The sequence below is a fragment of the Carassius gibelio genome, chromosome A6 (assembly GCF_023724105.1).
Source record: "Carassius gibelio isolate Cgi1373 ecotype wild population from Czech Republic chromosome A6, carGib1.2-hapl.c, whole genome shotgun sequence".
In the NCBI taxonomy this organism is placed as follows: Eukaryota; Metazoa; Chordata; class Actinopteri; order Cypriniformes; family Cyprinidae; genus Carassius; species Carassius gibelio.
This window is the reverse complement of record NC_068376.1, coordinates 17,228,459-17,372,637: the sequence shown is the minus strand read 5'-3', so window position 1 is coordinate 17,372,637 and position 144,179 is coordinate 17,228,459. Positions and strand designations below refer to the sequence as shown.

The 144,179-nt window shown below is 37.0% G+C and overlaps 4 protein-coding genes and 2 non-coding genes across 15 annotated transcripts; 3 read left to right on the top strand and 3 right to left on the bottom strand.

Moving 5' to 3' along the window:
• Positions 1–13,446: 13,446 nt before the first annotated feature.
• On the bottom strand, positions 13,447–24,847 carry cep63 (centrosomal protein 63). 8 transcript variants are annotated; one of them, XM_052599464.1, is made up of 16 exons: positions 24,748–24,847; positions 23,057–23,159; positions 22,498–22,675; positions 22,098–22,193; positions 20,781–20,876; positions 20,519–20,641; positions 20,289–20,402; positions 18,486–18,677; positions 17,394–17,539; positions 17,121–17,267; positions 16,915–17,017; positions 16,567–16,764; positions 16,323–16,409; positions 15,672–15,862; positions 14,646–14,967; positions 13,447–14,111 (listed from the first exon to the last, which is right to left on the bottom strand). In XM_052599464.1, exons 2-16 carry the CDS (start codon positions 23,095–23,097, stop codon positions 13,935–13,937), a joined length of 2,211 nt encoding a protein of 736 aa, XP_052455424.1. In that variant the 5' UTR covers positions 23,098–23,159; positions 24,748–24,847; the 3' UTR covers positions 13,447–13,934. The 8 variants fall into 8 exon arrangements, with proteins under 8 accessions (XP_052455424.1, XP_052455423.1, XP_052455426.1 ...); XM_052599463.1 differs by lacking the exon at positions 24,748–24,847 and adding an exon at positions 23,671–23,808; XM_052599466.1 differs by lacking the exon at positions 24,748–24,847 and adding an exon at positions 23,671–23,808 and having other exon boundaries at positions 14,667–14,967.
• A 2,794-nt stretch (positions 24,848–27,641) lies between these two features.
• trnap-cgg (transfer RNA proline (anticodon CGG)) lies at positions 27,642–27,713 on the top strand. The gene has a single exon. It is a non-coding gene; the product is annotated as a tRNA-Pro (tRNA).
• A 326-nt stretch (positions 27,714–28,039) lies between these two features.
• trnap-ugg (transfer RNA proline (anticodon UGG)) lies at positions 28,040–28,111 on the top strand. Its single transcript has one exon. It is a non-coding gene; the product is annotated as a tRNA-Pro (tRNA).
• Positions 28,112–28,712: 601 nt separating this feature from the next.
• im:7152348 (uncharacterized protein LOC559250 homolog) lies at positions 28,713–32,686 on the top strand. 2 transcript variants are annotated; one of them, XM_052599462.1, is made up of 4 exons: positions 28,713–28,818; positions 29,958–30,376; positions 31,360–31,464; positions 31,733–32,686. In XM_052599462.1, exons 2-4 carry the CDS (start codon positions 30,033–30,035, stop codon positions 31,773–31,775), a joined length of 492 nt encoding a protein of 163 aa, XP_052455422.1. In that variant the 5' UTR covers positions 28,713–28,818; positions 29,958–30,032; the 3' UTR covers positions 31,776–32,686. The 2 variants fall into 2 exon arrangements, with proteins under 2 accessions (XP_052455422.1, XP_052455421.1); XM_052599461.1 differs by lacking the exon at positions 28,713–28,818 and adding an exon at positions 29,050–29,637.
• Positions 32,687–37,503: 4,817 nt separating this feature from the next.
• LOC128015557 (ras-related protein Rab-6B) lies at positions 37,504–123,472 on the bottom strand. 2 transcript variants are annotated; one of them, XM_052599458.1, is made up of 8 exons: positions 122,610–123,472; positions 85,625–85,683; positions 62,364–62,417; positions 61,897–62,002; positions 60,579–60,690; positions 54,104–54,197; positions 42,684–42,750; positions 37,504–38,771 (listed from the first exon to the last, which is right to left on the bottom strand). In XM_052599458.1, exons 1-8 carry the CDS (start codon positions 122,677–122,679, stop codon positions 38,707–38,709), a joined length of 627 nt encoding a protein of 208 aa, XP_052455418.1. In that variant the 5' UTR covers positions 122,680–123,472; the 3' UTR covers positions 37,504–38,706. The 2 variants fall into 2 exon arrangements, with proteins under 2 accessions (XP_052455418.1, XP_052455420.1); XM_052599460.1 differs by having other exon boundaries at positions 61,897–62,023; positions 122,610–122,823.
• A 200-nt stretch (positions 123,473–123,672) lies between these two features.
• Positions 123,673–139,520, bottom strand: LOC128015556 (solute carrier organic anion transporter family member 2A1). Its single transcript, XM_052599457.1, has 14 exons — positions 139,353–139,520; positions 133,138–133,275; positions 132,660–132,822; positions 131,647–131,862; positions 131,458–131,556; positions 131,207–131,343; positions 130,136–130,211; positions 128,696–128,860; positions 128,355–128,562; positions 126,832–126,979; positions 125,567–125,727; positions 125,389–125,453; positions 124,782–124,902; positions 123,673–124,574 (listed from the first exon to the last, which is right to left on the bottom strand). The coding sequence occupies exons 1-14, from the start codon at positions 139,410–139,412 to the stop codon at positions 124,454–124,456; spliced, it is 1,878 nt and encodes a 625-aa protein (XP_052455417.1). The 5' UTR covers positions 139,413–139,520; the 3' UTR covers positions 123,673–124,453.
• Positions 139,521–144,179: the final 4,659 nt, after the last annotated feature.

The window sequence follows — 144,179 nt, the reverse complement described above, 5'->3', positions numbered from 1 at the left end:
ATTACCATTTGACTGGGCGAGAGGAAATGGGGCTCCATACCCAGAGGCTGTGTTAAACTAGCCCAGCTAAAACCACATAAAGCCAAAAAGTGGAATAAGATGAGGAGCGTAATGGCTCCATATACAGCAGCTGTGGAAGGACTTCCATAGACCTTCACTTCCACTCAGTTACCTGAGACCACAGCTCACTCCTACTGCCATTCAGAACAATGTGCTACCAAAGACACAAAGAGAGCAGGAGGAAATGTGCGGGAAAGAAAGAACAGAAAGCGGGAGAGAAACATAAGTTGGAATCAGAAAGTCATGTTCATTCCAGCACGCTGAAAGGCTTTCATCCAGACTACACCACACATCCATACGCAACAGGGGTCAAAAAGTCTGAGACCACATTAAAGTTCTGGGATTATTTCCATTTGAACCTGAAAATATTTTAAGATATTAAAATGTTTTAATTTTACATTACAGTCAAACATCCATATAATTAAAAATGTTTACAATATATTATAGATATATGCTACCATGTGAATTCTTTTTTAACTGTCTAATATTTCAATACATTTGAACATATAATTAATTCTTGTGATTGAAAAAACTCATTTTTTTTTAATCATTCTAATATCCTAGTTTAATTTGGTGCTAAAGAAATATTTCATATTATTATCATCAGTGCTGAAATCAGCTTAATATTTTTGTGGTGACAGCAAAGCTCAATTTTCAGATATCATTCTAATGTGCTTTCTTATTATTATTAGTGTTGAAACCAGTCTAATATTTTTGTGTAAAACAAGATACTTTTTTTTGTTTTCAAATTTGAATGGATAGGATTTTTTCTTTACTTTTACTACCCAGTAATTTATGGATATTTATTTTCACATTCTGTTCCAAAGTACTCTTTGCAAACGTACAGGTTATGGACTTATTGTTGCCAACATGAAGATCTCCGTTTCTCCCACTGTCTGGACAACCTCCATCTAAACCTGAATTTCCACATTCTTGTCTTTGCAAATATCTGTTGTTCTTCAAACTTTGGCTGATCTAGTTTGTAAATTGAGACAGGGCTGACATTGCCCTGTATTGTTTTTCTCAGTAAATGTGTGTATGTGAGACAGAAGTAGAAAAAAAGGAAAAGGAAAAGAGAAATAAATAAATAAAGGAAACAGATAAAATATGAGAGAAAGAGAGAGAAAATCTCTCTCTTATCTTTCCTCAGACTATTTTTACTCTATAGTCACTATTTCTGCATTTCCAAGCATTCCAGTGATTCATCAGAGAGGCTAAACAGGGAAGTCTGAGGAATGTTTGTTTACCAACCCTTACTGGGTTCTGCTCCAGGGCAGAGCAGCATGCACTGAATTTGTCAGGTGAGCATCTTTACATGATCAACATCACTCACTCACTCACTCAAACAAATCTATAAACAATGTAAATCTCATTAAATTACACGATCCTCATAATATATATATATATATATATATATATATATATATATATATATATATATATATATATATATATATAATCAGTGAAGAAAAGCTTCAATAAGCAGTATCTTGAAGTCGGTCATTTTAGAGTTAATATAGTAAATGCAGCTGCACAGATATATATACTAAAATTAATGACTTCATTACATTAAATAATTATATGATGTAATGATACAAAAAAAATAAATAAGTATAGGGTGAATTATACAAGTGTGGGAAATGACGGGAAATAAAAGAATGCACCAAGGTTATATATAAATAAATACGGTAATGTAAATAAATACAAATAAAAATGCCCACAAAACTGAATAGCAGAGGCCATGGCTAGAATGGGCATTAAAATTAACATAAAAATAAAATAATATTGTTAGAAGATTTTCATTTGGTAGGCCTACTTCAGTTTTTCAGCCCAAAGGTCAACAAAGCTTAATTATTGCTATATTATATTATATTATAGCTTTATTATTGGCATGTTAAGCATATAAACTACTGAAATAGACAAATAATATAATAATACTGAAAATGATCTTAAAACAAAGTGTGGGAAATGAAGAAAAAAAATATTATTTAAATATATCCAACCACAAACAAACTCAATATAGGAGAACATGGACAGAATGGTCATCAAATTCACACAGAAATAAAAAAACAATTCCGAGATGACTGATTACTGCTGTGCTTTGGTACTTTGGTTTGTCAGTCTCTTATAAGCCACCTCTTTTTCTCTTTTTCTGAGTCTTAAACCAGCATAGTCATAGGTTACAGCCTGAGAAAACATATGAGCCAACTGAACAAACATCTTACTACTGACCACGGGAATGCACTGACGGATCCACCTCAGCACTCTGCCAGTGCAACTAAGGATGACATTCCATAGGGACAGTGCAGATGGGCAGGCAGAATGAGGACATCCTCAACAAATGCTCACACACACACACATATATATATGTACTCTGGGGACCAAAATTCCTGCAAGGTAAGACTCATGGTGGGGCAGGACCTGTTACATCCTCCCATTGTATGTGTGCATGAAAGTGTGTGTGTTAATGGATGGAGTGGGCGATGTCTTTCTGACCTCACACTTACTCATCAGACACAAGAAAGACTGATTCTCCATCACTGTTTTAGACTTATTAACTCCTATTCTTCAGTTTAGTTTATTATTTACTCACTAAAAAAAAGAAATATTCAGCAAGAATGCATTCAATGTATCAAAAGTAACAAAAACGTACAAAAAACTGCAAATGAATTCAAAGTATCATGATTTCACAAAATATTGAGCCGCACAACTGTTTTCAAATGAGAAAATATTAAGCATTAAATGGTACTTGAGCACCAAATCAGCATTTTAGACTGATTTTCAAAAAGATCATGTGATGATAAAGAATAATAAATAATAAAAATAAAACATCAAAAACATTAACAAATCTTATCCATCTAATTTTTCCTCTTAAAATGGTTGCATTCATTTGTAAATTTCATGTGTCTGGTGTCTCTGTTAACAGCAAACTGGTATTTTTGAATCATATAACTTTAATGCATTGTCTTAATTGTAAACACACTGGTTTAGAGCATACGGTTTTACCGTTTACTGCACTTTGATATTCTGTTCTCATTATTTTCCTATATCGGCTAATGAAACGGAAGTCTCAAAAAACAGCTTACTTCCATACTGAAAAATAAGGTGAATATTGTTAATAATCACTTGTTTATGTATAGTACTGTTTTCGTTACATTACTGTACATTGCAGAGTTTTTCATTATACTCAGCTATGCTCTTTGACAATACAAATGTATAGTCTTTTATTTTCATTTCAATTATACATTAAAATTGAAGAAAAAAAAAGAGAAAGACAGAGAGAACAAAACATGTCAGGAATGAGGCAACTTTGGAGAAGGGCCACAAATATGATGAAAACCACATCTCTTTCTCCTCGAAGGAATGTGCTTCACCCCACTGCTATTTAACAATGAGCTCTCTGAATTTCAGAACAGTGACTGGTATGTGGAGGTACCAAGATGGCATGAAAAACACTGCATACATTCAAATGACCCATCTGTTGCCGCATTATAAAAGATCAAACAAGGCTGAATATAAGAGAATCTGATTGGCCATTAACTCAGTAGGAGTTCACAGGCTTTGCTCCATGTCTCTGAGCACACATTAACATTTTCTCTCCTATTGTATGGCCTTCTGCTGTCGGGCTGGATTCCACAAATGCCTCCGTTTCTCTTTGTGGATCCACAGAGGCAGTGTGCTATCCTTTCCTGCTTGAAGGTGGATGAGATAAGAGTGTGAGTGTGTGACCTCCTGAATGGACCCGCTCTCCTTCTGTCACCCCTGACCTCTTTACCATCATAACATTGTAATTAATGAGGAGCATCGACTGAGATCTGAGGGGCAGATCTGCTCTGCGATTCACAGTGATCGGTAACATTCTTGGTCTGTTTACCCATCATGGATCTTTTTATTTATTTATTTTATTTTATTTTTGCAGGGGAAAATCTGTGCAATTCTGGGAACTGTAATTAAATATGGTTAAACGTGATGCATTTATTTATTTATTTTGCATTGTATGTTCTCTCTGGGGACCATGAACTATAATTCAGCAACCGTACTCCCCCTTATACAAGAACTGGAATATATCCGCTGCAACAGTGATTGCCCACAAACCAGGTATGACAGCAAGACAATACTGGTCAACAGGGCTGTTCAAGGCTCAATCTGCTGTTCTGCTGATTGTAATCCTATACTACTCAGGAAATAACATGGCAGTCTCCACCTTGAATAAACATTATCACAATGTGCATGCAAAACTTCTCATGTTACTGTAACAACAGCATTCAAGATAGCTTTATTTGAATAGTGTATCAAAACGACGACTCCATATTAACAAAGATTATTCTATCTGCAATTTAAGATTTGGTTGAGAGTTGGTTCACAACATGAAAAAAAAAAACTGATTGACTGTTGGAAAACATGCATGTATGGAAACTATAGTTTAACTTCCTTTCTTCTTGATTTGGTGATTTTAAGGCATTTGTCCAAACAGACAAATCGCATGCAAAAACTGGATAGAGTTTTCATGCCAAACATTTGTGCTGGAGTGAACAGGCTTTGAAGTCGAATTGCAAAACATCCGACTTGTATCTGTTTTAGGATCACATGGAAGTGGCCCAAATCAGAATCAAAACGATAAGATTCCCTGTGGTTTGTGCTTTTTATACTGACAGTTCTGAACCAAAGTAAAAAGCCCAAAACAATTCATGAAAAAGCAAAAACCTGTGACAACCTGCCCAAACACTAGTTTTATTGAAATTATGATTATACTGTAATATTATTTGAAGAACAGAATTTATAAAACTCAATATATTGAGGGCTACACATGGCTACAGACTCTGTGACAACTAGCCCCGCTCTCCAGTATACAGTGAAGAAAACTTGGGATGAGGAGAAAATTGCCCGTTGTTTATAACATCACCCTCAGACTGCCTTGTGGAGTCAAGTCTACACCGCAGGCCCAAACAAGAACAACTCTAGATCAGTCCTTTTCTCACACACTGAAGCAAACCCACAAATTTTCCCCTCGCCTTTTTTTTCTTATTTTCTTTTTTTGAGGGGACTTCAAAAGAAAACATTCTTAAGTTTGCGTCAATCCTCCACGTAAGAATGTAAACAGGCAATCCCTCCTGTACGACTATCTGCAGTACACCAAGATTGTACGGGGAAATCAGACCCCTGTATGTACAACGTGCCTTGGTTATGACCCTCCAAAGTTGGCACATCCTCTCCCTGTACATTTCACATTCCTCAAACAAAATCACACTTCCTCTTCACCTCTGCAGTTCTAGAAAAACAGAAAAGGAGAATCCAGCACAATCAACGGCCAAAAGCAATGTCAGCTTATATTGGCAGGTCCAGACAAGAAGCACTCAGCTGCTGCAGCATAATAATGTAAACCATTAAGAGGTGGAAAGGCCTATTTTGACAAAGAACTGATGTTGAATTCTCTACAGGAAACGTTGTGCAAAAAGGTGAAATACACTGATATGCAGAAGACTGACATTGTTTTGAGACCATGAGCTATTGTGGTGCACGAATTTAGGAGTGCAACACACCAACACCATATATTAAAACAGTAGTTCACCCAAAAATGAAACTTCTGCCATTATTTACCAGTCATCATTACATTCCAAACCAGTATAATTTTCTTTCTTTCCTGAAGCACCAAATTAGATATTTTAAAGAATGTTGTGGTTGCTCTTTTCCATGCAATTACAATGAATGGAATTTTAAATCTACAAAAAGACACACAAGCACCCTAGAAGTAGTTAAAACAGTTGTGTTTTAAACTGAAGAGTATAAACTTATTTACATTACATTTGGAACCTGCTATGTTTTCTTCCTTAGTTAGGTTCACTTATTTCTTGCATTTTCATATAAAGGAATCAATGCTCGGATCCGCACCAAAATAATTGGCCTGAGATTACCTGAACAAAGTGATCTTGGCTCCAATTGAAAATGTGAACCGTTTTACTCACATGTGACTTGCATAAACAACATTTGGTATGCTCTGAAATGCTGCCTTGTGAAAGCGAACTGAAGCAAGGATAACCACTGTAACAATATAACTCCCCGTTTTGGAATAAAGCAAAACTCCTTGAAAACATTTACCGAAATATGAGTCAAACTCAGTTAAATAAAATAAAAGGCACAATGTTTTTCAGTTAGACTTCTTCCTGGAATGGCAGCAGTTATGAGAAGGTGTGAATATAAATGACTGTCTTCACCTCAGGCCCTATAAGAGCTGCCATTGATTCACAAATGAAGGTTTTCATCCTCATCTTCTGCTTTTGTCATTCCAAAAAAACGGAAGGTCACTCTCTGTCTCTCTCTCTCTCTCTCTCTCACACACACACACACACACACACACACACACACACACACACACACACACACTCTCTCACACACACAGAATCAAGTATAACGCTATAAATACAACAGAATTACAGCCAAAATGCATTCTCACACACCCTGGGGTGTGTCCACTCTATTACATGAAACCTCAGCGGTGCACAGCTGAGAGATGGGCAGGACAGGGTTTGAACGCTCTCCTCACAGGGCAACCCAATCTAATTATGACCAGTTTCCAACTGGCTGCTCTCATTAGAGCTCAAAGCCGCTGTGGCACAATACAGTTTTACATAACAGAAGTTACAGCCAGCCACAAAGACAGGCTTATGGTGAGCCTCCATTATACAGTCCCACCAAAATAAAATAAAACAAACAAAAGCCTCTTATTCACAAATACAAATATTTACATAGCATTCATAAACACCTAGTTTTGCAAAGAATAATATTTAGATATTTTATGCGGTGTTCAGTAGGATGACTTTTTTCCTTTCAGGGAAAACAATCAAAATGACAAACTGCTACTCTTTTCAACAATGACAATTTAAGAAAGCACAATGATCACTGCCTGTCGAAGAATTTTATTACAAGTTTAAGTTATTACAAATGTATATTAAATCAGAACTTGAATGCATGGCCCCTTATATCTTAAACAAAAAGGAAAAGACTTTTAGATAAATCAATCCACAAAATAAAGCAAAGTTGCATGATGCCCTGGTCACACAAATACCAATCTCACTGCCATTCAGTATGTGAAGGCACCAACCCCTAATAACCCAGTTTCACCTCACACACTGCAACACAGATACACATGGGCTGTTTCCACTGAAACAAAATCAGATAGTTGACCAATCACATCATTTTTCCATCTGGCTGGTGTATAAGAAAGTGCAGGGCACGCTTCAAACAGCACAGTGTAACACCATATCAACACGAATGGAACCAAAATAGGAACAGGCTTTTTTCCATGGGAATCTCAAAATGACTGCTATATAAGCATGTTTTAAATGTGGCTGAAACTGTTCGTGGCTTTGTCCACTGAAATGTGTAGTAGAATAGATTTACTATCTATGTTACATGCTGAACCTAGATAAGGGAGAGCAGTCAATGCTAAATAACTTCCCCATGGACGAACTGATAAGGAATATATTGCTATATTCAGGGCAAAGGAGACTAGTCTAGGATGAATTGAACATGCCACATGAATGCTTGAATGGAGGTGCTCATAAGCAAGCTATTTGTGCAGAGGATCCTCTGCATTTTCCTCAATCTGAATCATGCAGATAAACCCACCCCACATCTGCCTGTGAGACATTCTGAGAACCCTGAGGGTGTCTGGAACGGTCTGATGTGAGGTCTTGCCAGACAGGCCTTCTTTCCCTTTTCATGACAGAGATGAACAATGAGCTCCTCCATGCACAATCATGTACACAAACACACAGACTGTGGGCTGGAAGTGAGGCACGCTGCCCCCCGGAGGCTTCGCCAGGCTCTGGAATGTGAGATAAAGGCGTAAGCTCTGTACGGTCAGCAACAGCAATCGTGGGAAAGTGTCTCTTACTCCTCTTATCTCATCAAGGAATGCAAGCTATCTGAGAGCGGCTAAATGAAAAGGGTTTCAAAAGCAACAGATGCTTCCTTAACAGATTCTAGCAAGTTTTGTACATGGGAAGGTTATTTCCAAGAACAAAAGCAAACAAGGAATAGTGAAACGGCTTTATTCTATTCATGCACAAGTATTATCAAAGAGTCAAATTAAACAAAACAATTACATGTTATTATTTCTTTGTAATGGATTAACCCTTCAGTGTGTGAAATATTAAATGACAAAGTATTAAAATAACAAAATGTATTATCAAATATAGACAATTTTAATTTTGTAAAATGTCAATGTTCTTTTTCATCTTTAAAACACCATATAATTATTGACATAATTTATGTCTGTTATTATTTTTTTTGTCAAATATAATAATGCTTACAAAAGATTAATAAATACTGTAATAAATGTATTGTTCATTGTTTATTCATGTTAGTTATACATTAAAGGGGTCATGTAATGTTACTAAAAAGAACATACATTTTAGTGTATTTGGTGTAATGCAATATGTTTAAGGCACGACAAGACAAAAAACAAATATAACCCATTACAAATGAGGCATTTGTTGCATTCAGTGGGGACATAATTACTGATTATAATGACTTATACTGTCTTTTTATGCATTGCGTTGAGTATTGCGCATCATAAACATAAAACCATATCTGCATTTAAGATCGGAGAAACTAAGTGCTACTCAACACTGTTCAAAACTTGCATTTGAAACATCAGTGGCAAATTCTTTAAATATGAAAACGTACTTACAGGCTGTGATTCACAATGTAGGCTGTCCTTACAAAGTTGGAATTGCCCCACGTTTTAGAAACACAGATGGCAGTGTATGCTACTCTCCCAGGAAACAGTCCTACATAAAATAAAACAAGTTACGATTACAGCCGGGGCTTTAGCGTCTATTTATAATGTAGTGGGCGGGCACTTCGGATTCTAGAGAGCATTTGATTGGACAGAACATTTGATTGACGCATGTGTTTAAAAGGCGTTTTAGGAGGGTGTGGAGGACTCTTAACTTTATTAAAAAATATCTCGTTGGTTTTGAGACTTTAGTCTTTGCAACTTAAGGGGTCTTATCCATGCACTAAGCTTGTAACACTCCAAAAAGAAAGGAACACTTGAAATCACATCATATGAGCCCTTTAACTAACATAAACTAAAGGAAACTTATTGCAAATTGTTTATTTTCTTATTTTATTTATTAATTTAAGTCCATTTTAATGCTTTATGCATTGATGTACCCATTAATGCAATTATTATTAACAATAATAATAATTATTATTATTTATTGACATACAAGGAAAAGAGAATTATGGGTAAGGGTTATCAGTCAATGTGGATGTAACATCACACTCGAATGGTTAAAAATGGCTGCCCGCTGACGACACAACGATGTTCGATAGAAAAAATATACAAGCTCAAGCACACACCACAATGGACTGTAATGCCATCATTAATTTAGGGTGAGCATATACAATTTTAAATTACCCAAAATATCTGGGATTTGGCTTTGTTTTCCTATTTACATGTTCTCTACTGTCCTCACACACTATATGTACCTGTGTTTGCATGGCTTTGTAAATCTAACCTTCTCACATGCCATAACTGGTCAATTATGTACAATGCCTGCATGCTATTGGTCAAAATAATTTTCAGTCATTTACTTCATCAAGTATGGAAAACAATAGGAAAGCCAAAAACCCAGACTGTTTAGGCAATGTAGAAATCCCAGCTAGGAGATGTCCAGGAAAAGAGGATATATTGTCACACTATTTCATGTGCTGTACAAAACAGCTCAAAATACATGGTGATACTGAACTCAGTATCAAGTTGCTGTGATCCTTTTCATGTCTGCAGTTACAATGCAACTCCAATTCCTGTGCAGACAGAAATGGTATTTCACTCTTTTTTTTTTAGGAAGCTATTTTTTTACACTAAATGTATGGTTTGTGATGTATATGTAGTGTGATCTAGTTAGGGTCACATTAGAAGCTCAGATATGCAAGCAAGCTACATTCAGGAATGAGTTAAAGACGTCAAAGCTGTACACACTTCAAGTGAAGATGTTGCAAGCACCTGGTCAGCAATGTTTGTCTGTTGTCCATTCTCTGGCATTATGCTGTGTGCATTTTAAAGGACAGCCATGACTTCACCTCTGCAGTCTCACAAGTCCATGCTTACACCTCATATTTGTGAATGTTTGTCTGTTAGAAGCTATGTAGTGGAACATTTTCTTGCAGAGGGTCAAGTCATGTTCGTGATACTTCTGCTTCTGAGGCCACATGACTTCGACTGATCTCATGACTTAGTGGGGCATGCAATTATTTGAAACATTCATGACATCTCTATTTCATTGCTCAACAGAGCACTGTTTCATGCACACTGTTCTTCAGAACCATGAATAATGATGATTGGTGAAATATGCTGCAGTAAAGGGATAGTTACGCCAAAAAATGATTCACTCTCATGTCGTTCCAAACCTGTATGTAGTTTTCATTCTGTGGAACACAAAAGTGTTATTTTAGTGAAACTCATCTAGTTTAAAGTTGTTTTAAAACCTACTGACTTTCTTTGTATGGGCAAGAACATTCACCAAAATATCTTCTTTTGTGTGACGTAGAAGAAATAGTTACACAGGATTGGAATTAAAGGGGGGGTGAAATGCTATTTCATGCATACAGTTTTTTACACTGTTAAAGAGTTGGATTCCCATGCTAAACATGGACAAAGTTTCAAAAATTAAGTTGTACGTTTGAAGGAGTATTTCTGTTCCAAAAATACTCCTTCCGGTTTGTCACAAGTTTCGGAAAGTTTTTTTCGAGTATGGCTCTGTGTGACGTTAGATGGAGCGGAATTTCCTTATATGGGTGCTAAGGGCACGTCTGCCGGAAGAGTGCCTGCTCCGGTATAGCAGAGCACAGACATTCACTGATCAGAGCGAGAGCGTCGTGAAATGTCACAAAAGGAGTGTGTTTTTGGTTGCCAGGGCAAGACAACCCTGCACAGATTACCAAAGAAAAAACAGCATTAAGGGACCAGTGGATGGAGTTTATTTTTACAGAGCATCAACGGAGTTGTGCAAGTGTTTGTGTTTGTTCCCTGCATTTCGAAGATGCTTGTTTTACAAACAAGGCCCAGTTTGACGACGGATTTGCACATCGTTTATTTCTTAAGGATGATGCAATCCCAACGAAAAAGGGTCACGATTGTGTGTTGGAACCGCAGGCGGTGAGTAAAACTGCTTAAAATATCTCTGCCTCCTTGTTAGTGCGTCCCCTCGCATGCCGATTCTGGATCATAAATAAACGGCTGAATCTGACTGTTAGCCATGGTTTGTTTTGGATGTTTTTTTTCCTCACGGTAATGTCACAACTTCCAGACGCTCTCAACGCAAAAGCCTACTGGCGCTCGTGATTCTTTTGCTCCGCCCACACGTCACGCCTCCAGCCGGTCGTGTTTTTCCGGGAAAAATCGGTACAGACTATCTTTCTCTTATGAATATAATAAAACTAAAGACTTTTTGGAGTTATGAAGGTGCAGTACTACTCTATAGGTACTCAAGATTAACAGGATATTGAGTGAAAATGAGCATTTCACCCCCCCTTTAAATGAGTATTAGCAAATAAGTCACATTTTTGGGGCGAACTATGCCTTTAACACAATAACCTGCTGTGCTAACAAAGCTAGTTATTCAAATGAAATGTTAATGTTAAAAACAAAACTATTTCACGCATTAAAACATAATTTGAGAAGAGAATGTGTTATGTGCACTACTAGAGTGCATTGTGGATGCTTGTTTACCTCAAGCCAGTTTCTGTGTGTGTTTGCAGTGAGACAGTGTCAGTTTGGAAGTGCTCAATGGAAAATGTTAGTGTTAATGTTATTTAAAGAAGTGGATTGAACCACAAGTCACCTGGTGCCATGAATTATAACTGAAACATCCACTTCCCATTGGATCAAAGCCACCATTATGGTATCATGGTAAAGAGAGAAAGAGATTAACAGGCCTGCTGGGCTACAAGTGTCACTTTTAAAGCAATAAAAAAGTTACCTGCTAGGTCATAATTATTTGCCTCATACTGTTTATAAAAATAAAAAAATACAAAATGTGTCTCCTACTATTTTTTTTTTTTGATAAGTGATATTTTTGGTTGAGGGCCATTGTAAAACTGAGTTAAAAACAAAAAAATATATATATTAAGGTAATTAAACAAAAATGTACCAAGCAACATTAATTGCTTGTAATTATATATAATATACTGTTATTACTATACAAGAATGCAAGCAATTTTTATAACAGTGTACTGTAAAAAAAAAAAAATTAGTTTTACCATTTTATCTAATTGTTTGTAAAAATATTCACTAGAAATGTACAGAAGAAAATCTGAGAGAGTAAATACATTAAGGATCGTGATTGCGCCCTCTGTTGGGTTGTAAAGATAATATATCATCTACTCACCCTCCTTTCGTCCAGTAAAGTATGAGGTTTTTTTTCTGGGGTGGGTGAACTATGCCTTGAGGTTTGAAGACAGACTTTACAGGAGCTTTATGACAGCTTTCCATCTTACAAAAGACAATTCAACACTGAAAGTTCCGTCCTTTTAAAGCAACTGTTTTAACTGTTCAAAACAAAATTATCAGGTGCGTTCTTGGCCACAGTTCAACCGTTAAAGCAAGCCAAGTGTTGATTGATCTCTCGGTTTGCCCTTGACTTTGCCCAGGGCCCCAAGATTCGTAAGTTCCTAGCAAATCAAAAATGCTTTTCCTCTGCAAGCAAAAGAGTAAACGTCCACATTGCCAAATTCCTCTGTGCTGTTTGTTGAGCTCTGCGGGCCTGGTATCCAGGGTGACGGAATTCCGATCATAAAACCGCTGGACCAGAGCCCGGAAAAACATTTTTCCAGCACTTGCTAATCTGAGGAAGGGAAGAAGGAGCGAGAGAATAAATAAGAGACACATTCCAAAACAAATTAGATTTAGGATATTCCTATTCCCCCCATTTCTCAAAGCAAGGGAGCACATGTCTCGCACTCAGTATCACTCCGTTGGTGATATATGAGTCTGTGCTCAATAACAGCCTTTGGCTATCCCCATGTGCTGGATCCCACATGGATGACATTAACATATCGTGAGCTTTCTCCTGTTGAACGTGTGCGCTGCTGTAAACCGTCAGGCCTGGCACAATCTCTGCATTCTTGGGGTGAAACTCTACTAAATCATGACAGCGGGCTGTGATAGGCCACTAAACATAGGTGGAGACTTGAGAGAAAGCTTGTGTGTTTGACGTCAACTTTACATCTCCGCTGTGCAACACTGTCAAAGGATACGACCCCAGAGAATGTATCTAATCCCATCACATGTCCAAACAGCTTTTTCCCCGAAGCACAAAGTGACGAAGAAATAAAGCCATTCACACAAACTCACCCAACTCCCATAACAAACGCAGCTATGAAAACAAGCTCTTTTAATTCAAACTTAAAACACACATTCTTCACGATCATGTCAGTAGGTTTACAAAAAAGATGTTTTATGTTTGTTAAGGTTACACTGTACATAAATATTGACTGCATAAGAAAGAAAACGAGAAAAAGGCACAGCAAAACAGTACAGAGTGTCTAAAGTGCTCAAAAAGATGATGACGGTAGATGCAAGAGACCATGTGAAAGATCAAAGTTCAAGGTACAGGGAATAGGGAGTGTATATGCGATCATTTCTTCACTAGAGCAATAAACATGGAGGTATTCAGCACTTTTGGAACAGAAAGTTGCTTGGCACTGCTTTGGTGTCATTTTTGCTGCACTGATGTAACAAGAGTCTCGTCCGATCATCTTGCAGCATCCATGAATCCCAAAACACATTCTTCTTTCTCAAACAGAAATGTCCTTACAGACAGGTAATCACCTGTATACATCTCTGCAAGTTCAGATCAAGGCACTCAGTGGCCGTTTGGGGGTCTGCCGTCCTTGCCCAAGTATTTGGAGACTGTGTTGGCGTTTTCCAGCTTCATGCTGTGAATGTGGGCGTCCAGTCTCTGAAGCAGCTCTTGAGAGCGCAGCGTTTCCTCCTCCAGAAACCGCGTAGTCACCGAGCCATTTGGAGATCCAGTGGAGTCCTGGAGGAAGTGGGAGGAACTGACTGTTAAGGCTGTTGTGCAATGGTACCGTGTGCATGGCTGACATGCTTTTTTATTAAAGCAATGCCAAAAACAATATACACACACATACATACATATATGAATTATTAATTTATAAATATCATTATGCTTTGGGGAGTCGACCACATGATGCTTTACACCCTGAAATAATCCTGCCAAGTCATAAAGCCATTAAATTATCTCACATTTTAATTGACTTTCTGAACTCAACACATTCATGAGGGTCTGCAGGCTTTTTTTTTTTCATGTTAGTTGCACCATCACCACTGATTGAGATTTTTTTTTAAGCATAAGTTTCAAATAATTTTCCTTAAAAAAAATAAAAAAACAACTCGAGGTTTTCTGTTCAGGAATGTAATTCTTAATATGGATTTTTTACTCATTATGATATATATATAGTATTATGTATGAGTAGCATTTTTTATATATATTTTTGAATACGTTCATAGATGGGGACATCATGTCCCAGTGACCCATATCTCTATTACTGACCAAAGGCAGAAAGTTGTCTACCGAGCTGGAAGCTTGAGCTTCCTCTCCATTAACCGCTGCACTGAGAAGAGCTGCCATCCTGTGGGCTTTACGGCTTGAAGAAGAAGATGAGGCAGACGATGCAGAAGAGTGGGCCGGGGACACAGCCATCCTGCTCTCCTGTGACTGGCCATCGGGGCGATTAGGGGATGTTGGCGACAGGTTCTCAAGCTGTTTGAGGAGTGTCTGTATTTGGCCCTCGTAGTGCGAGGCTCTTTCCTGCATCCGAGTCTCCATGGCCTGTAGCTCCTCCTGGTGTCTGCGCTGTACATCCTCATCAGATCTGTGACAGCACATAACACAACTACATCATGCACTTACACACACTACCACTCCAAAGAGTTTTGGTGCAGTAAGATAAGTATTTTTATTCAGCAAGGATGAAATAAATTAATCAAAAGCAACAATAAAGACATTTATGTTACAAAAAAAATGCTGAAATGAGAATCCTGGGTAAAGTATCACGGCTTCCACAAAATTATTAAGCAGCACAACCATTTTAAACACTGAAAATTAAAAAAAAGAGATGTTTCTTGATCAGCATGTTATAATGATCATTTGACACTAAAGACTGGAGTAATGGTTGCTGAAAATATAGCTTTGCCATTACAGGAATAAATTACCTTTAAAATATATTAAAATCAAAATATTGTATCAAAATATATGTAATATTTTTTCACTATATTACTGTTTTGCTACTTTGGTGCATCAAAAACATCAAATATTCTTACTGACCCCAAAACTTTTGAATGCTAGTGAACATGTATTCAACGTCACTTGTTGGCAAGGATACCTGAATTTCTGTACAAAGAGTTCACACGATCATTGTCACACTTCTCCTTACTTGATGAGTGATCAAGAAATAGTGCAAAATCATAGAAATGTATTTTCCAAATCCTAAAACGTTAATTTTTTTTCCTTTTGGAGTTCGCTGACTGTGTGTGTGTGTGTGTGAGTGAACATTTTTTATGTGGAAATATCAGGTACCTGTTCTGAGCGTTCTTGTTCTGATTTTGTAGTAGCGCTCTCTCGTACTTGTCCTGCCAGGTCTGGTTGTTGGCCTCCATGCGAGCTCGTAGCTCAATCATTTCCAGCCTCAGATGCCTGTTCTCTTCCTCCAAACTGTTCAAAGATGACACATAGCTATCTCTAAGACTCGCCAGCTCTCCGTCACGCCTCTGACAGACAAAGCGAAAAAAGTGATCAACAAAAATACCAAAAAGGCTTACAAAACAAGAAATACAAATTAAATGAAATCAATCTGGCTTGCATCATAAATTCATCCCGCAGTTTGTAAAAGGTAACAAAATCCATTTAATCGCTCATGAACTGTTTAAATAAAAATCATATTTCTATTAAATGACATACAAATCTTTTAATTTCTGAAATCATGGAGTGTTGATGAATTATGGCTTATTAATTTAATGTATTGACACTTTCAGATTCTGTTAATGAAATAAGCAGTTTGAAAACAAGCAGAGATTTCATTATAGTAGGAGAAATCATTGGGCCTTCGAGTCAAAAAGATTGATACTGTTCAAATGATGTTAATGCAGATGCTGTTAATATAGCCCTGAACACTGTTTAAATGAACACAGAAAAATGAAAAGGAAGGTTTTCAGAGCAAAGGAGGGAAACCTTAGGTGATCTTGACTCGACTCTCTCAAGAAGATCACTTAGATGCTGATTCTCAAGCTTTAGCGTTTCAAGCTGGACCTGTGTCACCTACAAAAACCAACATAACAGCAAAATCAGATATAAGACATGATATAACAAACCAGTACTTCTCATCAAGCACAGGTTTCTTCTTTTTGGGTGATAAATGGCAGGTTTTTGTTTCTGATGCCTGATCTGGACAAGTTTCAAGTGTGTTTTGGTGAACCTTGAGTTCTGACGCCCGGCGCTCTGCTCGCTCCACTTCTGCCCGTAACTGTCGCTCGATACTGGAGGCCGAACCAGTGAGTGTGGCAATGGTGATGTCACGCTGATGAAGTTCGCTGGTTAACTGAGACACCTCCTTCCTCATTCCCTCCAGCTCCCCACATCGAGTCTGTTCAGCCCTCTCGAGCTCTGCACGTAACTACAGACACAAAGAGTTACATTCAACTAAATATGGTCATCAGTAATTTGTACATATTAAGAAATTGAATAATTCCTCTTATAAATAAAGCTGCTCAGCTGCACACTGATAATACCTCAAACTAAAAAATGTACTGCTTATTGTGCATACATGTTTGATTTCAGCTGTACAGCAAGTGTGTTCCTCCTCCATCTGTTTCCACTCGTTTTCTCGTCTGCTCATCTCTGCTTTATGCTTTCTCATGCTCTCCAACCTGACAAAACAAATAAAGTTCAAGGTTTTTATTCCAGAATAAATGATTCTTCTATTGTTAGTTGTAGCTGCTGTCATAAAGAGTCTTTTGGAAAACGTCTCACTTGTCTCGAAGTCTGATGACCTCAGCTTTCAGGTGATTCTCACAAGTCTGGGAACTGTTCAACTTGGCTGTGACTTTCTCCAGCTCTTGTCTAAGGAAGGCCAGGTTTGGAGACGAACCGTGTGATCCTAAACATTCCTCTAGAGACCTATACGAAGAGATAAGTGATTTGCACGCTGAGATTGATTGACACTTGATTGTTACTTTATGGACTGTTGTTAAATGATAAATCCTACCGTAATATTTCTGTGTATGTAAGCAGATGATAATATACCTAATGACTTGCTCTTTTGCTTGCAGAGTTTGGTTAAGTCGGGTCACTTCCCGCCGTAACTGCTGCTGCTGGATTCCTGTGCTACGTACAAACTGATCCTGAGCGTCCAGTGTAGCCTTCAGCTCCTCTCGCTCTTCACTCAAAACCTGCAGAGAACAGCGTTGCCATTATTCAAACCATCACATATGACATAAAAAAACATTTTGTGCTTTGCTCAGCTATTAATGCTTCAGCTATTAAACCAGGGGCCAGTTGCATAAACACAGCCACTATGTTATGATAATCAGTCTTAGTTTTCTGATTGAGATTGGGCAAATCTACATTTTTGTAACTGAATTTAAACAGTTATGACCGGTCTAGAAGAAAACATATGCCAAGGCTAACTTTTTAAGTCTAGTCTAAGAAGTATATGCAACTAGACCCAATATCTAATGATGCCTTAAAGTCATGTTGGAACAATCATATTATTGAACTGAGCTTTATGAGTTTTCAAAATATAAAAATGAAAAACAAAATCATCAAAAAAGAGCAATCCATGCAACTTGTGCACTATATTGCTTATATAACTGAAGTGTGAATTGATATTTTATGTTAGAAACAAGCCAACATGTAAGATTACCCAGTAATAACCTTTCCTTTCAAAGCTTCCGGTGGCAATATTTAATGTGCTCTATGTGTGTAGATCAATAATTATATGTGAATAAAAGCCTAGATTAAATGTGTTCATTATATAAAGTGAACATGCATTTTCAGAAGACTTGAATTAAACGGCTTGATTCATATGGATCACTATTAAAATGTGTTTATGTGCTTTAATTTTGAGGTTTTTATCTCAATGTATGGACAAAATGATGAGAGAATATTACAAATATTTTCATTTGTGTCCAAAAATTAAACAAAAGATTGATTTTGTAGAAACATGAAAATGAATAAGTAATGACATCATTTTAATCTTTGTGTGAACTAATCCTTTTAAGAAGGAACTCCCCAGGAAGACATAAAGGCAACATATACCTCCTCTTTTGTTTCTCACTCCACACCCCACACTGATGTCCATCTCTACCTCTACTATTCTTGTGGATCTGGATCTACCTGTCCCCGTACGTGAGCTGCAGCAGGACATCTGACCTGATGTTCCTGGATCGAGTCTCCCAGCTCATCCTGAAGCAGCCGAAGTCTCTCCAGTTCCAGTTCTTGAGTATGTAGGCTGTCCTGAGCCCTCTGCAGCTGAGAGCGCAGCCGCTGCAGTTCTGCCTGCTCCTGTGTCCGACCTACACCCTGAGTCTGACACACAACGTTTCACACACACTAATATTACAACTTTACTAATCCTTGAAAGACACCCAGTGTATCATCAGCCTTTTCCCTTCATGTTGTGGTACATGTATCTTTTGGCTTTAATCTTTAATGACTTTATAGTTTATTACAACTATTAAATATTTTTTTGGGAGTTGTCCTATGAAAAGCTTTACTGTAATTCATAAATCCAAAGTGAAGCATAGCAGCCTGTTACTAAGACCATAAATTAGGCAAAACCCATGTTGCCTATTATCATCTATAACAACAACAACAACAACATTTATAACAACAATAATGATAATAAACAGAAATATATATATATATTGTTTGTAACGGAAAACATCTTTAAAACATACAACTAAAACAAACTCTATAAAAGTGACATTTTGCCATTATAGTACTCAATATTTGACATTAATGATAATGGTTACACGTTATTTTAAGGTGTCCTAATTACAGTCTAATTATACATACAAGTACGGAGTAATAATAATTAACTACATTTCATTTATAAACTATATGGTTAGGATTAGGATTTGGGTTTGACTTAGGGTTACTTGCATGTTATTTTACATAATTAACTGTCATTAAAATAGGAAAGGATGAGTAATATGTTGGGAGGGTGGAGTTTTGGCGATCGACCCACCGGTAAAGTTCGTTTTCTCCCATTGGCCAATCATTCTACCGCCTTTCCACTGTCTGTGACATTTGGATATGATTGTCTCATTTCTCCTCATAGCAGCAGTCACACACAACTTCCAAATTGGTTATGAAGCAACCATCACCCTCGGCTTATGGCCACGGTAAAATTAATGATTTTACTGAATATAAAGAATGTATGAATATACCCACACAAAACCAATGATGCCCTAAATAAAAACACAGTAGGTTTTATGGCGCTAATCATCATACATAATGATTTAATAATTATAAAATAATTATTAGTCTTAAGCGTCCTTTTACATAATTAAGTGAAAAAATGTAGGTAATTCTAACATGTTCATCTAGCTCAATTGGTAGAGCACTGCATATCAAGCGCAGGGTTGGGGGTTCAATTCTCCGGGAACACATGATATGTAAAATTTGATGGCCTGAATGCACTTTTAGTCGCTTTGGATAAAATCGTCTGCTAAATGCAAAAATTAAGAATTCAAAATTAACCACGCTTCAGAAGTTAAAATATTTGAACGCATCTGAAGCTCAAATTAGAGCCGAAGTTTGGGTATATGCATATGATTGTAACTCCGCGCAGCTCCCGCACAACTCTCCGGTGGACATGAATGACTTCTGGTCTGTCTCTTGTGGGAGATAGTGGAAAGGTGGCTTTAGGCCTGCTTTTCCTTACCTTCACAACCAATCACGAGCCCCCCATTGCTTGGGCTTTGGGGCTTCAGCCCTGCCTAGCCCTTATATTAATCTGGCTCTGAATATGAGCTCCATATGGTCTTATATCATTCTACATGAACCATACAAGCCTGATCATAAACCTTTTTGATATGATTTTGAAAAACAAAGTCTTAATAATATATACACACACACACACTTTCTGACTATTATTTTGTATGCTAGGCTTGTAAATGTTCTAATTAGAGGCACCTGGATGAGAGCAAACTGTTCAGCCAGGTTCTTCCTCTGTTCCTCCAGTGAAGTCACTTGTTTCTGATACTGCAGTCTCTGCTGTTCCCACTCTGCTGAATGCTGACGGAACTCCTGCATTCACATACATAGATCTCCAATGAACTTCATTAAATTATTGAACTAAAATTATAAAACAATACTATATAAACGAAAATAAAGTCCATTTAATATTCAGCCAGTCTCTGTACCTCCAGCTTGCTTTTGAGGTGGGACAGCTCAGTCCTGTCCTCCTCTCTGCTCAGAGCTCCTTCTCGTGCCTCCTTCAGATGCTTACGCTGGAGCTTTTCATAGCTGTGTTTCAGTTTAGACAACTGTTGAAAGGAGGTAGCTGTTAACTATATTACTGATAAAAAGATGCTGTAGTGAAAGGAACTAAATCATGTCATACAGTGTGTTGGAGTGTAACAATAATATATACAGCACTGTTACTAAAATAAAAGCTGATCGTACTTCATCTTTTACATACTGCAGCTGTTCTTCATACTTCACAACCAGATCTTGTTTTCCAGCTTGCATCTCATCTAGCTGTTGCCCCAGCACTCGGATCTGGAGAACATAAGATCGGTTTATTAGAGCCAGCGTGAACTGCAGCTCAAACACTACACCTAGTGGAGAGTGATCTACTTACTACATAAACTATGACTTTACTATATAATGGAAAATGCAGTCCACAAGCATGTATATGAGGATCCAAAAGTCTGAGACCACTAGCTAAAATGTTTTTATTTTTCCTGAAATCAACTTTTTTTTATAACAATCTTATTATTAGTTTAATAATTTTACTGCAAAATCTAATTAATTTTTTTATTAATATAATATATTATATTATTATATATTATATAATATAATCATATTAATATTATTATTAACATCATGTATTATTTTGTCTTATTTTTTATTTATTTTATGCCATAATATTTCTCAAAACTTTTATTTTTTTAATTTTATATTAAAACATGATCTCAGACTTTTGGACCAATGAAGCAATTAAATTTCAATAGTATTAGTGATATTACTGAATTTAATATAATTTCATATCATTTATGCAACATTAGATGCTAAGTATCTGCATTTGAATTTAATGAACTTAATGTAACAAAACCAAAATAAAGAAATAATACCTTTAATAATTATATTAAAAATTTTAATTAAAAATCTAAACATTAAAATAAAACACTGCTATCCCCTATATTACAGTAATTATGTTATTATCAACAATATATATAATCATAAAGTTTCCTGACTTTAGATTTTTCTAAATCTTTATTTTAAAGTTAGATGGTGAAGAACATATTGTCAACATAATATTAGACTTCTGGAATAATTACAATTACATTTTAGACCCATTAAATATTTAAATAATAATAATATTATTATAATATAACATGATGTCATTTGGCCCTTTAATAATATTATGTTGATTTAATCAACCATGCAAGCATTTGCATTTTAATCTAATATATTCAGTCATTTATTCAGTTATATGTCATGATAACAATATAATCATTATATCAGAATACTGTCTTTCCCTATATTATACACTGTATTATTGTAATACCGTAGTGTCAATTTATTGATATGTAATCAGAGAAACTTATACAAGAAATACTGATGCATCAATCAAAACAATCAACATGGCTTTACCAACAACAGTCCTCACCTATCTAATATGTCACATAGTTAATGCTTATAATAATGCTCAAACAGAAGCATTCAGTCTAGTCTAGTCTTGTCATGCAGGAAGACCCACGTCTTCATGCAGTTCACCTGCTGTAGCCCCTTGTCCACTACCAACTTCAACATTTGGAAACCACCGTCCTGGAGCTCCAGCAGGGACATTATCACCTCTCTCACCCCAAGCGTCTGCCAGGGGTGAAGGCAGAGCATATGACGTATGTGATTTTGCTGAGCCATGATATTTAAGAGAGATCTTACCATGGAAAGTGTAACACACACAAAACCATCAAAATCAGTTTAGTCCTTCAGAAGATTCTGTGGCCTCATAGTACATTTCATTGTACTGAACATGCTTTGTCTCATATACTACAGTATTAATAATGGATCAGACCATGGAAAGTTGCTTTATAACTTTCAAGATGTACCAAAGCTGCTTCTTACAACAGTTTCACACTCTAAATGAAATTTTGAACAACAGCAAATACAATACCTCCGAGCTCCTCTTGTCGAGCAGAGCTTTGGCTGACTGGAGTTCCTCCTGCGTATTCTGCAGACGCAGCTTCATGGCTCGAACCTCAGCCTCCCATTCACGCCGCTTGTGCCCCACCATGATGTCGATCTGCCGCATCAGTTCCTGTAATTCCGGCTCACAGGATGACAGGACAGAGCTGTGTAGATGAACACAACATGCAACCTGAGTACCGCAAATAGTGGATGCTGTATGCCTGCACACAGTGGGTATAGAAAGGAATCACCCCATTTATAATAATCACATTTTGTTCCGTTGCAGCCTGAAACGAAGACATACATTATTTTTTTAATTTTTTTTTTATATCAAGCTGTATTTACTCAGTGCAACTAATAATATCCAAGTGAAAGATATAACACCAACATATTTGGGATAAAGTTTGTGGATAGGCACAAGTCAGATGAGTCTAAAATTGACAATATGGGGGGATTCTTTTCTATAACCACTGTACATACAAATGTATAACGCGAGTCGCTTTTTTAATATGTGGATTGAGCAGAATTTGAATTCTCCCATGTACCTGACATCATGATCACGCAGCGTGCTCAGAAATTCCTCCATTATTTCTCAGTGATCTTCCTTGTACATCTTTATTACAAAAGATCAAAATCTGGTCTGCATGCCTGAGAAAAGGAAAGAAAATTAGCAGAGATGAGAGCATAGTCTGCATTAAAGTTAGTTAAGGGAAACTGTATACAAATAAGTTAACATCGGAATGCTCTGAGAGAATTAAGTTGATATTTCAAGTTGTCCCTGACATACTAAGATTTCAGCCATTCGGGAGTCAGGTAACGTTATAACAGTATTTCATTGGTCAAATATTGTAATATACGAAACAGAAAGGGGGTTCCAATGCATACTACGTGGTGAGCTATTATTAGAAGCTGAATATAATGTGATATAATTACGTTGATAAGTGATATTTTTCGGTGTTTTTGCACACTTGGTCTTATTGTCTTATTGGTTTGTTACTAGTAAATCACTTCTTGGCTAACATTAGCCTGTTAGCGTGGAAAAAATGGTTCGCGCATTGTTTTAACGTTACTTTTACTGTGTTTGCACAGAACTACGATCTTTGAATTCGAGATAAACTTTGTGTTAAAGTTATTTTCTGAAAGTACAAATCTCACTTACAGTTTCTGGGACACTTGACATCTTGTTTGTCAGTTGGGGTTGTAGGGGTGACAGAAACTCAACAGTTGAAAGAGCAACAAAGAATAACACAAGACTAGAGAACAGCCACTCTGCCTGCGCTTCCGCAGAGTGTCACGTGCTTCACAGTAAGGATTCTCATTGGACACGTTTGTACAGTCCGCAACATCCCTGGTTAAGTTTGCTTGTAATTTGAATGATCTATTGCTAGAATTCCTTTAATATCCCATTTCCTTCATAATTTGATCATACATTCTTTAAGTTTTTTTTTCTTTATTCCTTATAATTCCTACAGGTTAATAGAAAGAAATGTCACATTTATCTTTAATCATAATACATAATGTATTATTGATTCTTGTGTGTCCTAACTGCATGTATAACTGATTTCTTCTGTTCTGTTTTTACTAGGAATTGTTTTAACTTTAATTATTTTATTAAATTCTGTAATATTCTCTTCCTTTATTATCTGAGTCCCCAATCTTTTGCCAGTGGTTATCAATGAGGTTTTAATTCATGTTTTTCCTTCATTTTTTACAAAGGAAATCTCTTTTTGTCATTCTGAATAAACTTTTTTATTTTTTATTTTTTTGGGCTCCCCTATTTAAACATCCTGGCTTCCGCCACTGCAGTATGTCCATTTCCTGAATCTTTAGATCCATCATTCAGTATAAATTTCTAAATATTTCTAAATATAAAAATATTTTTATTTTATGTATTCTCATACCAACCTACAGATATTGTCATTTCCATTCTCTAACAATTCCTTTTTATTTTCAATATTGCTTGTAATTTGGGATAGAGTGGTGCATTTAAATGCTCTATATAACTTATAAAATATAACCAGACATGGGGACTTGTGACTTGGTGACTTGGACTCGAGTCGACTCGAGTCGCTATTTTTAGGACTTGAGACTTGACTCGGACTTGGAAGTTAAAGACTCGGGACTTGACTTGACTTGAGACACGATGACTTGAATGACTTGAGTGTTAATCAAATCATGTTTTCAGTTTGAATATAAAATATATAAATTATTTTTTAAAATAAAGTTGATTACTCACCTGGAGCGCAGGCTGAGAATAGCGTCGTGACTGGATCAGGACACTATCATCAGTCATGCCCTCTCTACCTTACACACACCGCACCCACTTAAATCAGATATCACATCACATCAACACGTCAGCCTGAGAGGTACCGAGGGTCATCGCTTTTGTCTTCAATAGTTCGCGACTAAAAACGCGTGGAAAACGCTAGTCGGGCCGCTTTCTCCTTCTTTCCAAAGCGCTCGGACAGAAGTGCTCCTGTGGCGTCTGTCGTTGCTAAGCATCCATGACACGCTCTCTCTCAATGAAGACGTAGAAATTTCAGCAAAGGATAAATGGATTTGCAGCACTAAAAATCGCTCGCAGTAGCTCTGCTACTAAATTCATTTCAAAATGGCAATCCATATACAGCTATGAACAGCTGTTCCTTCATGTTAGCTGAGCTTTCAACGTTGATACGGGAAAGGATGAAGCTGATTGGTTAGTTATTGTCACATGACCTGCAGTGCGCTTGCGGCATTCTGAAAAGTTTAGATGTTTTTAACTCGATGCGGTGCGCTTCGTGAGCGTGTTGCTTCCATTATGAGCGCGCATACCGCGCGCCTACATTGGAAATAACGAACTTGCGCGCCCACAAGACGTGATGTGAACGGCCCCTAATGATCCGCTAGCAGGCAATCAAAAAAACGCATTCCAGGGGCGGCGCTAGGGCTGGGCTAAGGGGGCATAAGCCCCGAATATTTTGTTACCTTGTCTTTCTCATAGAGCAAAACAATTAATCAGAAAAACTAATGTAGCTGCCGCGATTACCCAATCATCTTTTGGTCTGTACTGTATATATGTGTGTATATATATATGTGTATATATATATATATGTGTATATATATATATATATATATATGTATATATATATATGTATATATGTATATATATGTATATATATATATATATATATATGTATATATATATATATATATATGTATATATATATATATATATATACATATATATACACATATATACAGTACAGACCTAAAGTTTGGACACACCTTCTCATTCAAAGGGTTTTCTTTATTTTCATGAGTATGAAAATTGTAGAGTCACACTGAAGGCATCAAGGGCTATTTGACCAAGAAGGAGAGTGATGGGGTGCTGCGCCAGATGACCTGACCTCCACAGTCACCGGACCTGAACCCAATCCAGATGGTTTAGGGGTGAGCTGGACCGCAGACTGAAGGCAAAAGGGCCAACAAGTGCAAAGCATCTCTCGGGGAACTCCTTCAAGACTGTTGGAAGACCATTTCAGGAGACTACCTCTTGAAGTTCATCAAGAGAAAGCCAAGAGTGTGCAAAGCAGTAATCAAAGCAAAAGGTGGCTACTTTGAAGAACCAAGAATATTACATATTTTCGGTTGTTTCACACTTTTTTGTTATGTATATAATTCCATATATAATTCCACATGTGTTAATTCATAGTTTTGATGCCTTCAGTGTGACTCTACAATTTTCATAGTCATGAAAATAAAGAAAACTCTTTGAATGAGAAGGTGTGTCCAAACTTTTGGTCTGTACTGTACATAACAAAAAAGTATGAAACAACTGAAAATACGTCATATTTATATTCTATACTCTGAGAGAGAGAGAGAGAGAGAGAGAGAGAGAGTGTGTGTGTGTGTGTGTGAGAGAGAGAGAGAGAGAGAAGAAATGTAACAGTTTAATGTTGTATGTGAACTGTGTTTGAGAGAGAGACAGAGGTGTTCAGAGAGGAGTCTGTTGGATGTTTAGTTTTATGGACTCAATGTTGAAAATGTAAAACATTTCAAACACTGTTGGCAGAAGTGAAAAATAAATAATTTTAGGAAGTTACAATTTTGTTTGATTCCATGAAGTATTTTACTGAACATGAGTATTTACAATGCAAATCCAAATTATTTTAATTTACTGACAGTTATATCTTGTCTTTTAACTTTATTAAGATCAGATTCTGCAGGTAAAATAACAATATTAAGGTGACTTGACTTGGACTTGACTTGACATAGCTTGTGACTTGACTTGACTTGACTTGCCCAAGAAAAAAATACTTGGGACTTACTTGAGACTTGAAGGTTAAGACTTGAGACTTACTTGAGACTTGCACATGTGTGACTTGGTCCCATCTCTGAATATAACAGACTCTATTTAGTTGTCACACCATCAAACACGACTTTTACGAAACTTTCATTAGCCATTTTGATTGCACAAACCAATTTACAAAACCTATTAATGAGGAATATATACATTTGGTTTTAAAGATAAATTTACACAACAGTTGTACATTACTGGTATTTCTGCCTACGCCGGTGACAAGAGTGGCAGCTGTACAAACACTCTACATTATCGCAAAGGACTGTGGGTAATTTAATCGCCCATCCATGCATCCATACATACGAGGTGTTCGTGATGACTTATGGATTAGCTGAGTAACGTAAACTTTAGTAGAAAATGCAAGAGCTTCAAAACACGATTAGGTTACAACAAATAGATAATACAATTAAACTTTAATAATGCATGACTGTTTACAAATACACGTGTTTTTGGTAAGTTAGTTAGCTAACTAGTTATGGATACAAGAGTTTACCGTAAGTTATATATGCACATAATTGTCATTATATAACTGTTATTAAAAATGTATTTTACATTTGTCGTGTACACATACATTCTGAACTCTATTCAGTGAGAAAAGTGCTCAACAATATAAACGTATTCTTGCAACATTGAATGAGGGTCATAAGAAGCGTTCATTGTTGTTCTGATGTGGTTTAGCAGAGCAAATTTAATATGCGTAGGTATAGCAACAAAGTTTCTCATAAAACATTCCGCGACGGTGTGTAGTTAGGGTTGTATAGTCTCAGGTCAGAAAATTTGTTGCACGTGGCTCGTTGGTCTAGGGGTATGATTCTCGCTTCGGGTGCGAGAGGTCCCGGGTTCAAATCCCGGACGAGCCCATTTGTTTTTCTAAATGTTAGTTGTTATATGGTCCGTTTACTCCTAGTAATATGTAGAACATCTACGCTAGCGGATTTAACTGTGAAAACGAAGAAATGTCTACGCTAAATACAAAGTAACGCTACCGTTGCGTAATTAACTTTACGTAGAAAAAACTGCACTGACTGACGTGTGTAACTTACATTCCTATGCAGAGAACAACCATCTGTTAATAACACTAACTTCGACAGAATATTATAATTAAAAGACATTATTTTCTGTGATTAAATAGTTTGACAGTATTGCACTAACGTTCAATTGACATGAATACTTCTCATTCGCCAGTGGCTCGTTGGTCTAGGGGTATGATTCTCGCTTTGGGTGCGAGAGGTCCCGGGTTCAAATCCCGGACGAGCCCTTACATTTTTAATTCATTTTATTTAGATTTTTTTGTAAGATGATATAATAGTTCTTGCTTATTATTGTGGTTTATTTACTAGCAAAATCCAACAATTATCTAAGAACACTGACTGCTCAAGAAAACTGGTCGAGTCATATTGGATGTAATTGTAATTTTTTTTTTTTACGTATTTAGGATGAGAAAAAGCTTTTTACAAAAAATTACTAACATAGAAAACTGTTAGAACAAGTGTTTTCCATTATTCCAGATTAACCTATAATACTTTATAAATAACCTATTCATATTATGATGTACTCCTCTCTGTTAAGACACTATGTACCATCAGTATTTTCAGATCAGTATTTTTCCCCTTTTCTTCCCTGCCTCTGACATTTCTCTGTCCTGAGATCCAAAACTCTCTTCCCCTATCCAGCCAGTGTTGTTTTGTGTTGACCTGAACCCTCAGAAGGATAAAAGTTTAATCATCATTGCGATAATGACATGGAGATACACTGATTTCTCAGTAACTAGTGAGATTTGCTTTGTGTGGCAATGGGGGAGGAGTAGGACATGTATCACCTCCCCCACGACTCCACAGCCACTTTAAAACAGCAGCAGCGGTTACTCAGACTGACAGTTTGCTCTTATTCACACACCCACTATTCTCCATCAGATGAGTTCATCTCCTGACAAATATCTGTAAGTGGATTAGGAGTCCTTCTACTGTAAGTATATTTCTTGATTTCTTTCCTTTAAAACTGAGGTTGATTTACATCTATTTTTGTTTGTGTTTCATGAAAATTAGTAAAAAATATTTTGATATTCAGTTGCACAGCAAACAATCTTAGTTTCTTAATAAGTATTTTGTTGTTGTCCAGTAAGGTATCCAAACCTCATTAAATCAAGAAAGAGTTACTTCAAAAACAAAACTGTATAAGATGTTGTCTTATTTTACAAATCTTGATAACTATTCTAATACAACTTTAGTTTTTCTTCTTACCTCATTATCAAAAGTTCCTTGCTTAAAGTCTAAACAATTTAGACAGGTATATAGAAAAAGAGATGTATTTTCTGAAACAACATATTCTTATGCACTATTGCTTCTTGTACATTGGTTTTTAGATGTTTTTAGTGAATAAAAATAATAATTAATTGAGTGATTTTTGCAGTGTGTTGGTTAACATGATATAGAAAGGACACACTGTTCAAATGGTTTGACACTGAGTCAAGTTACAGTTTGACTAAGGATGTTTTTCATATAATCTTTCACCTGACCATCGCTAACAAGACAGCAAAATTAACTAAACATAATATTATGTAAGATTAGTCTTTGTACTGGAATACTATATAAACTGTTGTATTGGTGAAGTGAAATGTTAGATGTTCTCATGGCTGCAGAAACCAAAGATCTTGTCATTCTTTCATGCAGTATTGTTTTGTCTGCATTAGTACTCAGAAAGGGGTCAGAGGTCAACACTCAGAGGTCGTATTCAAGACTAACAGGTGGTCTGCAGCATTAGAGTAGAATACTGTTAGGATGAATGGTCAGTGGGGGTCTATCGGGCAATGGCTTTGCCATCTGCTTCAAGATTTTTTTGTCACTTTACTTTGCTTAAAGAAATAGTTCACAAATCTGAAAATTCTGTCATCATTTACTCATATTGTTCCAACCCTGTCATTTTTTTTCTAATGAAGACATGGATTCCAATGTTATGTTTATATATATATATATATATATATATATATATATATATATATATATATATATATATATATAAAGTAATACAGGTCTGGAATGACATGGATGCATGTAATTAATGACAAAATCTTTTTATGCACATATGGACTACGTTTGTTTTTACAGAGTACACTAAACAATTTCCAGAAGACTGAACGCCGCCACCATCATCAGATCAAACATCAGTTCCAGTGTTCAGCCATGGTGCTGTTTGAGGATCAGGAATGTGGGGTCTGTTACCTGCGTTACTCCCGCATCGACCGCGTTCCCAGAACTCTCCACTGCAACCACACATTCTGCACCCCCTGTCTGGAGACAATGGGGCTGCATTCCAGCGGCCTGCGCACCATTCGCTGTCCCCTCTGTCGCCAGGTGACTTGTTTGGACCGTGGCATCAGCTTGCAGGAGGCTCTTTTTGTCAATAGCCAAGTGTGGGACAACATTTGTGATGAGCAAGAGGAAGAAGAGGATGAGAGACAGCAGGAAAAAGAGGAAGAGGGGGGAAACGCTGATATGCAGGTGCTGTCCTCATCACAAGCTGAATGGTGAGTGGGTCACTGAAATGACAAATTGATGTGTAATTGTATTCAAAAATACATTTCAAATGCAATTCAAACATACAAGGACTTCTTTGATGAGTGTTTTTAATTAATTAATTAAATATTTTAAATGTCAGGGGGATGCAACTGTCCTGATGATATAATTAAGAAAAAAGCCTTATTACCAGCATGGAATTCTCAAAAAGAAAATATTATTATTAAGTAGTCTGGCATAATCAATGATTCTTATAGAAAAAAAAGCTGTTTAGCAGTCTTATTAAAATATTATTATTATTATTATTTGAAACATTTTTGTTAAAAAATGAAGAAAATAAAAAAATAAAAAAAAATAAATAATAAATCATAATATAATATAATATATAATGGAATAGACCCTAACAGACCCAAATGACTGTGTGTCAAAGTCCCTCCAAACATTTTTTTTTTTACAAATATTTGTTTTCCTTGAAAAATGTAAAGAATAAGATGTTTACACTCACACTTATTCATGGAAAATATGTTATTCCTTTTAAACTTGGTTACACCACATGACATTTCTAGAGTCATTACATGTGAACTTTCGCTGGAAATGGAACTTGGTGAATTCGTTTTAAACTAGATTTATCAAATGTTTTTCATTGTCGTCATATTCTTATTTTTCATTGACCAGGGCACCTCAGTGACTGGTGACTAATGTGTAACATGCCACCAGATGCTAAAATTAATTTACAGAGTCAAGTGAGCCTTTTGAATCAGCAACCTCCATATCACCTGATTCAGTTTATGAGTAGCCAGAATACTAGCAGAAAGTGTACACCCGTTGTCACGTGAGATTTTGTTAGTAGTGCATTGGGTCTCAAATCCCTCTAATATTTTAAATACTTTTTAAAGAGACAACTCAGAGTGTCTGAAATAGTAGCTATAACATACGGATGAATGCATCTGTGTTCCCATTCACATACCTAACTTCTTCTTGTCTCTGTTTTTAGTCCAGTGCGAAAACAATACAGACCCAAACTCCGACTCCCGTCTTTCCTGAAGAGAATGAGTTTCTCCAGGCAACCTGAAGAGAGGATTGTTCCCACCTGCAATGTGTAAGTCTTCATCCTACTGTAATAATCGACAACTAAGTTGAAACTAAATGTAAAAACATAGGTAAGTAATTGATGACACAATTGTCAAATTTGTGCAATTTTAATAAAGAGAATTAGTCAGGGATTGTAATACCGTCATATTAACACAAATACACTGGATGACATTTTTTAACATTATAGTGACAGTTGTGTTCATTAAAAGTAAGAATAAAGGAAACAACAGAATACTTGCAGTTTTACTCCATTTTACCTTTGTCTCTCAACACAGAGAAATGATGTCATGGAGAAGGATTTCATCAGAAGAGATTTAATGAAAAGTGCGACAGACACCATAAGCAAAGGATTAGCAATACAAACAATAGACTTTCACCATCTGCTTTGCTTCTGTCATATGCGAATTACGCCTGGCATACTGAAAAAGCGGGAGCAACAGTCAGTCCTGGACAAGGTTGTTTAAACAACTCCGAACCCCTCCATGTGCTTCAGCGACTGCATTTTCCACTTGAATAGCCACAAGTCCGAATCCTGCTCCTCCATCTGAGGGGAACTTCTCATTAGATATTCCACCCTTAATCCATCCCAGCTGCTGAGGCCGGATTTGTTTCAGCTGTCCCGAGAGACAGAGGGTCCCAGATGCGAAACAAGACTTTCAGAGCAGATGGCAATCTTGGAAAGATTCGATTCACCCCTACTTCTCAAATGGACGCTTTTAAGTTATTTTAAGCTTTGTTATTTATATAACTTATAAATTATTGTAATTTAAAAATTCTGATAGCTTGAGTCTTTTTATAAAGCACATCCTGACATCATGTTTTACAAGACTATCTAGAGCAGAGGGGGTTCACACTTTTTTGATACAAGGACCCCAAATATGACATTCCCCTTGTGAGGGACCTCTATTTACAAAGAAAAACAAATAATACACTTTTTTTTTTTTGGATATATCGTCATTGTACTTTAAAAATAATAAAATAAATGCAATACCATGACTTTTACTAGTCTTTTATAGACAAAGGAAAGATTATATCAAATGAAATGTTGAAATTGTTACAAATGTATGCCAAATTAAAACCATAAGTATATTCCATACTGCTGGCATATTCACAGTTGTGAGTCTGCAGCTGACCAAAAAAAAAAAAAAAAAAACACAAAGAATGGAATCACTCAGCCGTGTCAATGGATTATACATGCTTTTCATTAAACATATGTCATCTTTTATGGATCATTTCTGAAAAGAGTTTTGGTTTACCAAAGTTTTTTATATTACATTGGCAAATACAGAGTCGTTATCTACACACCTGCATGTGCTGTTTTCTGAGGAAAACTTTTATAATGTTGTCATTATAAAAGGTACAGAAATAAACATTTGCTTAATTAATAACATGACTGCAATAAATTATATAAAAATAAACTGGAAAAAAAATCTAAACATTTAAAGAGAATTCTTGATGTGAATTCTTGGAATGTGAAACAATATGATATGTTTCCTCAGAAGGCTTCATGAGCAGATAACTCAAGCAAAACAAGGATGTAAAGCGATTATATAGCTGTTATCATGTTTGACAACATATTCTTCTACCGAAATCACCATGCGCTATAAAAAGACTATCCATCGAGTCAAATCACCAGTCTTTGTCTGTGCTGCTGCTTTACAAGCCTCATATATATCTAGGTCAAACAGATAACTGCTGATTTATGATTTTCACTGATGGTTGATCAGACCAAATTTACTCACAGTTTCAGGAAAGAGTGTGAACTAGTTTCACCTACACCTATGCAAACCTGTTTGGAGAGAAATAGTGGATTAAGCTTTGACCTGTTGTGACAGGTCTGGCAAAGCTTTCACGTGTAAAATTATACTGCTTAATTTGACAGTTATAACTTAAAGCTGTTTCCTCAGGTTTACAATCTCTTAAGACTAAACACTAACATCCTGTATAGATATAATAGCTTTCATTACAAAGTCAAGAGATTGTACTGTATGAAAACAACTAAGACAACTAAACAACTAAACACACACACACACACACACACACATATATGACCCTGGACCACAAAACCAGTTGCTGGGGTATGTATTGCATTTGTAGCAATAGCCAAAAATACATTGTATGGGTCAAAATGAAACTTTAATTGCAATTTTCTCAATATTTATGCACTGTCAGATTCCAGATTTTCATATAGTTGTATTTTGGCCAAATGTTGTCCTAACCTAACAAGAGGATAATTTTTTCAATCCCTTATGCTCACTTAGGCTTCATTTATTTCATCAAGTATACATTGAAACAGAAATTTGGTAAAACACTATTACATTTTAAAAATACCTCATTTCTATTTGATGCATTTTAAAATATAATTTATTCTTTTGATAGCAAAGCTGAATTTTCAGCAGCCATTTACTTCAGTTTTCATGGTCACATGATCCATCAGAAATCATTCTAATGGGATAATTTGTTAATCTGTTTTAAAATTATCTGGATTAATTAATTAAATTCATTTAACATTATAATAATCCAGATTACATTTAAATTGTAATATTTCACAATATTACTGTTTTAGCTATTTTTCATCAAATAAATGCTGATCATAAGAGACTAAAATATATTTTCCAAAATATTATTCTTATTCAAAACCGTGTCCAGTTATGCATGAGAAAAGAATAAGAAAAATGAGAATGGTCAATAATCTTGTTTTTTTTTTTTTTTTTTTGGTAATAAGACACTTTTATTGATTTAACTGATTTGGACCGACATGCTAGATTTCTATACAGTGTGAACGGTAAAGCTAGCTCTGAATCAATCAGGCTGGCTCCACTGAGCTAAAACATATACACAGGGAATGGTTGCACCCTTAAAAGCATAACTCATTTACACACAGACATTCACCCAAGGTTGATGTAGCGCTGTGTCAATCACAATGACTACCGGTAGTACAGGTACACTGATGATATGGTTCCATCCACGGGGCGTATCTGCACCCCATTAAATTCAAATCAGAACCTCTTTTCAGAAGATAAGAGTGAAGAAAAATGTAAACAAAACCAATAAATACCGCCATTCAGCTTAAGTTAAGTGATATCTTTCAAACCCCTCTGTGATGTGAGAAAGCATTGGCGCAGGCAAATCTGCTTTTCCCTTTTCTGGGCCCATATTCAAAGAAATTTGTACAGGCCACCCAATAATCGCAGCTTTGTGCTTTGTTACTACAAAGTCTCAGCCTTCTTAACTTTTTATGTTTTTATGCTCTTTAATTTGTAGTGAGATAATTCACATCAGTTCAAGTGGCATTTGAATCTGTGATATTTTCCTCTTTAACATTTGCAGAGTAAAAAACATCAGTAGGTCTACATTTTATTGCTGTTTTCTATGTTAAATGTGAAGAATGATGGATGTCATTGACTTTTTTTCTTTTTTCTTTTGAAGGGGAGGGGGCAAAGTAGTCCAAAGGTGGAATTTTCACATTAACTTCACGCAATATAACAATTTTATTATCATAATTTTGACTTTATTCTTAAAATAATATGACGTTAATCGTATTTATTTATTTATTTTTCAACATGGCACTATAATGCTGCCATAGGCTATTTGTAGCTACTTAATGCAAACACATTTTTTAAACAGAAATACAAAATAAATGAAAAACAAACAAAAAAGTAAAAAATAGTGAGGGGATATTATAATTGATTGTTAATAAACTAGTTTATAAACTAGTTTTCTGAGTCAGTACCGCAAAGATGAATTGACGAACCTGACTTGCCATCTCTTTCCTGGACGTGCCTTTAGAGAGAAATGCATTTATTTGGATTACATAATGAAAGGTTTTGCTTTTGATTTGAATTATTTAGTTTTAAATTAATAATGTAAAACATTATATAGATATATTTATCATTTCGGAAAGGCAAGTATTCGCTGAGTTTCAGTTCATCATTATGAGGCACTCATGCTCAAGACAGAGATGACAGAAAGCGCATCAGAAAGCGTTTGTTTTCCTTATTTTACAAAAGCACAAGGGTTTGTTGATATTGTGAGTGCACACAAATAAAAATGTAACTGCAAATGAGGTCTACCTGCCAATGAGGTTTTATCTTATCTTTATGTGGAAAAATGACAGCATATTTTTAAGCGTTCACCGTTTTTAAGCTATCACTCGTTATGCACAAACGATTGAATATGCATTCAACAGTGCACATTTATTTAGGTTAAAGGCACAATATGTAAGTTTTTGTCCCTAAAGAGGGCGTGTATTCAATACAAACAAACAAACAAAGGTGTAGTTTGATGACGCCATAACTGAGTATGGAATCATGGGAGTTGTAGTCTTCATCCCCACAGCCGATGCAATCCGGGCAGAAATCATGTTCATGGATAGCTAATAATTTATTACCATCGCAGTATGAAGCAGAGTGACGCTAAAAGTCATTGAAGTGAAACGAGGCCGCTGAACAAGCGCAAAAAACGGCTCGAAAGCAGCAGAACTTTTATTATGCCACAGTCGACTGCTTCTGCTCCTTCAGGTCATGCGAATGTGGGGTAAAGCAGCGCTGTTTAATCATAATAGATACATTTGAAAGTTCTGTTATAATACTACTCTGGGCAGTTGTCACCTGTCCAATAAAATGCATATCAAATTAAAGCATCTTTGGTGTTTTCATGTTTTCTATTAAACAAAACTGGAAATTTAAGGACTATGACATCTTTAGGGGACACAATAGGTGCGTTCGACTTGAAAGACGTCTACAGACAGCGATCAACAAGAGTAGCTGCATGCTTGCAGTTGGGGGCAGAGTTGAAAATGGAGCAGTCAAACCGGACACTTTCTGCTCCCATTAGTGACACTCACGCGGTGTTTACATACTTTATCACAGATGAAGAGAATTAAATGAAATATTTGTCAAATACAGACATTTCAGAAACATTTCCATGAGCAACAGAAACACTTTTTATATACTGATTAATACAGAGTAGAATAAAGGTCAACATAATCATATACAATTTAAATACTAATAAAGTGGGGGTATATATACTTTTATCAGTGTTGTATGATAAATGTAAATCAATAAAACAGTGCGACCACAATAAAAAAAAAAGAAGCTTTTATCCATTCTTAAAGCACAGATTTGTGGCCATTATTGGAACTGAAAATGTTTGAATAATCCGAAACACACGTGATCGTCGTCAGGTGGTGAATCTGACCAATCGCGAAACATCTGTGTCGTCATCAGCTCTCCAAACACTCTTGTGGTACTTTGATGACACACGTGATAGTCATGTAGCGTCGGCGCCGTCTCAAGTCGGACAAAATTTCTAACCGGCATGCACTGCTTCAAGTCAGATTGCGATCGGTTTGCACGGCAGTGCATGAAGTTGAATGCACCTAAAGACACTTTGAACACTGTTATTGTCACTAGTTAAAATTGATTATTTCTCTGGATTTAAAAATTATGTGAAACATTTGGGATATTTAATAAAAAGATATTACATACTGTGCCTTTAAATGTTTAAATTAAAGTGTTTTATGTCTATAGATTTTATTTTAGGCAAGTCGTCGTGTTGATTTGAGAAGGCTAAATTGATCATAAACAAACATTTGCTCAACTCACTGCCACTGGCCGCTTGGTTGTTCCCTTTAAAAAAACAAAAACCTGAATTTAACAAACATAACATTTTCCAATTTTTTTTCTAAATGAACTTAAGTGAAATATTACCACTTTGCCACTAAAAACTAAACTGAACTTTTTTAATGGCTGAAACGGCAGCTGTGTAATGGGGAAGAAAGAGAGAGTGAAAAGACACTGGGTCCAGTTGGACTCGGGCAGGGAAATTGCAGGGAAATTCATTTCTTCATTTCAATTAAAAGTTCCCCTGAGCTCGGTGGATCCCCAGTCTGCCCAGGCCCATATACCTGCATTCACAGACACTATGCCACTGATTCCAATTAAATGCTGCTGGATTTAGTAGGAAAAAAAGTGATATTTCACTTTGATTCTGCATGGCGCTGACGTCATTTGCTCCTACTTGCTTCCTAAACATCACATATAGCTAGTTTGCACTTGCTTCTGGCTTTATTTGAAGCAACTTTACAAATAATTCATCTGTACAGTGACCCTTGAGCGATTTTCACAGAGATGTACGCTACAGTGTACTCTAAAGTGGTTTCAAGGACAGACACAGCAATTTTGAAACATTTACATCTTCCTTTCTTGAAAAAGTGCATTAAAGATTCACATGAAATACATTTCAAATAAACTGATATACAACACAATGTGTGTCCCCCTGGTCAGTGCACTACCATTTACTGGCCCAAAGAGCAGCTGTAGACATGAGTGGGTTCCTACACAAGGCAAACACTATAATGCTGCATAATGCTAATTCTTAAAAGCGAACTATAGTTATTTTTGGAGGAATGTCCTATCTTTGCATTTCTGACATTAAAGCTTGTTTGAAAATGACAGCTGATGTGTTTACAATAGAATTGGACTGTTCGATGAATCAGTGTGGAAACTGCCAGTGTTCAAATTAATTATTCCAATTAAATATGAATGAACAAGTTTATATGCATGGTTTCCTCCTCTGTCACCTTGCGACTATATGCAATATGCTAAATGCCCTAATTTAGTTAAAGAACTTACACAGAAGAATATTTCACAGAAGAAACAAAACCTTTCATGTTATCAGGTTGTTTGCAAAAAAAAAAAGAAAGAAAATAAAAGGAGGCTAAAATAAGTTGATTTCAAAAGTGCATTAAAAACATACACATTCACATAATCTTGTGCACAGTAGCCAGATGGATTTAAATGCTTTTGAAAAAGGCTAACATGCATGTTTGCCATTTTTCGTAGGTTGTTTGTTTTTTGAATTGCCCTCTTGCTTTTGAAATCCTGCTTTTTATGGCAAAATTATAGAATTTATTATCTGGTTTAGTGCTCATCCTTGTATACAAAAATACAAAACAAAGAAAAAAATCTACCTCTCTACATTTTCAAAAAGTATATATGTTGGACATAGTCTACATTTTTGTTCATTTTTGCCCTTTACTTTTCGAATTTTTAGGATTTTTGGCAATTTTGTTACTAAAGTATACTATTTTACACTTGAAATTGATGTAACACTGATTCCAACAAGTTACTAAAAGTCAGATGGGAAGGCCAAATATCCGATCTGAAAACACAACTGGAAGCTAACCAAGAGGAAGCAACACAACAAGCATGTGGTGTAGATGATGCTGTAAATCAGATGTGAACTATTAACAGGAACATCCGGCCTCAGCAGTTGGAGGCTCCTGTGGTTTGTCCAGTTTTATGTCAATCACTAGAGAATGCTGTTAAGGAAACAAACTTCAGTACATCAAGAAATTACATCAAACAATGAATACAAATGTAAAAGGTGAAAAAAATCCAACTAAGAAAAGATGGAATGATTATTTATTTATTTTGTGGGAGACTGGCTATAGGTAAGACTTGTAATCATAAATGCTTTATTATAAATTAAGATTTATATTTAATATTAAATGTAATGATTATTTATAATATGAATATAAAGCAGGAATCTAACTTTGTGTAACTCAAAAAGTAAGCCTTTGTACTGACCTCTCCTGGCATCAGGAGTAATTGCAGCCATAAATGCTGAATTATTGAATATTTATTGTATCTTCTTTATATCTACAAAAGGCTTTATACACAGCAAAAAACAAAAAAAAAAAAAAAAAAAAAACGTTGTTTTGCATATATTAGCAGATAAGATCTGAATATTTTGACAGAACTTGTAATATATATATATATATATTATTCATTTTATTTATCGTATTCTGACGTCTGCCAGCAAAAGGGAACGTGCACCATCTAGTGGCCTTCATCCGAAATAACGCTCGAAGCTTTCTTTGCGAAATGTCTTTCTTGCCAACATAAAAGAACCTCCTTCAAATGAATATGAACTGGTGTCCCTGAGAGGTGTGTGGGTTTAGTGGAGCTTTTATGCTTGTTCAGTCATACCAGCTGCTCCTGGCTGCGCCGGCTCTCAGAGATGTAATGTGCTCATGTTTTCATTCATGAACAAATGTCGAAGTAGTGAGAGGTGCCATATGTGCGTGTGTAGTTTGGTTAATGGCGTCAGCGTAAAATTATTTGTTTAATGTATTTCACTAAATCAGTCAGATTAAGCCTCATTAATATACTTATAATATAAAACCAAATCAGAGCTTCGTAAACACGTGAAGACATAACCTTGGCCTTGGATTCAACCACGCCAGCCAATAAGATCAAAACATCACATCACTTAATCAGTATTCATTAATATACTTGCATTATATAGTTCACCCAAAATAAAAATTGTATCATGTCGTTCCACCCTCATGTCGTTCCAATCCCTTTGGTTTTTATTCGGATACTGCTTTTAAAAGTTGTCTCACCAGCATCAGGGTATGAATGGATTGTATTTTAAATGGTAACATTCTCTTTAAATCAAATTTATAGACATAACTGACTTTATTATTGAATTACCACACGAGCGGACCCCAATTTTATGCCTCTTTTTTGTTCTCCATGTAGATAATCATTGCCTTAACTGTGCTATTATTCCTAGACACATGCAAACAGAGGCTACCCTACAGCCCACGCATAGAATGCAATAAACACTCTGCACCTTGGAAATATATCCTATTCTGCTGCAAATATTCACACAGATACTAAAGAAAGAAATGTTTCTTGTTATCATAGCAATAGACTTAAACTGCCACTATTACTGAATGTAGCAGAAAATGTAATGAGAGGAAAATAAATTAGCTTCAGAGTGGAACAAGCCCAATATTTGAATTTCATTCTGACATAAACGAGTAATTGAGAAGTATATAACCCACCAAAAACCTTTTTACTCTGTCAAAAAAAAGAGACAAAATAAATTAATATTAGCTATCAACTGACACAACTGCAGTGCAGATCTATAGGTTCGCTCAGAATAGTACAGCTCTATGCTGATCAACAACTGTTCTACAATGACCACTGCATAAGTACTTTAGAACTTCTAATGTACATTCAACTTTTAAAAGGAAGGTGAAAACACAAAATATTTTTCTTTCAATGTCAGAGGCTCCACATCCCATCCGACTACAGGATTTTGGTGTAATCAGTCTGAAGCTAGGCAAACTAGGCAGATGTCAACATGGACAGGTTGCATTACTGTACATGCACTTATGCAAAAAGATGCAAAGTAAAAGGCCTAGTAAACATGATAAACAGGATAAAAATGGTTACTGATGACCACCATGTGTTATATGTGTGAAGTATATAGGATTAGTATTTAATAAATAAATAAATACATATACATATACATATATATATATATATATATATATATATATATATATATATATATATATATATATTAGTGCCGTCAAATGATTAATCGTGATTAATCACATACAAAATAAAAGTTTTTGATTACAAAATATATATGTGTACTGTGTATATTAATTATGTATAAAGAAATACACACACATACAGTATAGGATGTATTTTGAAAATATTTACATTTATATACATTTATATTCTTATATTTTATATATAAAATATAAACATAACATATTTTTCCTAAATTTATACATGCAAGTATTTGTATTCACATAATAAATATACACAGTATTCTCACATATTATGTTAATAAAAACTTTTATTTTGGATGTGATTAATTGTGTAGTTTTATACTGTGCAAGGGTGGAGAGACCGTTTATGATTTATTGGGATTATAAAACAATGAGTGGGTGGATTTTTACCACTATTGGCTGGTTGTTTTCACACACTGCAGCCACACAACTGTGTTCAAACTCCTTATAAAAGTGATTGTTGCATTCTATGGCACCTTTAATGTCCAACAACAAATATTTTAGCAAAATGTATATTTGACTCAAAATTCTCACTCGCTCACTCGCGTAAGCCTCACCCACCACTAACAACAAAATGGATATATTTGCATGACTTTCTAACATTTACAGATGAAGAATATAACTGTGACATGTCAGTTATGCACTGAGGAAAACACAACATCTCAAACGCATCAAATAGCTAAAATATATTTGCTGTTTGCCATGGTGGATCGACTTGATCTATGATCGACATTAAGGGATGCTTAAAAATAAGTGAGCACATAAATGATCTTGACTCATTGAACCTGGCTCAAATTAGTGAGATTGAGTGAACAAATATGTTGTTTATTGAACCACAAAAATCATAAACAAATCTATGCAAGCCAAAAATAATTTTTGGCCACCTCATTCTAGAAAAATTAGTTCTTGGTAAAAAAAAAAATAAATAAAAAAATTCTATAAATATTATTCTTAGATTGTTAGAAATTGGTTGCAGAAGGGGAACCTTATTATATTAAAGGTATGGGAATGCTTGGTTTGCTGTGTAATTGGGTTCACATGCAACATTTCGATGGTGTCAGAATGTGTGCTGCATGGTACATTATTGTCTGAATGTTGAATTATATACTGAATGTTAAAATTTGTAATGTTTGATTCTAGGATATTTTTGTTTACTTCAATAAAATAATAAGTGAATATCTGGGTCCTGAAGCAAAACCAGTTGAGAGCCTACTTATGATGAACATCTATATGAGTACAGTGTTAAACGAGCAATAGAACAGTACAGGCGAATGCAATTTTTCATCGTATTTTGCATCTTTACTAGAAAGAGAAGCAGCTGTTCTTATAATATCATGAGCCTCACTTCAACTTCTACCTCTATCTATGGGGCTTTGGTCAGTTACGATGCTTAAAACTCCTAGGTACAAATATTTAATGAAACGAACGTCAGGAGTGTGTAGTTTCATGTTTTCAAATGCATCTCTTTATAATTCTGTTCGGTAAGAAAGGGTCTGTGAAAGTGTATTTTTCTTCTACATTTGGTATTGACTATTTTTGTGACTAACAATATTAATGAAAATGATACATACAATCCTGTAAAAGTTAAAGTAACATGTTTATGGATTGGTCTCAGTTAAGTAGTACTTATTGCTGGGGCTGTGGGAGTACATAAGACAAAAACAGAAGAGAAACCATGTGCTCCAGGCCATAAGTAAACACTGAAAGCCAGTCAGTTCTTGATTATTTATATATTATTAAATGTGAAGTGGAGTGCAGCAGAGTAACCTGATTAAACAGCACACTACATTTAGACATAGGATCTGAATTGCTGAATTGTTTTGGTTTTGAGATCACTGAAAGGATACTGCCTTCTTTGCTTGTCTCCTGCATGCTCTCCATTCCTGGAAGGGCAGCTGCAACACGTCGAAACAGCTGCAGGAGAGAAGAGAAAATGCTGTTAGAGACTTCAGCTGTTAGTAACCTGAAAACTTCATACAAAAATGTTGTCTGTTAAAACAATGGATAGTGGGGAATGCTCTGCAACCATTTTATTAGTTGTTTTATAAGGAATCTATTCAACTGAGGGGAAGTATTGAACATGAGGGCTAAAAACTTCTCCACACAAATTTTGTATCAGTTGGTCACGTGAATTAGCAGCACTGACCAACAGAACACTGGTATCTTTATAATAAATTTGGGAGATAAAACATTCTCTCTTCAACAACAACCATATTCTTCTTGCTGCCAATTACAGACAAACAAATGCACTTTATTAGGTACACCTGTTCAGCTGCTCATTAATGCAAATATCTAATCAGCCAATCACATGGCAGCATTTAGGAACGTAGACATAGTCAAGACGATCTGTTGAAGTTCAAACCAAGCATCAGAATGGGGAAATACCTTAATTTGCAAAAAAGTTTGAGGTGGTTTTTGACTTGTCTAAAACAAAAAAGGGTTAATGCAAATAATGGGAGATGGAAATGCATTTGGCAATTAAATTCCTCCATGATGGGATAACTTGACCAACCAGCAATCCGATTTTCTTGCACAGCATCTGAAATGCTGTTATAGTCACAAGCAAAATCTGTTTTCAGAGTATTTCTGGATAAATGCCTCCCAGAACTGTCTTACATGACTGTGTTCTCAAACAGCAGCATCCACCTCTGAAAGCAATGACCATATTTATTGCATTTCATCTGCTCACTCTGAGGCACGAGTAATTTATTATATATATTCAGTGGCTTCTCCTACTTTTCTTAGTGATATTAGTGCCAGTTTATTTGTAAGTGACAATTTTGTCCTCTTTGACGTGTTGGATGGAAACCGTGCATATTCGCTAATGTATTATGCAATATTCCAATTTTGCACGTAAGTTAAATTAGCAAATTTGAAATGCAGCTTTGTTGCCAGATGGACTGATCTGGGTATTTCAGAAACTGCTGATCTACTGGGATTTTCACACATAACCATTTCTAGGTTTCTGTGGGCAAAAATGCCTTATTGATGCCAGAAGTCAGCGGAGAATGGCCAGACTGGTTCAAGCTGATAGAAAGACAACCTTAATTCAAATAACCAGAAGGGCATTTCTAAATACACAACATGCTGAACTTTTAAGCACGTAGGAAACAGCAGCAGAAGACCATATGGGGTGCTAGTCCTGTTAGTTAAGACCAGCAAACTAAGGCTACAATTTGAACTGCCTCACCAAAATAGAAGACAATAGAAGATTGGAAAAAGGTTGGCTGGTCAGATGAGTCTTAATTTCTGCTGCAACAATGGATGGTAGGGTTAGAATTTGTAGTAAATAACATGAAAGCATGGATTCATCCTGCCTTGTATCAATGTTTCAGACTGGTGGTGGTGTAATGATGTGGAGGATGTTTTCTTGGCACACTTTGGGCCCCTTAGTGCTAGTTGAACATCGTTTTAATGCCACAGCCTACCTCAAGATTGTTACTGACAATATCCATCCATTTATGACCACAGTGTAATGTCTATCTTGCAAAGGCTACTTCCAGCCATCTTGTAATGGTTACTTCCAGCAGGATAATGCATCATAACACAAAGCTCAAATCCTCTCAAACTGTTTTTTGAACATGACGATGAGTTCACTATACCATACTCCACAGTCATCAGATCTCAAATGAATAGAGCACCTTTGGGATGTGATGGAACTGAAATATCTGCATCAACTGTGTTACACATGGATCAAAATCTCTGAGAAATGTTTCCAGCACACTGCTGAATCTATGCCACGAAGAATTAAGGCAGTTCCGAAGTCAAAATGGGGTTCAAGCTGGTACTAGCAAGGTATATTTAAATAAAGTGGCTGGTGAGTGAATATAGACTTGCATAAGCTTTCAAGGTTGAAGTGGGCTTTGCTTAACAATGTGTGGTTTCACCCACCACTCTGTGAAGGCATCATTATGCTCTTTAGAATATAGTACACAGTCTTAAAGGGGTGGTAAATAAGCTATTTTTGAAGGCTTGTGATTATGTTTATGGGGTGCACTGTAACGTGTTCACGCTTCGTATGTAAAAAAAAAAAAATTAATAAAAATATTTTTTTTTTTTATATTGCCTTATCAATTTGATACCTGAACCTGAATCAGACCCAGAGAATATCAGTGAAGAGGATTAAACAGAACCTGTGCAAGCATAGCTCTTATAGGACATTTCTGAATGGAATGTTTTTTTGTGTGTACTGTCTTATACATTTTTTAAATACACTGTTATTTGCAAATGCTACTGCTGTTTATGTAATCTTTTGATGTCCATTTCTATCCTTATTTAAGCTTTAGTGCAGCAGAATACAAGATTGCGTTTAGTATTTTTGTAGAGTAATAGTTTAACTTATAACAGTAACATTCTACTTCAACAACAGTAAAAACTTGCTCTGGTCCATACAAGATGTGTTTTGCAGACCTTAAAAAGCGAATTCTGTAAAATAAAACATCTCCCTTTGCATTAAACTTTAAGCGTCTTACCTTTGCATATGTTGTTTATCACATACTAAAGTAAAAGAGAAAAAAAAAATCATAATCAACCAACCCTTTAAAAATAGGATTAAAAAAGGTTCCTAAAGTGGGTTCACAGGGGTTTATATTTATATAGTGTAATGGAAAGATTCCATGGATGTTAAAAGGTTCTTAATGGAACTATTGAGGCCAATAAATAACCTTTATTTAAAAGTATTTATTCAATATAGTAAAAACATTATGTCTTAATGACAGGACAAATTATCAGATATGTTAAAATATATATGTTTTGTCTTTATTACTTTTTCATTTGCTTGTATGTTTTGAAGCTATATTTAGTACAGTTCCTAACATTTAATTGTTTTGATTAATTATTAATTCATAATTATTTAAAAAACAAAAGTATTTAGTAATATGTACTAACTAACATACACTTAAGTAATGTGTATATAAAATAGTAATGTGACCACACCTTTAGATATATTAGCAGTATTACATTTTTCTTGGTTATTTCCTATACCAGGTATGCTTTGCAAAAAAAATACTTTAGTCTATATAACATTTAGTCTAGCCACGGCCCTGTGTCATACTGTGCAGCCTTCTGGCAGCAAACATGAGCTGAACCATTTTTAAACCTGTAAAAAAGCTATTTTGGAGCAATGAAGACTTTCTCTGGTGCACTGAAGCAGACCTGACCTGTTATATATAGCAATAGAAATTAAGATCCCATGCAAGTAATTCTTTTCAGAATCATAAATGTCACAGACTAAAAACCTGCTGACCTTTAAAGTGGACTATGTGAGGAGATGATAAAGGGACAGTAAAAAGCACTTAGTCTGGCTCTGCCTTCTGAAACTTGCAATGCATTGCTAGCACTCCGCTCCTAGCAGGGCAATTAATGGCCTACCACACACCTCCATCACAGCCATCCTCTATAAAGGGCTGTTTCCAGAAGCTATGTGAGGCTAAACTGCAATGATATATAGCCATACTCACGCATAATCATATTAAACAGGGCAGTTAGCTTATGTAGCCAACACTACCCATCTCATTTCATGCCATCAGTCACAATGGATTAGCCACAGCGAAATGGGACACACTGGAACATTAAGCAGAGAGGGTCAGAAAGAAAGACTTGTTTTGTTAACTACCTTCAGAGTCATAATTTAGCTGGGACAAAAACAAAAGAAAACAAAACCATTTCAATTGAGAAAAACAGACAGGTCCTGTTCCAAAGAGAGCATTTAATGTATACTTGCGGCCTTGGCTTTCATGCGTCCATACGGTGTCACATTTGTCATTTTACAAATCAGAAGAGTGTGTACAAATACTCGCTTCACACCTATTTGCATAACACAACTGTGTAAGTGTTAGCTAACATATTTATCTACAACAAAAACATTCATCTTTCAGTCTCTTTTTAGTTCTCTGTTTTTTGAAGCAATGTTCCTCTTCAGGAACTCGAGCTGCGTCGAAAACGCTTTGGGGACTCTGAATATTGTGTGTAATCAGTCCAATTGGAAGAGCATGACGTCACAGGCGGGGTGACGTAAGTGACCAGGAAGCTATAAAAAGACATGCTGCGCAGCTGGCGTTAGCTTCGCGTCTTCAGCAAGTGATCTGTGTGTGAATGTCATTTGTTTGTCTTGTGAGTCTTATTTACTGTTGTCTGTCCAGTAGAGCTCCAAGTCATGTCTAAGAGCAAAGCGAAAACTAAGCATTCAAAGGGCGAATCCGGATTGCATTACAGATCCGCCAGATCCGGCGCCCAATCTCTGGAGTCGGAAGCACGCTCTGCAGTTCCTTAAGCCGACCTGCTTAAAGAGCTAAATGAGGGAGAGGAGATCAAGTCCCATGATATATCAGAGCTAAGAAGGACCGCTGATCTCTCCCTCCGCGCGATTGGGCGGTCCATGGCAGCTATGGTGGCCATGGAGAGACACTTTTGGCTGACCCTGTCCGAAATAAAAGAGCGGGACAGGGTCTGCCTTATGGACGCCCCAATCCAGCCTTCTGGCCTGTTCGGCAACGCAGTTGGCACCGTCGTCAACAGGTTTCAGGAGGCCTGCAAACAGGGGGTGGCATTCCATAAGTTCCTCTCTCGTTGCTCTCTTGGGGCATCTTGACGGGAGGTGCCCAAGCCTCACCCTAGCTCCTCGTAGCGCGAGGCCCAAAAACAGACTCTCGGCCGAGGTCTTCTAGGCCCAAACAAGATCTAAGGGCAGTCACTGAAGCTAAGAAGTCCTCGCCAGAAGCCCAGGGCTTCAGAGGGCAGCCTCTGCTGGGGTAGAGCGGTGTACACCGCAGTACACGGTGCCCGTCTAACCCAATCTGCCAACCCTGCCAGTGATCCAGGGCGCAGCGGTCCCCAGCGAGCATTGTTCTCAGTATCGTCCGCCCGTAGGCGTAGCGGGGCTGAGACGCTACTGCCAAATGTATCTATATGGGTCGTGCACACAGTAGAAAAAGGCTACCGTATTCAGTTCGGCTCTGCACCGCAGATGTTCAATGGCGTTACTCCAACGATAGTCGGCCGCAAGCAGGGTCTGGTTATGGAACAGGAAGGGAAAACCCTATTAGAGAAGGAGGCCATAAAGGCAACAAGATCAAGCATGTTGTAGCTCAGATCAGGTCCGAGGATTGGTTTGTCACAATAGATCTCAAAGATGCATACTTCCAGATATCTATCCTTCCACAACACGGGAAGTTTCTGAGGTTCGATTTCGGGGGCGAAGCTTACCAATATCGAGTACTTCCTTTCGGCCTTGCACTCTCACCCCGCACATTCACAAAATGTGTAGATGTGGCTCTGGTCCCCCTGCACATGCAGGGCATCCGTATTCTAAACTATAACAACGATTGGTTGATTTTAGCTCAGTCAGAGCAGGTTGCGGCTTGGCATCGAGATCTCGTTCTCACACATATGGGGGAGCTGGGTTTGAGACTGAATGCCAAAGAAGAGTGTACTTTCTCCAGTTCAGAGAACCACCAATCTAGGCGTAGTATGGGATTTGACCGCAATGCAGTCGATCCTCATCGAGTCGATCCTCATCTCAGTCGAGAGAGTCAAAGAAGGCTAGTCACTCACTGTCAAAAAATTTCAGAGATTGTTGGGTCTGATGGCAGCTGCGTCCAACGTGATACCTCTTGGCCTGCTGTACATGAGACCCCTACAGTGGTGGCTCAAGACCAAGGGATTTTCCCCGGAGGGAAATCCACTTTGAACTATCAAGGTCACGCGGCACTGCCTCCGTGCCTTAGACATGTGGAAGAAACCTTGGTTCTTGAATCAGGGCCCGGTGCTGGGAGCTCCTTGTCGCCGTGTAATACTAGTGACGGATGCATCCCTCACTGGTTGGGGTGCGGTCATCAGTGGCCACCCTGCCCATGGTCTGTGGAGTGGTCACCATCTGACATGGCATATAAATTGTCTAAAAATGCTAGCAGTTTATCATGCACTGAAGCACTTCCTCCCAGACCTAAGGGGTCACCATGTGTTGATGTGCACAGACAACACATCGGTGGTCTCTTACATCAACCACCAGGGAGGTCTGCGTTCGCGCCCTTGTACAGACTGGCGCACCAGATCCTTGTGTGGTCCCAGAGCAAACTCCTCTCATTAAGAGCAATATATATTCCCTGGAAACTAAATATGGGAGCAGACATACTAACGAGGCAGGGGCCGAGGCCCAGGGAATGGAAGCTTCACCCCGAGGTGTTGGACCAGATATGGAGAGATTTTGGCAGAACTCAAGTAGACCTCTATGCGACTCAAGAGACATCACAATGTCCCCTTTGGTTCTCTCTAGTTCATCCAGCTCCTCTGTTACTGGACGCTATGGTACAGACCTGGCCGAGGCTTTTTCTGTACGCCTTTCCCCATTGCTCTGCTCCCGGGAATTCTGGCGAGAGTACACCGGGACGGGTCCGTCTGTTATTAGTAGCCCCATTCTGGCCGGGCTGAGTATGGTTCGCAGATCTGGTCTCGCTCCTTGACGGCTCTCCATGGGAGATACCGATAAGGACAGACCTACTCTCACAGGCACAGGGCACGATAATTCATCCTCGCCCGGAGTTGTGGAAGCTGTGGGTGTGGCCCCTGATTGGTACAGTTCTGGAGTTCCTACAGGCAAGGCTCTCTGCAGGGTTGACCCACTCCACGTTGAAGGTCTAAGTGGTGGCCATTGCGGCCTACCATGCCCTTCTCAATGGTCAGTCTTTGGGAAGACACCCCTTAGTTACACGTTTCCTCAGCAGTTCTCTTCTGAGAGCTCCAGTACGGTCCCGTACTCTCCTGTGGGACTTGGTTGTGGTGTTAAAGGCGTTGTGCAAACCTCCATTTGAGCCCATTCAAGATATTTCAGACAGACATCTGACTCTTAAAACCGCCTTTATGTTGGCAATTACCTCTCTGAGGAGAGTAGGAGATTTGCAGGCCCTCTCAGTGGCCTTTACCTATCTTGAAATTGCCCCTGGCATGACCAAAGCGTTCATATACCCTTGAGCGGGATATGTTCCTAAGGTTGCCTCTGTCACACCACAACCTGTAGTGCTGCAGGCCTTCTGTCCTCCTCCCTCTGGGAGCACGACCAAGCGAAGCTAAATTGTATGTGACCAGTTCGAGCGCAGGACACATACGTCCACAGAGCTGCCCTGTGGAGAAAAACAGCCCAATTGCTTGTATGCTACGGTCCCCCCAAGAGGGGTTCTCCTGATTCTAAGCAGACTATTAGTCGTTGGATAGTTGAGGCTATCAACGCCACCTATGAGTCCTCTGGTCGTCCCCCGCTGTTGGGAGCCAAGGCTCACTCTACTCTGGGTGTGGGGCCTCCAAGGCCTTCCTAGCAGGTGTATCCATGCTGGACATCTGCAATGCTGCGGGGTGGTCCACGCCTTCTACTTTCGTAAAATTCTATGTCTTAGACATGCCAGTCATTCCAGGTGCTTCTGTCCTCTCGTCCTAAGCTGTGCTCTTTGGATACACACTAGGCAGGGGTTTGGTAGTCTGGCAGCGTTGGTACTCGTTCCCCAAAGCTTTTTTGGGTGCAGCTCGAGTTTCTGAAGAGGAACGTCTCTAGGTTACGTATGTAACCGTAGTTCCTCAAGGGAAGAAGATGCTGCGTCTCGGAGCCATACCCCCGGCACCCCTGCTGGCGCTTGCTGCTACTCGAAGCTAATGCCAGCTGTGCACCACGTGCTTTATAGCTTCCTGGTTGCTTACGTCAACCCGTCTGTGACGTCACGCTCTTCCACTGTACTGATTACACACGATATTCAGAGTCGCTCACACTAAACGCGTTCCTCAAAGCATTTTCGACACAGCGTCTCGTTCCCTCGAGGAACTAGGGTTACATACGTAACCTAGAGACCTTTTTGTTTATTTAGGGATTCTGATACTAAATGGGGACAATCCACAGAATTCCTGTGTTTTTGTATATAGCTATGTATAAATATAACTTAACCCTAACAGAAATATTTCTGTATTTTTACAAAAAATAAATAATAAATCTGTATTTACTTTACTTTTGTGCTGTATTTACCAAATATGATGTCCCCACAATAATGTTTTGGGAGGTTTGTTTGATTTAGCTCATTTGTGGTTACAAGTAAGTTCTCAAAATATGGTTAAGTAGCTACACACATACACACACGTCATTGCATGTAAAAGAACCACTTAATTTGTTTTAAAAATAAAACTGAGATGAAATTGAAACATTTTATTATTCTATACTAAAGTAGGCCTACGGAACTGGAATTTTTAAAAACTGAAAATTAACAATGTTCTTGCTATGCATTTATAATGAAACTCCATATTATTAGAAATTATAGCAAGGAAACACTGCTATACAACAAATGATTCTATTTTTATTATTATCAAAACTTGTTTAGCATTGTATTATTTACACAAGAGTTCAATTTCATCCTGGAAAGGATCTGACTCCCTGCAATTCTTCAATCAATATTTGAGTTATTATACTCTGTGAGGTAATCAGTTTAACTAATGGTGCTGTTATTGAAGAAATAACAATGAAAATTTAGGTATTGATTGTAATCTCAGATGAATGTGGTTCCCTGCTCCAGACAAGACAGAATCAAATGTCTGCAAGCAAACACATTCTCCAGTCAGTTGGAAATGACCTCAATTTGTAATGGAGACTGGAACAAGTCAGCTCCATGTCTGGTGACAATAATATGTAGTGTCAGAGATTTAGCATATTTTAGTGTTGTTCTATCAGTGCTGAGCTCCTGTGAAACAGTGATACATGGCTTTGAGAAGAATAAAGGCTTAGTGTCCAGTACAGCTGATGGAACAATGAACAATAACACAGCTCATTATTACTTTTAAAGGGGGGGTGAAATGCTATTTCATGCATACAGAGTTTTTTACACTGTTAAAGAGTTGGATTCCCATGCTAAACATGGACAAAGTTTCAAAAATTAAGTTGTACGTTTGAAGGAGTATTTTTGTTCCAAAAAAACCTCTTCCGGTTTGTCACGAGTTTCGGAAAGTTTTTTTCGAGTATGGCTCTGTGTGACGTTAGATGGAGCGGAATTTCCTTATATGGGTGCTAAGGCACTTCTGCCGGAAGAGCGCGCGCTCCCGTATAGCAGAGCACTGAGAGGCTGAGCACAGACAATCATTGATCAGAGCGGGAGCGTCGCGAAATGTCACAAAAGGACAAAGAAGTGTGTTTTTGGTTGCCAGGGCAAGACAACCCTGCACAGATTACCAAAAGAGAAACATCATTAAGGGACCAGTGGATGGAGTTTATTTTTACAGAGCATCAACGGAGTTGTGCAAGTGTTTTTTTTGTTCCCTGCATTTCGGATTGCACATCGTTTATTTCTTAAGGATAATGCAGTCCCAACTAAAAAGGGTCACGATCGTGTGTTGGAACCACATGCGGTGAGTAAAACTGCTTCAAATATCTCTGTGTTGTTAACTTAGCTATCAGCGCGTAAGCACATCAAGTAAACAACATGCGATGTTGTCCTCAAACTGCACTTTCCACATGTACAGCTTATTAAAAAAAAAAAAGACGACATAAAGTGGAACTTAGTCATTTTCCAAAACCGCTAAGCAAATATATACAGTTTCAGTACATACCACATAGCATACCGCCTTTGCTGATGCTGCTCTTGTTAAATTTCAGCCTCTGGATCTGTGTCACAGCTTCCACATGCTCTCAACTCAAAAGCCTACTGGCGCTCGTGATTCTTTAGCTCCGCCCACACGTCACGCCTCTAGGCGCTTGTGTTTTTCCGGGAAAAATCGGTACAGACTATCTTTCTCTTATAAATATAATAAAAATAAAGACTTTTGGAGTTATGAAGGATGCAGTACTACTCTATAGGTACTCAAGATTAACAGGATATTGAGTGAAAACGAGCATTTCACCCCCCCTTTAAAGAATGACATGTACTACATAGAATAAGCCTCAAGTTTCACACTGTAACTGTAAAATGGAGAGATCTGACTCTAAATTCTGTTCGAAGACTGCACATTTTATATTAATGCACAAAATTAATACAGTTCAATATTAGGATAATTAATTATATTACTTGGTGAAAGAATTCAATATAAAGTATTTTTATTTATAAACAATAAATGTCACATTTATTGACCACTTATGTTATTAAGTACATGGGTTTTTATACTGTGGTTCAGAGACCCCCAGAGTGCTACTAGAGGGTGCTTTGGGGTGCATGAAAAAGAAAAGTTTTTACCATTAAGTATTTTAAATATTTACTGACATATGTTTTAAACTACATTTTTCTTCAGATTTATTTTTTGTGAAAACCGTTTTTCTCCAAAAAAACATTTTATCATTTACCTGACATTTAACACAGTAATTCTATAATTTAAAATATTTACTGAATTTGGTAATTTGGGTATTTTTTATATATAATACTAATGTTCAAGATATATTAATGTCAAATATCCCTTATATGCACTAAAATTCTAGAATGACTAATACTTCAATACAGTGAACTATAACATAATGTGTGCTTTAAAGATTTGTATAATTAAAAAGCTAAAAAAAAAATTCTTTTCCAATATGACCTTCAAGAAATGTTGACTATTTTATGACGTCACATCTCTATCTATAAAGTCTTCCTAAAAGAGGCACAATTTGTAAAGTGAAGTGAGTGCCATACAGTATGTGTGGCCAAGTATGGTGTCCCATTGTGCTCAGCATTTAACCCATCCAAGTGCACACACACAGCAGTGAGTAATAAACACAAACCTGGATCAGTGGGCAGCAATTTTGCTGTGGTTCTGATGACTTGTTTCAAGAGTCTCACCTCAGTCGTGGCATTGAGGGTGGAAGAGAGCACTGGTCATTCACTCCCCCCACTAACAATCCCTGTTGGTACCAAGACTCAAACCCGCAAACTTTGGGTTACAAGTCCAAATCTCTAACCATTAGGCCACAACTGTTATTGTATTTGACTAATTACACAACCCTTAACTCAAAGTAAGCAAAGTTTTATAATTCTAACAGAAGCGAGACAGGACGACTGAAAGACTGGCACAGTCTTTGATCCAGTCAGACAGAGCTGACATTAACATACACAAACACACACACTTTAGCCCACACAACACACACTGTTTGCTGTACATACGGCTTTCAGAGAGAGAGAAAAAAAACACAGCAGTGCTGCACACAACATCTGATCTCTTCCACCTTGGTGCTTAGTCATCCTGAATCATGCTTTCAACTGCACCTCAGAAGAGAAATCAGAACAAACGCAGAGCATTTCTCACACTCACATACTGACAGTGTTGGGGTAAAACTCACCTGTTTGACGTTGTAGCCTGTCTTGGCACTGGTCTCAATAAACATCACACTCAGCTCCTTGGCCCGCTGCTCACCTTCCTCAATTGTGATTTGCCTGTGAAAAGGTTGAAGATTTGTATTCATGAGTTTATTTATAAAATATTACTGAAATACAATGACACCTGCTGAAAAACCATGAATTTACAATCTGGTTTAGTGCTGGTCTGGATACTGGATCAGCACAGCCGTGCTAATCACCAGCCAAAAATATTGCTGGTTGATACTCAGCTCAACTCAACACAACACAATATCTCTTGCTGACTTGTTCACCAACTGCGTTTATAAGTTGCTCTGAGTAAAACTGTAAAATCATAACTGTAAATGTAAAGTCAAAAAAAAATCTCCTTTGATGGCCATTCATAAATAGCCAGCCATTCTGATACAAGAATTTATTTATTTATTTGCAAGTATTATATAAATTATATATTTTTTCCATCCAGTAGATGTATGATAGGGCAAGAAATGTTTTACTTGTTTGGGCTTGTTTTGCATAATTTGCATTTTTTTTATATATTTTATAGACCTTGTTTATAAAATGTGCTTTATTTTGAACATATGGCATTTACAGAGCAGCTGATTGGCTCAAAAACAATTGCGTTCAGAACTGAGCGCCCTTGAGCAAAGATTACAGATTTTGTATCAGGTTTTGTGCACTAGCTGAGCATCAGACATTAAGATGAATGGGAATGGGCTGAAGGATACTTTTATCCAGACCTCCTTGGTCAAGACACCTTCACACCAGCATCAAAAACACAACACCTGCTAGAGATCAGCTACTGTATACTGGTCTTGGCAGGAGGGAACCCATGAAGAATAATGGCAAAGAGATGTCACATTACCAGGACAACACATAAAGCAAATAATCATTCTGCCAGTAATGGCAACCACTATAATGAAACTGCCCAGCCTTGACAGGAGCCCTAGAAGATTCATGAAAATAGCAATAATGGAAATGTAGTATTTGATAAAGTGGTTAATAGGTCACAGATTATGGGTAAAGTATTATTATATAGCACAGGCTGAGACTGAGACAACGGTACCCGTCATTGCTTCCCTCCCCTCATCTCTACTGACTTTAATTAATTGATGTAGAAACTGATTAATTGTACAAAGGGAAGGCTCATTAATTAAGCTTCATTTGTATGACACACTTGTGACATTAATCCATGTCTGTGACTATGGAGCATGTTTATGTGTGTATGTGAGGGGGCTGAGAGAAATGAGTAGGCTGAAGACGAGACTCGCTGTATCTCAGAGCAGTGAGATGTGAATAGGACATGCTGTATTTAAACCACTGAGCTCTGTCTGCCGGGACAGCTGTGATGTAACCATTTTTTTGTTCTCTTTTGTTCTCTCCACAGACAGGAGCTCAGAGGCATTTTGTGAGTTTACTTAACTCATGAATTGCATTCTTGGCTCGCTGCTTCTCAAATTATACAGCTCATTCTCTGTAAATGGTGCCAACTGTGCCCCCAAGACTTGCTATTGATATAATTACTGTAATGCTGAACTTAATTACATTATTTAATTGAAATTCACTCTAAATAGAATCATATCTAAGTACGGCTAAATTCTAAAACTAAAATGTTGTCAATCATTTTCATCTCATCATTTGCATAACTGTGTGAGTGATTATGTGCACAGGTGTACTGAGTGAGTGGATGCAACAGGTGTACAGAGTGAATAAGGTAATGAGTCAGGGAGCAAGGGAGAAACACAAGTGGAGCAACTAAACAGTAATGAGGTGACAAGGTGGGCGGGGTCAGAAAAGGAAAGGAGAGAGCACATGGCACCAAATGATCACAACACAAGCCATGTGCTCACAGAAAGACAAAGACAGAAAGACAGAAGACTTTGACAGAAACAGGCGTAAGGTTGTTTGCACCTTGTGCAATGTGGAAATCGTTTACAGTTTTCTCAAGCAGTTTGTGATGCATTTTGGAAACAGGAGATGAGCCCCTGCTCTAATGTACCACCTGTCTTGAGAAACCCATTCTCAAAGACTTAACGTTACTTTTAGTCATTATTTTATTTGGGTAGAACACATATTCTGAATGCCTTCGGCAGAATTCAAATGAGCCATTTTAATCTAAATTAATCTAGATTAATTCCAAGATTACAGTTAGATTAATCTAGATTAAAAAAATAATAATCTATGCCCACCGCTAATACATATATATATATATATATATATATATATATATATATATATATATATATATATATATATATATATATATATATATATATATATATATATATATATATAGTTATGAATATTTTTGTTAGAATATTTTTTGCTCTGACTGTATATATATATATATATATATATATATATATATAGGACATATCATATTAAGGACATATCATTATTTAAAATAAACGGTGTGGTTTTTAATTTAGGTGATTTCTGCCTATGATGCCAACTTGACTTACTTCTGTCTCAGAGATAACATGGTCTCTTCAGAGATGCAGTTCTCTATTCATCCATGGCAGAACTATGAAGGTAGTTCTTCGTTTTTCAAAGCTACTGTGACAATTGAAGAACTTGACGGATATGAACATCAGATATGGTTTGATGTGGTTTTGTTTTATGATCAAAGTGCCTCCAAACAGTGCAGATATGTTTTCACGCCCTTTTCTTATCTATTAAAGAGTGTGAAACTGCTTTTCACTTTTCAGTCACAACCCTTCAGGGAAGGAAAATTCTGACAGCAGAAAAACTGGTAAGATAAAAAAGATTTCTATTTTTCAACATCTAAGTAAAATAAATGACTTCAGAAAACCAACCCAAGGACTCCAAACCTGACCCTGAAGTCTATCTCTGGCTGATGAATGTGCTTTTGAAGTCCCTCAGTAGCCACAAACTAAATATTTTGATATTCACAAAAAGAAAAGATGGGATTAAGAAGAAGGTGTGTATCTTAAGTGTTGATAGAGCAGAATCTTGTCAGCAGGTCTGCTGAATCTTTTGGTTATAAATGTTTTCTCCAGCGCTATCGTAGGCTCACAGAAACAGCACATACATATTTAGCATGCATGTGTAACGGAGTTATCTGACAATATATAAAAGTTATTGTGATTACATTCAGGAGTTTAAAAGTCCTTTCAGTGCTCACTTCTTCACAAACTCATTTTTTTTTATCAATAACTCTATGAAATGGCGAAAAAGCATTCAGCACTGCTCATGGTACATCTTGATCTTGAAATAGTTGATTATAATGTGCTGCAGGCTGTCAAAACCTGGGGTTTTCCACACAACGCATTTCCTTTTTTTCAAGTGGACATCAAATTGAATGTGTTCGAAGCTTTAGATTGATGTATACAGTACTAGGTTGGGCTGAATGTGTCTCTTTTCTTTTGCTATTGGCTCAAGGGTAGGTAATCTCAGCTGACATCAAGTAGACTGTTTGGAAGTGTACAGTGCCATCTGTTTCTCTGAGAGAACAAACATCCTCTGGACAGAAATTCATGCATTACACCCACACTGACTTTAAATACGTTATTTCAACAAAATTACAGTATAAGACGTCACTTCCTTCACCAAATTAGGAAATTCAACCCGCCACAGAAGCTGCTGAATCAGTTCTACTCTGCCATCGAGTCTGTCCTGTGTTCATCCACAACTGTCTGGTTTGGTTCAGATACCAAATCAGACATCAAGAGACTACAACATAAGGATTGCTGAAAAGATTATTGATTCCCCCTTCCCATCCTCCAAGATCTTTATACTTCCAGAGTGATGAAAAGGGCTAAGAAAATCACTATTGACCCCACAGACCTTAGCCCACTCTCTCTTTCAACTGTTGCCCTCTAGTCTAGTCCCCGCAGGCTAATCAGCCTGAACAATATTTAATCTCTACAGTGTAATATGTTAATATGTTGTCTGCAAAGGTTTGCACTATGTCTGTACTTTCTCCTGCACTGGAAGCTCCTGTCACCAAGACAAATTCCTTGTGTGTGTAAACATACTTGGCAATAAAGCTCTTACTGGCTTCTGACTTCTGATTTGTTGCATTTGTATACACGTGTGCATATATTGTATGTATATAAAACATTATATAAATGATATAAACACACATATATCGCAGCAAATGTTCTGACAGGTTGCTCATTCCTGACTTATTACTGGGTGCCATGGCAACAGTCTGACCCAAGGTTTTTAATATCTTTCTTGTGCACAGAGACACTCGCTACACTGTGACAGAGGATCCGCCTTCAATCGTATAACTGCTGCTCTCAGTCGTCCAAAGTGTGATTGCAGATTCAGAGTCACAACAGGAGCAGTCAGCATAGAGCATCTATAGAACACTACAAACCCCATATGATGAAGTGCACGTGAAGTTACCAGCCCATTGTCACCACTGCCATAAAGTTAGTACACTGGCAGTAGTACAGTATGTCTAGTGTCATAGCGTTCATATTTAATGGAACTAATGTCCAAGATGCCAGGCCCTGCTAAACCTTTCACTTCCTCTGACACAATAACTACATGGCACTTTCTGCCATGCCACAAACACTTTAATCCTCCCCAGGGCATCATGCCATCGTTATACAAATCCCACAGTGTCTGTCTTCTTTCACAACAACTAATTCAGTGTCATCTACTGGTCTAAAGCCAGTCTTATCTATTGCTATGAAACAGCCTAAATCTATTCTCCTTTGACAGTCAATATTGTTAAAGTTCTTGTCTAACATCATGAGACACTCTAATCTCACAACTTTATGCTGTGATGTGAATTTATCAATGTCATTGATTTGTTATCATTTTGGATTCAGAAGCCTTGGAAATCAGGTTTATATTACAGTAAACTTCAGAAATGTAGGGTCTGCAATTTTAAATCTCTTATTTTTAAATATCTTGTTATGTCAAGTCTCTTGTGTGATCAAAAACACAGCGATATTGGGAAATATGATTTAATATATCTTCTATTTTAATATATTACAAAATATATTCCTGGACTGTTTTCACACTTTTTGTTAATGCAAATTTAAGAAATAATAAAAAATATATGTTAAATGTTAGATAAAACTAATTTCATCAGCCATTACTCCAGTGTCCCATGATCCTTCAGAAATCATTTTAATATGCTGATTTTGTTCTGACTTTATATCGTCTTAGTTGAACACTGTTTTTTGATTAATAGGAAGTTGTGAAACATCAGTTTTAAATAACAAATGAGACACTGCTTAATAATTTAACAGCTTAAAAAAAAAAAAGAAAAAAAAAAAGAAACAACATATAGTTGAAACTGCATTTATCAATACTCATGGGACCCACAACATCATCCCCAAACATATCATGCGTATCACTAAAGTATGCCTTCGATGGAAACTGAAAGAGTCATTCATATTATGTTTTGTGTCAGCACAGAGCTAAGTGTCCCCATTATCAGCCCGTTCCTCTGTTCCTGAGCCACCTCCACCTGCCACATTCCACCAGAGTCATCAGGGAAACCACTCATGAATATGCCCATATTTAAACATGTTACAATAGAAAGACTTCAGCTCTTTCTCTGCATGTGGTACTGATCACCATGGTGACAAACAGAAAAACAATCAAGTTTTCAGGTTTCTCGCCATATTTAATTGTAATAACTGCTCTCGATTCTAATAATCTGTTCTGTTTCAAAAATAAATTTCTGTTGTTTCAGAGTCTCCTAAGACTCAGAGCTGTGAATTAGTATGGATAACCTGGTCTTTGCTCAGGAGGTGCAATGGAGGATGAAAACTATAGAGGCAAGCTATTACGGAAAAAAGAGAGGAAAACATTGACTTCCCTCTGTGATACACACAGAGAGAGAGAGAGAGAGAGAGAAAGAGAGAGAGAGAAATGACATAAGAGAGAGAGACTGAGCTGTATTTATCCCTGTGCTCACACATCTCTGAAGGACTGAGTAAGTGAAGCATGAATGCCCATTCCTTACAAAAGTTTAAATTGTTCGATGGCACGTTTCTCTGATCTGTCTAGATATATCTTCATAGATTATTACCTGGACTCATCCGGCCATGTGTACAAATATATAACAGTAATCTAGCATTTTGCCTCACTACATTTTAATAGTAGCTTGTTATTTTAAAACTTAATTGTAAGTTAATACTATAGTTAAGCATCACTGCTTTGACCTAGTTACTCTCCAACACTGTCAGGGAGAGTTCCTTTAAGAGCAAACCTTCTCTAAACAATGTGTTATTTTTGCATTGCTTCCTCTGTCTCTTATCTTTCACACAAACATAAGGTTTGTTCTCAGATTATCCATCACCCTTTATTCCCAGAAGTCTAAAGTGAGAATAAGGCTTCCTTTTCCTTTTGTTTTTCAGAGAATCTCTTTAATGAAACTGTCAGCTTCGATTCACACTCTGGTGAGTGAATCAGCCTTGTTAAGCAGCTTAAAAATAAAAGCATTTGAGAAAGATTGAGAGTGAGACAACTCACCTCTTATCTGCCAAATCTGTTTTATTGCCCACCAGCATGATGATGACATCACTTCCTCTCTCCGTTCTCACATCATCGATCCATTTGGAAGTTTGCTGGAATGAATTCACATCTTTAAAGAGAAAACCAGAGAAAGAAGGTGTTAAATACTTTGTAGGGCTAACACTGCGGACTCTGCTATTAACATTCGCTGTTGTATCCAAAATAATTTGTGCACCACTCTGTAAAACTGACCGAGGATGGTCCATGTGTATCCCGCTGAATACTGTTAAATATTGTTTTAAGATCACTTAAATTATAAGTCATTATCATATGTTTAATGTTCCATAATTCTTAATAAATGGCAAACTAAAAACAGTCTCATAATTTGCAGTTTAAGCTGGTATGCTGCATTACAGTGTAACACTGAATTTTATGCATCCATTTAATAGAAGCATTAGAATTAGTAATTCAGGCCTGTTTTAATGCAATTAAACACAATACTATCTTTATGTTGTTTCAACATTTATCGGCATATTCAATGTAAAAAATATTTATATTTTGACAAATTGTAATGTTAAGTGCAGTTACTTAGAGAAACCTCTATAATCAGGGTTTAATCATTATAAATAACATATTTATAAGTTGTGTTGATAATATCATTATTTTTCCATTAATACTTTGGTTGAAGGGTAAATTATTTTAAACAATGAAATTTTTTATCAGAATGTTTTAATTCGTTTTTTTTTTTATTCGTTTTATCATTATTATTATTATTATTATTAAATTTACACAGTAGTTGAGCTTATATAATTTCTTACCTTAACAAAATGTAATAAATATATTGCCGATTTTGTACCCCACCGTGTGCTGTTGACATAATATTGAAATATTCGACTGAGGTTTTATTATGGCATTTATGCCTGTTCATGTGCAGCCTGTCATCAGTGAACCTGCTTCTGCTTCAAGGTGAAACTGACTTTGGCTGTTTTACCTATAAAATCAAGCTCTGTGTTTCCTGGTCACACCAACAGAGCTGTGTGCACCGTTCACGCTCTCTCTAAAAGTCACAGTGGGGCTTACAGACAATAAAACTGTCATCTTTTTATCGTGACAAATAACCTACAGCTGCTTCTATAATCTTTGGGGTTGAATCTATCTGGTTATAGTGTTAAACAAGGGCAGACCTGGAACACACTTTACTGATAGAAAATCATCTTTGATCACATCTCAACTTGATAAATCGGGCAGCTGTAACCATGTTGACCCCCATGATTTTTTGGCTCATGGTAATGTACTGCAGAGGAGGTTTGATCACTGAAGTGTGTGTTACACTCACTTGTGATGTCATAGACCACTACAGCTACGGTGGAGTCTCTTATATAGCTCGGAATGAGGCTCCTGAAACGTTCCTGGCCTGCCGTGTCCCACAACTGCAGCCGAACCTGGAAGTCAGAGACGCCCAACTGAACAGTCATATTATTCAGCCTCTCAAACACACAATTACATAAACACAAGCCAGGAGCTGGATCGATATGACCTTATAAAACCACCCCAAACTGCTTTGCTGAAGGTCATGGAATCATTTCTGGGTTATAAACTCCAGACATCTCTCGAGGATACAATCTATTTTTTTGATACATGAGCTTCCAGCCATATACTAAAACTGTCAGGCAGCCAGCTGGTATAATAAAAAAGCTTTGGATTCAATATGGTTTCATTAAAACTCTTCTCTTTTGACATGGAATAGAAAACAGAGGAATGCATCTGATTTAGTACTGTATTAGAACATGCTAGACTGCTTACCGTTCTGTCCTCCAAATACATGGTTTTTGACAGGAAGTCAATTCCAATTGTTGCCTGTCATGACAGAAGGAAAACATCATGTAAGAACAAAATAAAATCAGATGTTGAAATTGAGTGGAAATGTGGCTGTTTCTGTGCATGGCAAATATAAACGTGTTCTTGATATCATCCCAAGAATCAGAAGATGTTGTTTAGATTAAAACTGACAGCCATTACGTTCTGCCTGTCAGTTTGATGATGGTAATAACTGCTATACATGATCACTCTGTTCTGGGACCTGCCTCTCTTTATGATATATTACACAAACTGCAGAGTGAGAAAACACATACAGTACATTACATTTTTTTAATAAAACACATTTTCCAAACAAATGCATTGATGGAGATTTTTTGTGAATAATGGGTTAAATTTATGTCTGTTCCTGGCACTGGAGGAATTTATGTCTGTTCCATACTGGTTATCTGCCAATATTAAATATATCACTGTTGGAAAAATATTAGATGAATATAGGCCAATATTGGATATTTACAGCAATTCTGCATATTTATTTCCCTTATTTTTTATGTACATTTATACCTTCACCATTATCTAATGCTCTGGTAAGGTTAATATTTAAAAAACACTTTAAAGTCGCTTGCAGAATTTAAAATGACGTGTTATTTTTTTTGTTCTATTAATTTTTAATTATCATATATTTATATATATATACATACGAGAGAGACAGTTTACAAGACACATGGAAAAATGAATGGTATTTGCTCCTTATTTTTAAGGTATTTGGTCGTTTGGGTACAAATCTTTCTGTTAAATAACTTAATGTAATAGTATTAAAAATCCTACATGCTTGGAAAAAACATAAATCCCACAACAGACCCTCTGATTTCCTGATGAATATTTGAGTTTTACTAGATATTCTCAACCAGTCATCGCATAGAGTTTAAATGTACAGACGAGCTCACAACATTATTGTAAGACAAACTGATGCAATGGCTCAGGCCACCTCACATCTGCATTGGTGAGGTTATTTGAACACTGATAGAATGAAAGTGCCTTCTATCGTTGAAAGCAAATTCATTCTCCGCTGGTGCTTTTATTGCAGTAAGAGTGCAGTCAGTTGTGTCGCTTACATTTGTAAAACCAGCTATTGCAGAAAATTGCATTTTGAGTGTGACTGTTGAATTCAATATAAAGCATGTTTTTGAAAAGTTGCAAAAAAAGGCAACTATGCCAAGTGTACATTTGCATAATGGTATGTACACTATTATGTCAAGTTTGTTGTTTATTAATCCAAATGCATTTTACGGAGGCGTTTTGTGAGTGCTTTTATCCAGATGGCTCCTGGTCTTCTCTGTTGTAGCTCCCTGTGGGCAGTTCCCGGATCGATGGGGGTCCACAGATCAGTGGGATCTGAGAAATACATCATGGAAGTCTGCAGTACAGAGGACTGGCTTTTCTGTGATTGTGAGAAGTAGAACATTTCTACTGCACAAAAAATCAGATAAGGACAAACTAGCCACCATTGGAGAGTTGAGCCTCTGGAATGAAGCTTATTTAATGCACTGTTTCAAGTAAACATTCAAAGATTCAGTGTTACTTTTTCAGAAGCCTACTTTTTCTTATCTTTCAGATAAGATATGATTTACTAGTCAAGTCATATTTATTTTTATAGTACTTTTCACAATACAAATTGTTTCAAAGCAGCTTTGCAAAAATTATCACAATGTTAATATTTCTAATATCTTCATGACTTTTCAAACTGAGTCAAGCTGAGTGACAATATAGTTTTGCAATGATACAAACAGTTGAAATATGCTATATAGTAGGCTTTATATAGCTTTATGTGAGTGTACTGTATGAATGCAGACAAAGTTAGATATGACTTATATATCCAACATTATATAAAGAACTGGGGGATAATACAGTTTAGATTTAGCAACCATATAAAAAATAATGTAGCCAAGATTTGCTATACACTACATATTAATTTGTGTGAGTATACTGTATATATGTAGATAAAGTAGTATTCAGTAGATATCCACCTTTTAATGTACCACTTTCACAAGTCGGTCAGGCTCATCACAACGCACCCCCTTACCTGAGTTTTATTCATCGGCACCTGTTCACAAATTAATAATGAAATCTTCCCCAGCACTATAAAAGCATACAGTTGCCCTTAGTTGTCCGATCTCGTGACTACCCAGCGGAACATTCCCTGGCTAGTTACTTGTATTGACTCCTGCTTATACTAACCATTTGTGTATACCTTCTCTCTCAGTGATCTTCCTGCTCCATTCCATGATCCCTGTTACTCTCCAGCGATATATCCATCTGTACCATCTTTACTCACCATCACCGAGGTGTGTGCTAACCATCCTCAATCAATCTGGTCACCCCATCTAGCAAGTTGATACCCATTGTCAAGAATCGTCCTTCAATCTCCATTCCCATACATTCACTGTTATATTCTGTGACCTTCAATAAATACCAGTTTTTGCTATCCTCTGTCCCAGTCCATTTCGTTTCAGAAGATCGGACCAGAAAAGCTGAGGATGAGCAAAGCCGATCCGTTTCAAGAGCTGGTGGATTTGTTGCGGCGGTTATTAACACCTCACACCGCCACCCCAGCTTCTCCGGCAAGGACTCATCCACCACAACATCCTGCATCTTTTTCGTCTGCAAACATCGTCCATTCTAGTCCGGTAAGCCGACCAACGCCATACTCCGGATCGGCGGAGGACGGCAACGGGTTTCTTCTCCAGTGTTCACTCGCAATTGAGACTCAATTACAGTTATATCCCAATAAACAATCTAAAATGACCTATATCATCTCATTCCTCATAGGTCCCGCTCTACGATGGGCATAGACCATTTGGACACAAGCCGGCCCCACCACTCGATCCCTAGAGAATTTCATTGCTCACTTCCAGGAAGTATTTGGCACCTCCAAGGGTGATTCATCCCTGGGTGAGAAACTATATAATTTAAAACAAGGCAAGATGATTATACACCAGTATATTCTGCAATTCAGAACCCTAGCAGCAGCCAGTGGCTGAAACGAGACTTCCCTACTTATCGCCTTACGTCAAAGTCTGGATCCTAAGTTGCGCCTTCACTCCGGGTCAGCTGGGAACTTTATCTCGGGGAGCCTCTGCCGCCAACTCAAGCTACCAGCCCGCGCTAACAAAACCATCTACCAAGTAATCACCATCAGCGGAAAACCCCTCAACCATCATCACATTCGATACAGTGTGGGTCCAATCTAAATGTCAATCGGCTTACTTCATGAAGAATCTATTACCTTCCTAGTGTTAGAAGAATCAACAGCAGAAATCATTCTAGGTCAGCCGTGGCTCGTGCAACACAACCCAATCGTCTCCTGGTCCTCAGGTGAAATCCTCTGGTGGGGTGACCAGTGTTTTCCATCCTGCTTCCCTCACAGACCCTCACAACCGCTTAGGACCTCAGAAGCATTACCCATCAATGCCACCTCCATTGAAAGCCCTGTAGATAAATACTCCATTGATATTCCCCCTTGTTCTAAGACGTCTTCTGTCCACAAAAAGCCTCACAACTTCCTCCACACCACCCTTGGGATTGTGTCATAGACCTGATTCCGGGTGTGCTAGTGACTCGCGGGAAAATCTACCTGCTCCCCCTTCCAGAACAGAAGGCCATGGAGGAGTATATTGAAGAGGCTCTGAAACAGGGTTACATTGTTTCCTCCATGTCCCCTGCCGCTTCCAGCATCTTCTTCGTGGCCAAGAAGGATGGAGGTCTACGACCCTGCATCGACTACCGAGCCCTAAATCAAGTGAGAGTCAAATTCCGGTATCCTCTTCCCCTCGTCCCAGCCGCCCTAGAACAGCTCAGAGGAGCAGTAATCTTTTCTAAGTTAGATCTCAGAAGTGCTTATAACCTCATCCGTATTCAAGAGGGTGATGATGGAAGACTGCATTTGTGACCCCTACCGGCCACTACGAGTATAGGGTGATGCTGTATGGTCTAGTTAAAGCCCCCTCAGTCTTCCAAGATTTCATGCATGAGGTGCTCCGGGAGTACCTCAACTGCTTTGTTATTGTTTACATAGATGACATCCTCATCTACTCCCGGAACCTGGTCAAACCTCACCATGTAAAAACATGTCCTCACCCAGTAACGCAAATACCAACTCTTCCTCAAGGCAGAAAAATGCACCTTCCATCAACCATCCATTCAATTTCTAGGCTATATTATCAATAGCTCAGGCATTCCTATGGACGAGGGGCAGATCCAAGCTGTCACCTCCTGGCCACTCCCTTCAACCATAAAAGAACTCCAACGCTTCCTAGGCTTTGCTAATTTCTATCGCCGTTTTATTAAAAGTTACAGTGCCATTACCAGTCCCATCACAGACCTCCTCCGTAACAAACCCAAATCTCTGTCCTGGACTCCTGCTGCCACCGAAGCCTTTGCAAATCTCAAACAAGCCTTCACGAGAGCCCCCATCCTTGTTCTTCCTGACACAGACCTCCCTTTAGAAGTGGAAGTGGATGCCTCAACCACTGGAGTTGGGGCGGTACTATCTTAGCGGCAGGGGACCCCTCCAAAACTCCATCCATGCGCCTTCTTTTCCCAGAAACTCAGCCCGGCGGAGAGAAACTATGACATCGGTAACCGGGAACTTCTTGCCATCAAATTGGCACTGGAGGAATGGCGACATTGGCTCAAGGGAGCAGCACACCCTTTCACGGTATTCACTGACCACAAGAACTTACAGTATCTCTGGGAGGCAAAACGTCTGAATCTTCGCCAGGCTGGATGGGCCCTAATCTTCACCTGGTTCCACTTTACTATATCCTATCGACCAGGTCCTCGCAATACCAAAGCTGATGCCCTCTCCCGCATCCACTTGCCGGATGAAAGCACAAACGAGCCTGAAATGATCATTCCAACATTACTCATCACCAGCCTGATACAATGGACCTCTCCACCAGTCACCTCCGAAGTTCCTGCTCCGCCGGGTTGTCCCCCCGGACTCAGATATGTTCCTCGGATGCAACGCACCCCTCTTATACATACTATTCACACCCCCCTCTTGGCACTGGCCACCCAGGGGCCGACGTGACTCTCTCGCTGCTAAAAGACCGCTTCTGGTGGCCCAACATGTCAGAGGATGTGGGAAGGTATGTCCGAGGTTGCACTGATTGCTCCATCTCCAAAAGTCCTCGACATCTTCCAGCTAGCAAACTCCACCCATTACCCATTCCTAACTGTCCCAGATCGCACCTAGGAGTGGACTTCATCAAGGATTTAACCCCCTCTGATGGTAATACCTGTATTTTGGTCATCATAGATAGATTCTCTAAATTCTGTCTGCCCTCGAAACTGCAGAGCTCCTCTTCAACTGTGGGCCACAATTCATCTCGTGGGTATGGAAATCCTTCTTCTCACTCCTAGGTGTGACTGTAAGCCTCTCCTCAGGTTACCATCCACAATCCAACAGCCAAACAGAAAGGCAAAAACAGGAAGTAGGACACTTTCTCCGGACCTTCTGCCATGGCCAACAGGACTCCTGGAACCAGTTCCTGGGCTGGGCCGAGTACGCCCAGAATTAGGGCTGCACGATGTGTTGTTTAAGCATCGATATCGCGATGTACAAATCCACGATAGTCACATCGCAGGATGTGCGATGTAGGCTGTCGTAGTTGATCCATTATTCATTAACTGTATGGGCCAAAGAGCGCGCGCGTGCAAGAGAGAGAGAGCGTGATGCGTGGTGCAAGCGTCTCAGCTGCGTGGCGTGTCCGTTTTTAATTCGGCTCCCATGTTAACAGGTTAGAGCTTGCAGACTGCCTGCATGAGACGCGCGTCTCAGGTGGGGCTCAAGCCGCGCGGAAAACACGTAAATGCTAGAAATAGACCCGACGCCTATTTATATTGCACCTTTCACCGGCCTGAGAGAGAGAGCGCGCGCGCAAAGCCTTCAAACAACACGAGCGCTGTCTTGCTCTCTCTCCCTCGAGCATATTAATCAATTGACATTATGGTGTCGATGTTTAAATCATTTAAAATGAGAATGTAAGTTTGCTCACTTCATTTTTGTTTGTAAGAATATTTTTTTTATTTCATATCACAATATATATCGCAGAAAAATAAAGTATCGCAATGTAAATTTTTCCCAATATCCTGCCGCCCTACCCAGAATTCCCTCCGCCAACCATCCCCGTGTCTTACACCATTTCAGTGCATACTTGGTTACCAGCCCCCGCTCTTCCCTTGGTCTGGTGACCCCTCCGACATACCTGCTGTCGACTTCTGGTTCCGGGAGAACGAGAGAGTCTGGGATGAGGCACACCATAACCTCCAGCGGGCAGTGCGCAGGCAGAAGACGGCAGCCGATCTGTGTCATGCATCTACTCCCACCTACCAACCGGGACAGAAGGTCTGGCTGTCCACTCGCGACATACGACTGCGCCTGCCCTGCAAGAAACTGAGTCCCAGATTCATCTGCCCCTTCACCATCCTAGAACAAATCAACCCAGTCACCTACAAACTCCAACTCCCTCCTCAATATAAGATTCATCCCACTTTCCATGTGTCCCTTCTAAAGCCCTTTCACCTTCCTGTCTCCACAGAGCCTGGCCGGACAGAGGAACCCCCTCTCCCACTACTACTAGAGGAAGGAGCCGTCTACAGAGTAAGGGAGATCTTGGAATCCCGGCGACGTGGTGGTAGATTAGAGTATATCGTCGACTGGGAAGGTTATGGCCCAGAAGAACGTTCCTGGGTACCTTGAGACGACTTCCTAGATCCCATGCTCCTAGAGGAATTCCATGCCTCGCACCCAGATCGCCCTGTTCCAAGAGGCTGAGGAAGACCACCACGTCATCGGGGTCGGCGGCCCTCAGGAGCGGGCCCTGGAGGAGGGGGTACTGTCACAAGTCGATCAGGCTCATCACAACGTACTCCCTCACCTGAGTTTTAATCATCGGCACCTGTTCACCATTTAATTATAAATCTTCCCCAGCACTATAAAAACACAGACCTTGGATCCTCAGTTGTCTGATCTCGTGACTACCCAGCAGAACATTCCCCGGCTAGTTACTTGCATTGACTCCTGCTTATACATTTATAACCTCAGAATGCAACAAGCTCCTCAAGTTGTGCATATTTTGTTTCACTCATTCAGATTAGCTAGACTATTAATTTACATGGTTTCATACAAAACACAAAGTCTTGTGTTTGTGAATGTATAACTGATCATGTGTGAGACTTAAAACAACAGTTTGTCCTTCAATCAATCCACTCGCACACAGCTGGTCATCAGCATAATGATCACGCATCCGTTTCTGTAGCGATGCCAGGCCACTGTGCTGTCTTAAACAGAAGCAATGAGCTCTTTCACCCTGCCACTCACTTTCTTCTCTTTCTCTCTCTCTCTCTCTCTCGATCTACTTATGGAACATGAAAGAGGTAATAATGCATTGGGAATTAAAAATAACCTTCAATTTAATATTTCAAATTTTAAGCTAACGTTTCAGACAATATTTTTTATATTACACAAGAAGCATATAATTCTTAGATTATTCCAGTAATTCCTGTGCTGCTATTTACCGCCTCCTCTGAAAATACAGTGCTGCAGCAAAATAAATTATAATTTACTCAAATTCTTTTCAGTCAAAATCGAATGTAAGGAGAGATGGAAAGATACTGCTGGGTACTGCAAAATAAAATGAAGACAACTCTGCTTGCTGGTGCTTTTCATTATTTCTTTTGTGTTATAATTCTGGTTTATGCTTAGAGCAGGCTTCAAAACATATATATGAAAAGGGATTTCTGTGACAAAAATAAAAATGAAACCTCCCGTGTCAAGATGAAAAACCAAAGGTGTTGAGCTTTTCAAGGAATGAAGGCGAGAAAGAGAGAGATAAAGTGACGTCGATGTTAAATATAGAATCTTGCACAGCTACAGGAGTGCTTGCACAAAGAGATGCAGAATGAATTATTCATAAACATTTTAATTATTAAGCTTCACGCACATCAGCTTTAAAACACAGAATGTGGTTTCCTGAACACCTCCTCAAAAGCCTCAGAGAAAAAAGGTGAAAAGGGAAAATGAATTCCTGTAGCTACTAAAATTCCTATAAATAAAGTGTAACTGGCAAATAAAACTGTGACAAGCACACAAACAAAATTTGTTGCTTGAGGTACCAAATGAGAAAGCAGCTAATTATAAGTCTTTATTTATGTTTCTAATAAACTGCTCAGACAATATTGTCATACAGTCGGAGACCTGAATTATGCCTGCAGAGAATATTAGCATAAATATAGACTATAATGAACATATGAATCTAAAACATTATGAAAAAGCAGTCATCACACAGCAGACAGCACATGCCCTTTAGACACAGTACACCAGTCGCTGTGCCTCTAGGGATGGTGGAAGGAGTTTGATTTGAATCGAACGCCAATTAAAACTCCAACAGAAGAGAAATTAGCCCCACTAATCTGCTTCACAAAGCACCACCTTGAGTGAATGTCAGGCCAAATCCTGTTTATCTGTTTATCTTTCTATTTGCATTTAATCAAAGCATAAATTTGAGGAATGCAACATGCCCCAGGTGAGCAGACTCAAAGCATGCTGGGAGCTTTGCTGCATATAAAGTGCCTTCCAGACTGAGATTGTACAGTCAGAGCCTCTAAATCATATTACGAAGAATGGAAAGCTGACCTGTAGATGAACATTTGTCAAATTCTACAGAATCCAATCTAGGCCTATGAGTGGGTTGCTATTTATCCATAATTTTAGACCTTGGAGAGTTGCCCGTTTGGCATCGATACTCCTGTACCCTGTGACGAAAACGAACTACAAAGCCCAAAATGCAATGCACCAAGTGGGAGGAGTCAGTCAGCTGGAGGAAATTGAGTGATCAAATCAATTTAAAACAGGTGATCGTGAGTGTTGAGTGTGTGTCCGCTGAGTCTTTGTCTGCTGAATCGATGGTCAGAATTTTGAACTGCCTGGTAATAGATGTTTAAAATGTGCAAAATGGGAAGAAACAAAATAGGAGATGACTGTCTTAAGTAAGCTTCATTTGTTGCGCTGCGGAGGAGTGCCTGGGTTCTACAATTCCTGCAAAAACTGCTCCTTTCCTCGTGGTGTCTGGGCCATATGAAAGCTGAATTAGCAGACAGTAGATGCTGTGAAGTAAAGCCGCTGACAATGAAACTACAAGCTTGAAGTGTACGGTGTTACAGAAGTCCCTCTGGCTGCACAGTGGACGAGTGTTCAGATGTATCCCATTAGTTTATGAGCTGTGTTTGAACTACGTGGGATTGGAACGCTGTAACTTTGAGTGCGTTTGTGGTGTTTTGGCTGGACTGCAAATCCCCTGATTGTGCACTGGACTCCAGGTAGGCCTTGAAAAGTTCATTATCTCCACTAAGCTAATTAATCATCAATGACTCTCGAAAAAGATGGGTCTACTGGACATCTAACTCACACACACACACACACACACACAAACATCAATCATTTCCACTTTAAACCCTTCATTTAAGAACACAAGCAGTCAAGAACACAAGCATTCAGAAGGGTCATCAGAACTGTTGAACGAACCTTATGTATATGAATGAATGTGATATGAGTTAATGGGTTATGTTTGGTTCACTTATGGACTTGATGCACCGAAGTAATGTTATTGTTTGAATATTTATTGATGTTGACTTGAGTCATTGACCAGGGTATTATTGTATTATTCTCACTCAGTTGAAAGACAAACGGTCCCTTGATGCTGTCCTATATGGTGTATTGATTCATGAGATGGTTTATTTTTGGTTGTTTATTGGTTGTTTACTTTAACATGCTTTGAAGCAAGAGATATTGAAAAAGAAATAAGACCATTTTGAGTTGCATTAAAAAGAATAAGAGAAAAACTGTTTTTTGCAATTTTTCTAAATGTGTGGGTAATTTACTGTTCTGTGAAGTGTGATTTGAGTTAACTGCCTTAGCCAGAACCACTACGTCACAGAAAATGGCGCCCGAACAGGGACTTGAATTTAAAAATTGAACTTGTAAAATTAATCTTGAAGCATCTTCTGTGATGATTCTCATTGTAATTTCAATATTTTTTTGTGGTTACTTTAGAAACTGTATTGAACTAAAAGTGTAAGGCCATAGGGTAAAGAATTGTTCTGAACTTTGTGACTTTGTGCTGGAAACCTTAATTTATTAATTGTACACTGTTTTATTTTCATTTAATTGTGAAGTATAAAGCTAATTAACTAAAGTGATGTGAACTTAACTTGAGCCCATATAATGAAGGGTGTGAATAATGTGAATTGTTGTAGAAACCCATTCTAATTTTGAACCTGTGGTGTTAAGTTTGTAATCCGTGACCAAAGAGAAGTAATCTCAGTTGCGAATTATAAGAATAATTGTTTTGCACTTCATCTACTGACAACACATAGCCTACAAGTACCCTATCCTTCACACTGTATAGAATGGCTGATGCCTTGCACCCATCGTCGTCAACCCTGGTTGACATTGATATTCCTGATGTTCCAGATGTTGCCACTCCAGTCTGGGCACCTGCCCTGCAAACTCGGGAGTCTAATTATCCTTACACTCCCAGTCAATCGACCGCATTACAATCAAGACCCCATGTGCAGTTTGCTCCTTCAAACCTTCCCCCTGGTACACCTGTGCAACCTCTTGTATGGAATGGGAGCAATGGAAACCAGAACCAGATCCAACTGTGTACTCCTTCTCCCACAGGGAATGGTTCTCAAGTGTCTTCAGGGACTCAGTATGATTTACCCAGAGCATTTCCTACACCTGCAAGGGAGATCGGACATCTTACTTCCCAGGTCCAGGGTAACTGGGACAAATTGCTTGACCTCATGGAGAAGCAAGAGAAAGCTGTAAGTGCACTTACTAGTGAACAGAAGCAGAGTTCTTTGCAACTTAAAAGCCAATTGGAAAGTCTTGCTGATAAAGTGGACAACCACACTCAACAAATTTCAAAGATTTTGTCAAAAGATAAACAACAGACTGAAACTGAGACAGATCAAATTGTAAAAACAATGAAGTTGTTAATTAAAGATGAAATCCACAAAGTTGAGAAATCATTGGTATCCAATATTCGTTTTATGGTAGAGCAACTTCAACAAGAGGTTCAAGAAGACATCAGAGCTGTCCAGAAAAACTTCCAAAAAAGCCACAGTGAACTTGTTAAAGATTTCTCAGACATTAAAGCTGTCCAACAAAACTGTCAAAAAAGTAACAATGAATTTGTAAAAGATTTCTCACATTGGACCTTCCAACTTGACCGCCTCAGTGATAAAATGAGTGAGCTAACAATGAGTACCGAACACAAAACACCTCTGAACCCACAGAAGGAAACTGAAACAGAATCACCTCCCCCTTCCATTGGTGTATCACCTCCCGTGAATGCTGTCAAGAGTGACCATCTCAAGTTAACCTTTCCTACTTTCGGAAGACCATCAGATGACTCTGATCCTCTGTTGTATTTAACTAAATGTAAGGATTTTCTTGCATTACATCCTTTATCTGATCCTGAAATTCTAGCTACCTTTAGAACAGTCCTACATGGAACTGCCCGGGATTGGTGGGAAGTTGCCAGAACTGCGATAACTACCTGGTGCGAGTTTGAGTCTTCATTCCTTACTGCTTTTCTCTCTGAAGACTATGAGGATGAACTTGCTGAACGTGTCAGAATCAGAACCCAAGGTGAGAGAGAATCTGTAAGAGACTTTGCCTTTACATATAGAGCACTTTGCAAAAGGTGGAAGCCTAACTTCAGCGAGTCGGACTTGGTCAAGATGATTCTGAAAAACATAAAACCTTACCTGGCCAGCCAGTTGCGTGGTTGTGTGTCCACTGTGGAAGAATTGGTACGACTTGGACAACAACTTGAGAAGGATCATCTTCAACAGTTGCAGTATGACTACCGGTTGAGCTCAAAGCACAGTCAAACTGGGTTTAAAGGTCCCAACATTAACAGACTTCCAGAGAAGCCACAAGTTCAATGCTGGAGGTGTAAAGGCCATCATTCTCCTGGTAACTGTCCACAGTTTACTTTATCCTCACAGCCTTTTCAACCATCAGCCCAACATGCTGTTAACATGCAACCAACCTTTCCTTCGAAATCCAGAGGTAAACCCACTAACAATTCAGTGACTACTGCAAATGCTTTACAGGAGAAGGTAATTTTCAGACATGAACCAAAATTTGCTTTTGTACCCCAACAATTAATCGTGCCAGTCAGTATTTGTACCTGGACCGGTAAAGCCATTGTTGACACTGGGGCAAGTTATACCCTAATTCATGAAAGCTTAGGTAAAAAAACTAGATCCCTCAGAACAAAGCCTTAGTCCTTGGACTCTTGGACCATTATATTTGGCCAATGGGAAGACTGAAGTGCCTCTGGGATGGTTGAATGTTTCTCTTAAATTGCATGACCAAATTTTCCCCTTACCTGTTGCTGTGCTGACAACCCAAGCTCTTGCTTATTCTATTGTTTTGGGTCTAGACTTCATCTTCTTTAGTGGAATGCAGATAAATGTGTCGCAGGGGAAGTATTCCTTTAACTCCAAACCAGAAGTGGACTACTACTTCCAGCCTGGTCATGCCAGCGTGCCACCGCCGATGAGATTCCAATGTATGCAAGATGGAACCATCGCTCACCGTTCCACTCCAAGTATGGCCCTCTTAAGTTCTGTTCCACCCTTAATGTTGCCCTTTGCCTTGAAAGATGGTGACCGTGAAGATGATGCAACACTCATCTACCAAGCAGTGGATGCAGCTCACTTACCACCTGATCAAAAGCAACAGTTAAATCACCTTCTACAAACAAATCCTCAAGTGTGCACTCTTCGGTTGGGACGGACTAATGTACTTCAACATAAAATCTACACGCATCATCAAATACCCATAAAACAAAGGCCTTATCGAATGTCACCTTTCAAGCAAGCCATAGTGAATCAGCAGCTCCAGGAAATGCTGGAGACCGGCATTGTGGAACCTTCACAATCAGGTTGGTCTTCTCCGGTGGTCCTAGTGCCGAAAAAAAATGGACAACTTCGGTTCTGCGTTGACTATCGCAAGTTAAATGCTATAACTGACAGCGACGCATACCCCATGCCAAACCTCACTGAAATTTTGGAGTCACTTTCAGGATCTGCTATCTTTTCCACACTAGACCTTAACAGTGGGTACTGGCAAGTTACTATGGATGCTTCTAGTAAAGCAAAGACTGCCTTTACAACCCCTGCGGGGCTATTTCACTTCAATGTAATGCCCTTTGGACTTAAAAATGCTCCAGCAACTTTTCAACGTCTTATGGAGACTGTCTTGGGAGACCTACGTGGAAGTATTTGCTTTGTATATATCGATGATATTATTGTCTATTCCCCATCTGTTGCTAAGCATTTCTTTGACCTCCAAGCTGTTTTCCAGAAATTACAAGAAGCTGGCTTAACCATCAATCTTCATAAAAGTAAGTTCTGCTTGCCTGAAGTTACATTCCTAGGTCATGTAATAAATAACAAAGGCATTACAGCTGACCCAAGTAAAGTGGAAGCTATTCAAAACTATCCTGTTCCAAGAAATCTGAAGGAAGTCCAGCGGTTTCTTGGACTAGCTGGGTGGTACCACCGGTTTGTTGCAAATTTTTCCAGAATTGCTGAACCACTTAATTCCTTAAAGAAAAAGGGCCGAGTTTTTCAATGGACACCACAATGCCAACAGGCCTTTGAAGAATTGAAAACATGCCTAACGACTCCACCAATCCTCGGACATCCCAATTTCGAGCATCCCTTCATTGTATATACAGACGCCAGTGAGACAGGACTGGGTGCAGTGCTGACCCAAAAGAGAGGACAAGGTATAGAAGAGGTAATTGCTTATGCCAGTCGAGCTCTTAATCCCGCGGAGTCAAATTATTCTGCAACAGAAAAAGAATGCTTAGCTGTAATATGGGCATTAGAGAAATGGCAGCACTATCTTGAACACAGAATGTTCACTGTCGTGACGGATCACTCTGCTTTGCAGTGGGTGATGAGTTCACCTAAAACTACCAGCCGTCTCATTCGATGGGCACTGCAATTGCAAAAGTATGATTTTATTGTTGAATATCGAAAAGGGAAACTGAATGCTGCTCCTGATGCACTTTCACGGCTCGCCCCCCATGCAAACTTTAATTTGTATTCAAATCAGAAAGATGTAAATACCCTTCCAATTACAGATGAACTAATTTGGGAGAAACAACACAGTGACCCAGAGATTGTGCAGATATTTCAAACTCTGGCTGAGGACAAGGGAGGGCAGCAGGAAAAATATGAGGTAATTGAAGATAAGCTTTATCTAAAAACAGTGTCCGAAAATCAATCACACTATCGTATCTTCCTCCCCAAAGATCTTGTGCCAGCTATACTGGAACACTATCACTGTGACCCCACGAGTGGACATGCAGGAATCTTTAAAACTTACAAGAGAATTCAAGAAGTTGCTTTCTGGCCTGGGATGTGGTCCGATATAAAACAGTTTGTCAAAAGATGTGTTAAATGCCAGACCCTAAAATCTGAACAACGGAAACCTGCTGGTAAAATGCAGAAGATTAATAGCACACGACCAAATCAGATCATGGGTGTAGACATCATGGGACCATTGCCCCGTAGCACTAACCAAAATGAATACCTTTTAGTCTTTGTTGATTACTTCACTCGTTGGGTAGAACTGTTCCCCATTCGTACTGCTACTGCCAAAACTGTTGCAACTGTATTCCGAAAAGAGGTACTAACCAGATGGGGAGTTCCAGACTTTCTTGTATCTGACAGAGGTACACAGTTTGTGTCTGCAATATTTAAAGAAGTGTGTGAGAGTTGGAATGTAACACCAAAATTAACTACAGCATACCACCCGCAGACAAACATGACCGAAAGAGTCAATCGAACTCTTAAAAGTATGATTGCGGCATTTGTAGAAGATAATCATAAACGATGGGACCAATACCTACCAGAAATCAGATTTGCAATTAACTCTGCAGTGCAAGAAACCACTGGAATGTCTCCTGCAGAACTTCACTTGGGAAGGAAACTACAGGGGCCCATGGACAAGCTTCTGAAAGGTGAAAGCTGTGATCTGTCACCCGATGCACCCCATTATGACACGGTGTATCACTTAAAACAATTGCAAGCTAGAGCAATAGAGAATAGTAAGAAAGCACATCAAAGACAGCTTCGAAATTACAATAAGAATCGACGGGACCTGTTATTCAAAGAAAGGGATCGAGTATGGATGAGACACTTTTCACAGTCCAGTGCAAAGCACAATTTCACTGCTAAACTTGCACCAAAATGGAAAGGACCATACCGGGTAATCCAACAAATGGGACCAGTGAATTACCAAATAGCACTGGAATCTACAGGTGAAGATGTTCGTGTTGTCCATGTTTGCAATTTAAAGCCCTGTTTTCCAACTGCCTCTGAAGTAGAAGCACAAGACAGACAAAACCTTATTGATCTCTTTCAGGAATCCTCAATTGATGAAGAGTTCTTCGGATTTTAATGTTTCAACATCTCATAAGGAACTATGAGATGCCTTGTCCAACGGAGGGGGAGTGTGACGAAAACGAACTACAAAGCCCAAAATGCAATGCACCAAGTGGGAGGAGTCAGTCAGCTGGAGGAAATTGAGTGATCAAATCAATTTAAAACAGGTGATCGTGAGTGTTGAGTGTGTGTCTGCTGAGTCTTTGTCTGCTGAATCGATGGTCAGAATTTTGAACTGCCTGGTAATAGATGTTTAAAATGTGCAAAATGGGAAGAAACAAAATAGGAGATGACTGTCTTAAGTAAGCTTCATTTGTTGCGCTGCGGAGGAGTGCCTGGGTTCTACAATTCCTGCAAAAACTGCTCCTTTCCTCGTGGTGTCTGGGCCATATGAAAGCTGAATTAGCAGACAGTAGATGCTGTGAAGTAAAGCCGCTGACAATGAAACTACAAGCTTGAAGTGTACGGTGTTACAGAAGTCCCTCTGGCTGCACAGTGGACGAGTGTTCAGATGTATCCCATTAGTTTATGAGCTGTGTTTGAACTACGTGGGATTGGAACGCTGTAACTTTGAGTGCGTTTGTGGTGTTTTGGCTGGACTGCAAATCCCCTGATTGTGCACTGGACTCCAGGTAGGCCTTGAAAAGTTCATTATCTCCACTAAGCTAATTAATCATCAATGACTCTCGAAAAAGATGGGTCTACTGGACATCTAACTCACACACACACACACACAAACATCAATCATTTCCACTTTAAACCCTTCATTTAAGAACACAAGCAGTCAAGAACACAAGCATTCAGAAGGGTCATCAGAACTGTTGAACGAACCTTATGTATATGAATGAATGTGATATGAGTTAATGGGTTATGTTTGGTTCACTTATGGACTTGATGCACCGAAGTAATGTTATTGTTTGAATATTTATTGATGTTGACTTGAGTCATTGACCAGGGTATTATTGTATTATTCTCACTCAGTTGAAAGACAAACGGTCCCTTGATGCTGTCCTATATGGTGTATTGATTCATGAGATGGTTTATTTTTGGTTGTTTATTGGTTGTTTACTTTAACATGCTTTGAAGCAAGAGATATTGAAAAAGAAATAAGACCATTTTGAGTTGCATTAAAAAGAATAAGAGAAAAACTGTTTTTTGCAATTTTTCTAAATGTGTGGGTAATTTACTGTTCTGTGAAGTGTGATTTGAGTTAACTGCCTTAGCCAGAACCACTACGTCACAACCCTTAAGACGAACGACATGCGTTTCATTGAGGCATATTGATTGTAATGTAACTGCTCAACGCGGAACCTGAAGGGATGACGTCATTCAATTGGCCTGATGAACAGTGTGAGACACATTAAGCAATCGAGTGGGCTAATGTTGGGGCATCTGGTCAATATCAGGAAGGCTTTAACGTGTTTACATTACACAGCTACATTCATTGCCTTCAACGTGTGACAGGATTCTCAAGGCTGCTTAGGTGAGGGGTGGAAATAAAATGGCACACTATACATGAATCATCTTCTTGGCAAGATAAAGACAAGATGTGTATGATGTTTAGTGATCCAAGTAACAGAATTGAAGACAATTTCAATGCAGCATGATCAGATGCTAGTGCATAGCCTGCAACAGCAAAATTCAGAGCAAGCGAGTCAACCATATTGTAAATCTTAGTATGCGCTTCATATACTCAAAAAATATTTAGGCCTAAATTTAAGATTTATGCTACTAGAACTTTACTTACTGCCAGATGATTAGTTGCACAGCTATTTAAAGGCTAGAATTATTTATGTTACGTTGTCCTCAATGATAGCACACAACACACAGTTTGATCTGTGTAGTCTGATTCACTAAAGAATGACTCTTATGAATCAGTTCGTTTTATTGAATCAGACAAAATCTGTTTGACTGACATGTTAAATCTGTTAGAGGGTTGTTTTGAAATTACACTTGACTCACAAATAATAGTTTTTTCAGTCATATTCAACTCTATTCAACTACTGTATTATTTTCAGCTGAACAATCAGTATGTTATTAAACAGCAGAACAATCCATTGAATGCGCTTCTATTCCTCACAGCCTCATTTTCATTCCTTTCCAAAAAATTTATATAGCACTACCATAAGTATTTTTTTAAATATAATTTTTATCTATAATTATGATCAATATTTTTTCACACAGGCTTGTTAAAATGCATTATGAGACTACATTGTCTTCAAAAGCCACATGTTAGGTTATGTAGTTGCTTACTTTCTGGAGTAGACTTCGTGTCAAGACTGTACTGTCTACAGAGGCAGCTCACTAGTTCTTGAACCAGAGCTTCAGTGTCTTCTCTGCTCCCTGGTTGTGCTGATCAGAAAACAGTCACACTCCAGTGCTCCGTGTTGAGTGGCAGTTCAGTCAGGCGGCGCAGCAGAGCTCTCCTGTTGGACCTCTAGTAGCATGTCCAAATCTCACTCTATCGGCAGCCAAACGGCCATCACAGCAAAACAACCACAAACTCAGCAAGTCAAGCTCAATATCTGAAAGGCAGCCAGTCTCTGCTCTTCATTTTCATTTGCTTAATTCTCTTCTAAATTCATTGCTTTGTTTCTAACCCCCACTTTATCTGTAATGAAATCAATTAGACGATAACATTGGAAAGTTTGATGATATCTCTTATTCCCTTGTCCCACATAAAATGGAAGAGCTAAAACCAGGGCAGAAAGTGTGATACCGAGATTTTCTGGATGACTTAAATCCCCAGTGAAACATGTAGCGTGTGTTTAATACAGCTGACTGTTCAGCCCTTTTTAATGAAGTGCGAAGGTCTCAGCGCGCCACTAGAGAGAAAGAGAAAAGACCAGAAACCTTCTGCTGCACTGTGCATCACTTGATTAAACAATGGCGGGCTCATAGAATAAGAATTTCTTGTTATTAACACTGTAAAAACATACATAAACTTATACATTCACAGCAATCTCCATCAACGCCAAAGGTTCAAGGTTTGGCTACTTATCCTGTAACTACAGATTGTTTCTCAGTTCACAGTCATTCAAAAGTAATCATATATTTTATGTAACTTTTGACCTTTGAACAGTTAAAAAATAAAACTGCATGTGTCTTGTAGACGAACATTGATTTGCTTGTGCTTCGGCTCTGCTACTCTCCATGGATGTATGAATGTGGTTTGAGGTACTTATAGATGTACATGGAAAAAGCATTAGTTCCCACGAATTGAAGATGGCAGCTTCCAGGTTAATTTACTTCAGAAGCTAAGCAACTGTCATTAAAATAAATAGGAACGGCTAAATCAATAACGCACTGAGGTTCTAAGGAATTTTAAGAGAAACAAAATACTTGAATATAACTGAAAACGCATCCTGGTTAATGACAGAGCAACCTCTGAACATTACAATTTTCCTCTGGGTTATTTTGTTATGATTCTTTGATGCTTTATATATCACCAACATAAATTGCTAGCAACAATTTTAAAATAATGACATTTAATTTCCTAAACAGTGGAGTATGTGTTTGGTAGCTGGGATCTATTTAAAGAAAATGGGAGTTCTAAATGGTCATTTTCTACTCACATTTCTCTCTAAATGTTGATGTAATACAGACTCAGACAGCGATTCATTTACATCAGGTGAATGTCATAAATATGCAGATGTGCCTATCTCATTTTGAATAGAGCAGAAAACTGACAGATGACAGGAGATGGGGTGATGCTCTCTGCTCTTCTGGCATATGCTATCATGAAAGCCCAGTGCTAGACATCTTAAGGTCATTCTCAATGTTGAGAAGCAGCTTGATTTGAGCTTATTCAAGAATATGTAAATTAGAAAAGAACTGGTATCCCTTCCTCTCTCCAGCGTAACTGTAGCGAGTTACAGCTCATTAAGATGCCTTTCACTTCTCAAATGTGACACGAGGCAGTATATTTTATTCATATGCAGATGACACAAGAAACTGTTTGGTTTAAGTCAAATTCAACTGCTATCAATTAACCTCCTCGAGCAAAAAATATGACTGTATGGCCACAGTCATTAATGGCGGTCTTAAACGAGATTCTGAAATCTTAGCTTCATCAAGAGCTTGTTATATTAAGCCATGTTATAATAAGCATTCAAAAATGGAATTAGACAAAAAAAAAAAAAAAATGTATATGTGACATTACTCGTAAGATACTTTCTGGTGTCCCAGTGGTGACACAAGTAAAAATATATAAAGAGGCTTTTTAAAGATAATTTACATGATCAAAAGCACATCTACACACACATGTGAAATAAACATAATAATATATAACTATATAATATATTTAAAATGCAGACATGAATTATTAAGATATTACACTATTTTTTATGACATTATTATTTATATTTGTTTATATATTAATAGAACACAAAGCATATTAGTAAGAATAAATGCATGGTGCAAAACAACATTCTGGATTTGAGAAAAAAGCACATATTTTTCTCGTCAGAAAGCACAACACAGTCTGTTCACAAAGCAAGCATGTAATCTTATTACAGCTTGACACTGTATCACTACAGCATGCTTAGTTTGGTTTATGACACAAACATAAATGTTACACACATTGTGAGACTACAGATCAGGGGCTGGTTAGAGCTTAACTCTATTTTCTGGCATTTTATTAAGCTACTATCGGTACACTGTCAGTGTGGAGGACAACTGTAAAGGTCCATTTGTTATCATATGCACTGCACGTTTATGTAACAAGATATTAACAATAGAGTTAATACATTACATTAATCCCTATTCGTTGCTGGTAAGGTTTCCATTTGGCATAGAAATGTGCTCAATGTCCTACTAAAGTTTAACTGCCATTTTAAGAAAAAATACTGAAGTTTTAAGAGAAATTTGTGAACACAGAGTTAATATGGAGAGGATATAAAGAGAGAAAGGCAACATCAAGCCCAGAGAGACTTCAAAGATCAGTGATCATACATAATATGTCTCAGACAGCTGGACTATTGTGACAGTTAAAACCTGTAGTGCACCAAAGATGTGACTCAGCTCAAACACAAAGACATCTACACTGAACAAAATGATCAATGCAACACTTTTGTTTTTGTCACCAATTTTCATGTGCTAACCTCAAAGATCTACGACTATTTCTATGTACACAAAAGGCCTCTTAATATTCTCTCAAATACTGTTCACAAATCTGTCTAAATCTGTGTTAGTGAGCACTTCTCCTTTACTGAGATAATCCATCCACCTCACAGATGTGGCATATCAAGATGCTGATTAGACAGCATGATTATTGCACATGTGTGCCTTAGGCTGGTCACAACGCGGCGATTTTAACAAAGGTCTGAAAAGCGAGGTGTACACTGATTGGCCAGCTATCTAGTGCGTTGTGAGTGGCCAAATGCCTCAAGCGTGTGACGTAAATGTTGCACACCATAACACTGTGATGCCGTGTGTCCCGGCGCGACAAGAAAAAAAAGAACAACCATAACAAACAAGGCATTTGTTGCATCCAGTGGGGACATAACTACTGATTAGAATGACTTATAATGTCTTTTATTAACTGTGTTACTTTGCATATCGCGCTGCTTAAACATAAAACCATGTCTGCATTTGAGATCGGAGAAATGACAAACAACAAGTGCTAATCTACACTGTTTGAATTATCAGTGGCAGGACAATGTTAAATGTCTGGCAGGACACAGCCGAATTAGAACATTTCTGGCTAAATTAACCCAGCTCTTGAATATTAGGAAAACAAATTTAAAGATACACAGAAAATAATAAAACTATCACAAACTACAGTGATTTTTTTATTTTCTTTTCACAATATTTTCCTGCTCTCATACTGTTTTATGTTTTTGGCCAGAGGAGAACTGATTTTTTTCCCCTTCTTCTCCTTTTCTGTCCCAGATGGAGTTTGGATTCCTTGGCGCTGTTGACTTTGGCTGCCTTAGTTGGGGACACTTAATTTTTGGCAATATTGTCAACATGATTCCATAGACACTATTTGAAGTGAACAGGCCTGAGCTGGATGATGATATCACTGAATCGATGATGAACTGACTGAAAAATAATATTGTCCTCTTTTTAGAGCAGCTCTACAGCAGAATTGTATTTTCACATTATTGACACACTATTTTCCTGTTTAACACTGTAAAGCTGCTTTGACACAATCTGTACTGTTTAAAGCGCTATATAAATAAAGGTCACTTACTTTACTTTTCTTTAAAGTCATGATGAAAGAGAAGAAGCAACATATCCAGCACAGGCTCATTGCAAATACGTTACTGTGGTTCAATTTCCGCAAAACCTTGTGGATAGAACATTATGGGTTGGTTTTGCAGCACTTTTTAGATGGCATGTCCACAAAAGGCTCTTGTTGGTGTTTTACTGGCACTAATCTATTACTAGTCTAGCCTGTTTCACCTGGAAACTGCAATGATATGTATGTATGTTCTTTTGACAACTAGATGCACCATAGAGACAGATCCGATGCGAAGACCTCATCATGCTGGTTTTGTCTGGCCAGAGACTGAGCCTGGTTTCTCGCAAGGTTTTTTCTCCATTAATGTCACTGATGGAGTTTTGGTTCCTTGCCACTGTCGCCTTTGGCTTGATTAGTTGGGGACGCCTGACTGATTGCACAGACACTATTGGAAGAGAGCTGAACTAAATAATGACATCACTGAATCATCAATGAACTGACTTTAGCTGGAAAAAGGACTATCTGTTGTTGTCTTCTTAAACTATTTTCCTGTTTGATACTGTGAAGCTGCTTTGACACAACCATTATTGTATGAAGGGCTATACAAATAAAGGTGACTTGACTTGATTGACTAGTTTTGCAGAAATGCAAACAGGGTCAAAAAAAGTAGAGTGGGGTCTTGGTTCTATCCATTAGTCGTCGTCTGAATTTTAAGATGTCGGTGTTACACTCAAAATGAATGTGAGCTGCGGTCTATTGTAGAATAGTGGGATAAACATCATATATTTGTTGTTTTCACAGGAAGATTAAATTAAATTAAAATTAAATGTATGCATTCAGCAGATGCTTTTATCCAAAGCGACTTACAGTACATTCAGGCTATTAATTTTTACTTATCATGTGTTCCCGGGGAATCAAACACCCAACCTTGCGCTTGATAAACAATGCTCTACCAATTGAGCTACAGGAACACTAGATTGAGTTGTAACATTGTGATGAAACACTAAATATACATGAACGAATTGTGAATTTACATGATGACTGTAAAATCATCTTGGGGGACAAAACACATTTCCCATGAGGTGGATTGTTTAAAAAAAGCATGCCCCTCCCCCCCCACACCCAAACCACATTACAATTCAACAACAGTCTATAACAATCTGCAGTGTGCTTTCAATGAAAATCTGGATTCCCATTTACCAAAAGGTTCGCTGTGGTGTGATGATGAAACTGACCATATATGTATATTCATCTCTGCTTCTGCTGATTCAGATGAGATTGGAGGTGAATATAGAATGAATAATAAAATTTTGCAAATGTGTTTGTGATTCAATAACCACACAATCATGTTGAACATTTAGAATCAATTTGGAAGAACTGTCTTCACAAATGAAAGACTGAACTCAGCCTATTATGTTTTCTAAAGATGACTCTTTGATGCTGCACAATAAGGGGAGGGATACTTTGGAGATGTCTGAGTGACAGAATGACAAGAACGTCAAGCGGCCTGCCAGCTGCCTACCTGATACGTGTTGTCAAAGCTGTCGTACATGAAGCGTGTGATCAGGGAAGTCTTCCCCACTGTAAGAGAACAAAGAGAAGAAAAACATTCAAATAGAAGCCATTTGAAAGCAGAAGGTGACTGAGGAAGCCAGTGATGCCTGCCTGGGCTTATTGGATTGATTTGCAAGCTGTGGGCTGCCAACTGCACTAACTGAAACCTCTGCCAATATATCTAATAATTCAACAGGAGACTAATCCGGAAGGTCGTCAGTGACGTTATGGAACCATTGAAAATTATTGCATTAGGAATACAGACTTTAAAATAAAAGGTCCAAAAGGTGGTTCTTGCAGTGGCGCTATAGACAGAAAAATTTTTGGTTGCCAAATAAACCATCCAGTGAAAATAAAAAATAAATATCTTTCATAGTGTGAAGAAAACCTTTTTTCACTATAAAGAACCTTTTGTGTGGTAAAAAGGTTTCAGGGATGTTAATGGTTTATATATATATATATATATATATATATATATATATATATACACACACAGTAGAAACACAGCCAATAGAGAACCTAAACTATCTCTAGTAGTTAACTCTAGTCTTTGATTTAAAGATTAAAAATGATTTATTTTATGGTAAGAATAGACTCAACTTGTCAACATCTGTTATATGAGACAAGGAAATCACCACATCTTCCAGAGCAGCACATAACAGTGTTTTATTTTCACATCTATATTTTATGAATGGTAATATTCTCAAGCTTTTTGAAGCTCCTTCATGCAAGCAATAAAAAAGGCATTAAAAAGTAGATTATTTAGATGTTACTTCTTTTGAGGCAGGTTTATTCAATATAGGGCAGAAAACTGTTCCCAGTAATAGCATCACAGAACCTAAACTCAGATATGAGACTGCAATGAAAACATCAGCACAACTTCATCTGCCCTGCTGACCTGAGATTCCCCTAAGACTCAAGAGAAAAAACACAAGAAACCCTACCTATGTGGATAAATGGATGAATTTACCCACACCCACACATCGTCACATAAAATAACTCTGAACTACAGATTAAATAAAGGAGAGAGCAGGATTTCTCATGGCTGAGAAGTTTTCGGAGTGAGTTGACTGGAGGCTCCAGGTCACAAGTCATTTAAATGCTAATTTTCCCTAAGACACCGATCTGTCTCCATTTAAAAGCCAGAAGGATCAAAATTAATGGGACTCATAAGGCTTTATCTAATGCTTTTGAGTAAATACTGAATTATAGTTTGGGCAATGCCCATCAAACGAACCATGACCATTGAGTGCAGATGAAACTGGTGAATGGAAGACATTTGTACTCATTGGGAGTGCTAGTGCAATGCAGAGAGGCAGACGCTAACATACATAACCCACCAGCTCCTACTGCATCAAGACCAGTGGGAAGAGAACGTCCATGGCTTTTGATCAATTGAATAGTGAATCCTTGTGGAAGAAGTATTAATTTCTTACTGACCCCATACTTTTTAACAGTAGTGTAGTTTGAAGCCTAAACACAGATTTAAGAAAACGGATCATCATTCCAGTGAACAGCAAGTAATCTTTTCCTTTCTGCATTCTGTCTTTTCAGAATCCACCAAACGGAACGCTCAAACTCTGCTCCTAATGGATAGAGTGGGCGTCTAATTTTAGTCCTGTTAAATATTTAATATTATGTCATTTAGTTGAGTAGAGGGCATCCAACATTTTTCGGTTAATCACATATTCCAGACAGCAGAGCAATAGCAGGACATAGGATTTAGCGCTTAGACTTTACTGTGATAGATTGGATTTGGTGCTTTGACTCCACTAAGAGCACCCATTAGAGGCACAATCAGATAATGGATACAGGATAAGGAAATGTGAAGGAAGAGACTAAAGTAACTAAAGTATGTCGAAAAGCTGGCGGTTTAATGGGAGAAGCAGCAGATAGATTTAACTGAAAACAGATATAAACAGATATACCACATATACTGTATACCAAAAGGTACATTTAAAAAAAAGTGTTCAGTGTTGCACAAAGAAGGCAGGGCTATTTAATTTCAGGACAATCTACTCCAAATACGTTGACAACGTGCCACAAAAGGTCAATTGGTTTACTAAACTGTTTCTTATTTCCCGGGCTATAACAGAGAAAATAACACTTCAACAGCTTTTTTCTTTTTCTTTTTTTTTTAGCTAACACAATATTGTATACACTTGTATCAAAATTGACTTTCTAAAATATGCCCACCCTGAGAAATATCCATCGTCTCAGTTTCTTCTAAATCCATATCTTATTAAAGGACTATAGTGATAAAACATGAACGCAATGGACGGCGGGGGCTTCTGGTACAGTGATTCCCGTCTTTGATATCTCTTTAATGCACACTCGAGGCGCTGCCTGATAAATGTTAGCAGACATGCCAAGAACTCCAAGAATTGAATTTAAAACAGCTTTATTTCATCACTATTATATATTCATGGCAAATCCACTCATGTATGCTGATAAAATCATCAGTACTAATGTTGTGAAACTGCATTTCGAGAGAGAAAAATGCAATAGACATCAGCAATATCATTTATGAATGCTTATGCTTATCAGTCTGGCTAATGAACTTTATTTTAGACATTTTTTGACTTATCATGCAGGAATTATTTAACTGTAATTAGTGCTTCTGATAATTAGCATACATTATTTATCTTTGCATGGTTGAAAATGCAGGACCCCCTTTTAATTTTTCCTCAATTCTGTGTTTTCTGTTTTAATCTTTCTGAATTCCATTTAGTGGTTTATTCATACCATTATTTTTGATTATCATAAAATAAAAAATTAATATGCTGTTTTTTTTATTTGTCATCTGTTTAAGTTTTACCAGATTGTGTGTTCTATGATTCAAATTAATCTTCAAAAAACCAGCAAATTAAAACTTCAGAAAACAATTTATTCAATATTTTAAAATCTAACAAAGTTGACTGTATACATAAAAAATTGATGAAACAAATTATGTTATTATTACTATTTATATCATTACCTTAAAGCTGCAGTAGGGAACTTTTGTAAAAATATATTTTTTACATATTTGTTAAACCTGTCATTATGTCCTGACAGTAGAATATGAGACAGATAATCTGTGAAAAAATCAAGCTCCTCTGGCTCCTCCCAGTGGTCATATTGCTATTTGCAGAAATTCATCCGCTCCTGGTAAGAAACAACCAATCAGAGCTGCAGTCCGTAACTTTGTTTGGGTTCAAAATGTAGAAAAATGTATATAATAAGCGAGTACACCATGAATCAATTTTCCAAACCGTGTTTTTAGCTTGTCCTGAATCACTAGGGTGCACCTATAATAAGTGTTTATATTCGGACTATTTTAGATTGCTTCGGGGGTACCGCGACGGAGTAACCCAGTACCTTTGTGATTCTTCATAGACATAAACAGAGAGAAGTAGATCCGGCTACAATGTTCTTCCGCAAGACGCAAGCATTTCTGTTTATTAACCGCTAGAGCGTCAAAAGTTACCTACCGCAGCTTTAAATATACATTTTACAACATAATGGCAATATATTCCTGTCAAATCAAACTTTGTTTTTTGGGTTGTGAAGATGTCTCTGTGTGACAATAGTTTATTAAATGAAACGGTAAAATGCAGTTCTGGAAATGTAGTACTCATAAAGTGAGATGGTAGACTTTGAAAACGCATCAACATGCTTAAATATGTGTATTAGACAAAACTGCTCCACTCAGGCACATAAATACACACTGAACATGCAGACTTCATATTTCATTTATAGATTATGCAGAGGCAAATTTGCCCTACTTTTGATATATTTGCCAAATTCCATGATATTCCACATTACACAGTGAATTATAATTTTATGACTGCATTTCATTATTTCATCCATGTTTCCTGCATTACAGAAATCATAGGGTCCTAATCATTGTTCAGCACATCTTTTTACATCATCACACAACAGTAATGTAATGAAATGACATAAACAGTGCAACAGAAAGCAAATAAATAGCTGAATTGTTGCTGATGTATCTATAATGACACCTGCACATCTCTCCTTAACGCATCTTTGTCCGTCAGGTACATGTTGCTCTTAGATCCCAGGAAAGCTCATGTTTTGCAGCAAATTCTCTGAGTCATCACATTCAGCATAGGCTAAAGGGGCATAGAAACACGTGGAGAACAATTAGAGAGCCATTAGCCAGAGAGGCTGTTCAGTCTGTAGTTAACAGCACAGGATACGAGGCCTTTAAAGAGAAGGGGGAATACAGAGTGATCTAGATACTGCACACATACAGTATGTCTCTTTCTATGTGCCCATCTCTTTACTGCTACCCACAAACTTGAATTTTCTAAATGGTGTCTCAGCTATTGGTAGCCTCCATGGCTGCACTCTGCCATTAAAAGAATTGTTCATTTAAAAAGTCATCATTTTGTCATCATTTACCCACCCTCATGTCATTCCAAACCTATATGACATTGGTTCTTTATTAGAACACAAAAGAAGAATGACATGAGGTTGAGTAAGAAGGCAGAATTTTCATTTCATTTCAAATAACATAATTTATATTATGTTATTTGAAAAACAAAAAAGTCAGAATAGACAAAATGGTGTGCTTCTACCATCTACTAAGGGTTAAAGAGATGTTAACCAGTCTAAGCCTGGCCCCTTAGTTGCTGTGTGTGAGGTCTGCCGGGAGTGAATCTGTGGCTCGGCTCCTACTTGATTTCTCTAATTCTGCATGTTTGTTTATAATGAATGTCTGGAGCAAAGGGATTTTCAGCAGATTCGTGCGGCATGCAGCCTCATGAATCAAATGGGAAATATTCCATGTATGTTCATGTACAGATAAGAAAATTCATCTTTTATAGGTTAGGGCTATATATAGAGAACAGGGATGGTTGTAACACTGCTTGCTGTAACTTCTGCAACTCAGTGTTTTTATTTATGATTTATCACAAATGTTGATACAATTTTCTGCTACAGATCTCTCAGAGTGGGTTTAAGCAAAATTATAAAACAACATTATATATATAAATATATAGATGTATATATCACAACATAGATATGTTTGCTGAAGATAATATATATATATATATATATATATATATATATATATATATATATATATATATATATATATATATATATATATATATATATGTATATACTGTATATATATATATATATATATATATATATATATATATATATATATATATATACACACACACACACACTGACTTGAAGTTTTGTTCTGTGTATCTATATGTATAAATAGACTTACTGTACAACTTATACTCTCAAATTTGGTTGGCCAACAAGTAATTGTGATTTCACCCCCTTTCATCCACAGCAAATGTCTAAATGGTTAGAAGTTAGAACTGCTGTTTTAGCTCACCACATGTTACAAAAATCCCTAGTCTCTCCTTACTCTGTGTTGTGAGTGTACATATGTTTGTGCCACTTTCCAGATTTCTGCTAGCACGGTGTCACATGTGTTTTTAAATGAAGGCCTCCCGATTGATCGATGTCCCTAAAACCATCTAACCTTAGCTCTCCATGCTCAGCCCAGCTTCCACCCACCTTTAGCGCAAAACTGTTTCATCTTGACATTTGCACAAATCAATATTTTTTTCTTCAGGGCCTGAGACCTATCGATTGCCTTTAAACTCTAATTGACGTGGAGAGCTACACTGGTCTCCCTCAGACACTGAGAATAAAGAACGGCTCTTTGAACACTTCTCCCTGGATACCAGCCCCTACGTGAAGCTCAGTAGAATCCCCAATCGCTGGCTGATCTAGCCCTGCTATACAAAACCTTACTTGTAAAAGCCGTCGATAAATCAGCATCAAAGCCACTCACATCTAATGCTTGCTAACATGGTCATGACATTTGCATATGCAAATGTCTCCCCCGTGGAACTCCATTAATTAGGCATGGGTGTTGCCACGATGAGGCTAGGCATTGTTTATTGTGATTTGCTGGTATTCACAGGGAAGCATAATGGTGTACAATTCGAATCCCCCACTGTTAAACGTCGACCATAAAGATCGGTGGATCGACTTCTAATTTGCTTATATTACAAGCCAGCTTTAGCAACAATAGGGGGTGCAGTAATTACCTCGATCTAAAGTCTCTCTAGAAGTACCTCTTTTTTGGGAGTTCGAATTCAAAAGCTTTTCTATGGGTGCAAGGGGTTATAATTTCAACCAGAAATATAAAGTGTAGTCTTTCAAATTCTGGTTAGCTGAATGTCTTTAAAAAAATAAAAAATAATAAAAAAATGTGTTCTTTGATGGGCACTATGAGAAGCTTTTGCTGGATGCACTGCATCTGATCCAAACACCCCTGGGAGGTCACTAGCTATCAATTATACAGGGTTGTCAAAGACATCTTAATATGCATAAGTGATGTGCTTGAAGTCACACAATCGAGCAATTAACAGGTTTCTCCTTTAATCAGGAGTGCCTCCTGTCTGTCTGTTCAAAGGCACTGCGGTGGGGGTTAACATCATGAGGCCCAATTAAAACTAGTATAGGAACATCTGCTGCCCCTAAAAAGCTGTTATTAGGCATCTTAACCTGCAGGGCCCACACACCTCTAGACTGCAAGATGAAAGTCTTGCACAGTTAGGCTCAAATGAGTAGATGGAAAGGAACAGAAACCACATGCAAAAGGTCAAACTTATACCTTCTGGACAAGCAGCCACACAGAGAAAACACAGATACACCACAGAGAGAGAGAGAGAGAGAGAGAGAAAAAAAAACTTTTTTTTTTCTATTATCTATTGATATTTTTGAAATTTTTAAATGTCTAATGACATGATATTAATTTTATTTACATTTTTAAATAAATTATTAGACTAAAAAAGACATGTCATGTAATTGATCCTCTTGCTTTTATGATTGAAATTCCAATATTATCTAAAAAGCAAACAGGACTAAAAATGTGTGCCTAATTAAAACATGGTTGTTGACTAAAAAAAAGTCTGTCTGGGTTATTTCTTCAGAGTTTCAGACTGTACAAAGTAGATAACATTCTGAACAGCATCAGCCCACATACTTTTCCTGTGGCCTGCTGGAGAAAAAATAGTTTTCTTTTAGGGTATTAAATAAGGTTCAGCAACTATGCTTTTGCCAAAAGACAGATTAATGGTAAAGGTACATAGAGAAGCTAATTAAAAAGATTCTGCACATATGTTGCTTGAAAGGATGGCTTTAATTTATTTTATTCATGAACACTTCTATCAAAACTTCTTCTTTAACTTCAAGTTATCTAAAAAAAAATTGCTAAGTATTATCTTCTTTCATGTAACTTCAACATACTGAACTGGAGCATTGTATACATAAAGTGGGGAAATTGTATTTGATCCCATGCTGATTTAGTAAGTTTGGCCACTTACCAAAAAAAAAAAAAGAATAAAAAAAAAAAAGAAAGAAAGAGAGAAAGAAGGGTCTGTAACTTTTAAGGTAGGTTTATTTTAATGGAAAGAGACAGAATAGTCACCAAAAAACAAAAACAAAGGTTAGAAATTGATTTGCATTTCAGTTAATAAGTATTTTATCCCCAAGCAAAACATGACTTAGTACTTGATGCAGAAACCCTTGTTGGCCATCACAGAGGTAACACATTTTTTTTGTAGTTGGTAACCAGGTTTGTACACCTCTCAATCAGGAGGGATTTTGATCCACTCCTCTTTCCAGATCCTCTCTAAATCCTTACAGTTTCTTGGCCATTGTTTGGCAACTCCACAGCTCCCTCCACAGATTTTCTATAGGATTGAGGTCTAGAGACAGGCTAGGCCACTCCATGACCTTAATGTGCTCCTTCTCAAGCCACTCCTTTGTTGCCTTGGGAGTATGTTTCGGGTCACTGTCAAGCTGGAAGACCCATCCATGACCCATCATCTTCAGTGTTCTAGCTGAGGGAAGGAGGTAAGGTCGCCTGTTCCCTTAGCAGAAAAACAGCCCCAAAGCATAATATTTCCACCTCCGTGCTTGAGTGCAGTGATGGTGTTCTTGGGGTCATAGTCAGCATTTCTCTCCCTCCAAATATGGCGAGTAGAGTTAATAACAAAGAGCTCAATTTTGGTCTTGTCTAACCACAGCATTTTCTCCCAAGCCTTCTCTGAATCATTTATATGTTCTTTGGAAAACTTTAAATGGGCCTGTATATGTGCCTTCTTGAGTAGGGGGACCTTGCGGGCGCTGCAGGATTTCAGTCCAGTGTGACGTAGTGGGTTACCAAAGTTTTGCTTGGTGACTGTGTTCCTAACTATTTAAGATAATTAACAAGCTTCTCATTCGGGACTGATCCCTCACCTTTCTTATGATCATCCTTACCCCATGAGGCGAGATCTTGCACAGAGCTCCAGGCTGAAGACAATTGATTGTTATTTTGTATTTCTTCCATTTCTGAATAATCGCACCAACAGCTGTCTCCTTCTCACCAACCTTCTTGCTGATGGACTTGTAGCCCATTCAAGCCTTGTGCAGATCTAGTCTTGTCTGTTTACATCCTTTGAGAGCTCTTTGGTCTTACTCATGGTGGTGGGAGAGGTTGGAATGGAAGGTACGGATTGTGTGGACAGGTGTCTTATACACCTAACTAGCTGACATTAGGAGTAACTTTTTAGTGGCAGGACTAATCTGTGTTTCATAACCATAACCAGTATATACATAACCAGTCTGGGAGCCAGAATTCTTGCTGGTTGGTAGGGGATCAAATACTTATTTCACTCAATGAAATGCAAATTATTCTCTAACCTTTATATCAGTTCTTCCCAAATATGTCCTGGAGGCCCACCTGCCCTGCACATTTTGTATGTCTCCCTAATCAGACACACCCAATTTAGTTGCAATCTTTACTGATGAGCTGATGAGTGGAATCAGTTGTGTTAGATAAGGGAGACATACAAAAAGTGCAGGGCATTGGGGCCTCCAGGACAGGTTTGGGAAGCATTGCTTTATATAATGTTTTTTTCTCGATTTTTGGGGTGGGTATTCTGTCTCTATCCATTAAAATAAACCTGCCATACAAATTACAGACCGTTCATTTCTTTGAAAGTGGGCAAACATTTTTTACAATATCTATAAATACATTTATATTTTGATGATTGTTGACCTATGAAGAGGTCAGAGGTCCAGCTTTGAATGCAATAAATTTAGTCAAAAAAGAATCTTTTAGTACAGGTTGTTTTTAGTACAGGTGTTCATTTAAGAGGTCGTTCACATTCAGTCAGTCATATTTATTTATAAAGCACATTTAAAAACAACAGCTGTTGGCCGAAAGTGCTATACAAAGTTTGAAACAACCCTAATAACTAAACAAAGAACACACCAACAAACAATACACTACAATTATACTCTACACCTACTTATGACCATATGCAACAGTAAATAAGTGAGTTTTAAGAAGAGAAATATCAAATATCATAGGACATGTTCTTGCACAAAAAAGAAAATGAGCCAGACATGGAGGAATGGAACATAATACTGGTGTCTTGAGATGCATTTTTAACATTTTTAATGCAAGTTTCACAAATGTAAAATTCCAACACTCATGACAAGACAGTAATATCCACAGCAATTGTCAAAGACATAGGAGAATGAATTGTAGGTCAAAGGACCCACTGAAAACAAGGACAGGGTAAGAGTCAATGATAAAAAAGAGGGTACACAAAAAATAAAAGGGAAATTCTTTTCAAATGTACTCTTTGTATTCATTTTGGTTACATATGGTTTCTAAAAACATTTACACTGTATCCCTAAAACTGTCCTAGTGTAACATTAAGCAAATTGTGATAACATTATTAATAACATATAATTCCTTACACCTTGAATAAATGTATTTAAAAAAAATATATATATATATTTTCAGGGCAACAAATATAACACAAATTTGACAAAAATCATGAATTCATAATTCCTAAACATCATGTTTTTAATTACCTTATTGACTGATAAAAGGACATTCATAATCTGTCTGCAAGCTAGTCTCTGACGAAAAAGCATCTATAGCCAATTTGGCCAGTCCAGCATGAACAGATGCACATTCTCTCTGAAGGTGGCGCTTACCATCTCCAAACCAATGACATCTCCCCACAGTGATCCCTCACTAAAGCATGCCAAAGAGAAATGGCTCCTGGTTTACCATCTGGGGCTTTGCCATCATGCAATCCCCCCATGAAACAGAGAGCCAATCAGAACACTGCACCACGCCCTGGGACTGCTTCCCGCTCGCCAAGAGATGGATAAAAATAAACGACAGCCGGGTGGCCGTCTTGGCCCAGCCTCCTCCACACGACACTGGGACGTGAGCCCAACACACCGGAAAGAACTGTACAGCATCAAAAATTCATTAGAGAAAGAACAGGAGAGGAGAGGAGGGAGAAAAAAAGTGATGCGCTAAGGGAAGCAGTGGGGGTGAAAGTGGGATGTCAGTAGAGATGGTAGATATGGATGTTTGCTCTGTCTAGTGTTGACTTGATAGCTGTGAATGTACAGAGAACACCAAGCAGATTAACTTTAACTTAAAAAGGTAAATTCCTCCTCCAAATAAGCACATTTTATGTTAAATAGCAGCATAATGCTGCTATAAATGTGTATTCAGTGAAGTTAATATCTATTTAATGCATTGTATTTCCAGCTATTCTTTTCTGTTTTTGCTCCACCAAAGTAAAATACTGTCAAACAAGGCTCCGCAGAACCACTACAACTGTGAGCAACAAGTAACAATTGTCTGATTGATTGAGCAATTTTGAATGAATTGGATAAATGAATGATTCAGTGACACACTCATTAGTAAATACACTTGTTTTGTTCCTAAATGAATCAGCAATTTTGAACAAATCAGTTAATTCAGTGACTCACTCGTAAAAATTGTCAATTGTAAACTGCAGAAAGATGTCAACATAAATGCAAATCCTTTGCGGAATGTCCAAACAAATGTAGAAACAGAACTAATGGCAAGTGGGGCGATAAAAATAATGAAATGGTCCCATAAATGTATTTGGAGAACTATATATACAAAATCAGTTTTTACAACAAAAAAACCCCCCTGAATTTAAACTCTGATAGTATCAAATTAACAATGTTGCTAGAAATAATACCACACAGTGCAAAGCATTTGTTTATAATTTTAAGTATTATTGTAAGTGAGGATTACAAGAATATTCCTGTCGAAATATGTATTGTGAGAAGTGAGCTATTAACAGGACCTTTCTGATATGGTCCTCGAGAGATCGTCTTTCCTGCTCCAGCAGGAGGAGGAGGAATTCAGGGTGAAGGAGGGGATCCATGAAACACAACGTAAAGAAATCACTGAGAGAGAAAAAAACAAAAAGGGAGGGTAGATACAGTACCGCCACTCCCTACAAGCAGAGTACGCAGTTCGCGTAGGTCACCAACTCCCAAGGGGGGCACCATCCCAGTTGCTAAAACAAAAACGAAAAAAATATAGACCGAAAGCCCGAAATGAAGCCTGTCCATAACTTTCAGGTAGCTACGCTCATAATCCTGTGAAACTCTTTTGTCCATTGACCTTAGTAACGTGTTTTGATGTTGACAATGACTAAATGTTTTAATGTTGGTAATAATTTCACCACCAACAACACATTTGACGTAATATTCTAACAAAGAGGCGATTGGTTAAATAATATTAATCATGTGGTTTCATTGAAAAACACTGTTAAAATACATAATGTAGGATAATACAAAATAGCCTAAATAAGTTACACTATTACAAATGCATGCAAAGGGCACCAAAGGCCTGATAATTGCAGTTGTTACACTTACAGGACGATCAAATCCTAATATTGACCAAACATTTAATTTAAATATCCACTTAATTTTTGGCCACCTTTTTGTGATAGAAATGCTACAGCCTCTGTAATTTCTTCAGCAAAAACATGTGGACATCGCAACCATTACCAAAAAAATCATAGTAAAACGGCTTAATTTTATTTTGTGTGATTTTTAAATGCTTGAGACTATAAAATCAATCAGATTAATAAATTCAAAGCTTGGTTAATTGTCTAGAGCTAAATTTGTCATTGATAAATAATACAATTTAATTACAATTTATTTATTCACTTTATTAAAGTTCTATTTTGAGCCATCATAGTAGGAGTTATTTTATTATTTATTTTATTTTATATTTTGAGGTAGGGGGCACAACAATACTATTCTGCTTAGGGAACCCATTTGGCCAGCAGCTGCCCTGGGTAGACAAACAGGGGTAACTGTTTTAAGTTAAGTTAAGTGATTCTGTCACAATATGTGTGTTGAAAGAAAACACGGAATGCACAAAACTTTTCTTTTAATTTCAATAATCCAAAGGGGTAAACAGGAGCACAGGACACACATGGGTAGACAAATAATCGCAGACCAGAATGAGCTCAATAGACTGGGTTTTTAAGCTCAGGATAATTGGGGAAACAGAGGTGTATGGAAAGACTAAATTAACGAGGACATGGAACACAAGGGGAAGAAACTGGACACACCTGGAAACCAATTAAAAAACCATGGAAGACAGAAACTAGGTTACAGGGACAAAAACACACATAGATAAGTCCATAGTTCTGACAATTCCAAGGTAATTCTTGCAATTTCGACAACACTTCGCTGGGCCTATAGGGCTGCATATTGTTCCTTTCCAGCCACCAAACCTTGAATGTAAATGAAAAAGCTTGAAGCTCAAACAGAACCCATGATGGCAGGTTTGTACCAATTTTTTTTAGTCTATTTTCAGAGGGTTTCTGAGCCCCGTGAAACGCAGCCAGTCAGAGCCAACTATCGTGGACCCATTCACCTTCAATGACTTGCCAGAGATCATTTGAGATAAATTGATGTCCTCCAAAGAAAAATGTATTGTCTGTAAAGACAGCACACATGCGTTAGAGAGAGCCAAAGAAGAGAAAATACAATAGATTAGGATACGGCAGTGCAGCGGGTTTGCTCTTAAAAGCTCTAGCAAGACATGTTTGCATAATTAACTCTGCAATGAGGAGGCTCACAGTATGTTCTTCTGAAATTATCTTTACCATCCAGTCAGGCGTGAACAAAGACCAATATGCTTCACACAATATGCTAAAACAGAGGCAAAATTTGTAGGTGGATTCCTAAACAGGTTTCCTAAAGGTCTGTATGTGTTTGTATGTGAGTATGTATTTATTGGATGGGTCAATATGAGAAATTCAGTTCCATCTGATGATGCTTGTTGCACAGAAATTACACACTTCACTTTAAACTGTGACATTTATAAGTAGATAATGTATCCCTGCTATGTTTCCATCCTAACTCATAATAAAATTCCAACCTCATTTGCTTTCTGGACTTTAGTCCCATCACCTCATTCCCTTTGTCCCAGAAATTATCCCAGATTTTCAGGCTCTTTTGATGTACTGTGAGGTATCGTTGAGCAGGATTTGGAAGACTACTGTATGTAATCCTATTTCAGCAAAAGGAATGAATGGAATGAATAAGACCTTTCTCCATCCATGCCCCTTAATGATCGTCTCAAGAACTCAAATGAAGCCTGAAGACAGCTCTTTAGAAGATCAACCTCCTATAAATTTCATAAAATGCTTGTTTTATATGAAATAAATAATACATCACTATATAACATTTGTCAACAGTTGCCAATAGTGATATGAACTTGTACTATGACAGTATCTGGATTGTAATTACTGCATGATTCTCAAAGTTCCTAATTACATTTTATTTTTTTTTAGTAGAATCCAGGCTGGTTTGATGCTGGTGGATCAGCAAAGCCATATTGCTCACCAATAAGTAGCTAAGCTGATCGACCACCACGGTTTTTCTGGTGGTGCTCATTGACCAAGCAAATGTTGCTGGTTTAATGATGACAGAATTTTTTTTTTTTTTTTTTTTACTTTAATCTGTAGTCAATAGGCCTTGTTAGAATCTCTGCTGAGAAAAAAATCTTAAACAAGCCTTGGATGACCAGGTGGTTTTAGCATATTTACATAACCATAATTTACATGAATCAAAATTCAACCCTAATAAATAAAAATAAAAAAAATAACAAGGAAAAAAGGAAAGTCAGAACAAACACGACTTGACAGACTTATTTGAAAGGTTTAAAGAATTTGTATGTATTGATGGCATGTATTTATATGTATTCCCAGAATGCCATATCCTGTTATTTCGGTAAATTTCCTGTCCTTTGAATTCAGCTTTCTCTGAGAAGTGGCCAAATCAATTGAAATTTGAACTAATGAATTAAAAGTGAATCGATTCAACCCTGCTGACCAACTAAGCCCAGCATAAAGTGTGAATCTCAAAATGAAAGTGACGTGACATTCAGCCAAGTATGGTGACCCATTCTCAGAATTCGTGCTCTGCATTTAACCCATCCAAAGTGCACACACAGAGCAGTGAACACACACCCGGAGCAGTGGAAGCAGTTGGGGGTTCGATGCCTCGCTCAAGGGCACCTAAGTCATGGTATTGAGGGTGGAGACAGCACTGTACATGCACTCCCCCCACCCACAATTCCTGCCAGCCCGAGACTCGAACTCACAACCTTTCGATTGCGAGTCCGACTCACTAACCGTTAGGCCACGACTTCCCTGTGTGACTGTCACCTGTCAACTGTCAACTGTCCAGCAGTTCAAGTTATGGGTCAATATTGCAAATTCAACAGACATCAGACACTGTGCTTTGTAAAGGGCAACGACTTAATATTTCCCACTTGCTAAAAAAATAAATAAATAAAAGATGAGATCAGGACCCTTCACTATACTGAAAACGACTCTCAGCTGAACCATTCACTCCTCAATAGCACATTCTAATGAAGCGTTTTTATCTCCCTGGATCAGGGCAACACACACACCAACAAACACACACCTAAACAGTGACAACGGATTTCAAATATATGACTCCAGAGGGGGTTGTGATTGCCTTGAGATTGAAGATGGGAGTCATATGTCTGCCATTTGAAACCAGTCGGCCAGGAGAGGCTGGCTTAATGTTGCAATGTTTAAATTAGATTCAACCACGGCGTCTGTGTGACTGGAAACTGAAAGGATCAGTAAAGTCTAACCCTTGAAGCATGTCCAGTGAGATCAGGTGAGTATGAAACTTTTCTGCTGACACCAGCGGCGCTCTGATAAAGCAAAGTGGCCACAACATGCAAAGCGTACATAAAGAACAACAACCAGCACATGCCAGAGCATCACTGTACAAATGTAAAGGAAAAAACCCATGTTCTGATGGTAAAACTCAATAACGTCTCGGTTACGTATGGTAGCCCTCGTTCCCTGAAGGAGGGAACGGAGACGTCATGTCGGTCACTGGCGAATTAGGATATCGCTTTGATAGACCAATCTACTTCAAGTGTAAACTAAACGAGCTAATGCACATTGGCATGCAAATATTGCATCCAGCTACCGCTAATCACAGGGTGAGTATAACTGTTATAGTATAACTGAGTATAACTGCTCAGCATTGGCAACCGTGGCAATGGGATATGACTTTTAGGAAATGAGGTTACCGTACGTAACAGAGATGTCCAGCAGTGACCGAAGAATTGGGATCCCTACCAAAGCGCCATGGGTGATCCCCCTTCCAGTGCCCTTGTGTGAGGGCTCGGAAAAGGAGTTCCACTCACAAGCTGCGCTAAACCACGATCATATTTTAGTAATTTGTACTTTTTTTTTTTTTTGCCATTCTGGAATATTGTTGATTACATACATAGCCTGTTTGGAAAGTATTTTTGCTATTTAAAAAAAAAGAGAAGCTTTTTCGAGCAACACACCTATGTTCAAATCGACCACAAGTGTGAACTGGACTTCACAGGATATTCCGTCATTAAGTGAGATTCTAATCAGGGGCGTCGCTAGGCCCTTTTTAGGGGGGCTTCAGCCCCCCTAAACTTATGCCCAGCCCCCCTAAAAAATTATTTGATTAATTAATTAGTGATCGCTTCAGTCCCCTTTAAAAACTCATTTGAGACGGTGGCAAGCTGCATCAAGTTCCGGCTCCTCCCCTGATCTGAGTCTGCACGGATTCAGCGCGTTTTTCAATCCACAGGGGCGCCGAGCAGAGCGAACATCAGAGAGTACAAGGTGTGTGTGTGTGTGTGTGTGTGTGTGTGTGTGTGTGTGTGTGTGCGTGTGTGCGTGTGGTGTGTGTGTTCTCGCATCCAATACCAGTACGTCTTCGCTGCGTTCACTTTCAGCCTTTATCACAGTGTGACAGATGTTTTTTCTTCCAACAAAAATGAAGCGATTAACACCCATGAAAACATACTTTAGAAAACGATCATGATTTATTTTAATTTACTTTTTGAAATTGAAAACATACTATTGTGTATTTCGGCATTACATTATGCAGCCATGCAAAATAAATTATTAATGACACACATCATTGTCTGAAAGTACTAAATGTCACAGAGAGAGAAACATCATGTGGAGTTATTTTGTTTTCTATTATTAAACATAATTTTGTATTAAGTAATAATTAATCATTAGTGTATCATGATACATATATTAGAGTAAGAGTAAAGGGATCTGTGATTTTTTTTTTTTTTTTAAGTAATTGATTTATAGAAGTGGCAAATTGATAATGATGTTATTTTTAATAAATATAAATAAATATAGAACAGATTAAACATATTGCCAATAGACAATTACATTAATACATGTTTTGTCTATATTCTTAATGAATATTAGCTGGTTAGTTAAATGATTTGAAATGAAATAAATGTTCAGGGGCTGACTTGATGTATAACCAACCGTATTGTTGATTATAAAGGCTAAAAAGCTAAAAATTAATAATAATAATAATAATAATAATAATAATAATAATAATAATATAATAATTTATATTTCATTGTAGATGGATATACAACATTTTTTGTTGTTGTGCGGGAGTAGGTCTGCAAATGAGCAACAGTCATGTGAGAATAGAACAGACAGCCTCAAACACACAATACCACTGTATTCCCAAGATTCATTGCAGTCATTGAACCCTTATGTTGTTTTAATTTTCTGCCAATTTCCACGTACATTTCATAAGAAAAAGCAGTGGTATCATCAAAGGATAAACATGAATGTCCTAATACTGAATCAGGAAGTCTTTATTGTAAAAAAAATAAAAATAAAAAAAAATATCTACATTCCCAATTCAAAATTTTCCAGTGACTGGTCACATCTAAAAAACTGTATTAGTTTTTTTTACAGTGTTGTATATGGCTCAGTCAGTACTCCTACTCCCATATATGAAATACAGGGAATACAATGGAATAGTGGATTGCAATAAGGTTAGTAGTATACAACCCTACCCTAATAGTAAAATAATATTTTTTAATCATACCCTTATTGGGGGCTGAGCCCCCCTAAAATCAAAATCTTAGAATCGCCCCTGATTCTAATCCAAGGGAGCAATCATTCAGTTTAAAAGGGCACTGCGAATGCATAGGGAATAACCGAACACTACATCACTTCACAGGAAAGACCTTTTTTGCATATCATCCCAGTACTGCAAGAAGTTTGACTAAAATAAACACAGTTAAATATTTATGAGACTACAGTGTTTTTTTTTAATTTTTGTTTCTTTTGTAGATTAATTAGTTTCTGGTGTGGTTTTTACACAGATGTTTGCGGTAAAAGTATGCAAGATGAGACTATCATGATTAAAGTTAAATATAACCAAACTGTTTATTTTCACAATGAACATCATAACAGACATTTATCACTAGTTTAGTGCTTTCAAACATGATAATTTATATTACTTCAATTAACCCTCTGGCATTGTTCGGTCATATTAGACCGGAATTTGTTGGTTTTAATTTTTTACATTTTTTATTTAAAAAAGAGTTACTGTACTTTATGGGAATGGTACGAAACTCAATGAAAGTGAAAATACAGAGATCTACAGAGTTGTTGATCTACAGGGATGTACAATCTACAAATCATTCACAATGCAGAAAATACGTGCACAGCAATGAAGGGGTGGCACTTGAAAATATCAAATATCACAAACTCAGTTCCTCGGGGCTGCAGCCCTGCAGAGTTTAGTTCCAACCCTGCTCCAACAAATAACCATGTAGTTTTCAAATAAGCCTAAATGATTAGTTATACTGGATCAGATGTGTTTAATTAGGGTTATATGTAAACTGTGCAGGGCTGAAACTGTGAGTTTGACACCCCTGGTCTAAACCATGTAATTTCAGATGTTTTTCATTTTTTACTCTGCCTTCAAACTTTGCATTTTAAAAGCATTGTCTCTATTTTAACATGAAATACTGCCATAATTGAAAAGTAATAAAAAAATATTATATTAATTATTATTACATTATTAAATATATTATTTTCAGTGGGAAAAAATATCATTGCATGATTATTAATAATACCATTAAAGTCTCTCAAAATACAAAAGAAAAAAATATTATTGAACAATCCATTTAAGAATGTACCAGCTGAGCAACTCTCACTGAGATGAATACAAATGCTATTATTAGACACATAAGTATTCTAGACCTCCTTACACTAGAAAGGCCAATCCATTAGACACAACACTCTCATTAAACAGACATGTACAAATGTTTACCTTTTCTAAAGAGACTTGTGAGAGGCAGAGGAGAATTTCTACTCCCACTGAAGGTGAATTATTGATGTATCCTCATTTTAAATTTGGCAGCAGAGGTGGGCACACATTTTATTAACATGGGCAAACTGATCTGTAAGAGATTTGAGCAAAAGAACACCTAAGCTGTGCACAGCACAGCCCTGCTGAATGTCATGCATTAGGACATATTTCAAGGGCACGAGACAGGAAGGATTAAATATGAAAGGCTTTTTTTTTTTTTTTTTTTCAGGACCCAAAACTGTCTTGTCCTTTTTCATTCTTCTCAAACTGATGACAGCAAAAATATCGGACAGGTTTTTGACATGAATCAAATTACAGGATACAGCGTAGACAGGGTGGTAATTATACGGAGAACTTGCGCCAGGCTCTCCGGAGCGATTCTAGCCCTCCTCCATATCTCTGGAGTCCGTGCGTCATAGAAAGTGACGTGCCTTTCAGTGCAACAGTGCTGAATATTGCATCTCTGTCTCCTACTCTTTTTTTTTTCTTCCACCACCAACTTGAATGTCTTTCTTACACGTTCTATCCGAGCTCTCTTCCCAGCCTAGTTTCTTAACTCTCTAGAGCTAACTCTAGTCTTGTCTAGTTTGTGTCTAGTTTATGCAGTGATGCATTGCTGTTGAACTTAACAATCAACCCTGCAGCTAAGACCTTGTAAATGGCTTCCTTGTGTAACGGAGCCTCCCCATCTGTCCTGAACCCATCTTCATCTGCAGCCCGGTGGCTCTCTGACCAGGGCACACCACCTACAGCTCATTATCAAGGTAACAAGGTGGATGAAGGTCAGTCAGAAAGCTCTGAGCTTTCCTCTCTCATTGACTAAGAGTGACTATCATTTCTAATACTAGAGCACTGTGCACCACTTTAAAATGGTTTGTGGCAAAAAATCATTACTATAAACAGATGAATCACTTGAGAATAGTTGCTTAGCATTTGTAATTATTGTTTTGATCATTTATTATACAGACATCTATTTATTAAATGTAGGCCGCCAGTACACATACTTTATTATGAATATTTTTAATACTTAAAAAAATATATACATACAGTATATGTATATAATCATAATATTAGACTGGTTTAACAGTGTTTTATAATTAGTAGTTTGTTTGGTTAGCCTAAAATCAGTTAACCAGTCCATCTATCCCAGGAAAAACATTCTATGATGGCTTAACTTGTTTTTCATTTGTTTGTTTGTTTGTTTTTTTAGTTTTAAGTGTCATTTTTAGACTATTAAATTTAGTATTATGCATTGTTAATAAAATATTGTACAAATGTATTTAATTCAGTAAAAGTACATGAAGCAGGTTGCTGGTAGTACTTTGTTATTAATATTCATAATCTTAGACTGGTATACAGGTGATTCATTATTATCATTAGCTTTTTGGTATCCCAGTTGATCTAATTTCAGAAAAACAGACCAGACTGACCAGGAAAAGCATCTGCCCCCTGCCCAAAGATAGTTCACTGGTCTTAGCTAGGTTAAGGTGGTTTTAGCTGGATTAAGCTGGGCTAGGTAGTTTTCCAACAAGACTGATCTGGTGTTCATCCGGTTTAGTTATTTCAAAACACTCGGCAGCACAGGATGATTGCCATCTTGTGTTCAAACCTCATGTGAAACACACAGGTTGCGCTATGTGCAACATAATTCCCAAACAGTAAGTCAATCAATTAATTATTCAGCTGTAATTGGTGTCAGAGGCCTGTCAATATCAGCAGCCAGCAGAAGCAGCCGAGTCATGCCTCACATTAATCTACTGCTCCGAGAACCACAAACCTTCAGAGTACTGACTGACAAGGCTGCCAACTTCTGCCATCACACAGATCCCAGTTTAAGATGGAAATCATCCAGGTAGCATTTTAATTAGATATGTAGAGTCTGGGCTAAAATACACTCTGTTTGAATAATTTAACATCACCTGTCTGTCAATAAAACCCTTTACTTTACTTTATAACCCTGCTTATATTCTTTTGAGGTGTTAACACAAACCTAATGTATTCCAGTTGCCTAAAAAACAGGTGTCTTTAAAAGAAAACAAGTGTCCATTCAAAAAAGTATAAGCCCACACAAAATATACAAAACTGAACTGAACTTCTCTGACATGATGAATTCTATTTCAGTTAACCACTTATTAATTTAGATTTTTTTTTGCCAAGACTGGTTTAAGAAATACATTTCAAAACAAAATTTTAAAAAGAAAAAGTGCATGCCAAGTTCGTTCTTGTGGGTCGCTGCTAAAAAGCAGCTCACTGAAAGGCACATCAGTCAATGTCACTGGTGTGTGAACACACAATTTGTCACTGAGGTACATAAAAAACGAAAAAGAGCACTCAAACTTACAGATGACCAGCACGCTGATCCAGGGAATTCAATTACATAATCATGTATATTGAAAGAATTAAAGCCAGCCTATTAGCCTCACTAATAATGAGCGAGGGAAAAACACATTACAGCTGCCATTCAGCTCTTTCTTCATTAGGCCTGGGGAAGAAGATATCACCAAGGCAAAAGAAAGGAGAAGAAAACCCCAGTTTAACAGTGAAAACACACACACACACACACACACACACACACACACACACACACAAAACAAGGCTGTTTTCTCCTCTAAGGGAAACCCTGCACTGAATGCATTATCATGGATAAAAAGGAATGAGAATGGAGGCTGAGGGAGACGGTGGATGCGTACTTTGATATTCAGCTTCATGTGGAGAATTAATAAACATTTTTCTTTTCCGTTGTCTCTAGTTGATTCCTTGCTAACAGTCCCAGTTGGTTTTAGAGTGTGTTAATTTCCCATAGAGCCAATATGAGCCATCGAGGCAGTTTAGCACAGCTGTGATTCAATCTCTTACACACACACACACACACACACACACACACACACACACACACACACACACACACACACACACACCTATCTGAGGCTCATCTGATAGTGAGTGCAGAAACAGAATGGGGTGATGAATGGAGGATGTGTTCCCTTTTCTTAAATCTCCTGAAATTAGGATCGTACACAGCTTTTTTAATGCATTTTAAAAAATTCCTACATATTATAACATATTATATTGGTCTTTCAAAGCTTCGGTTTCAACATTTTGGTTCATTTAAGTATTAACTTTGTCTCGGATGTTTTTCCTAAAAAATAAAAATAGACACAACTGTTGACATACAAATGTTGACATACACTAAAACAACAAGAAGTATATGAAATGAATAAATATTGCACAGCTTTGATACTTTGATTATTGTGAAAGAATGCAATGAGTTGAATTTATATTCTGAGATATTATGAGATTACCGGGTCTTTTTGATTCAGGAGAAAATTCAGAGAATTATTTTTTATAAATGTCCATTAGGTTTCCATTTAATATATCATAATTCCCAATTAATTATTACAAATACACTATAGTTCAAATGTTTATGGTTGGTAAGATGACTTGATGTCTCTGCAACAATTCTTCCAATCTTTGCCACATTTTCCTATGGAATTTTACAATATCCTACAGATTCAGTGCTCAATTATTACAAATTATTATTATTACCAATGCTTAATATATTTGTAGAAACATGACACATTTTTTTCTTCTGCATTAAAAAAAAACGTAATTTATTTTATATATATATATATATATATATATATATATATTTTTTTTTTTTTTTGTTAAATTCTTTACTGTTACTTTTGCTAAATTTATTGCCTCCTTGTTAAATATATATATATATATATATATATATATATATATATATATATTGTTTCTCTGAAGAGAGAAGACCATTCCTTTAAAAACATCCCATTTTCCATGTTTTTTTTTTCTTTTTTAGGAATCACACACAATCATAATATATTAGTCAACAACTATTTTCAACTAAAATGAATTTATAGTCTCTCAACAAGTCTCTTATTTCTGAGGTCCAAAGGAAATAGTCAGTTGGACCTCCCTGTACCTGGAGTGAGGAAACTAGAGTTCATCAGACAGAGAAAGAAAACAAAGGAGGAAAGCACAGGGCAGGCCCTGCTGACTTACTGATGGAGGGCTGATCTAGAGAAGCCAGATGAAGGAGAAACTAAACACCAGCAGCCTGCTGGATTCACTGGAGTGAGACAGCTCCACGCTGGGAAAATGACACTTTTGCTCAACAATGACAGCAGCTCTGGGATACTGCTCAGCCATCTGAATAGTCTTCATTTTGGCGAAGCCTGTCCAAAAGCTTGACTGTAATGGCTACAATTCCATCCATTTAGTGCATAGTTATGTGGATAGGAAAGCTTTGAGGTGTCCCTACAGATTACTGCCAAAATAAAAGTGCTATGGTTTAACATTTGAAAGCAAAGTAAACAACAGACATCATCATTATTATTATTATTATTATTAAAGACTCATCATTTTGGGTTGACTCACAAAATCCTGCACATAAGCATTGAAAATCTGGAGCTCTAAACTAAAATTAATTAAAAGTCACAAAAAAAATTGTTTGAGGTTAAACAATAATTGGCAGAGCACCTGCAGTTACCACCACAAACCACATTTAAAGATCTTTGATCTGAAAAAAATTATTCTAAACTTGGACCATCAAAGAAATGGTGTTCATGAAATCCAATAACAGTGAAAAAGAGAGGTTAAACTATCACATTCACTGATTTGCAAACAGGCATGTGGCGGCTTATTTTAATTATGTTTCATAAATTCCCTCGCCTCTTCCTATATTGCACATTCCTGCAATTACATTATGCAGAGAGAGATTTACGAGCCCCAGCACACTACAATATCTACTGTAGCTTTCCAGCAAATATTCTAATAGATGCTAGCTTATCAGTCTTAAACGATGAACCCACACTGTGTTAAATCAACATAGTTTATTCCAGCACTTATTGCTGACTTTATCTAAGTGTAATACTACGAGATTTCATTATTAATGTTTTTACATCCATATTCTGATAAAAAATTAAAACCTAAGATGTTCCATAAAAATACAGTAAAGTCGTATAAAAGTCAACAGTGCCTTTAGATTTTGATGGTATATAAGGTCTTATCAGAGTTGTATAACTCCACCTCCACGTCTTCAGACGGCAGCACCAACACTGTGACATAAGAGTGAAAAAGAGAGGTGCAGCACGGGCGTTACATTGTGACTCTGTCTGACTGGATCGCTCATCGCGTTCTAAACTGCCAACAGACAGTGAAGCCAACGGAAGTGTTCGATCAGCCATCTTACTAATCCCTACCAGCAGAGAGCACCATTGAGTTACATTCAAACCGCTGTCCTAAAATCACCCGATTTGAAGCAAATCAGTCAAACGGGTTTTTATGTTATGTGTATGTAAATTAATATTCACTTCAGATGTTATTTGCAGTGTTTACAGTCAATTTGGGCAGGATAAGCAATATATTTAAATAATTTAAGTGGGTGTGCCTGCTGCGCACTGACGACACAAGTAACGATCCAACACAAAATAAAACTTATTTCTTTATGAACATAATTATTCAGAAATTATTAAACTTGAAAGTATTAGTATCAGAAAATGTATTTGAATATATTAGAATGAATAATACAATAGCCACTATTAATATTGCTCTATAATGAAATTAAAAACTTAACTTACCATGTTGGGAATAAAGCTTTACGTCTTTAAATCTGTACTGTATATAGTCAGTTATTTCTCTGAATAAATTATGTGTATATTTCTTAATGTCCTGATTGAGCAACATCTATTACAGACTCTCTAAGATCGTACAAATATGTTTTTTTACTGTTTCCATGTAAAGGTGGTATAATAAATTAATAATTAATTTAACTCTGCTTCAAAATGAAGGCTGTTAATGAAATCATTGTTAGCTACTGTACGAATAAAAACACTATAACTAAATTATATAAACAATGAATAACTGTACAAGGCAAATAAAGGTAAATAAAGCATAAACCTTGCATCAGATTTCAGAATGAGCACTTTGTCGTTTGTTATAAGTGTTGAGGTCGTGTCTGTCTGATGTTTATCATGTTCATGATGTTCGCTATAGCAAACATATATACATATATACAGTATACTGTAACGAACAAAGCTTTTTAATAAGTTGGGGAAATTCCTGACATTAAGAATAATAACTGTTTACATGCCTAGGGTGTTTGCATTGTAATAATGTACAGAAATACTTCAGATTTATAAACGCTGACTTTTTACGTGATGTTTTCTCGTTAAAATCATACAATTTCCTATTAATTCAATGAATTCAATAGAACGTTTGCGCACACTAGGGATTACCAATATGGCGGCACGGCAGCTTCACTGTCATGACATCATGAGCAATCCAGTTCTATAGACCCTTTTACAGTTGGTAAACAAGGTGACGTATTTGTGTGGGCGGGGCTTAGCTGGAGGCAGAAAGATTCCCCTCAACACTTGAACGAACGGAAGCTAGCGAGTTTTCTTAGCTTGTTTTTTTTAATAATGGCTGGAGAAAATCTGAATAATCTGCTTTATCTGAATATTTAAGGTCACTCACTGTCCGGGACCGCGATAATTATTTGAAAAAGTTAACTTTAACGGACGGAACCAGATTGATCGACCCGTACACAATCACTCATTGGATGGATGATCTGACAGGATTACCTCCGATTGAGTGGCCTGACATCTACACTTACCTGATAGAGAAACCGAGCATGTATAGTAAAGAAAACTGAGGGCGTATAAATCCTTAGATTAAATAAAGAGTGACATTACAGTAAAATTATTATTAAGATGTAAATATTTTCTAGAAATAAAAATTCTGAAGACTGCAAATTAATTATAAACTTTCTGTATTTATTCTTTCTTACCATGTTCTTAAATTCCGATCACAATTAATCACAACAATGTATATAAAATGTTCTCCGTGGATTCTGGCAACCAACAACTCAACAAGACAACATTTTAAGCTCCTTGAGTAGCCGACCCTGTGTTGGTTTGTATTAGCCGCCTCCAGTTTTCCGTTTGTTTTGCCTCCAGCTAGCGCCATGACGTACCTGTGACGTCCGCGCAAAAGGGGTCTATATTATAGATCAGTGGTCTGGGTCTGAAATAAGAACTGAACAGTATAAAGGAGGCAGCATGGCAAACAGACAGGGTCTTTGATCAAAAGCTGGACTGATGAGTTACCTTCATGGCTTTACCATTCCAGAACCACACTTTATTGGATTATCACCTACTTTGGATTGTATATACACCAGTGAACACTTCTCGCATTCACATTGGGACTGTTTTAAGGGTACGGAAAGGAAAGACTCTGTGCTTTTAACAGCCTAGGATTTCTTTAATCTGACCTCATTTTAAATTCATGTAATTCGGCCAATAAGGCTGATCGTTACAAAATTGCAGCTGAATCAGTCAATAGCAGATCAAAGCTGCCAGGGATCTGCTTCCTCCAATCCATCAGACAGTACCACAATGGCACTGAGCAATGAGATGTGAAATAAAGAAGACAGAGTTATCTCTAGATCATGTCAATGTGAATCCTGGCCATCTAGCTGTTTTTAACTTCCCATGGCACTTAAAGAGCCATTTCATAATGCAGGTGTATTGATAAAAACATTTGAAGTCTTTACATCGGAGCTTTCCTTATGGTAGATGGGACAGCTCTTTAAACTTGATGTCTCGCCAACCTGGCCTTCCAAGTTCAGTTTCTACTTCAGAATGAAATGTCAAAGCTCTATTCTCCATAAAATGAGCCTGACTTGGCATACAGCACCAAATGTATTTTGCACCGCCGGGATAATTCAGTGTTGAAAGAATGATATACAAACAACAAAGGACTTGAAAAGAATAACAAACAGATGCCTGAGGATTTGCAGGTCCAACCCTCTGTTCTCTTCTCTAGCATACAAATTCTCAACGTTCTGCCCTTGCAGTCATTTAAATTTTAAGAAGCAGGTTGGTGAATTATTGCAGGCAGTGAGCTGGGAGTTTTTCTTGTTCAGTCTAACAGTCCAGCAGCACTGTGCTGCTTTATCAGCACAACTCAAGCAGTGTCTCTAGGGCACCTGACAGGACTTACAGACTGACCCCATGATGGATCTCTGAGTTTGGGGGGAGTTTGTCACATGGCTTGAAAGGAAGCCCAAACTGCTTTCCTCCAGGCCTAAAAACTTAATTGCACCACAACTGAAGTGAACACAAACGGAGGGAAAAGACAGTCCAAAGCATTCCGAGCAAATAACAATCCTCTGTGCTAATAGTGAATTTGACATAACCATCCATCCATCCATCACTGAATATAAAAAGAGCAGCATCAATTTTAAACAGAAATCTTTTTGCAATGTTATAGATTTGACTTTGATCAACTGAACTCATCCTTGTTGAATAAAAACATTAATTTCTTTAAAATAAAAACAAAAATAATTCTAACTGAATCCATACTTTTAATCTGACTATAGATAATATAATATAATATAATATAATATAATATAATATAATATAATATAATATAATATGATAAAATATAATATAATATAATATAATATAATACAATACAATACAATACAATACAATACAATATAATATAATATAATATAATATAATATAATATAATATACAGTCTTGGATAAATAAAAAAATAATTAATATTTGTGAATTTCACCTAGCAGTACAAACTGCTTATATAAAATATACATATCTTGTGCAAATAAACCATACCAAAAAAATAAATAAAAATAAAATGCATTTATATAAACCATTTTAAATAAACCAACACAATATATTTCTGGTACTGGAAATAACAAACCCCAAATCAGTCTTGTTTCCACTCCCTATTACTAAAGCATGATATTTAAAAAATATTTGACCAATAAAAAGCTTTATGAAATATTTGTGGACTATAAAAGCTAAAACAACATGCACACACAAGGTTTGTTCATGCACATGAGAATAAGAAGGTCAATTTGTATTTTTGTCTTCCACATTTAAATTAAGTACAACACAAAGTATCTCCTAAAAAGGATCAATACACTACTCCACAATGGGCCTGGTCAGATCTAGCTTTAAAGGAAGAGTTCAACCAAAACATTCAACATTATTCATTCGCAGTCATGTCTTACCATATCAGTTTGACTTATTTTCTTCTGAGGAGCATTACATTTGGCTTCAAAAGATTTGATATACAACACACAAGCTGCACGGACGATATGGTGATTTAACCTCATTTTTGAAGCTCAAAAACATCTGTCCACATTTACTCTCATTGTATAGACACAGTAGCACCTCAGACTTAATGTGGACATGACCACACTGCACACATCAAATGCAGCGCATTCAAAACTCATTAATAAACTCATTATTATTCATTATGCATGGTACTAAGGACTTAATTGGGCATATTTGTCATCTGCAAAATTAACAAGTGTCAGAACTTAGGTTCACCTGCCAATGAGACAAGAAAGGCTAATGCACTGCTATTCTCTCACTGCGATGTAGTGTTGCAGGAGCATCTCCAGAAGTGCACTTAGTTCAACCAGGCAAGTGTAAACTCCATGAATCCATTGAATCTGAGATAAGGTCGACTAACAGGTTTGTATAAACATCTTTCTGCAGAATACTGGGAAGAGGACATTGCTAATGGCCTTCTTTTCGTCTAGCAACATCAATTCTGCACATTGGAAGAACCCCACCCAGGCGTCTGAATGCCATGACACCTTTCCAAGTAAGATAACTTATCAAGATTCCATAAATAAAACCAGTAATCATAAATCTATAGAGCTCCTCGCCACTACTTAGTGATTGCCTGTTCTTTGAAATATAAATTAATGTTTTTGCTCCGAGCATTGAAGGGAGAAGCAAAGAATCGGTTTGAGGTCAAGCTGAACTTATCAAGGATAAAAACATGAGGGAGTACAGTGCCGTAAAATAGATTTTGACGCATTCCATTTAAGATTATTCTTTAAGAGGTGAAAAGAAAAAGGCCTTTTGTTTTCATCTCTTTTTCTGTGCTACATGTACGACTCTTTGTTATTGTGCTGTAGGAAGTATTTTCAGTATTGATGAAAAAAAAAATGTTCAAAACAGTTCAAATAACTTAAAGGTGCATGTTGTGGAGGCGAAGTCATTATTATTATTATAATTATTATTATTATACATCTAAAAATGTACATAATTATTATCACAACATTTATTATATTATATTATTTGACATTTAAAAATAAATAAAAACATCATTATAAAATATAATTAATATTTTTATTATAATGAAATTTTTATTTTAAGTTATTTTACACAGACTTATTGCAGGTGGAATGTTTTCACAAATTTCTGACACATTAAAATTATCAAATGACTGGAGTAGTGCGGCTCATTGATTGGATGCTATTAGACCACAAAATGAACACAAGCCTGCTGTAATGCAAGTTTATAATGCATTATCAGATTCAGCTGAATACAAGACTTGTCTCATAGGCACCTAATGAAAGCCATATTGATCATACACAGACATAAAAAGTGAGGAAGACTTTTGGAGGACATTTTACTCAAATGATACTGAGTATATAATAACAAAATGATCCAGGGTGTGGAGGGTAGTAGAGGGAAAATATTCAAGGTAACAAAAGAGAAAAAAACGGAAACAATGAGCAACAGAAAGAGAGCAGATGAGACAAAGAAAACATGCTTGTGAATCTCATTAGGATTCAAGAGGGCATATGAACATTAAAGAGAGTGCTGTGAGAAAGAGAGAGAAAGGCCTGCAGGGGTGGTACTGGTAAAGCTAACCCATCACCAAGAGGTGATTTATAAATAGAGAGATTTCCATTTGTGCATAGAAGAAAAAAAATCTAAAGATATGATGGGAAATGAAACTGAAAAGGATCAAAGATCAGTGGGAATATGGAAGGTTGTATGTAATCGTATTGAAAAGTTTGCTTCTCTGCTGGTCCTGACACTGCATACAGCGTTTGATCACAATCCTGCATCTGCTACTCTTGGAAAAGAAAATCAAAGCTAAATGGTTTTTAATAAATATTATCTTTTTTTTATTAAATATGTTGTCACAATTTACAATTAAAAATGTTAATGTATTTTAATTATTCAGCATGAGTTGAGAATGTTCCAACAGTCATCTTGTGCTTCAACGAAAACAAGAAATCCTGACTTTATTACTAATGAGTTCAAATAAATAAATAAAAAACCTTTGTTTTCTTCCAAGATGAAAAAAAAAAAATCAGATTTTTGGATCCACTGTACACTACCTTTCAAAAATTGGGTATCAGTAAGTTTTTTAAACAATTTTAAGTCTCTTGCCAAGGTTGCATTTATTTTATCAGAAATAGTAATATTGTGACATATTTTTACAATTCAAGATAACTATTTTCTATTTTAACAGATTTTAAAACAATTTATTCCTTGACTGCACATTGAATTTTCAGCAGCCATTACAACTCATCACTCAGTTTTCATTGACAGATGATACTTCAGAAATTATACTAATATAATTTCATGCTCTGGAAACATTTCTGATTACTATCAATGTTAAAAAACATTCTACAGGATTTTTTTGATGAATAGTAAGTAAAAAAAAGAGCATTTATTTGAAAGAGAAATCTTTTGTAACATTATACTACATTATGCCTTTCTTTTGATCACTTTCATGAATCTTTCCTAAATAAAAGTATTAATAAAATACTTATTTATTAATAATAATATATTCATATTATATAATATTAAATTACATAAAGTATTTCTTTCAAAGAAAGAAAGAAGGAAAGAAAAAAGAAAGAAAGAAAACTAATATGACTAGAGCAGAATTAATCAGATGAGCGCAAACATCGAATCAAAAGATGTCCTTTAAAATCTTGAGTCAAACACATTTCATAGTCTTTCAGATTGCCTTGACATTTATTGACACAATAATGTGGCAACACTGGCACTGCTGAGTGCAACAAGGGAAGTTTGAAACTGTTATATCATGCAAATAAAACCTGAGAGAGTTTGGGAGATAAACAGTGGCTGTACTATAAACCCTCTGAACCAGAAGTTCTGACAGTAAACATCTTTTTAAGAGACTCATAGGATTGTGTTATAGAACATAAAATAAAAATAAAAATAAAAACCTCACCATTTAGATGATGTGAATGAAACTTCATAATGTTTCACTTGATTATACATTTAGTCAGGAGTTATAGTTTGGAAAAAGTCCAACTAGTAAAATGTGTACAAGTTATGTGAAAACTAATAGAAGTAGAATAATAATAATAATAAAGACTCATTCATGTTGATGATCTCTGCTGGATCAAGCCGCTTCATTCTTTTTTCTCTCAGCACGTCTTCTTGGGGTGAATTATGTACTGTGATTGTTCCTCTCAGGCCGTGAGCTTCACAGTGTTTTTTACAATATTAATAGTGCGTTCAGGTCGCATTAGATATAATGAAGGGAGATGTGGAAGACTGGACATTGTGTTTTTTCGTATGGATTACTTTATCACAAAAATGTGTTTTCAATAAGACTTGCTTAGTTTAAAAGTAGACATGTCAGGCTTTCTATAGATATATCCCTCATGTCTCTTTGTTGAGTGTTTGCTGAGTTTCAGTTGATTTTAATGTCGCATTTCTAAATGAAGATCACACAGAACCAAGGCGGCAGACATCGCACCCTGTTTGTTTTCTTTATTTTATAAATGCGCAGAGTTTTGCTGTTATTATGTGTGTACCCTTTACAGATTCGATTGATGTATTGCTCTTATCTGTACAATCAAAACTGAAAGTGTAATTTAAGTTCTTTTCAGGGGTTTTCAGAAGATGCCACAAAAGGTGTACAGTACATTGATCGACTCCAAAGGGTTAAACAGCTGTTATAAATACACCCTACAACTAAGTTCATTAGTTTGAATGGTACACATCTGAAAAAAAAGAAGCTGATTTTGTCAATATGATGCCTTCATCACATCTTTTTAAAATCAAGTGACAAGGCAATACAAGAAGGTTTATTTTTACCTTAAAAATCTTGAGCAGACGTCAGAGTGAATCAATAGACAGAATAAACTAGACTTCTTGTGGTACGTGCTAACCCTGACCTGATGTGTGAGTGTACAGCAATACTGGTTTCATTTTCTCAGAACACTGTTGCCTGGAGACATGCTGATTGACGCATTTGCTCGTTCTCTGAGGGTGTCTATGAGCCGATCCAAGCCTGAGCTACTGGCTCAGTGAGTCAGCAAAGTTATGTGGGCTACATTTTAGCATCATTCACAGTGGTCTGTATTATAATAATCAACTCAAGCCACTCAATTTAATTTAGTGTTGACTAATCCAAACCAATTAGAGGTCATATAAACAGCTGATATTTTGGATGGATGGACGTGGGATATCAAACTACGGGCCGCCTACTGGTTAGGCAACTATGAGTAAATGTGTGAGTAATCAGTGTGAGACACTCTCATGATAATAGACTGTTTCATTATTCTGAGACAGGAAGTTAGCACTTGGCAAAAGAACGCTTCCTCAATGTGCACAGACTTCACAGACCACAGAATTACAAAATCGGACTCGCCGGCTAAATTCAGTACCCGAAAGGTTTTTAGCTAAATATGTACATTTCTGAATGTCCACACCGGAAATACAGAGGATGGCCAGTGAATTAGAAGAAAACAGACAGAGATTCATTCTGCACGTATTCAATACTTTAAGCTTTATAAATATTAACTCCTCCCTCTGTTAACTGTCAAGTTTAGAGACAGATAGATAGATAGATAGATAGATAGATAGATAGATAGATAGATAGATAGATAGATAGATAGATAGATAGATAGATAGATAGATAGACAGATAGATAGACAGATAGATAGATAGATAGATAGATAGATAGATAGATAGATAGATAGATAGATAGATAGATAGATAGATAGATAGATAGATAGATAGATTGATTGATTTTTGGTGAGCCTTGGTGAGAATATAAGAGACTTCCTACAAAAAACATTAAAACAGTTTTACTGACCTAAAGTGTTTTTTCACCAAAAATAAAAATAAATAAAATAAAAATAAACAAACCAATTGGGCAAATGTATATATATATATATATATATATATATATATATATATATATATATATATATATATATATTCAGACTGTTCAGACTGCATTCTTGCTCAATGGGTGGTAAAGGCTAATTCTTAACACCGCCAACATAATACAGAACTCCCACATAACACTCCTCCGGACGGCTGTATCAGAGCTCTGTGGGATGGAACATGGTGACTAGTCACTGTTTTTTTTCCCTCTCTCTCTCTCTGCAATTTCCGCTTCCCTCAATCCAGTCCATGCCATTAATAAAATGATGGCCTCTAAACAGCCAGGATTCATGACTGCAGTAATGTTCAACATGCAGCAAGTGAGGAAACAGGAACCTTAAGTCAGAACAGCTCTCATATGTCCTGCGAAGGGAGTTAGGATGATGGGGGGTGTCGGGGAAAGAGGGGTATTCAGCACCTTGGACAGCTTCTTTCACAAAGCCTTCCCAATTCGGATCCATTTAAATGAGATACATGAGCGGCAGCTTGCTCCTTTCCACACTTTGGATTATCTTCATTCACATGCATTCCCTGTACTTCTCTACTATCTCCATTTCCATATTGCATCTATCCACTGACCAATTCAGATATCGCAACCGTGTAATCACCTGCACCTGCTTAACAAAATGCTGCCCATGCAAACTGGCCACTCAAAGTGCAGATGGAACTTGCTTATATTTCAATTGCTGATTGACGGTAATGACTATGCATTTGCAATGTGTGTGGTAATTAAGAAATATGCTGACATTAGCAGTCTTGGCCCTGAAAACATTATACTTTACACTGAAAGGGAATATGTTTATACACATTTGGCAGATAGGTGAAATGTGCACTCAACAGCATGCAACGCAGTGTTTGTGTGCACTGGCGTCAGACCCCAGGGAATTGGTCTACTCCACAGTGATATGCAAAGATGTTCTAGTTTTGAATCTTAGGAGCCATATTTGATTCAAAAGCTGAAGTGAAGGTGGAGAACATCAGTAAATGCTGTCTAAATGTATGCTTTGTTCCTGACCCAAAGCAATCAGAAGACTTGAAACACTGTTCAAGTAACATACTGTACTTGTATGGTGCTTTTATTTAGCTTTTTTTTTTTGTCCTTTTAGATATTGACCTCCAATGGTCATAAAGAAATGTCATTGTATGAGAAAGATGTTGAATGAAGGAATGAAATGGAATAAGCGTAATCTTTTCATCATCTATTCTTAAGGTTGAAATTTAAACTAAAACAAGAGATTCCTGAATAAAGCAACTATGTCAAGATTCCTGAAAGCGATTGGTCACACACACACACAAACAACCTACACAACACAAAGGAAGGTTATTTATACATATATACATATATATATATATATATATATATATATATATATATATATATATAACCACAGTATTTTTCATACTATGGCCAAAAAAATAATAAAATAATATTTATTTTGGGTGAACTATCCTTTTAAAGTAGCACAATACTAAACATGTTTCAAAACAGTTGTACGGTAGGCTCCAAACTAGAATCCATTAATGTTTGGTGTACATTTCAATTATGCATTAACATTCTAATGAGGGCTTTTCTTATCTTTGTTAAGATGTGTGCTGATGGGCATGAAAAGGGCAAAAAGAGCCATAAAAAAAAGAGATCAAGAGAAAAATCAATACCAGGTCTCAAATTGCTCTACTCTACAAATGGTTGCATTAAGTGTCTCTAAAGGAAATAAGAGGCAGAGAAAAAGAACATGTGGAATGAAACATTGCTGCCAGTCCTCAACATCAACACACATAATGACAATGTGTTTACTGGCAAATGTTGTAATCAGAGACTGCATTTGCCTAAATCAAATTGCAATAATAATAATATATTAACAAAAGTGCAACATGGCTGATATAGTCTGATACAGAACAGGTTACCGTAGTTTACTGTTGTTATCAGTGATACTGTGTAACACACACTTCACTGTCTGTACCGGTCAATATGAATCCTCTCAGCTTATCTCTCCCTTAAGTCACAGGCGGCACATTAAAGCCTTTCTGCAGTAATTGCAGCTGTCTTGGAGGCTTTCAATAACTGGATAAGCCAGCACATCACCTGCTTCAAAAAGAACTGTGTTTAAGTATGACATGATTGACAGACAAAAGGTTTTAACCCCTGTGCTGTGCTGAAAATCCTTTACCTGATTTGGTGTTTACTGTCAAAATTGTCCGGTCTCTCAAAAACTCTCATTATGCTACAGTATATCACCTAATCTTGCATTCAATCTTTTTGTCAACTAGTTTTCTTTCAATTAGCACTGGTTTTGTATTTCTTTTTGGAACTGACTGGTCATAGGCCTCACTGATCTGAGCTTAAACCACCTTTTTGAGTGGAAAGAAAAAATATTTTAAATTATTTGTGTATGATTTTGACAATATTGTCTCAAAGACTGAGATTCGTTAGCCCAGATCGATAAAGACTCTATTCGTTCCAAAAAGAAATACCAAACGTGCTAATAAAACAAGAAACAAAACAGGCTGATAAAAATATTGAATCCAATATTTGGTGATAATATACCATAACAATAAATTCACAAGCAATTTTTTTAGGCCAATTATTTTTGAACTGGATCACCACATATGTAACAATGGGGGGAAAAAATCCCAAATAAGTACAAAAATCATATATATATATATATATATATATATATATATATATATATATATATATATATATATATATATATATATATATATATATATAAAGACATTCAATTTTAGTAAGGATAAAATAAATTTAAATTAAATTAAATTAAATTAAATTTTAACAGTTATCACCAAAATCACTGAAAGCATTAAGCAGCACAACTGTTTTTAATACTGATTATAGGACATTTAAATGACTTTTAAATGATACTTAAATGATTTCCAAAGCATCATGTGACACTGACGAAAAAAATCTGAAATAAAGTACATTTTAAAATATATTAAAATGGAAAAAAATATTTTAAGTCACAATAATACTGTTTTTACTGTATTTTTGATACTGTATTCTTAAACATAAGAGATGAACATTTTAAAATGTTAAACTTTCAAACAGTACAGTGTGCATATATTCTCTCTAATTTCACTGAAGAAAATGTGGAATTCTTTGCATTAATAAAAACTCCGCCACAGTCTAACAAGTTGAGATTTTATGGAAGTAACGACTGGAACAGATCCACAAGCTGATACACATTCTGCATGGAGATCATCAACAAAACACAGAGAAATCCACAAAAAGCTGTGAGGAGGGTCTTTTTGCTACTTCACAACATTTCTGAAAGGCTTCAGATGGAGACAACAAAATAAAGCCGGGATCAGAATCCCTGGAGAGAAGCAGTGCCTCCGTACCATGGCAGCATCCATTGTTTACTCTCACAGTGTGAATCATACTCTCCGCACCGCAATCCCAGACTTACGTCCCACAGATCTGAAGACAGCTAAGACATTCTGGAGGCTCTATTAATCTGATAGGAGGTTTTGAATGACGACAGGGAGCAGAACGTGAGGGGAAATCAGAGATGAGTTGCCCTGCTAAACATTAACTTACCTACTCAAATCACTTGCAGTGCTAGGACTCATTCAACCATACCAATGGGTAACTGACCCGGTCATCACTGTCATCACAGAGAAACAATACCAGGCAGAGTCTGCAGGCTGCAGCTACACAAGTTCTCTCAATGGCACACACTGGGTGTGTCTCAACAACCACATTATTTATTTATTTATATATTTATTCATTCTGTTCTGTAAGTACACCAAGCTAAATTTTAAACACTGGAGTCTCCAAATGCATTCAAATGGGCATTTATGAAACTTTAATACAATCTTGATAGTTCATTATTAAAAACACCAGAGATTTTAGATGTTTGACTGCAGTAAATAGCCCGTCACTGGATTAAATTAATGAAATCCAGTGATTTCAATCATTAGTTTATATTTTTACATTAAAAAAGCATTAAAGCAATATTATGAAATAAAAATAAGTCTTTAAACTTGATAATCATTTGGAACTGATTTTTTTATTACTAGGCTATTCTTTACATAAGTGGCCCATTTGAAAATTCAGCAATAAATATACAAATACAAACACAAAAACCACAAAAAGGCTAATAAGAGCTTTTATTTATCAGAATAATTTAACTTTAATAAAATTAAATATGTGAACCCCGTCACACATCAAATAACATGCCTCACTAGATCCACTGGCCTATGAATTTGGTGTTTAATAAAATGTTATCATCATGTTCAAGTCAAGGAGGTGAATACAGATGCAAATAAATAATCAATAGCAATGCTTGTTATTAAAACTTCCCTTGGCAATTCCAATATGACACTCACCGCTTTGCTCTCCAAGAAAGACGAGTTTGAATTTCCTTAAAGGGTTTCCAAAGTCATTACCCACAGACATGTTTGAGGGCTTGTTTTTAACAGCGTGTTCCCACCGGTGTAAATGTCTGGATGGGGCAGAGCGATGGAGAAAGCGGCGCTCTTGTGCGTTTGGAAACGGGAATGCTGCACTGGATCGGCTGTCAGGCTTAATAGCGGCTGCGCATGCGCGGCCTCACCTCTCTCTCTCTCTCTCTCTCTCTCTCTCTCTCTCTCTCTCTCTCTCGCGCACATACAAGACGTAATGCTGTATCAACCCACGGATCGTGACGTCTTCTGTATCAACCATGACGTCATGTCGTATCGCCCACTGGAGAGTATACATAGATCTATGTTAAAATACTTGGGTGGTGCTTGGAGTTCAGCAGCGGTTAAATCTCATAGCTGGTAATTCCCGACCAGGGGTACTGTATGTACATGTGTACCCTGGGGGTAGCCTACTTAAGGGGGTCCACGGGGGTCATTGGAAAGAATTCCAATTTTGGTAATAAAAGAGAAAACGAAAAGATTACAATAACCAACCAAATCCTGATAACTTCTTATGGTTCAAGTTTGGTAAATTTGTTTGCATAACTTATATAAAAAGTTACTTTAAAAGTATTAATGATAATGCTATATTAAAATATACAGTATAGTATGAGTTGAAACAAACAAACTAGAAAAAAACTAAACATAATTAGCCTATAACATTTTTCATAATAGGCAAAAAGATTATTATGAGTCATTATTATGAGATAAAATTTGTAACTATGATATATTAAGTCATCATCATGAGATATACTGTCAAAATTGTGAAATTATGAAAAACAAAATTCAGAATTATGAAATAAAAGTCATAATTATGACACAAAGTTGCAATTGAGAGATAAAAAAATCAAAATTATGGCATAAAGAAATTAAGTAATAATTATTAGATAAAGACTTTTTATGTCCAAATTATGTTTTGTTTTTTCTTATGTGGCAGAAATGAGCTTTCATTAAAGATCAACCAAATGACAAAAAAAAAAGCTACAAATTGTGAACAATTTTTATATTTGAAATAACTTATACATTGGTAAATAAATGTTACATATTGCATAATAAAGACTTAGAAAGTTATGATTCATTACTCCAAGCAGCAATTAGAAAAGCAATTTGTCATTTGTATTAAGCACAACAACAACAACAACAAAGTATGCACAAAAGATACAATACAACGACAATATCAGGTATAAAAATATATTTTACAAACATCTGATGCCTATTTTCAAAATGTCTTCACATTTGGAAGTAACATTTTAAATCTGCTCAGGCTACTATAGACATATGAAGCTACACACCTCAACTCAGTTTGATATTTGACACACTCGTGTATCTGTGTGCATTTGGGAATAAAGAGCATCTCACATCCTTCACATACTCTTCAAATAAAACCTTTAAACCATTTTGAAACATGATCCAATTATATATTAATCAAAGTTACAGACAATACAGTATATCGAAATTTATCTTATGTTTGTGTCCTCCCCAAAGGTGCCACAATCCTAAATGCGAAATAATCTGCTAATGAAAACTGTGACTATGAGTATGATCAGTTGTTTTGAGCACTATATATATTTGTTAATACCAAAATTAACAGTGAAGGTGGAAAGTCCTTGAATGTGTCCAGTTATGGCCCCACTTGAATGCAGGCAGAAATAAATACTCAAGAATGTAGCATACAACTTGAGAAATATCCTAAACTGAATGAATCCCATTTCCAGCCAGGTATTGGAAGGACGGGGTTTCTAGCCACGAAACTAAGCAGGGTTGAGGCATCACAGGGGTCCCTCTGGCTTTTTCTCTAAGCTGTACTCTCTGGACCGGTGCATTTTCCAGCCAATGAATGCCAGGAGTGCAATGCCTAATGTCTTATAGCCCACCTGAAGTCCTAAATACCTGAAACAAGTCATCATGAACATCATCAGTGCCACCATATAGTCAATTAACATTAATTAACATAGTGTGCTTTCTGTTTTTAGCCTTGTTTGACCGAATATATTCAGTGTGTATGTATATTTAAACTCACTTAACTCAAAATCGACCATTTTCTGACACAGATTTACCTTCGTAATGCATTTAGGTCAAAAGAGAACATATTCTTACCTGTTTCTAAGGAGGTTGTTGTCATAGTAACCACATCCTTGCTTTTTTCCACAAGCAATTTTCCACCAGATGCACGTGGAGTCTATGGTCATCCCGAAAAGAGCTGGAGCTGGCAGCCAGGCTAAGCAAAGAGAGAGAGAAAAAAATAATAATTTTACTACAAATGTAAACATATATATATATATATATAATTATTCACTAGAATACCAAAAAAAAACAAAAAAAACATGTATAGTTCATAATACTATTCTTAGATTTAGGAGCTGTAACAGAGATAGATAAATTGATTGTTGTTTAATGACCAAAAGGGGGCGCTACAGTACTTAAAGTATTGCTATTACATTTGCACAATTTCGAAAGTGTTTTGTTTTGTTTTTTTCAGGAAAGTGTTCTCATATGAGAATCATTTACACTGTGGTTTACATTGACCAGTGTTCTCTATTTATTTCTGTGTATTATCAACTATCTTGTTTTGAGGATCTTTCAGGATAAAGCTTATGTTTCTCTGTACACATACTTATCATTTATTTGCATTATTTGTAATTGCATTTCACACTGGAAAATAATGAATTTAAGAATAAATAAGGTGTTTTGGTGTTTTACTTACTCAGAACCCGCAGAAGCAGAAACTGAACCCCTATGGCAAAGGATTTCTCTTCTGGTGGAACTGACCTGTAAGTAAAGACATAATGAGTGAAATAAAATACTAACACTATATCTCAAGATTTCTTACACTTGAAGTTCTCACACTAAATGTAGTGTTTTGGTGTTTGTATGTTTCTCACCGGAGCACCATCATGTAGATGGGGTTGTGTGATAGGCTGGCAATAAATCCGGCCAGAGATATAAGGAGCATTACAGGCAGGAGATAGTGAGGGCAGGTGTTGGCACAAGAGCCAGGTTTGGCTGTGGCCAGACCCGGAATACACAGGCAGTTACTATAATTCTGTGTGTGGAGAGAGAATGGATGTTATTATGCTATGACATTTCAAACAAGATTTGGCATTTAGAATGTCAATTTGGGACCAAAAACTGATTGAATGAAAAATATTGGTGACCACAATTGGTTTGAGTTGAGACGCAAAAAAAAATATCCACTAAGTAACAGGGAGCAGGAAAAATAAAATAAAATAAAATTTAAGACTTAAAAATGAACTTATTTAGAAATCCGATTAGATTTTATGTAAAGGGCATTTTATTTAACTATACGATATTAAACAAATTATAACATGACACGTCAAATCCTTGAAAAGACACACAAGCTAAAAGTCAATCTGATCCAAGCTTCAATAAATAAAGGTTCACATGTAACAAGGACAAACATGGTTTAAGAATAAGAAACCAATAATACACTAACCAATAAATTTCACTTTTAAAAACATTTTTCTTGACTTTTGCACGGTTAATTGTGGGCTAGCAAAACCAGCTGAGTAACCCTGCATTAGTGCTTACCTTCATAACAAACATCATTACAGGTGATGTCTAGAAGGATACTACAATTCTAAAGAGAACAAAAACCAACAGTGTTTCTTTGATGCTGCAAATACTAACACTAACGCTTTCCTTGTGCTCTATTGACTTCTACTGACACAATTTCCATCGCCTGTTTTGTCATATTCAAGCAAGGGAGTCCAGTCCCAACTCTATTTCTCACTATAATTACCTCGTGGTATGATATGTGCTGTGTCATACATAATAATTCATTATCAGCTGCTCCTGAAAGTCTCTTGCTGGGCAGTTATGCAGAAGCTTTAACGCCCACTTCTTAGTTGTTCTGTGCCCCCAAAGCACTTCCTCCAGGAAGTTTTACTAATGAGGGATTGATTTGACTCAACCCATTGATCGCTAACAGACCGTGAATGGTCATTTGCTCAGTGTCGCTAGTACAGTAGACACTCACACTGAGCTGCTATCCGGCTTCAGCAATGAGCTAATAAAGGTCTAGATGGATAGATCTACTGTATGCAGTGGCCTTGCTAGAACTCTGGCTTGAGATAATGGTATGGAAATTTCATTACCAAATTCTGTTTTGGTTGTTAGACTTATTTACCTGAATTCTGTAAGGGTTCTCTGGATCCATGGTGAAGTTTGTGCACCCAGCATGACAGGGTGAGATGTATTCAATGTTGTTTTCTCCACACACTGGGTTAAAGGCGCTGCTGGGACATGAGCAATTGGCACTACAGGACAGATGAGGCCTGCCGGGCAGAATGACACACTTTAGCCTCTACTAGCAGAATACAGAAACATTTAATACATTGGTAATCTTAATGTAGTATATATATAGATCAGTGGTTAATACTGAAAATGTCATATCACATAATGTTTTTGTATAGCTTCAGAAGAATATACAGTAGCACACAGGTGCTATGGACTGTGTGTGTATTTGATACAATAATAGGAGTATGTTCATAAAGTTCATGGCATTTCCTTTCAGTATTCAGATATGTATGACACACAGCATTTTGGATGTTGATCTGAACTCAAGCTATTCTCAGTGATTTGAGCCGCTTGCTGTTTCCCCCTGTGTGCTCCCTCAACTGATTATACAGCATGTCACTGGAAGTTGTTCTGGACCCAAAGATACAAACTTTCACTAGAGCACAATGGTCTGAATCCAAACACTGACAGAAGACAAAGAACAGGCTTATCTTAACAGTGTTTTTAATGGCCTGTGAGGACCGGCTCCTTTTAACATTCTCTATTTATAGATACTGTTATAAACTTTGGGTTCCTATATATTGTAAACAGCACAGACTAAGAAAAACATATTTAGCCTATGCTTTCATAATCCAAAATAGGTTACAAAATATAATTCTGGACAACATAAATAGGGGAAAAAATCTATGGCCAAAAATGTAATATATGTGTAGTATATTTGTATAAATATGTGTATGTAAATAATTTATTTTAGTGATATATTTTTGGTAAATTCTTAAATGTTTAAATTTATGCATTTCGCAGACACTTTTATCCAAAGCGACTTACAGTGCATTCAGGCTATCAATTTTTACCTATTATGTGTTCCCGGGGAATCAAACCCACAACATTGCGCTTGATAAGCAATGCTCTACCAATTGAGCTACAGGAACACTGTAGTAATGGGAAGTGTTTCTATAAGTCAAACATTAGAGCATGCAGCTAGCAACACAAATAGCTTCATGGGTTTGATTCTAAGGGGATACATGAACAAATAAAAAGTATAATTTGAAGGCAATTTAGCCTTGGATAAAAGTGTCACCCAAATGCATAACTTTATGATGGAAATTAGCAAAATAGCCCCCCCAAAAAAGTCCTTATCACAATTGTGCCTTTGAGTGAGAAACTTAAGCTCAAGTGTCTTCTGAGAGTCTTCTGAGAGTTTTTATTTATTTATATATGTATTTTAAGAGAATATAAAAAAAACATGGAAGCAATCAAACAAATGAGAACACTCTGTTTTGTGGTTTCTCACCTACCCAAGCCAGATCTGACAAAAAAATATATTTATTTATTTATTTCTAGGAATATATAAAAATAAAATCCTCAATACCAAGAGACAGCTAAATCAAATGAACATGATGTTAAACTCACCCATTAATGACATCAGATGTTGTGGGATAAACACCAGCAACATCTTGCGTGGAGCAGCCCATGAAGAAGAGGGGCACACAGCAGAAGACCGAGATGGTGAGCATTACAACAGAGAAGCGTGGAATGGCTCTGAACGACAACCCCCAGCGTTTCATGATCAGACCCCCGAGCACCATCCCCACAGCAATGGACGGCAGGATTAAAGCACCTGATTTATTCACACATAAGAGATTGTGCTCAGTAAAATAAAATGCCAAACGCGAAACCATACAAAGGAATGTCTGAGACAAGTTAGCCATGAAAACTGTAATCATATGTATTTTTTGATTATGTTGGCTTACCAATAAGACGGCTGCTGTAGGCCGCAGAGGCACTGTACTGCCGTTCCAGGAACTTGCTAAAGAAGGTGGCGATTCCAGCGATTACAGAGGAGAAACAGCACTGGCATAGAACCAGCAGCATGAAGACAGGACTCAACAGCAGCTTAGCAAACATCTTAGGGAACACTGCAAAAATACAGACAGACCACAGAAGACAGAAACAGATGTTGACATATTTAAAAGTGAGTTCCAATTTAACCTTTAATAATTGCAAAGATAAACATAATTTGTGACCAAAATGAGCACAGTATTGGGACTCCTGAGCATTACACAAACAGAGACTCATTCTAAATACACAGACATTAATATTGAGTCGATCCCTCCTTTGCAACTATAACAGGTTCCACTCTTCGGGAAAGGCTTTCCAATTGATTTTGAAGTGTTTATCTGGCATTTTTTTGCCCATTAATAAAGTCGAGCATTTCGGAGGTCAGGCACTAATGTTGGACATGAAAACCTGGCTCGCAATCTCCATTTAAGTTCATTCAAATGTCTTGGATGGGGTTAAGGTCAGAGTTCTGTGTGGACCAGTCAAGTTCTTCCACACCAAACTCATTCAATCATCTCTTTATGGATCTTTACACCACTCCATCTGGTATTACTGAGCTCTCATGAACAACACCTTTAAATTTTTTTTTCCTGCAAATGTGACCCTGGACCACAAAACCAATTTTTCACTGATTATGAATAAACATGCTTTCCATTGATGTATGGTTTATTACAATCTGACAATATTCGGCAGAAATACAACTATTTGAAAATCTGGAATCCGAAGGTGCAGAAAAAGTAAATCACCTTCTTAGATACTAAGAAAATCACCTTTAAAGTTGTCCAAATGAATTCTTAGCAATCCATATTACTAATCAAAAATTAAGTTTGATATATTTAAGGTAGGAAATTTACAAAATATCTTCATGGAAAAGAAAAATCAATCATTTTGACCCATACAATGTTTTTTTGGGGGGGCTATTGCTAAAAATATACCCCAACGACTTAAGACTGGTTCTGTGGACCAGGGTCACAAATGTTCATAAATGGGTGTGTGTACCTGGTAACTATTTTGAAACAGGAAATCAATTAGCCTTGAATACACATGAATAAAGCATGATCATGCATAAACCAGCTGCTTACAAATCATGCCCTGGAGGCCAGTATATTCATAAGAAGAGTCAGATCCTGTTACACTAACAACCTCCGCATGATGTATGACTCAACAGACAAGACATTGACACACAGCGCACGTAGACCTCAACAACAAGCACAGGACTGCAGAAATTTTGATTACCAAAGCTAACTTGATTTCTAACTGCAAGTAAACTATTTAAACGGCTACAACTATACAAATAACTATAGTTATACTAATGGGTAAGTCTGCTAAAAAATCAGATAGAGTGGACTCACTTTTTAAGAAATCCAGCATGGAGCCCTCTGTCTTTTTGGGGTCTTCTTTGATGATGTCACCTTCCAATTCAAAAGACTGCAAAAGATGATTTTAAAATTAGTCTTTTTTTTTTAAAAGATGACGCCGTGCAGTGAAGAGATTTCAGGAATACGGTAACAGCCTCAGCTTCTCACTGTACATGTAAACCTATTGCCTACTGCATATCACATTCAAAAACACCGTGTACTAGTTTCACACTGTCAAACACACAGGTAATCAAAATTTATCGTGAAAGGATGGTAGCTACAGTACTTGCATTATTGGAATTTCTCCATAAAAACTGTCAGAATACAGTGATTCTTAAGCACAGCAACACACACATGGTAAAAAAAAGAGCAAAAATCAAATTGATGTACCAATATTTTGGAATGAATTGGACCAGATTAGATTAAAAAATGGATAATAGAGGATGGTTGCAAACTCTGTTGCATCTATTGAACTACCACCATTGTCAGGCTGAAGATCTGTCGCACTGATGGTGTTGACATTATTTGCTCATCATGCATATGATAAAAGCAGAAGTCTTTTTTTCTGCTGTGGTTAGCTCAGACATGATTTATATGAGTAAAGCTATCTAAAGTTGCCACATATTTCTTTTAAAGTTTGGGTTATGGAGATGGCATATAATGCTTGTGACAGAAAATATAAGCAACCTACAAGATCAGGGCTTATTTTATCTTCTTTTACAAATAGTAGGAAACACAGCAGTGAAACCTTATAACAGAGGTATATTACAGGTACATACGACCATTCAGTAGGGGATTTATTATTATTCATGTGTTTTTTTTTCAAGAGAGGTATGCTTTCTTTAAGGATGATCAAAAGTGACAGTAATGCCAATAATAAAAAAATAAAATAAAATAAAGGTTGTTGTTTTGACCTTTCAATTCATCAAAGAATAATCGAAAAAAATGCATTTAAAATAGAATCTGTTATATTACAATGTAATGATTTTATACAATATTTTACTTTATCTGTGATCAAATGCTCATTTGATGCTCAGCTGTTATGAATACAAAGCTGTGATTAACCTTCTCTACATCAAGTGCTCTGGGAAAGAAGAAGTAAGGGACTGAGGTGAGAGCAAGACCTCCAGAAGTGATGAGCAGACCCATCCACCATGCACCGACCCATCGAGGGTCATCAGGGGTCAACTCCAATGCCTCCCCTAGACGAAAGAAAACTGTGTTTTATGTAACACTAACACTGAACAATACACTGGTACAAATAGCATACAGAAAAAAGGAATCATTTGTTGCTGTGATTTAAAAGGTAAACAAACCTGCGCTGGCTTTGTCCACGTCCACATAAATCTGCAAAACTACAGAGCCCAGGAGATATCCAAAGGACGGCCCAAAGACTGACACGGCAAAGAGAATGGCTGCAACATGCAACAACACAAACCTCGTTAATCTTTTCACTCTTTAAAGTTCCTTCAATGGACATTATGAAAACCATGAAAACAAAGTACCAATATAGAGAGCAGAATTCCCAGCTCCTGCAAAGTCATCTATATAAGATATCCCAAAGGGTTGGATGGGGACAGAACCGATTCCGAACAGCAGCTGGGCCGTAGCCATTAACACCCAGAATTTACTGGTGTCCACAAGCTTCCGTGAATCCTCCTGAGCACACGCCTCAGCCCCCGTTGCATTCGCACGCAAATAACACATGTCGTTTTTGCTCGCTGTTGGATTGAGACACAAAAAAAGACCACATTCATCCCAATCATCACTTCACATCAGCCATCCAAATATTAGTGTTTAGTAGCTTTAATAAAAGTTTACTGGAATAATTAAGACAAATAGAAAGAAAGTTCTACAGGTTTGAAGCAACATGAAAATGAGTAAAAGAAAATAACTGAGTGAGCTATGCACTGAAGGTCTTATGTAGGTGGCTTCATATCTCTTTGTAACGTTATTTATACGGCCAAATGACAGAATCTCCAGAAAGAATTGGGGAAGTGAGAGAATGAAGCATAAAGAAAGTGAAGAGAGATAGCGGTTATCTTTTGGAGTAAATTCCAAGTGACTTTCTCTTCAGAGAGAGCCTTTATCTCAACAGTATCTTGCAGTACTTTGTCCTAATCTCTTTCCACTTTTCACTCTGTCCGTTGTTTCCTCTTCAGCTTCAATCGATTTATTTCTTCATGAGTTTTTCTCAACCTAATGTTAAACCCTGTCTGAGAGGGGAGACTAGGGTCGAAATGGAGTATGTTGCAGCAACTTCCTGTAGACCTGCCTACCACCCTGTGATGTCTAAACTAATGTTTATCATTCAGCTGTGTTATATAAGATCCCCTCTGTGTCTGGTTTTCTTCAATATGTCCTGAGCAGTTTTAAATTAATATGCTGATATTATCATTCTGATGAGAATATAGTCTAAGATCCTTCTCGCTGCATGGGGGCATAAAACAAAATTAACATGCAGAAGAAAAAGAAAAAAAGAGATGTGTAAGATGCTAATGGCCTTAATGACACTTACCATGCAGGACAGAGTCATAGGAGTAGGGCTGGGACAGGAAGTGAGGTAGAGCTAAGATTATGGCACTGATGGACATTAGCACACCCCCCAGTCCAATGAATCGGGGTCGGTGAACCCGGTTACCCATGTAACTAACAAATGCTATGAACACTGTGTTCCCTACCTAAAAAAAAACAACAACAAAAAAGAGGAAAACAAGTCATGCCTCAAAACATAAAATAGAAAAATATGATCTAGTTATAGATCATAAACATTAAAATAATTGTAATATTGCCTAGAAGAATACAGCAATAACTGATATTCAATAACCAGAGAAGACCAGAATAACTGAAAATTGGCTCAACTTGTAAAATATTGTTTTCAAAATGTTAATATCTAAAGAGTTCATTTTTTTATTAGTTAGGACTTCACTGATTTTAATGGTTTCACTTAAGCAAGCCATAGATGACTCTGGGTGACTGTGAGGGGTGATCAGTACCTCATGGAGGGAAGAGATGGTTCCTGAGGAGAGGCTGTCCAGGCCGTAGCGTCTCTCGATTGTGGTGATGGTGCTCTTGAAGTAAGAGCTGTATAACAGCTGAGTGACCTGGAGCAGGCCATGACACAGCACAAAGATCTACAGGAAGAGAGAGCGACAAAGCTTACAAGAACCATCAGACACAAGGCTTATGATTACCAAATGGTACACAAGTGTACTAAACATTTCCATATGATTAAAGGAACTTGATGTTTTATAAACTATATAAATAAGTGATAAAACAAAGGTGGTTCATAAAATGGAAAATTGGGAGCAGTAGTGTCTCTGTTTAACCGAGTGACACTTTTCTTATTTTATCTTTCTTTTGAGAATTCAACTTATCTATTTTGTAAATAAATGTTATAGATCTTAAAAATTGACTTTTTTTTTTTTGGATAATGTCATGCAATCAACATGTAATTTAGTCCAGTGGTTCCCAACCACAGCCCCCACAACACTGCACATTTGACATGTTTTTGATTAAGGAGACATGTAAAATGTGCAGTGTTGGGATGGCTCCATGAACATGATTGGCAAGCACTGATTAAGTCCACTTAAACTGCGCCCCTTCAAAATCGACTGCAACCTTGAATCGTTTTTGCTGCATTTAGCCAACTCACATCTCAAATTCCAACCAGCAATCTTTTTTGAGAATCAAAATCTGGCAGAAGACTTCCGTTTCATCACAATTTAAGTAACTTAAGTAACTACTAGGGTGTGGCCAGGTGCGGAGCTAGGGGTTGAGCCACATGGGCATCAGCCTTATCTGAAATCTGATTGGCTCTTTAAGGAAGCCTAAAGATGATTGATTATGGGAAGCCAAATACTCCAAAGTAAAATAAAACTACCAAATTTAATTCAACTTAACTGAAGTTTGTAATTTCTGTCCCGCCAGTGGTGCCAAATAGAATTTTCTAACATTGGTTCATGTACCATAATACGGTTTGGTTAGGAGCAGTGATGGTGCTACACCAGTGCTGGGGGGAGGGTGGTTGTGGGGGTGGCTATAGCCCCGTCAGAATTTTTAATTATTTTCTTAGCACCCCACATATTCCAAAATTGGGTTAACTGATGGACAGATAAGGTGCTCTTCTTCTCTGTTGAAACACATGTAACACGTGTAATATTGATTAATTAATGCTCTCAGCAACTGTTAGCCCTTCTGGGGACCCCCTCTTTTAAGAATCCTAGAATATCCAGTGACCCTTAAATTTAGGTGAATGAAAAGAAAATCAAGAATACCTGAAATAACATGTTTTATGAGATGCATACTATGCATAACACAGCATAAAAAGGGCTGAAGCTGAGAGCTAGTCATATTTATTTCTTGTACTAGCTGGCAAAAGCACTGATAGTAATGTTTGTCTAGAGAGTTAGCCGCGTTCGTTCACCTTTCTCTCTTTCTCTCTCTCTCTCTAGAGAGAGAGAGAGAGAGAGGCTCTTGACGATAAACCAGAAATGCAGAGGGGATAAAAGCTCACAAATTGGAACATTTCCCTGTTTGTGTATGAGAGAGAGAGAGACAGCTGCTCCCATATGGTATAGTGCTTTTTCCGTGCCCAAGACGCCATTAACACAAAAAGAGGAACGTTTGCAGAGGTCTCAGAGGCATGAAGCAATCTGATGGGGCATGTAGAGATCTGGACTGGATTTCCTAAACAAACACAAGACATGAATCCCTCTCCTCCACTCGCCGCCAGCTCTCAACCGTTGCAGGCCAAAGCGCTATGCTTTCGGACGGCTTCTAGGACAGCTAATGCTCCCATTAAACCTTCAGCTTTATGGTTTGTTAGCACACATAATAGCTGCTTTTGACACAGTTGATACGATTTCCTTCTTGTTTTGCAGCAAATGGGCTTTTAATTACGGAAATATTTTTGATAGGCTGTGTCTACTCAAGCAGCCCAACTAAATGCCTGTGTTAGACATTTGAATGGCAGCTCTGTACCTCTTTCCAACCCAGTCCCAGTTCCACATTAGGCTCAGCACAAATTATTCGAAACACTGCAGCCACATCTGTAAACCTTCACATATAATGTTACAAGGAAGTTCGAGCAGATTGATCTTTTTTTATTGTTTTCTCAAGGCTCTCTGACAGACTGACACTATGAGCAATCTCTCTCCAGAGGCCATTACTCAATAAGTGTCCCTGAGGTAGTATATGTGTACTATGATCAGGGCATGTTACTGTTTTGCCAGATATTAGGTTTAAACAAAAGCTCAAGCAATAGCACATGCACAGAAAAACTTGACACAGGTTCCTATGCAAATTACGGCTGGCAGACTCATCAGTGCAAACTTCTCCACAAGCAGTTGTAAATCTTTTGCAGAGCTGGCACGCGTTTGATCACTCGCTGTGCCGTGAATCACAATTAGAAAAGTAGCCTCGGGTAAGCACAAAGCATAATGAAATATTTGCTTTGTATTGAAGCAATGTGTGAATGGGTTTTGGAATTTTGGAAGAATAATGCAAATATAAAGCAAGCCTGCCATATTTAGGAGAAAATTATTGTCAGACATTTGTCCTACAGTTACCTCAAGCATGTAGGCCTTGGCACGCTTGTGTGAATTGAGAAAAAAACTGTATTTAACTGTAATCTCGTCAAACAGATTTGAAGAGTTCAGTCAATTAAAACTTTCATTTCCCTGTTCAAGAAGACGGGAAATGGCAAGATGACCGCCGAGTGAACTTATGCGCCTTTAGGAGGTTTTAATAGAGTGTCATTCGTTTCGAATCATCAGAGCATTTTAATGATGTTTGAATTGCACTGACACTGTAGATCAGGACTAATGTTCTTAGGATACAGTGAGTGATTCAAACTCCACAGACAAAAAACCAGCGGTGAAAGATTTGATGAACGTGCTGGAAAGCAGTTCCTGTCGTCTGTCCAGACCTGGATTTCTGCCCCTCCTCAAGAGCTATTGTGCTGCATGAAGATTCCTGCTGAGTAAAGAGAATCAGGGGAAAAACTGACTTTGAAGTCTGATGTTTTACATGCAACTCTGCACTGCTATCATATGTTACAGGAGCCATTAAGCAGACATTTTTGAATTTCCTCAGGATATAAAGGTTAAACAGTCAAAAAGTACAACCCTGATGTTCATCCTGTGCACCACAGCTGCAAAAATAACAGGACATTCAGAAGGATTTTCACTATGGCTTGAAATGAGCAGAACCCATTTTCTATTCATATTACAAGAACACATTTAGTGATGACAAGCAGAATTTAATAAACGACTGCAAATGATCATGTCTCTCAAGTCCAGCTCCGAGAAAATGATGAAGTCGCTGGCTATGTCTGAATTCACAGACTTTCACATTAAATGGCTTCAAAGAAAATCTTGCAAATGGGACACTAAAACTGTTAGAGGTTGTCAGCAGCGATTCAATGAAATCAAGTGAAAAAATCTGGAGAGTTGTTCCACGCTAATGCGATACAGATTCAACAAATCTTTTTTCCTAGTAAAGTGTAAATAAATCTATGCATGACAATATTACATTGTGCATACTGCCAAGAGCAAATCAGTTGATGGTAGAATAAATGGAAAAGTGCAAGATCAATGTGACAGTCTAATTTCAGTCTAATGACAGGCTCATTTTGAAATCCCATCCTGCATTTAAACTAAATAAGGTGGCTTGACAGCAGAGATGTTAATGTTTATGTAAAATGCTAATGGAGAAAAGCAAAACAGTGGAAAAAATACAAAATATTTTAAAGCTAAACATTAATAAAAAATAAAAAAAACATCATGTTGTACTGTATAATCGTCCCCTTGGAAGTATAAGGTTCTATCTGACATTTTTTTTATGTTGTAGCCTATACATTATGGGATTTTTATTTAAAAAACAATAAGGATCTATCCACACAGTCGAATGGAATGCAAAACTTTGAAGCTCAATATCTCAAAACTACTCGGAATGCAGACAGAACCTTATAATTCCAAGGGGACGTAATAGCATTACCTGTCAGTTCAAATGAGTTTCAGTCTCAAAAGGGGGGGGGGGTTAAGGATTGCAAACAGGCCAAGTACACTGAACAGCATGTTCTACACCTTCTTTCAACATACGTCATCACTGCCTGACTCACTCCAATAAACAAAATACATATCTCCAAAACCTGTCCATTCAACATGTGCAGCTATGCCTTATTAGAACGCAATCCATTTAGACGTAACACTCTCACAACCTTACAAACATATAAAGTTCTGAGCGAAAGAGCCCTGCGACTTTGGATCTTTAGCTGTAGCTTTGTTGATTTTGGAGAGTGCCTCTCACTACTTGTACTCTGATTCGTTCAATATAAATGACCACAACAACAGACAGTTCCTAGTAAGAGGGGAAAGGCAAACATTCTATAAAAACCGAGCAGGGAAAACTAAGCAGACATTTCTGTATCTGTGTCATGTCAAACTGTCTATTGTAATTCCAAACAACCATCTTCATTGGAATTGTTTCTATTTAAGGTTCTTGTAACATGCCAACAAAATATCACAACTACACAAAACAGATCTGAAGTAGGTGTGAAACTAATTTTCTTCTCGTCTAATATGACCAACAACCTCTGAGCTGTTTGTCAGAGGTGATTCGTCGGAAGTTAGTTTAGGTGAAGGAATGAGCAAGTATGAGTCTGAAGGGTTTATGCAAATCCAGAGAAACTCAGATGGAATTTTCTATAATGCCTAAGTCCAAGGTTAAGCTATAGGGGTCAACCGATCACCGCGAATTTGAAATAGCACAACAAGCAAATAATGGTTACGTTTACAAGCACTAATTTCCTTTTTCAGATTCTGCAATCCGGTTCACATTTTGGTTTACATGTGCATTTATGTATTCTGAGCAAAGCTGCTACAACTGGAGCTACCGTGAAGCATTCCCTTGTTGACAAGTCTGTCAAGAGTTGTTTTAAGCAAATATTGAATAAATCAGTCTGCTTAACTGATCAGTTCATGAGAAGAAAATAAAGATATGCACATTATTAAGAAGTGAAACGTATGTAAACATATTATGTCATTAACAGTTTCTTTTAAACATTGTGTGCAAGGTATTTTTGAATCATATATACATATAGTTATTTACTATTTACTGGATTGTTTTAAGTCTACACCACCCCTTTCAATCTAATCCAAATTTAATTTGGATTCAGCTCAGCTCAGTTTAAATGTTTACATGAAGTCTTTTCAGTCCTTTTTAGCCATCAGTCCAATTACTAATGGATGATTCGGGAGCATTTAAACATAGATAATGTTGGTCAAGATCTGTGTATCGCGGTAAAAGAAAAACAAAATGCTGTTTGGAGAAATGAACAGATATTATCAATCATATACAAATCCATGAATCTCTGGCAAAGCCAAGATGAAAAAGTTTTGACACCACAACAACCTGTGGTCAGGCAGATCTTTATCCAAACAATTTCCAAACACAAAAACATCCAAATTAAATGCTGAATGCATTGAAAACGTAATGCGCAAGATGGCAGAACCATATTTTTGTCTTACATCCCTGCATTCCACAGACATTTGCTTGAGAGTAAAAGGCGAATGAATGCTGCACTTCAACTAAGCATGGCTTCTGGTGAGCCATGATACACAGTACTGCCCTCTAGGCTGAGGTCCTCATCCTAAGCTGCTACAGCTCCTTCAAGATGACAGAAGTCTATCTGCATTGACAGTCAAAATCAGCAAAACCTGTTTCGGCTGTCAAATGCCTCGAATTAAGGCTTCAAACAATCTGGGCTTTACAAATGAAAGACATAAAATAAACCAGCATGAATTAATGAATTAGACCCAGTGAACGGTTTACTATATTCACAATACAGATGAGCAGAGGATAAGGGATTGAAAATTGCAAAACTTTATAACCCTGAAGATGGGCTCATGGTGGTTTGATATAAATATATATATATATATATATCACGACAGCATAAATAATAATATTATATACCTCCACTTTCACATCATATCACCCAAGCAATAAGAGCAAGTGCACTTTAAATTACTATTTAATATGCATTTAAATGACAGAGAACAAAAGCAAAAGTAACAATACTGTAATTTTACATTAAATGAACAAATTAAATTAATATATCAAACGCAATATTATTATTGCGTGAATTTTGGATCGTTATTATAACCTAATAGTATTCATCAATAACCGTAAAACAACAGTAATAATTTACCTTTACGTTACAAAACAAAGCTGGCTTTGGTTTCTTTAGGTCTTTGGCGTATATGTCCATGTTTTCCTATAAAGGATGAAGTTGGTTGTTAGGGTTGTTTCAAGAAGGATGAAAAAACACGATTCCACTTCGACGATCCTCTGTGAGTGACTATATATCCATTATCAGTGATGTCATGAGCCCCTCCCAATGCTCACGACTCCGCCCACTACTCCACGCGCGATTGTTTTGGTGGTAGTTTTATTTATTTATTTCTCTCTCACTCCCCCATGTGACAGAAACGGATTTGTAACTCTTCATATTATCATAGTACACGGACTTACTGCACTTTCGGTAAGGAATCTGTGCAAACACACGTCAGAAACTGTAAATCATTCAACTAGACGTAATCTAATGACACAAGAGAAGAACAGAAGTCATTTTGCTTTTATATTTGTGCGCATTGCGTTATACACTAAACATGCATTTATAATAATGACATTTTACAAGCTTTTTAATACTCATCTTTAAAATAACGTTTTCTATTATCAAATTCCATGTCTTAAAATAATAGCCTATTTAAAATAATTTTAATGATGAATGATCTGTGTACATATATATCCTTTAAAATGAGCAGAAATTGCAAAACTTTTTTTTTCTTTTATGATGATTAAATCAATTTTATTGCTAAAAAATATTCTTACTAAAAAATTACAAATGGAAATTGTCAATAGGCTATAATGCATATTTTTGTTTAATTTAACTAAAACACACATTTTGGAAAACCAACTAAAAAATGCTATTAATAACACTTAAATTAGCAGTGTAAATGCAAAAACCTTTTACTGCATTATTTGTATTTGTAATCCTAATCACTGTTTATTAAGCAAATTAAGTCCATCTTGTTGCTATTTGCATGCTATAATCATTTAGTTCTGTCTTATGGGCTTGGCACTAATAATTAGCCAACATTTGTGAGACTTAAGACTTGGATGTTTTCTGTACCCTTCATCTAAATGAACAGAAACTTTGAGTGTAACGACCAAATCAAAGTCCAGTATTGTTATGCTTGCTGTGTCATACTGATGATCATAACTGAAGCCCATGTGAGTCTCTGCTCATTGCTGCACTCCACGGTCAAAGTCCTACAACCTGATACAGACTTATTCTCCTGAGACCCAGACATTTTTTTATAATAATAATAAAAAAAAGTTTCGTGAATTTAGTTTTTTCATGTCATGACATTGTTTAGAGCATAAGAAAAATAAAATAAAAATAAACATTTTGAAAGATGATATTTTATTCATATGTTATGCTATTTTTATAACCAAAATAAAATACAATTAAATAAAATTAAATAAAACACATGAATAAACATGAATAGGCAAAAAAGAAAAAAAAAGAAAAAAAAATCATCAATACATTTCTTAGGTTTCATGATTTTTTTTTTATACCAAACTTTGTATAAAGATGATTCTCAACTGTTATGAAATATATTTGATATAGCCTACCATTTTGTTTTGTGTGTGTAAAAATGTCCATAAGAGAGTTTTCAGGTTATATACAATGTGTCTAATTTGCATATGTATGTGTTCTTGGGGCAACATGTAATGCAAAAAAAGAAGTATAATAATGGGAGTAAATTAATTGGCAAGATTTTCATAATATCTAATATTTCATAGGAATAATGAAATATAATTTATTACCCTATTCATGTGTTGTCTCCCAAAATGCATAATAACATGTATTTTGGGACATCCAGACTTAATGTAAGTGTAAGACATAAGTTCTCAAAAGAAATCACTTAAATACAATTTCCTCTACTATGCACAGAAGGTCTCAGAAAGATAAGATATTTTCTGTATAGCAAGTTATATCGAAAAAAAAAAACTTTTTATTTCAATCTTTAGTGGTTAATCCCAATTGTCATTTGGCCTTCCCTAGGCCAAGTCTTCCTTGTTCCGTATGTCCTTCTGTATTCAAGTAAAACACAAATCTTGGAAATGAGTAACATTTGACAAAAGAGATCTCACCGAGGAAGCCATAAATATTACATCACTTCTATCTCATTGAAATATGTTGTTGTAACATTGTTCTTTTCTGACAAGTTTCCAAGAAAGTGCTTAGATTTCCATTATGTCAGTTATTCTCAAGGGAAAGTTTACTGAAAAACAAAAAAATGTGCCATTTATTTGGTCAATAATAACACTGTGCCAAACCTGTATGACTCACTCTCATCTGTGGAAAACAATAAAGCAAAAAGTCAGTGAGGTTCAAGTTGTTTAGGCTTCAGCATTTTTCTAAATAACTTATTTTGAGTTCTGCAGGAAAATAATAATAATAATAAAAGCACACACGCACGCACATATATGTACATATACATTATTTTTACATTATATATATACATAGGCCTACTTTTTTATTTGATTTACCATGCTGTTATTTGTACTTAAGGTAGCCATTTGATAGGATCTAACAGTGACACAAGGTTCTGAAAGTGCTTTAATTGTTTGTGTGATCACTTTGCTTGTAGAAAGTGACAGACCAAAATCATCACTGCTGCAAAGTTGCAGTTTCCAAACACGTTTATGTCTATTTTCAGAACTCACAACCGCATTCTCAGAAAACACGCGCTGTATGAACTGGACAACTTGTAGTACACGTCTGGTTTCACTCTTTGTAAGTTACTGTCTGCGATGGAGAAATAAGCTGTGTATCATCTGAAGGTTTTAGTTCCAGTCTCTTCACTGGAGCAGTTTCCGTCAGTTTTGTGATCTGTGCGTGACGCAAATTCATTGCACGTTTATACAGACATTATTCGAGAGACTATACTGTAGCTACGGTAAGTTGCTATTTGAACGGGACATTTCGAGACTAAGGAAATGCGGTTGTCAATCCCTAAAACTGACAATGTGAACGCGGTCGTAGTTAATGTAGTGATTACTTTCATCTCTTGCGCTATTGCATTCTTAAATGTTTCGTTGATTTTCTCCACTGCTAAAGAAACTCTTAAGCCTCGTAAAAGTCATCGTCGGTAGCCTAGTCCTAACAATTTTGGACCTTAAGAGCTCTTTTAAGGGTTAAGATGCTTTCTGAATTATTTTTTTTTCTTTACTAGGATCTTTTATTTAATTTTAAGAGGAAACACCCTTTAATTTTGTTAGGAGCAACACTTAGCACTGAGATTTCTCATGGCCCAGAACAGTAGAATGAAATGTTTGTTATTTTTCAATATCTGCTTATGCTGTCATTTACTCCGGATTCAGGAATATTATTAAGATTATAAATATTTAATTATATAGAATAATACTAAAAACATTACAATACCAAGTAGCCTAACAAACAATGGTCATTCAGCTTAACAGACATATTTATGTACAAAATGAAACAAACATTTTTCTGACCTGTGCTTACAAAAAAAAAAAGAATAGGCTGTGTGATTATACTAAATTGTATTATATTTTAAATGATTTTCACTTTCTTACAAAAACTTATTGCAGACAAATGGTTAAAATGACAAAGATTAAAGATTTGAAAATATTAAGTAGGCTGGGGGATAAAACGATAATTATCGTGATATGAAATCCACGATAAAACGATAACAAGATAAGTGTTCAAAATAGCTAATGTTTATACGCCAAAAGCAGAACGAAACAGCGCTACTCGTTTGAAGCGCGCCACACGAGCGTCACTAATGACTCAACATTCAAATGTAGCGCAGCGCGAGATCACTAGGACTGATGCACTTGTTGCCCACAACAGTGTTATGAGGTCCAGTTTGAAACAATTGAATTCAGCTAAGAACACAAATGACTCGGTGATTAAAAGTAGTTAAACGCCCGATGAAACAACGCTGACAAACATGAGGAACAATGTTCGCAAATAAAGCATATAAAAATGAGGTTGTCAGTTTTTACAGATGTTACTGTTTTTGACAATGAACATAGTTTTACATCTATATCCCAAGTGTAAAGCATTTGAACCAACAATGGTCTGGTTTTACAGCTTTCACAAGGGACAAAATCTGCCTTTAAACTTTAAAGATTTTAAATTTATTGTGATAATAAGGTGATCGATATCGACCGATATGAAAAATTGTATTGTGATTTTTTTTTTTTTTGGGCCATATCTACCAGCCCTATTAATTATAACTTAAATTAATATTTTGGGGCCATGTTGTCAATCTTAAATATTATTTTAATAATATTTTAAGATAAGGTTACACTAAATTAAATGTTTGTATGTGTGATCTGTAAATCATGCTAAAAAATACTATAGTAAATTTTTCTCCTTAAAAAAAAAAGAATTCATTAATAAACCAGTCTTTTTTTCTTTAACCCTTTTTCTTCTTTGAACCGTTAATTGATCAACACACATAAAGAGAGAACATACAATATGAAAAAAAAGCTCAATTGTACTTGCTTGATGGGCAAGAACCAATCCAATTAAGGTCTGTTTGTTTGTTTATCTTAAACTGAAAAAAAATTGGAGTACAGTAAACAGTAGTTTAACCATAAAACAACTTTTGCAAGGTTTGCACACATATATTTTAAGTGAAACTTAAATATTGCATTAAAGCAAATAGACAGATTGTTATTATTTTAAGATAATATGGCCACTCAATAAAATTATTACCCAAATTAACACGGAGACCTCAATACTTGGTACACCACACACAATTACGGTAATAATCAGTGAACAGTGTTTGGGTATAAATGGCTCATTCTGAGTAGAAAATTAACTGATGTCACAAAACAGTAAGTTACTTAACCTAACATCAAAAGTAACCATAAAATAGTGTAAATACAACTTAAAAACAGTGAAAAATTTAACATTTTTATTTTTTTT

Excerpts from the sequence above, each read along its gene's own strand:
- cep63 (XM_052599464.1), bottom strand. The coding sequence starts at position 23,097 with ATGGAGGAATTTCTGAGCACGCTGCGTGATCATGATGTCAG. Across the intron at positions 17,540-18,485 it reads CAGCTCACGTACGGGGACAG|GTTTTGAGTGAAGAGCGAGA; the intron begins GTAGATCCAGAT and ends TGTTCTCTGCAG. Across the intron at positions 14,112-14,645 it reads TAGACAACTTTCTGCCTTTG|GACTCCACTGGATCTCCAAA; the intron begins GTCAGTAATAGA and ends CACTTCCTCCAG.
- im:7152348 (XM_052599461.1), top strand. Across the intron at positions 30,377-31,359 it reads TCCTCATCACAAGCTGAATG|TCCAGTGCGAAAACAATACA; the intron begins GTGAGTGGGTCA and ends CTCTGTTTTTAG. Across the intron at positions 31,465-31,732 it reads ATTGTTCCCACCTGCAATGT|AGAAATGATGTCATGGAGAA; the intron begins GTAAGTCTTCAT and ends CTCTCAACACAG.
- LOC128015557 (XM_052599460.1), bottom strand. The coding sequence starts at position 122,679 with ATGTCTGTGGGTAATGACTTTGGAAACCCTTTAAGGAAATTCAAACTC. Across the intron at positions 85,684-122,609 it reads CTTTCTTGGAGAGCAAAGCG|TGGGGAAGACTTCCCTGATC; the intron begins GTGAGTGTCATA and ends GTTCTCTTACAG. Across the intron at positions 38,772-42,683 it reads GGAGACAAGCAAAGAAGGCA|TGATTGACATAAAACTGGAC; the intron begins GTATCCTTTCAG and ends AGCATTCTCTAG.
- LOC128015556 (XM_052599457.1), bottom strand. The coding sequence starts at position 139,412 with ATGGACATATACGCCAAAGACCTAAAGAAACCAAAGCCAGCTTTGTTT. Across the intron at positions 133,276-139,352 it reads CTTTGTTTTGTAACGTAAAG|ATCTTTGTGCTGTGTCATGG; the intron begins GTAAATTATTAC and ends CTCTTCCTGTAG. Across the intron at positions 125,454-125,566 it reads ATCTACATGATGGTGCTCCG|GTCAGTTCCACCAGAAGAGA; the intron begins GTGAGAAACATA and ends CTTTACTTACAG.